General features: G+C 43.3%; 2 protein-coding genes across 2 annotated transcripts; both read left to right on the forward strand.

Moving 5' to 3' along the window:
• The first annotated feature begins 40785 nt into the window (after positions 1-40785).
• LOC118232172 (protocadherin Fat 1-like) lies at positions 40786-101767 on the forward strand. The gene is given in 29 exon segments (XM_035426855.1): positions 40786-41543; positions 44626-47908; positions 53184-53498; positions 68428-68489; positions 70976-71338; positions 71536-71746; positions 72182-72250; positions 72548-72687; positions 76269-76544; positions 77535-77745; positions 78627-82700; positions 83721-83917; positions 84202-84355; positions 84863-85096; positions 88038-88252; positions 88254-88428; positions 88571-88785; positions 89119-89256; positions 89468-89611; positions 89824-90021; positions 91277-92075; positions 92463-92594; positions 93004-93161; positions 94497-94986; positions 95087-95240; positions 95999-96109; positions 96214-96863; positions 97335-97457; positions 100356-101767. Coding segments are annotated over 28 exon segments (13896 nt in total). The 5' UTR covers positions 40786-41543; positions 44626-44652; the 3' UTR covers positions 100988-101767.
• Positions 101768-107854: 6087 nt separating this feature from the next.
• Positions 107855-119154, forward strand: mtnr1ab (melatonin receptor 1A b). Its single transcript, XM_035426856.1, has 2 exons — positions 107855-108304; positions 117802-119154. Exons 1-2 carry the CDS (start codon positions 108121-108123, stop codon positions 118668-118670), a joined length of 1053 nt encoding a protein of 350 aa, XP_035282747.1. The 5' UTR covers positions 107855-108120; the 3' UTR covers positions 118671-119154.
• The last annotated feature ends 19233 nt before the right edge of the window (positions 119155-138387 follow it).

Genomic DNA, 138387 nt, shown 5'->3' on the forward strand with positions numbered 1-138387 from the left:
ACACTCAACCCTCTTATTTACGACGTTTATTTGGATGAGAGTACTTCAGTATTCATAGGACATCAGGAGCCATTTTAATTTGAGACCCCATAAGCTCATTTTACCCATCTGCAGTGCACACGGACTCCTCCATGACTTTCTTTTACATTTCTACGAAAAGCATTGAGCAAACTCAGTGTTCTTGTGCAAACACTAGACTGATATTCTGTCAAGGATGACAGCTATAAAAAGCATTTCTATGGCCATTTCATGCGAATTGTAATAATATAGCTAAATACTGTGTGCAAGGATAGTATAAGTGTACGGTGCACATTTAAAACACTTCATATCCACTAGAAACCTGTTTGCCATTTTTCTGTCAGTCAGTTTCCTTGATGATTTACATACTATTCATAGACCCAGAGTCTTACACTGCATAATTTTTCAGCAATTTTGGAGAATATGACATATCAATGATTTATGACTGTCAGAAAGAATTCAGAAAGCATTTATTTCCCAACATTAATTATCATAAATACAATACACCAAAGCAACAGGTGAAAAACTTGCACACAAACGGAAAATAATTCATTTAAATTTTACTGTTGTTTTTTTTCCCACAGTAATTACAATGATGGTATAATACTTTTTCTCACAATACATTGGCTAGGGAAATTTAGCTGCTAACACATTGTGTCAAATGAAATGAGGTGAACAACCAAAATGGTCAATTTCCATTTAACGGGGTGGAACAATCCAGTGGAATGTGTCGGTGTGTGCATGTTCTTCACTTACATCTCTCAAGCTCTCATTGGAATGATTGCTTCCCTTCAGGACTATAAGCACTTCTTAAAAATAGCTGGTAATACATTTACTAGGTTCTTTTTTAAGTCCTTAGAGTTCTGCGAGGAATAAATAAATAAATAAACCCTGTCATTGTACTGTGTGCATCATAATTAGCAGCCAAAATGAGCGCTAAAATATATCGTTTGTAAGTTGTTTGATTTGCGCTCACGTCAGCAGTATTTCACAGTCAATAATTCCATCCTGAACAGCTTTGCTTGTGAAAGCGTACAGATTATCATACGCTATACGATAAAGAAATATCCCCGGGCTAAAGAAAGATATGACTAGGACAGCAAATATTGGTACGGGGATAAACACAGGCCATGCTCCCTGGCAAAAAAAAAACTCTAGCTGTGTGTGTGTGTGTGTGTGCGCGTGCGTGCATGTATGTGTGTGTGTGTTTCTGTTTCAGAAGAACATATGGTAAAAGAAAATAAATACATAAGCGAAAAAACAAACACACAATAAAGCAAACGAGGACTACAAGTTATCTATTTTCTAGAGAGTAAGTGTGTTATGAAAAATATTTCTGTACTATCAACTAACAGAAAGCAATATAGCTGGACTTGGCAACTCCTTTGTAATATGACAATTTTTCCTGGATTTCCTCTTATTAGTGATGCATTTCGGTAATAAGAACAGAGAAGAATAATGATCAATGAAGGGATGGGTGAGCGAGGCATACTGATTTCCACAATAAAGGGAATTAATTCTGCTGTCCAGCACAAATCTTACTTCGGGCCTGAATATATCATGAACAGAACAAAGCCTGTAATGTCTCTTGGTCTCACATACGTGTGATGGCGTGAGTCTCTACGCCATCACATATATGACAGGATATGTGAGATCTATCTGTGTTTTTAATCAGCTTGAAACATGTTGTATTATATAAACCTAATTATTTAATTTATAGTCCATAATAAGAAGAAATATTGGCAGACACTGATTCCCATTTGTGGGGTTTTTTTTTTTGGGGGGGGGGTTGTTTTTTTAAGCAAAAATGTATTGTGACACACGAAAGTAGTCTTTTAAAGTTTAAAAATATATATTTTTCCAATTCTGTCTCAAACGGGATTCTTGGCGTTACACAGAACAGCATAGCACGTGTTACCCTTCTACGATTGTTTGCTTCCAGAAGTTCTGTTCATGTTCTGAAACAGGCCAGTTCCCACGCGGAGTTCATTAGGTGGACGATAATTAATTCTGCAGAAAATAACACCCAATAAACTCAATACAGTTAATCTCCTGTTTTTCTTGACAAAAGTTCAACAACACTCAGGGCTCCAAGGCCCAAATTATATTCTCATTCAGTACACAAGCAACTGTTCTCAGATGCCATATAGATCTTTTCTTTTGTGTAACTTTGCTGTCTCGCTCTCTCTGGTGGGGGAATTTGAAGAACGTCGTCATGCGTAGCAGGCCAAACAGTATATTTTCATTTTCTCCTCATGTGTAATCTCCCCATTTATTTACATGCTACTCACAACAAAGACAAACAAAGATCTGGCGAGTAATATAACACAGTCACATTCACATAGTAATTTATATGTATTCATGTGTTTTACCCTTTGTGTGTGTCGGGGGGAGAGGGGGTTTTCTTCCTTTATTTACGTTTGGCACTTTGGGAAAACACTACCCGTACCTAAACCTCATGAAAATGGAGTTTGTAAAGAGGTAAGGGACATGGAGTAATTATCATGTCAACAGTCATCTCTGACCTTGTTTCTCAAAGCGGAGATGTGATCCCCAGTGCAATCCCCTCAGGGCGATGGCAGAGACTGGAATATGGCCGCCAGATATGCTAGTTTCAAGCTGTTACGGCCCAATGGACTATTTTCTTTTTTTTTTCTCAGCAATTTTATTATTAGCAGTTTTCAAAAGAATACAATTTCCTCACAATATATAATACAGCCTTTTATTGTTCAGCATGATGACGGATGGGAATAAATTGGATGGCACTGGGTTTGTGTTCCATGCATGATGTGGTTAGGATACATGTGTGTAGACTATCAAATAATTGCAGGTGCAAGCTGCTAACCAGAAGTATTTGGATAATTTTGTGATTACGTCATGTCCCATAAGCTTTCACTGAGTAACAGATTAAGATTCTGCTTTCTATAAACACAGACAGGGAAATACATGGCATTGCCATTATTGTTTTATTGCTCATTTGGACTAATCTTTTCCTGGGAAGTAGAGAAATTCCCTCCTTAACTTAATGTCTACAAATCAAAAGAGCTGTGCTACTCTTTACTGTATGTGTTTATGTGTATGAAACAGGAATGAATGGTTTTGATGGGCTGACTAACAAGCGTCGTGGGAATTATAATCTATATTTTGGAAATGGCGGAGTGTAGGTGTTTATTATTTTATGTAATTCTGAGCTATACTATACTGAAAAAAAAACTCTAAGATCTCTGTGTTCCTATTGTTTTATTTGTTCTTTCATGTTGTCTGTTTTGCTGTTAAGTGCTGTGGTATTTTGATCTGAGTGAGATGTCTATTTGTCTGGGAAACTTTTTCTGAAAAAGTGAGTGATGAGAACATTTTTTTTTCCCCTTTAAAAGCGTGCTACGCCAGACTTTTAAGCCTTGCTGTGGTCCTGTGTTTCCAATCAAAGAAGTCTTCTTCTCTGGCTTCAAACCACCCACACACCCGGAGCACCTGACTTCGGTCAACGAGCTACCAAACATAACTATCTGAATAGCTAGAGGTAACGTTACCTACAGGTCCAACAGGAAAACAATCCAACTCCACATCACTTTTCATCCTCTTGGAGAACTTTAGCTGATGCCATCGAGGAAAAGCAATTTCAGGGTTAGCTCTAGTTCTGGAATGAGCACTGTCAGATTGTCTTTTTGATTTGCTGTATCCGGGCTTCTTTGCCTCCGCCATTGCAGCCGCTGGCTGGCTAGCAACGAGCACTCTTCTGAAACCTGATCCCAAACCACAGGCTCCGTAGCCACACCCCACCCCTCTCCACACAGAAAAGAGCACCATGCACAGAAACGTCCCAAACACATTTTATAAATACAGGTAAAGGTGCACAAAGTGCATAAAGACAGAGGTTGCCAGTGCACCATAGATACGCCTTAGCATGGTTATTTTATAATATTTGCATATTATGCCCTTAAGGGAATTGTCTAAGCAAGGCCACCTCCTATAGCCCCCACACTTTAGATTCTCCCATAATGTCAATGTTTAATGCCATGCACTGTGTGGGGAACTCATACCCAAAATCCACTGGGGTAAGGTTAATGGGAACAAACCACAGCATAAGAATTTAATTACCATCAGCAGTCCGCAGACAATATATGCCCCGTGAAGTGCTTTTTTTTTTTTATTCAACGTGGTTAATTTTATACATAAAAATCATTCAGGGACATATTGCTGTGCAGAGGCATATTTCGGGATGTGTTCAGCAGACATCCCCTTTCACACATGCATTATGCCTGTAGATGTGTTGGATATTTTCCCTGTTGGCTCTGATGCAAACTAACACAGAAGCATTGCCGGATGAAAGCATGCAAAAGGCAACAGCATTCTTGCATAATAAATTTTGTTTCTGGCACAATTTCTTTAATTAACACTTACTTTTACTGACTCTGCCATTTCAACAATTCTTCCATAAACATGATGATGCTTTGCATGTGGAAGTTACTGGAGCTGCATCGTGTGATTTTGTGAGAGATTTTTGAAGTGTAGTTGAGACCAGTGAACTCTATCAGAGTTAATTTAACACTGAACAATGAGGGCAAAAACACAACATTTGCATGACACTTTCCAGTCCCCAAAACATGATGACAGTGATTCTTTTTTTTTTTTTTTTTTTTTTTTTTTGTGAGAGGTCACTCAAATGACCCTTCAGCTATTCTGAAATGAGGGGAATTAAAAACTGGCTATGTAATCATGAAGACTAATGAAGCTGACCACAAGCGCAGCCTCGGTTAATGGGCAATACGGCTCTGCTCTTTCATAAATACTGTAAGTATTTTGACACAACTTGTAAGTTATAATTACAAATTAACTATTTATCTCCACCAATTCCTGGTTTAGTCTCAGTGATATCATGCAAACCACATTTTGGACCCACCATTATGAGAAATACAGAGATGACTGAAAAAGTCAAATGGAAAATGACAATTTCCATTATAATCAAATATTTGACTATATTGGAATAGTCAAGACCGGAGAAAGTAAATCAATCTATGAGTCAAAGGTCGATTTACTTTTCCCAGTCTTGACTGAAGTTGTCCCCCACATTGCATAAAAAAACTTAATGTTATGGCTGAGAAACCACGCTAACATCAGGGAGGTAAATTCCAAAACAGTGTTTCATCTGCTGAAAACCCCCCATGTTCGACTGCTGTCATTGTTCTACTTATTTGCACACACCAAGTAAACACGAGTAATCTTTTCAGAGCTCCCATGGTGTGGCTGTTAGAATCATATTCCAGACACAGTGTGCACAAGAATTCAAGAAAAATAAAAACTAAAATACAGGACTGCATATCCCTGAAGCATGTTTGTATGGCACTTTTTTTGTGGCTCATGAAAAAGTCAAAATGATCATTTTGAAAAATAGATATCCCTTTAAGGACGCCCATTGTAGAAATGTATTCACTGCATTTATAAAATTATGCGGAGAGTCTGTGAAGTCGAACACCCAGGGTAATGACATTACCTGACTGATTGGAAAGGAAGCACTGAATGAATAAAATATTTAGTGTGACCATGGATAACCCTCAGAAAAATACTTAATTATGAAAGAAGAAGTGCTTCAGCCCAATAAATGGGGTAAAAAAAAAAACAAAACAAAACTGGTACCGAGTTTAATGAATGTACCTGCCTTGCAGACAAACTCAGTGAAATAAATCACAACATAGCTCACATGATTTTTCCCCCTAATAAACTACACATGCAACTACAGCTTGTTAGCCAGTAAGATAAGAGCATCATGATTCCTTAGATATAACTTATTGAGATTTAATTCTAATAGTTCTTAAGCATTTTGTCAGGCTCCTGTGAGATGTACAGATGGTGCTGTACCCTCTTTGATTCATGCATAGTTTTTGAAGCTCTTGCTACTCCATACGAGCTTTTTGTTCTTTGGTGAAATGGCATATGATTCATGATGAATTGGGTTAGTTTTATTGTTTGATTTATTCTTTTAACACTTTATTTTTGGGTATGTCTTGGCAGTTTTGGGGTTGTATTTCGCAGCAGTGAAATATTTTGTAATATCATGGGGAAATAATTTATATTTGTGAAATCTTCTTCATACTTCTTCAGATACATTTCATTTTGTAAGAGCAGGCCGGTGCCTTTATTCAAATCAAACAGCAGCTGCGGATGAAACTTGAAAGACGTGTCTCTCATCGCATGCTCAGGCTTCCCTGTAATTACGTCTGATATGGCACGCACTTACTTTGGGCCGTACTGACAGGAAAGGAGAGAAAATTTCCTTGGGGCCATCAAATCTGTCATAGATGCTGTGAAAATAAAGAGTCATTATTCCTGGAACACTATGGAATTGGTCTTTCACGAAATATTCCACATTTTATGTCTTAGAAATTAAATTTCCGTGTCCAGGACGCAATGAAAATTGTCATTACAGCTCCAAGTTAAGTGCAATTAAAAAATACATTTTTTGGAAACCAAATGAATGGATATCGAATCTAACACTGTATCACTGTATAAAAATAGCCTTGTGTGAATATATTAATATATTTCAGGCTGAACCAACTGATGTCTCATTTTGCATATTATTGGTCTGAAGGACCACAGATTAAATCTGATAACCAGACTAATAAACATGCTGTGTCCATTTCAATTCAACTGTTTTTTTTTCTTTCAGATAAACATACTTAATTTCTCATTAATGAAAGGAAATGAAAATATCACACAATACACATTTCTAGTACTTATTTCCCTTGCCTATAATAGACACTCATCTCCCATGTAAAGTCATGCAAAGTGTATTGCAGTTTATTCTATCAAAATTCATCTCAAGGAATCATAAGCACCTGTATTCAGAGTAAGGTACATATTTTGATTGGCTGGCATACCAAATCTGAAATTGAAATCCATTTGTCATAAACCCCCAGGCAATAATCCTCATGCTAAAAAGCAACAGCCGGATCCACATGCACTGACAGCTATGATGGTGTGACCCACTTTACAGTTATCAGTGATAAAAAATGAACCTATTTAGCATGCAGAGGCTGAAACTCACACCCATGGTCCATCAAATGGGGTTCTGACATGTTCCCTTTTCTCCGTTCCGCGCGCGGCAAATATTCCGCTCTTTGTAAGAAGAAAGGATGAAAATATCCCCATTCAATACGCTGTGATATCATTTGACAATCTACCCATTACGGGCTTACGAGAAAAGAGGCTTCAATCAACTGAAGGGAACAAATGGAAGTGTGGTTTCAATTCATTTTTCTTTTTCTTTTTCACGGCCGTTTCAAAGGCCTTTTTTTTACGAGCCGAAATATAATGTTCTTAACCCTTTAACATTTACCTTTGTGGAGTTGCCAGCACATTAACAAGCATCAGCAGTCTGAACTGCATTTTACTGGTTTACTTCTCCTCCCGAGTGAATTGAAAGAGGCCACTTTTCGTTGTGTGCGTCATTACAAAGTGTCAACGCATGTACGTAACACTGCCACAAGGGCCCTCATTTCAGAAGTGTACTTTTTCACACATTTACATGCAAATGTATGAAACTGAATCGAGTGGTTATTTCAGCTCAATTTACCCTTTTTTTTTTTCCGAGGGACTGAGAGGAGGTGTGAGTCTCGGTTATCCCGACGGGCGCAGGAGTAACCCGTAAACGGCGTCGCCAGCCTCTCTCAGGCAGTATGATAAGATAAAAACGGGGAAATAAACTACTCGCTCGACACTGAAAATTGAAGTTCACACCCCCTCTCCCCCCTCCCCCACCCTCCCCTCACCACTGAGCCCTATGGCAGTAGCTGCCAAAGAATGTGTACCTCGTCTCATTTCCTGTTCCTGTGTACACTGTACTTCTATGTGCCCACCTGGTCCCTCAGCAAACCCCCTCCGCCCCCCTCACCACCGCACACACCGCCACCACCATCCTCAGTCTCACACCCACTATGCCTATTTGTCCCCTGCTAGCGGTGGCTAACCACGCTAAATTACGCAGCACTAATGGAAATTTCCACTCAAATCTTTGTTGAGCCGCTGGGACGGATCCCGAGGCGGGTTTTTTTTGATTACCGCTGATTGCCTCTGCCTCGAAAAAAAAGAAGAGTCCTCCTCGGACGCCGGGGGAAGAAGGACGAGCCCGGCGGATGCTTCTGGAATCCGGTCTGAGACGCAGCAGGCTGCTTCTGAGCCTGACCGGTACAGAGGGGCGGGTCTTCTGCCGTCGACGACCTCACATAAACCGAACGATGACGCCAGACCCGTGGTCAAATACGTCAATTTGTTTTGGATTCAAATTCTTTTCTGGGCTCTATTGATCTTGCCTGGTGCACTTGAGCCTGTAAATATGACCAGAAGGTGGGGGGTTTGCACTTTTTGAACAGTGTTTCATTGGTTCCAATACGTCAGACAAGATCAGTAAAGCGTAGAAAAGTATTTGAATCTAAAACATGTACGTATTTGACCCAGGTCTGGATGACGCCAGCCCTATGAACTGTCACTGTGGTCACTGTGGCGATCAAACAAAATCATCCCAAATCCAGGACGTTTATTTGTTTATTTTTTATTTATTTCTGCTTGGGCATTATCCCCTGATAATTTGCAATGGTCATTTATGTCTAAATTAATTACCGAGGCCGTGTTTCACCAAGCAGGGTTACTGAGTTAGGTGGATAACTGCACTGTGGAAAACCTGGAACAGCTCGGTCCATGTTTCAAATTTGGGAGGGTTCCAAGTTTCACTCAGGTAACTCAGTAAAGCTTACCATTAAAAATTGATAGTAAGTCATTTGGCAGACACATTTAGTCAAAGAAACTTATAAAAGTGCATTGTGCATGGTAAAGGAAACACCATTAGAGCTGGAGCTGTACGAAGTTACATTCATATATATTACATTACATTACAGTATCTTACAGTGCATATAAGTGCCACCATGGAGGTACAGGCTCCCAACCTGAAAGATGGAAGGGTTCATTTTTCTTTTTCAATAAAAAAAAAGTAAGGTTTCTGTTTGGAGTGCGTGGTGTAATCATTGTTAGAAGATAGGTAGGGCCAGATGCTGATTCTGAATAATGTTTACCTCTGCGGAGGCATTCGCATGTACGCATAAGGGCTTATGATGATTACACTTCCCCTAATGAAAAGGTTGATACCTGTAATGCATAATGGGCCATTGCAGGGATTTTGCTGGCTGTGTTGGCGTTTTTCATTAACGCAGATGAATACACCCATGTCCCTGATTTGCATATCGTTACGTGAGGCACATAAGGACATCAGCAGCGTTAGCGCTGCAGTCTAACACCTGGACGCATTTTGAGGTGAAATGTACTGTGAGAGACCCACTCGATTATCCAAGTGCGTCTAGTGATTACTCGAGAGTAATCATGATGTGCCGAGATTGCCAAGTGATTGCCGAGATGTTTCTGTCGTTCAGAATGGCAATGCGTGGGAATTATTAGGATGAATGTTAAAGATCATTCTCAAGATTACAGGGAACATCTTTTCAACAAATATTTTGCGAGATTGCCCATCACTTCACCACAGAGCCGTGGCTTTTTTTAGGCTCATTCCTTTGACCCACCACCACAAAGCTGCAAATACTGCTTTTGTTTTAACTGATTGTATTCACGCAGCTTTCTTAATAGGTTTAAACAAAATTGCAGTTGTAACTTCACGGTAAAATGTTCCAATGTTAATTCAGCTCTAACTAATTACACGTGAGTCCAATTGAGACCAGATGTACTGAGAGTTGATTTAATACTGATTAGAAAATTCAGTGTGTAACGTCTACAGTAAATAAGTAAGCTATTACTCTTTCTGTGTAGGATGTTTCTCATTTTTCTCAAAAAAGGTGAGGTGGAGGTTCAGTCTTTTAAACGGGAGACAAACACCTCTTAGCACTTAGGATATTAAAGACGTGTCACTTCCTGTAGGAGCAGATGCCTTGACCCTTGACCTCGTGTGACCCTCAGAGTTCAATCCCAAAGACAGCACAAAGTGTTGTGGTGCAGCCAGGTGATCCATTTTGCAGTGTGAGCTATTTAAAGCACCCACTGTTGCTTTCCCACTGCCACAGTGTCCCTCCGCACGGGTGTGGAACGAGCTTTTCGGCAGAGGGGTGACCTTCAGTCAGACATTTTCGGGAAGTGTATTTTTGCGCCAGTAACACCTCATTTAAATGTGTGATATTGTTTTAGATCTCAAAGCGACAGGGACCGGACTCTGTAATGCTCTAGTCAAATGTGCTGCAGATCTTCCCCTGCGTGCTGCAAACGGTCCACAAAATAATGTTTTCTCAAAAACACGTTTCTGTCATTTGATGAACATTCACTGTATTGTCCAATTTCCTGTTGTACTGTAGCTGTTATCAACTGGAAACAGTTCTTCACAATAGCATTTTACTGAGCACATTGTAATGTAAAATCTTAAAGCACACTTGGAACTTCAAGTAAACATAATGAGTCATGCGGGGAACCATTAGAATCCATTCAAGGCGCCATCCCATCAACACACAAACACTAAATACAGATTGATTACTTTGAAGCACCAGATATGTGAAATTCCTCCTTTGTTGTTACTTCTGATATAATTCAATCCGAAGGACTCTTGAGGAGCTTTTGCCGTCGCGCGAATTATATGCAAATCCTTTCACGTCGCATTCATGTATGTTGCCTCGACCATTGCACTCTCATATTTTGTATTGTATGTATGCAAACCAGGGGTCGGTGTTTTTGAATGCCGAATTTACATTCATAGTCACACAATGGGATGTTTTAGATCTTTTGTTGATAAAGGAGCGGCTCCCAGCAAGCAACGGCTGTGTAAAGAATAACAATCACCTCCGCTGGGTTTGTGGAGACCCTCCCTTATGTACTCTGTTTCATAAATTACATCAAAAGAATGTGTTTAATCTTTTAAAGCGATGCAAACACGGCTTAACATCTTTCTGTTAAATTCAATTTTCCTGTTAAATGTATTTTTATTTTCTGTTTGAAATGTGTCTGTGTTTTTTTTAACCACTTGACATGAACATCATACCATATTTACCAGAAGGCTGATTTTCAAGCATTTCTTGGGACCAAGAACTAAGAGAATAATTCTCTAAGGCTCACTGATGCAGTTTCTCCACTGATTCTGCCTGAGAATAACATCAGTGCCAATGCTGCTGTTTTGCTGAAGATTGCAAATCCTCAAAAAAGGCTTTGAAGAGGCAACAAACTTTTACGACTGTAAATTAAGTTCTGCTTTTCAATCATGCAATTTCAAGAGGGCACAAGCGCTGCCACAGTAGCATAATTATCTTCTTTTAAAAAAAATAGCAAACAAAGTATCATGGCTGTGTTACGAAACACAGAAACATTTAATTTCACATGTGAATTAAAATATATATGAATCGGAAATTTTCATGTTATCGTGAATAAATATTTACACCTTCATTAACAAAACTTGTGACATGAGAACACGGGAACTTTCACCTTTTCAGACGGGACTGCCTTTTGCAAATGTGAACTGCAATTTTCACCTGTGAAAACAAAACAAAAATTTGAAAGAAAGTGAGATTATTTTTATAGTTTACACATGTACTCTTCACATGCCGGGTCCCCCGTGTGGTTTGTGAACACGTGATTTTTTTTTTTCGTAAAGGGATCTACAGCCAACATTCCACAGGGATGGCTCCTAACAATGATTTAAAAGGCTATTATCTTGTCTGATTCTGGGGGGAGAGGGGAAAAAAATCACACTAGTCCTCCCTAACGCCTGTGGGGGTGACTGGCATGCTGTCTACATCTGAGGTGCTTTCAGAAGCTTGCTCGGTCATCCAGGACTGGAGTTTTTTGGCAGCGCACGGATGAGGCGCCGCCATCTTTGGGGAAATGACAGTAACAACTGCAGTTTGTAGGATTAAGGCATAGATTGACTGCAAATCAATGGCACGCTGTTGCATCCGGGAGAATTTTTTTTTTCTTTTCGCTTTAATCTAAGAGGTGCAGGTGCTCCACAGTTTCTGAGCCAGCGCGATAAGCCTTTTATATCACGGGAAGGTTAATACAGTTTATAGGCTGGTAAACGTATGTAATTAAAGCCCTAAAACCGGCGGTTTATTGTCGTATTTCTCACTAAGCCTGCAACGGCAGGGTGTTAAAGTTAACCGCGCTGAATTCTCCCCTCACACACAGCTTTTAAAAGAGGAGTTCACAGAAACCGAGGACTTAAATCGATATATCATTTAAAATGTAGCAAAGTCAAAGGAATGAAAATAATTTACAACTAATAATTTGACATTTATACTGTTTTTTTTTTTTTTTTTTGTTTTGTTTCTTTTTTTTTTAAAGCTTGCCTGTGGCTAACGTTGCAGAAACAAAAATACTGAATTTTTTTATCTCTCATGCTTCAAACTAAAAAAAGAAAACTGAAAATATTTCATTGCAACTTGTAACTAAATATTATGTTTTTTCATGAATATATATATATATATATATATATATATATCAGAATGTACAGGATTTTAAATGAGTCCTTTTTCTTTTTCATGGGGATGGGTTGATGGTGCTGGATTTGAATCACACAGTCTTCTGGTTCGCAATCAGACAATGCATACTGATGAAAAGGAACAGACTGACAGGAATGGCTTCCTTGTCGGGCTACAATTTTCATCAGAGGGAAGGAGCACTAAAGGAATAATATTTGCAGCAGTGTTTACTTAAACCCAGTCTGTCATGAACATTTGAATGACAGCTTCTGATTCTCACGGAATACAGCTCTTATTCCGTTCTCATTCTCTCTCTGAGACGTGTTTTTAAATAAAGCTATTTATGTTGCGATGACACATCCTTTCACCTTACTTTAACTCGCTCACGCAGTGTCACCATTAGCTTCTAATTAAATTACATTGCATCATACACAGACTCGTGGAAAACAGTACGGAGTCAAGCTGAGTAATGTGACCTACAACCCAATCATCTGAAATAAAAACTGTGTCCTCAGAGGCAGGGCAAAAGAAGGAAACGTGTGAGAAGACAGGAAGTAGTTTGGCAGAGACCTGGACATTACCACAAAGCCAGCTAGCTGGTCAGGTCAAAGTTCAGGAGAGACAGTGCCCCAAGTACAAGCCCTGTATGGGCAGCCATGGCATTGTAGGTGAGTGTGATATTTACAGAACTTTTTGGTGCTCAATAGGTTTGAAAAATGAACTTCCTCGTGCCACATATTTAAAAAAACCACAGGTCACGCTCGTTTCTGATGGCTGTCATTGCTATAATAACAAGCGGCTCAGTTTGAATTGTATCGCCTCTGGCTTTGCTGTGTCATCTGTTTCCATAGGGCATTCAGACACTTCATCTAAAAGCTTACGACTTCACCGGAAAAGTGAACCAACTTCTCCAAATAAAGCTGTCATAAGTAATGTCGCATTTAACTGCGGACATAAATCACCCAGATATAAATCAATCGGTCCTCACGCCGACCTTTGCTAGCGATGAGCCTTTCTGCTTTTATTGTTCCTAAATTTAAATCCACATCGCTGCCTCAGAAGGGACAGCTGACCAGGCCTTTTGACAGTTTTGATGCAGGAATATTTAGATTGCGAAGAGATGTGTCAAACACCGCTCTTGCACATGGGCGTGGTTCTGTGCACTTGTGCTAACAGAGACCTGTAAAAAGGGTTCAACCCTTTGAACCTTTTTTTTTTAAAGTTTTGTGGAACTTTTTTCAAAATTCTAAGACAGCGTCCTAGAGCAACCATTGCTTTCAGTTACCAATAGGGATTGTTACATCAGCATCAGAATGTTCAGTTAAGAACATTCTACTCACATATTTCTGAACTTACAGCTGCACAGGGTTAATGCTGTTGAGTTTCAGTTGAGTCTGTGAACATAATTCTGTGATCAGACCTTCTGCTCTCACAATCCCAGTGGTCCCATTTACCCATTTACCTCATCACAATTTCCAGCCATTATTGCTTTATATCTTACCAGGAATATAAAATATGAATTTCTTTTGCTCAGGGTTTCATTATAGCAAGAAACGTATTCTTATTAAAACAAGATCCTTTTCTTCATTCACTAAATGAACAAGAACAACCAAACAATGTAGTACTTATACTCAGACATAATCATTCACTATGTATGAAACTGATCTGCAACAGTGCAATGGCAGCTTGATTGAAAGCTATAATTAGGCTTGTTCAGAGTGGAAACTACTGTTTTCTCTGGTGCAGCAGCTGTAATGTACTACCATCTACACAGTATATATAGCTGTACATACAGGATGTGCAGTATTTCAAGCTGTAGTGAAATTGCATTGACATCAGTTTGTTTGTTTGTTTGTAGCACATCTTTGCTACTGCCAAACAGCACATCAATAATAAAGGTCAGGAAAGATATTTTTTTGGATGAACAATATTTTCATTTGAGGAGCTTAACATAAATCTGTCTGGGAAAAATGCCTGGAGGTTATTTTAAATGAAAACATGAGGATTTGTTGCTGGCACAACCTGATTCATTATCATTGACTTTTTACCTCTCTTTTCCCCTGTACCATAATACGGCACCTTCATATTGTCTCAGAAGCTGGCTTTCAACCATTACCTGAATTGTCATAAAAAACAACATGTATCAAAGGAAATGCATGCTCAAGGCATAAATGTGGTGCGAAAAGGCAATAAGTGAACAGAAATATACGGAGGCAGTGCAGACTTGGGCGTTCCTGAGAAAAGGAGACAAAATGTGTTTTCTGAGTGTAAATGCTTTAATTATTCACAATTCGTAATTGACTGACTTGATTGTGCTGCTTCTCGGCAATGAGGGCCATTAATAACGTGCTACAGCTCGGTGAACGGTGCCAGATCCCAAAGGCCCACTTTTTATTTTTGGATTTAATTAATTTCAGATGCTTTTATTATAGTGAAGTTCACCAAATAAAGCCACTGGAAAACATATATTTTGCCATTAGGGGACATCCCAATGTAGTGTTTCTACAAGTTGTTGAAAAAATAAAATGAAATAACTACTAGCTGTATTTAACTGAAGAAGGTCGATCCCTGAAAAAGACCAAATTGTCTAAAGACATTGCAGCAAAGACTGCTGTGTATGACAGTGAGGCATTTCAGAAATGTAATTACATTTTTTTTTGGGATTTTAATTGATAATCCCTAAAAGATAGCTTGGTTTAGCTAGACCATGGCTAGCTATGATCAGTATTTAAAATGTTCCCAGACTTTGAGTGCTTTCAAACTTGACTACTTTAATTAAAATGGTTTACATAATGGCACTGGTGAATGTTGTAAATGTGTTTGTCCATGCTGAAAACGAAAAGACGAGTGTCTCTAGATGCCAAATGGGGGGCAGTATTATTGGACGTGGAATGTCATATTTTTATTTATGATCCATCTCCTTATATGGCCCAGGAAGTACACCTGGATAAGGCCAATGTTTTATCATGGACTTCAAAGTGTGGTCACGTGCCTAACTGTAATCAGACCTTGTTGGATCAAACCCCTCAGTCCCCATATACAAAAGCAGCGCTCCATGCCAGCACAAACATGTGCTGTAAAACTGATAAAAAGGATTTAGATTTATTATCTTCATGTTTGAATGAGGTATGCTGCTTGTGAGAAGCTGTTGTTTCTATAAAATGATAATTTCCGTTTCTGTTTCACACCCCGGGATTCGACTCATTTGAAAAAGACGAATACAAATCAAATGCTGTGAGCTCAGTTTTATTATGTGAAATATCGCACAATTGTAGTCATTTTCCCTAAAAATGCAATTGATATGCGGCAAGTGAATGACAACCAAGCACAGCATGATTTGTTGTGGAATAGAGAGGTTTTACAAATGCTCTCTAGTGCAGAATGTATGTTTTTCACTGGTGCTAAAACACTAGGTACTGAGAATACTGATTGCAAAGCCTACATGCACACCTGTAGTCTAGGGTTGTGTACGCCACATAATTTATCCTCATGTCTTATTCAGCCACTGTAAGAAGCTACACACACACACACACACACACACATGCACACACGCAGAATATAATTTTTTCTATAGTTGGTTCACCCCCCCCCTCTTAAGAGAGCAGTTAATTCCAGTATGGTGACATATCAATTATTTAATCATTACGGATATGATGGTGCATTGACATGCCATGCCTCCCTGGGTGTCCATCCTCCTCCTGCCTGTCCCGCCCCCCCACCCCCCACGCTGAACCACCCCTAGATTGATTCCCACCCACCCTGTGCTGAGATATAGATTCAACATACCAGCCGTACACACAGACAGCATGGAATGGACAAACAGTCAAAGAAAGAAACGGACACAACGGCTCAAGGAACAGGCAGAGAACATTAAAAAAAACGACATTTCTAATGGTTCTTGTGTATTCCGTTTGAGCAGCAAAGTCACATGTTCTATTCATGAGTGACTCATTTACCCCATCCATTGTACTGCATAAAGTGCTGCATACAGTCGCCATAACTGCTACAAAGCAACCCTCACCTGTTCTGCTCATACAGCAGCCTCAGCCGTTTGACAGTACAATGCTGCCTTGTCACTGCAATTATTATTATTATTATTATTATAATTTTTAAAGCATACAAGATGACCAACATGCTTAGTCCCCTGTAACTGCTCCCAGTGACATTCTTTCTCTTTCCTACATGCCTACTTTGCATGTAAGTACAACCCGTCCTGCAGTTTGGCATTGCCTGATTGGGAAAAAGCAAGCCGCAAAATATGCAGTCAAGTCCAGGACAGTGCTGAGGCATTAGTGTTGTTGAGCCCCAACAATCATAAGAAATATGGGATCCGAAGGAGACTGAGGATCACCTGAGAAAGAAATCTTATTTCAATCGCTTCACAGCTTGAACTAGATACTGTACTCAGAAAGCCGTTTGAAATTGAAACTTCAAGTTTTTTGTGTAAAAAAAAAAAAAAGGAAAAAAAAGGTAGTCCGAAAAGAGCGGTTTGCTGCTGAAGTTCTGTCGAATGCGTGCTGTTTCGTTTTCAGCGACTGGAGCCCTGAACCGTGATTGAGTCTGAAGAGGGGAGGTGTGCCCATGTGAGTCTCTCATGGTTAACTGACACGGAGGTCCTTCTGCTCCCTCAGATCTGCCCTTGCCCTGTAAACCGTTAAAATTATTCCTGGGGGAAACCGGGACGTCTCGATCTATTACAGCGTGTCCGGACCCCAGACCCTGAGTCTGCACTGAGTTCGTCAGAGCAGCAGATACTGTTCTCTTTGTGTGGGGTGGTCTGTCAGTTCATAGGCCTCAACACAAGCCTGCTTTCATGTGACATTAAAACATGTCCGCCACATTTAACTAATGCCGTGTGCCTTCAGCTAATAGGTTAAAGGACCCATAAAAGGAAATGAAGACAAAGTGAAGCACCATCCTCCACACAGGCCCGCTTAAGATCAAAGCATGCCGTTTGTCTGACGTCCCGTCCAATCTCGAGGAACGTACTCTGCTTTAACCTTGTAATTAGTGTAAAAACTGGGGGGTTTGGGCAAATTAGCGGGAAAGTTTGGCAGCAGCGGTGGCAGATAACTGAGCTTCTCGTGATGAATTGCCGTGCACTCTTGTTCTTGGGTCAGATGGATGCGTATTAAACTCAATTATGTCGAGGAAGACAGCCGCAAAGTATCACTTTGAATATCGCAAGTTGGTTCAGACATGATTATACCGTTTATTACGTTACATTCTATTTGGCAGGCACTTCTACGCAAAGCGACGTACAATAAGTGCATACCGAAGGTCATTGGAACAACTACAGAACACAGGGCCAGTAAGGTAGAATTCTCATTAAGAATCATTTGTCCATAGCCATGCACATCAAATCTAGTTCCTGCAGCAAGCATGGGCTAAGTCAGTAAAGTTATTAACAACGTCTCTGATGTTAAGTCTGTGTCTCGGTGTGAGTTGGAGATTAGCGGACAGTCTTAAGCATCTTAAAAATGTCGTGTTTACCTGTGACGGCGAGCGTCTTTGCACAGAACCTGTGGATTTGCATAATGAGTATGTTTTCAATGTCTGTATCTTTTATGTTCATTAAGTTGCACCAGGAATATGAGGGAAGCCTGTAATGCCATAAAATCCATGTTTTGAATGATGAGTTTAAAATCCTTGGTTTTGCAAATGCTTTTTTTTTTGTTGTTGTTCTTTTTTTGTATTTTTGTCATAACGCATATACAGTACAAGCGGGCACACACAGGACAGTACGGATTTTGAGATTTATAATGCTCAACACATTTTAGTATCAGTGTGTGTGTGTGTAACAAATGTGATTATGTTCGTTAGTGCGCAAGCTGCCGGTTTTGGGAAAATGTTTAATAAAGCTGGCCCTAAGGCTCTTTGTAAAGAAAATGTATCATTTTGTAAGCGGAGGGATTTTGTTTGAGTGTGCGGGGAGAGTGTTAAAAATTATCAAAGCTTAATCCTTCATTGGCTTGGCTCTCGTTTTATTTTAGATGCGAAGCACAATGGGCAGTCAGACTGTAATATTAACATTATGCAGGCCTCTGGTACATAATGAGCACTCAGAAATATGCTGTTAAAATATTAATCTACTGCAATACAGACAAATGGAAATTAATGTTTATCGGCACTGAGGGCACAAGAGGCAGCAATATATTTAATAAGAAGACGAACTTGCCTAATTCGAGCCACAGCAGAACAGAGCACTGCATACTAACGTGTGTGTACATGCATTGTACTCATGAACATTTAGGTCAGTTCGCACCATTCGTTCATATCCAGGGGTATGAGTGTTTAATTAACCTAACCTGCATATCTTTGGACTGTGGAAGGAAACTGGAGTTCCCAGAGGAAACCCTCACAGACACGGGGAGAACATGCTTTGAACCAAGGTCCGTCTTGCTGGATTTAAATATTGTGTATTTAGAAGGCCTCCCCATGTTTTGGAAGAGAGGGAGTGGTGCAAAGTCAAGAAGAGAAAAAATAAAAGGGAAAAAAATTGTGGAGAAGAGGCCATGGTGTTCTGTTATTTTTGTTGGAGGGAAGATAGCAAGGTTCATTGGGAGTTTTAAAAGCAATAGCTAAGTGGTGCTGTGTGGTAAGTTACAGAATAGCCCCTTCCGTACTTTACCCAAGGAATAAACACGTTAAAGGCTGAATCCTTGTGTCGGCTGGCTGTTATGGGATATCTGCTCACACTAAGAAAGCACTGCAGAGACGGAGCGCTTACGCACGGACTTACAGTAGCATTGCTGCTGAGGCTCGTCCTGCTACCGGGATTTGAGTCAGACATTGAGACAGCAGGACTTCATCCAGCCTGTGGGGAGCCCGGCATCCTTTCCCCAAGCCTACTGGCCCATCCGGATTTCTGCGGCACGGATCGAATGAAGCCGAAGAGGGGCTCGCCGCCTCGGTCAGCCTCCTCATCTCCTGTGCTAATTGAGCTGGATGCTAATTCTCAAGAACCCCTGCTTTTGACTGGCCAGCTCAGCTTGGCTCGCATTGTTGTTCTTTTTCATCGAATAATAATAATTAGACGAATGCTTTGAAAAATAAAAAAAAGAAGCAATACAATGAGCGATGGACAATAGAGCCGAATCTAATCTGACCCTAATTTGTTTCATGTCGCTAAGAGCCTAGCTGCAAATTAACTGAACAGCCACTCCTGGGAGCTTCTTCAGCAATGCCCACCACCAGCACCACCACCGGACCTCAAATCCTTCCGTGCTAGCAGAATGGGGGGAGCGCCCCCAGCGTCCCATAGCAACGGCTGGTTATCGCTGTCCTGGCACCCGCAGCCGGTAACAACGGGCGATGCCTCTCCGACCTCGCCGCCAGCCGTGCCGCGTCTGGTATTCTTCGGAGGGTACTTCCCGCGCGCGCACGCACGCACGTGGGCTCTCGATATCCGCCGGGCCGAAGGGCCTGTCAGGATTAATGTAGCGGCCCCTGCTACAGATTCGAAATGAGCTTCGCCCGGGGAAGGGCCAGAGAGCAGGGCCAAGTGGAGACGCAGCCAAAATGTTGACAGACTGTGGGGGAAAGAAAAAAAAAAAAAAAAAGGAATCATTGTTATAGATTATAGACTCCTGCAGTGGAGGATTTGACAAGGTTCTATTTGTGGCACTAGGCTGAAGGGGGGGTGGGGGGGATAATGAAATCTTTGCCACTATTCAGATGCTTGGCACTGGACTCTGTGGCAAACGAGAATCAGAATTACACGCGATCCATTCACAGTCCCGGCTTTCTCCTGCGCTCCGGGTCATGTTCGTTTCGGCGGCGCAATCTGGTTCGCGATTAAATTTTGTAAACAGGCATTTGGTGTTTATTTCCAAGCGTATTTGCACAAACATTAAAAAAAGCAATAGAAATGGCTGTAAAAATACACTGAAAGCAATGAGAATGTTATTTATTTGAGCCAAGATGGAAAACAATCTCCGTTTCAGATGTCCTCTTGACAATAATGACAATGAACATGAGTATAAATGACAATAAAAGCACTTCACTATATCAAGGGTAACAGAAACCTGGGATCATAATTACATCTTTAGTACTGTACATAGAGGCGTTGTGCATATAGGCATGTGCTTCCTAAAAAATGCTGTAAAAAGTTTTTAATATAATAAATTTTATTTTAATTAAGCCCCCAATCCCTCCTCCCCCTTCTCTTTACCCTCACCCCTGCCCTTTCTCCATCCATATACTTATATTGATGAGCAGAAGAATATAAATTTATTTCTTCGTTCATTCATTTTAAGGTGGTGTTCAATAAGCTGGAAAATAAATCCTGTGGTATTAATTCTTTCAGTGCATTTGAACATCTTGGGTTTAATGTCATTCGAAAAATATGTGACTGAATTAGACTGAACGAGGAGGCGTTCCAGTTCTGGACCACATCTGACACGAAGACAAACGGCCAAGGGCTGTAAAAGTCTAATTGACACGTCCCGTCCGCGACCAGCCAGACCCTGGCCAGCCGAACCATCAATAAGCGCAGAGTCCGGGACTATGAGTTTACGAAAATCGATGTAAAGCGGCCATCTACGAGCTGCGCTGAGTAATTTGCCTTTTCAGCCAGCATAATGGGCACTCAGCAGTCAATCAGAGCATTGTTCCCACCTCGGAGTCTCTTCGCTTGTGTGAGCATATTCACGAGAAGGCGGAGGTGCTTACTGTTTGAGTATTCAGAGGATTTAAACGTCTTTCAAAAATCGGGAAGTGTTCAACAAAACAGCAGCGTTGAAATGAATCCGTTAAAAAAGTCAGCTTGTGCTGCGACAGTTCACAGTGTCAGAAATACCTGTAGTATGTGACCTTCGTTTATGTGCCAGGTCGTGCAGTAGAGGCATAAACACTGGGGGCTTTCAAGCCTGATACTATCTAACCTGTAGGTAATCAGAGCGCTAGGTACAATTTAGTTCGGAAAATGGCGAGTGTTGTTGGGCTGAATTGCTTCTTCTCCTCGTTATGTTATGTTTTATGCTATGCTATGCTATGCTATGCTATGCTTTGCTTTGCTATGCTATGCTATGCTATGTTGTGTTGTGCTGTGCCATTTCATGTCGTTTCGTGCTATGTTATGCTATGCTGTGCTGTGCTGTGCTGTGCTGTGCTGTGCTGTGTCATTTCGTGTTGTTTCGTGTCGTGCTATGCTATGCGCATGCTGGTAAAAGCCTTGCTGTTCAGGAGGTGGGCGTTGATACAGCAAACAGAAGGGTCTTTAGAGAACACGTGGGAAGATGTGTGAGGACAGGGATGAAAGCACAGGGTTCGAGGTCGCTCTGTACAGGTTTTCAGGTGTCTGGTAGCTTTACCTCGGTGCTGAATGTCTTCATCGGTGTTCAGCAGCCTGCATTTCTTCTCGCTCGGACGGTTCATGCGAGGCAACGCCGAGAAGCTCATGAATATATGCGAGCCCATTAGCCGTTTTATAGGCACTGCCTCGCATGCGGGCGCCCTAATAATTCAATGCAAATGAGGCTTTGGGGGTGGTAAATAGGACGAGGGGCGAAAATATCTCTAATGACAACCTTTGCAGGACCGATGTTCATTGCCGCTGCCCACGGTAAATTGCTCTGTGACTGATTCGAGCCAGAAAACTGATGGATGAAGATTGGGGTCCTCAGTCTAATCCGGATAATGAACTTATTTGACTTGTATCGGGGGATTGCTGTTGTTTCACTCTAGCTTTTCACTCAACTAACTCCATTCAAAACTGCCATTTTTTTCATTTCACTTTGAATGTGCAATTATGCAACTTTGCAGTTGTGTGTAATGGGAGTGTCATAGTTTCCCCATCTTATAACGGGGCAACAGAGAAATGGTCTTTCGGTCGAGCAAGCAGAGACAAAATGGTATCATCCTGATCATGTTCACCATGGCTATGCATAAGAAAACTGAAGATATGATGCAGACTGTGTTGTGTTCATAATAATAATAATAATAATAATAATAATATATTATGTCTTTTAAAATCAGTGCAACAACACATATTCCGCATCATTCATTTGTTTATTTAACATGTCTGTTGACATTACCTTCTGGTTTGTCTTGGCATGGGATGTGTTTCCCTTAAGCTCACCCGCACCTGTTTCTGTACCCTCTTTCTCTCTATTCACTGATAATGATGTCATACTTGAACCTGGTGATTGAACATGGAACCTTTCTCGGCTGCCTTTGTGATGAAATACTAATGATGCTCAGGAAGTGGACAAATTGCGTGCCGTAGTTTGTATAACAAGTGTTAAAAAACACAATATCGCTTTAATACTCGGCCTCAGGAAATGTCCCCTCAACTGTCCACACACACCTGAACCTGGAAGAGAGGTGCAGGACGATACACCTGTAACCGTTGGAAACACTGAGCTACTTCCTGGAATCCACAGCTAAAAACAGGGGAGCAAAAAATACGACCAATGCACACACACACACACACACCTACACAGACGCACACACCTAGACACACGCACACACAGACACACACGCGCACACACACTCCCACACACTCACATGCACACGCACGCGCAGGCACACACACCACCGACACCAGCATCTACCCGAAAAACAAGCTCTGAAAACCTTTACCACCTCTGGAGCGAGGCGGGATAATAGAGTGAAACAAGACTTTAGAAGCACAGCAAGACAGGAAATCAGTTCAGCTAAGCTGAGACCATGTTCATAGCGTCGCTGAGAAGGAAAAACCTGTTTCCAGGGTAGCAATGGACACATCATTTGCAGTGGACTTCAGTTGTAGAATATCATCGGTTTAACACAAGATAAAATCAAAAGTGAAAGTCTGCAACCTTTTCAATGACAAAATAAATAAATAAATAAAGACAGAGAAACTTATACACTTAATTTGGCAAAACACAGATCTGCGTTGTACGGTAAAATGATATAGGGTGTCAATACCATGCATCCATAAAGAGTAAAGGTCACTATCTATCTTCAACCTTGACTGTCAGTCCAAACACCAAGGAGCTTAATTAAGTCTCCCTCTGGAGACTTTAACCTAAACTTGGGAGGTCTACAGAGGAGAATGTTAATGGAAACCCAGCATTCAGACATAAATTAAGACCCAATCACAGCACCAGTGCCTAACCCCCTGCTCTTCTCCCTTTAAGTCATTAATTAAATCCTGTCCTTTTAATATGAAGCAAATTAAGCTGCCCTTTAATGGATCTCATTTTTAATTATAGGGATGGCTGTGGCAGTGTCTATTTCACTAAGGACTTTAATGATCATTTTATTCAAAAAAAAAAAAAATTCCTTTTAAAATGTTACCGTGTCATACACACAAAGCCGGTTTAATTTACTATGTCATTGCTATTCGCGTGATAGCTGTTTTACAAATGCCCTTATCGGAGACTTTTAAAAATGTGTTTCAGGGGCTTTCAGGTCAGACGTCTGTCATACCGTGCATATTTAAACTTTTTTTTTGTGATTAAATTGTCCTGCGAAGGCCTTATTAATGTTCATATTTGTATACACTGCAATGGTTTTGATATTCATAAGTTTTCCTGCAACACATTTGTGTGGGAACTTATTAGGGCTGTGTATTAGTGTATTAGGGCTCAGTGTACATATATAGCCTACATAAAAATTCAAAATTACTGTACGTCATTAAGTCTATATTATACTGAGGGGTGGTAAGGAGGCTACACAGTTGCCTTTATCTTCCGGTTTGCCTGAACAGGGTAAATGAAAAGTTATGCTGTTTTTGAAACATAATGCATTAATTGTCTTCGGGACATGGATTAAATTACATAATTTGCCATATGCCACTACAGGTGTCACAGGAATTCACACCACATCTTTGGTTACTATCCCCGGCAATGCCAGGTTATTATTAAAATGCTGTATTGGTTGGTGTCAATTAATTTGAGGCAAATTTATTTTGCAGTTGGTCTGGAGTAAAATGCAGTTAATTATATTCTGGGGTACAAGGTGTTCTGAGGAGATAAAGCAACCCATCAAATTGCCCCAGTCAGCCGCTGCCATAAACCATAGTTAAAAACCTATAACAGATAAAAATCAAGAAAAAACTTTTGCAATCACAATATATAACATTGCCCATACCATAATTCCCTTTCGCAAAAAAGAACCAAGGTCACATTTATTTCTCTTCAAGTGCAGCAAATTAATTAATTTTTTTTTTTTTTCCTAACGCCGCACAAAATGATTCCCATGACAGCAAGAAACGCCTTCGTCCTTATGCCGGTAGAATTGCAATAATAATAAAAAAAGAAAAATAATGAAATAATACCACACACAAAAAAAAAAAAAAAAAAAAAAAAACTGGAAACACTTGGGAGGCAATCAACAGCCTTGCTCTGCGCACATAAGTTATATCTCCGCCGTCGACTCTTATCTGGCTCTCTCGGTTGATGAGAGAGGGTGGTAGATAGCGTCTGAAGGTCACCCGCTGGAAACGGAACATTCCGGGCTCCGATAAGCACTCGGCGACACTGAGGAGAGGAGTTCAGCGCACCGTGCGCCGAAAATCCAGATGTGCCACACGAGATATATTTTTCTCTCGTGCTCCTTCCGTCAGACATCCTCGAATCTGCATATCGGCTATTGTTCCCGAAGGGCGACCTATCTCTCCGCGCAGTCACATTCCAGACTTTCTGCCAGGGCCCGAATGAGCACGACGGTAATGAAAAAGTGTTCTCGTGTAAAGAAATCCATACTGAGTAAAACACTTTTATGGAGAGAAAAAAAAACTCAATTAAAACATTTCAGAGAATTACCGATTCTGGAAAAATTGTTATTTCCTATTAGTAAATGAAAGCCTTAAACGTTGGCATATCTAGAGGGTGGAGATAGTGGATTTTTATTCGATTCAATCAATAATCAATGTATGTATGAGCTTCTGTGGTGTACCTCTTGCCTTATGAAGGCTTGTGTGATTTTTTCTTTCTTTCCTTCCTTCTTTCTTTCTTTTCTTCTTATTGTAAGTAGCTTCTCCTGGTTTGTTACCATAATTGGCACTGGTACAATTTCAGCTGAAAAGTTTGCCTCTATAATTGCCGAACCACGTAATTATCTGCTCCTCTGGATACCTATGGGAACAGGGTAAAGTTACACAGCCACGGAAGATAAGTCTAGCAACCATCCCGAATGTCAACTGCAATTAATTGTGATCGAGCAACTCAGACCCTCAATGAGGTAGAGTATGAATATCTATTGAAGGCACATACGAGCTGAAGAAAGATGAACACAAAGAGGGTCTCCATTACTCAAATAGCAGAGAAGAGTATTTTTAATAGGGTCACCCGAATTGCTCAAGGATACAGCGGTAGAATAATGCCATTGCACCCTTGAGCAAGGTACTTAACCTGCGTTGCTTCAGTATACATATATATATCCAGCTCTATAAATGGATGCAATGTAGAATGCTATGTAGAATGTTGTGTAAGTCGCCCTGGATAAGAGCGTCTGCTAAATGTCTGTTATGTAAAATGTAATGTTACCAATAAATTAAGTTGTCTCATACTGAAAAACAATGCAGGTGACTGAAAAAGAAAACTGCGAAATGACACCCTTGTGAATTACTTGCATGATTTGGGTTACTTGAATGCTACCATGCACCATGAATGTAATGAATTTTAATATTTAACACACATAGACCCCTACAAACATGGCTGTGTTGGCACACCCATGTACTCCTTCAGTTTCCAAAAAATTCAGCAAAATGCTCTGTTTTGAAAAAAAGGTGTTTCCCAACGGTCCTCTTCTTTCAGCGCAAAGGTATGACGAAGATGCCTAAATTAAGGTAAAGTTTGAAATGACTTTTGTGGTCTTGCCTAATCAGTATCCTGATTAAAATGCCACACAGTCAGAAATTGTGCCCCTAATCATGTTATTCAAATATAACTGCTCAAAGAAAAAGTGATGATATTTTACATTGTGCTGGAATGACATTTATGGACTAAAAAATATGTAAGCAATTTCAAATAATTTCTTAATGCAATCTGTTGTTGTTGCTCGACAGATTGCTAAGTGAAAATGCACGGCAACATGTCAGTTGCTGATTGAAAAAAAAAAAAAGTCGCAAGCCAGACCTTTCCAGCTGTATTTAAGCACATTTACATATAAATTGTTTTTGAATGCTCTGTGTTCAGTTCTGATGCTCTTTTTTTCCACACATCCCGATATCCATTAGTGAAAAGCATATATTTTTTAATGCAGTCTTTTTTCAGATGCCTCCTCTGTTGTGTTCCCCACTGGAGGAGTGTTAACTGCGTGTAGATGCGAAAACATACAGATCCGGGCCACACAATGAATTGCGTGTCATGTAAGTGAACGGCAATATTTACACGCCAGCAAACCCCGGCTGTTCCCCACACATTTTTCACCGGGGATGATGAATGATGACACAAAGAGGGGCGTGTCGAGCCGCGGTGTTCAAAGTAGCCTTGCTGCCGAGTCTCCTTGCACCTGTGCTAATATCTCACCGCATTATCCCTTTAAACAACGTCTAGATTACAAGGCCGAGCGGGGCAGCCCTTTGATTTTCGGGAATAACGGGGTCCTATCGGCGACCGGCCGCTCGGCTCTATTTGGCCCGAGCGCAATTTTCAACTTCACAGGAAGTCTGAAAGTTTGTTTAGTTTCAAAGCGACAAACTTTCCCTCTGCAAAAGGAAAAAAAAAAGTCACTTTCTTGCACAAACTCAAAGGGAATTTGTACAAAAAAGAGAGAAAACGTATCTGAACCTGACATTTCCTAGTCTCCCTAGAGCCCTATTAGAGGGAAGGAAAAAAAAGTGACAGGTTCACACGAGTATAGCGGGTTTGAGCAGCCGCGAAGCATCAAATGAAGGATCTAGATTATCGTATCGGCAGCTCGAATCTGGCAACCTCGCAGGTTAAAGTGACTGTGGTTGCCAGGTTCTAGGAGTGATCATCTTTTGCTGCTCCCCATGTATTCAGCTGGTTCTCAATGTTTTGAGAAAAAATTATTCGTTGCTCTGTGCCTCTCCAAGATGGAGGTATCTTTTAATTGCATTCTTCTCAGCTCTTCTCGGAGAATCTGGGCACCTACCATTCATGTGGATACCACCGACAGAGATTGCATGCTTATGACAACGATCAAGAGAGAATGTTTGTGTATTTCATTCACATAATCGTCTCTGACTGATTTGTTGCCACATTCAGACACACACAACAACAATCACCCGATGTTTATTCTTATCGTCATTGTACTGTTATTGCTTTTGCATTGGTCCTTGAACACATCCCACATTCTCAGGGTGAACAATGCGTGTCTTAAAGCAGTGTGTCTGGGGTTGCTGGGTGGCTTGTCCTGTTAAGGCACTGCTCAACCATGTGTGTGGGCCTGAGGTCTGGTTTGAAGACCGGATTGTGCCAGTGCAAACTTTGGCCAGCAGCCACACGGGGTGACATTTAATTGGCGGAAGACAAACCCGGGGGGGGGCAGGGGTGGAATTCAGCCAATGGAAGAGACTCTTTGTCATTGTCTCATTGCTCACTAGCAACCCCCCACTGGTCAGCCAGGGCCCAGCGGGTTACAACAGCTTAATCCCAACAGAACATTACATTGCAGGCATTTAGCAGAGGCTCTCATCCAGAGCAGCTTACATACCTTTTTACAGTACATTGCATTAACATTGCTTCCATTTATACAGCAGAATTTATCCTGAAGCAGGGCAGGTTAAGTGCCGCTCTCAAGGGTACAACGGCAGTGTCCTACCCGGCAATCAAACCTGTGACCTTCGGGTCACAAGGCCAGTTCCTTACCCATTATACTACACTGCAGAAATTAACGAACAGAAGGGATTGGTGAAACCGGACATTTTAAACTAAAAGCACTTCAAGCCCTATGGGGCGGATTGCTCACAGTTACATTGATATACTGTACGTGTGTGCTGCATTGCCTCCACATAAACAGATAGCAGAAAAAGCAGAAAAGGGGATGTTTGTGTGTTTTTTAAGGTCACCCACCGGGCACCCTGACAACTCAAAATCTTCCCCTTAATCCCCATAAGCACTTATTTCATAATTTAACCTATTACCTTTCCTGACAGATAAGAGCGTGTGAATTTGTGTCCCCCCATTTATCACAGAAAGATATTAAGTGTCATGCCCCTGCTCCCTTGGGCCCTTATGACTCTAGTAGGCTTTTGCAGATTATCTGATGCTACAGGAAACAAATACACACTGTTTTCCGTTGGGTGGTAGAATACACTTTTTAATATGTTATGCTACAGTCAGTGAAATTAATTTGTACAGTTAAAATGAGCTTGACACTGATAACGAGGTTAAAGTTTACCTGCAACCTTTTTTTTTTCTTTTTTTTTTAAAGAGCCTTATCTATAATTGGAACATATATAGCAAATATAAAGCGTATAATACCATAGTCTCAAAGCCTCAAATGAACATGATTGCCAGTTTTAATAATTTACATCGCATGAATTTACCTAAACTTCCCAGGTGGTATTTTACCAGAAAAACACATCCCTGTTAGCGTGTTAGCATGCTAATGCACTGGATGCCACTGTCAAGAAGGCACTTGGACATATGGAGGTATAAGGCTCACTAAATCTTTTATTTTAAATTTTAATTCATTAAATCATCACTCCCGCATCATTTTCTTTGTGTGATATGAGTGAACTGCTTCTCCCTCAGTATGCTAGTAAAGCAGCTCGGAAACAAAGAATGACTCCCTTCAGTGAATCAGCAGACAATTCATGAGGAAAAAAGCAATACATTGCTGAGGGTGTTTTTTGCTGAGAGAGAGCATGTATCTTTCTATTGTTGAGCAGGTATTTTGTTTAGCTTGTTGTGAAAGTTTTACTAGGAACCTGTGGTAAGCTCTGATGGAAAAATAGAGTAAAATTGTGGATGGAAAGATGAAAGCTAGCTTTGGAAATGCTTTGAAATAACACCAAACCATTAATATGACTTTTTGTGTTAACTTGGAAGTTAACTACTCTAATTGGAGGCATGTGGTTTCTGTAATACCGTCATTATTTGCCGTTTTGAAAAAATGAAACAAAAAAAAATCTGAATAATTTCATAATGATGCATATTAATATGAAGCGTGAGGTTAATTACATTAAATGTGCTTATCTAGAGTTTGTTCATTACTATGGTTTTTTCAGAGTGCTTAAAAAGATAAACCTCATAACCTTGACTGTTGCCCCACATTAATTAGCCTGATAAAGAGGACGGGGATAATCTTATCATTTGCAATGCTATTTAATTAATTAAGTTGATTATAGGTTATCGAACTATAATCTCCGTGAACAATAAGTAAATGTGCAAGGCAAAAGTGTCAAATGTACTCCTTTAAATGTGTTTAATTAAGCCGTAATTATTGAAACAATGCGATAGGTCAGATTGATTTATTATGCTGTGTGTGTGTGTGTGTGTGTGTGCGCGCGCGCGCGCGTGCATGTGTGTGTGTGTGTGTGTGTGTGTGTGCTTTAAGCACCTGCTTCACGATTCGACTGAGACATGGAAAAGATTCATGAATGAACAAATAGACTGGACCTGTATTTGCAGAGTCCTACTTTGCATGTTCCCCTGGAAGCTGTACAGGAGCTGATACACCAAACCTTTCTCTGGTCAAATCGGTGTGGTTAATTAATTAATTAATATTCATTTATTTATTATTTATTTTAGCATCATACGCCATGTTTATGTTCAATGCCACAGGTAGATTTTCAGCACCAAAAATCATGATGGAATCAAATTTTTTTATTTTTTATTTAAGTTAAATGAACAACCTCATCAAAGTCAGTGGCATAAGAATACTGCTGTGCCAGTTGCCACTTGTGCTTAACACCGGTGTTAAATTTTACTTCCGTGTTTTGTGAACATGAATCTGACAAATAAATAAATAAATAAATCGTCTTCCATCTGGCCGTGCTCTTCAGATTTGACAGTAACTTCACTGAGTCTATTTTAAGGGACGTAGAAGCTGTTGTCTTATGCTGTGGCTCTAAATTTAATCAACACCACATATTTTTCGAAGCACATTCTCAGAACTGGTCAACAATACGTGGTCGTATTTTTAGATTATTATCAAACCATGGCACAAACCAGAGGAGCTTGGAATTAAGCTGCGTATTGTATGCTCCTGAATTATCCTTGTCTGATGTATTTTGAATTAAGTCAATCGACTTGCTGGTATGTTCAGGAACCAGGAGAAATTCCATTATGAGATTTATCTTCTCACTTAAACATGTTTCATTAGTGAGGGAGTTTTGAAGTAAACAAGCATACTTGTGAAGTGACCTATGACACTGTTTCCCTGTTAAGAGATGACATGCGAAATGCAATCGTGGACAGGGAGGGCTCGGGGGGAGGGGAGGGGGGGTGTGTATTTTCAGGGCTGACCCTAGGATTTTGGTGGCCCTAAGCGGGGGGGGGGGGGGGGGGGGGGGGTTATAAAATTTAAAATTTATACCGCTAGTTCCGCAATAGGGGATGAATAATGTAACTGCGAAAATAACGTTATTTACCTTAGATAAACATTGGATTGTGTGCCCCCCCCCCAGCGGTTGTGGCCCTAAACAACTGCATAGACCGTTTATGCCACGGGCCGGCCCTGTGTATTTCCATCCTTAAAATAGGCCCTGTGTGTTTTAACACCGCTTTCTCTACATCAGCTCATCTTCTGTAATTTGATGTGACACAATGCCTCTTAAAAGCACACTTAGATCCCTGTCTTTTGTGCTGCTTATTCATAACACCGTTCACGTTAGCTGAAAGCTATGCTGCTTTGGCCTTCCTCTGCACTTGAGTCCGTTCTTCCGCTTCACAGCTGTCTGATTTTAAGATCACCTTTCAGGTTCCTTCTTCTTCTTCTTCTTCTTCTTTTTTTCTAAAGTTAATGGAAAAGTTAACTCACAAAAGCAGTGGCTTTCTGACAAAAATGGCTGCGGAAAGAATGTTCAGACACTATTAGAAGGTGATCAGATACACAAAGTGAGATAAAGTGACTCATATATTATAATATATTATGATTGTATAATGTGACTACACTAAGAGTGTATTATGACTACATATACTATATAAATGGCATTCATATTCTTCAAAGACAGCAAATGACACCTTTGATGGTCATGACATCATTTTGAAAAAGTACTAGGATGTAAATGGACTATTAGGTCATGGCCACAAGCTAATCTTCTCTCACCAGTCAAGCTTTGTCACACCAATAATAGTATTGAGTAAATAACTTTGACCTGTCTTTGACCTGACAGGGAGATAGCTCATGCAGAGGTCATGACCTTAGCCAGGCTCCAGCTCTAAAGGTGGTCCCTGGTGCAGCCTGCCTATCCTATCCCTTTCAGTTTGGCTTCACCTGGCAGAGCTCACCTGTCTGAGACCATGTGCAGGTGTCCATTAGAAGTCCTTCTTTTAGGATTTATCATTTTATAAGACAAAAATGGCAACATTCTCCAGGAACCAGATTCTTCTTTTTTACACAAAACGATGAGTTAGCATTCATCAAATTTCTTAAATGTGTGTGCATGGCATGTTACTTGTGTGTGTTGAAATTTCATGTAAGAATCTAGCAGAAGGAAAAAGAGTGATATATTATTATATTCTGTGAAATTAGTGTAACATAGTGTAACATGATGTCATCTGATGTCATCAGTGTAACAATCCGCAAAACAAAATGTAGTTTACAGGAAAGATCCAGTTTCAAACAAATATATAAAAAAAATATTATTATTATTGCATGGGTGCTTTATCTGTAATTGTAAAAGACTGTGTGTCTAAATTTGAAATGTTAATAATTATTATTGAATTTTCCTCATGCAGAATGCCCCTTTCATGTTGTCCTGTTGTCTCATGACTGAGAAGCATCCATTCCTTCTGTGTGATGTATGGTTTTAATCGCATGCCTGTGTATGCTGCAGCTGGAGTTCAAGATTATAACGAAATATATATATATGTGTACCCTAGCACTACTGTACTAAATTACATTTTCCCTCAAAGTAAACTTTGTAAAAGAAAATAAATGTTGGTGTGTGTGTGAAAATATGCAGTGTGTGCAGGGGAAAATTTGCTTTGTTCGTGTGTGTGTGTGTGAGAGAGAGAGGGGGGGGGGGAGAACAAGAGAGAAAGAGAGAGATTGAGAGAGAGGGAGAGGGTGAGAGAGAGACAGAGAGGGTGTGAGAGAGAGAGAGAGAGAGACAGAGAGAGAGCAAGAAAGAGAGAGGGAGGGAGAGCATGAGAAAGAGAGGGTGTGAGAGAGAGAGAGAGAGAGACAGAGAGAGAGCAGTTGGAGATGTTGCACTTGATGCAGGGGCCACCCACACATGCAGTGAAATAGCAGAATGCTCCTTCTCATGGTAACAGATCGCTCTGTCAGTTGTTTTCTGTTGGTGCCTAGAAAGTGAACAGAGAATGAATAATTACCTTGTTTTTCTTGCTGTACCCTTGCAGCCAACCACACATAGGAAAGAGCAGCTGTTTAAAACTGTTAAAACCTGGACAGTGTTTTGTTTTTGCCTACAAGGCTAGTCTAACATCTGGTTTTATTTTTTGCCTACAAGGCTAGTCTGACATCTGAATTAGATGGACTAAATTTACAGTCAAAAATGTATCCCGTTTACTTATAAAATTACAATTTGTGTCAGATTTTATTGTTGTTGGGATTTTCATGGTGTATCATCTTTAAATACAGGAAAAACTTTTCAAAAATAAAAAAAAATCTTTTCCCTTAAAAGTCAGATAGCATAGCAAGTGCTATAACCTTTTCTTGATAAAAATTTATGATTTGTGTCTTCACATTTAGCTTTTTTCGTTTCAACATGATGTAAGCTAGCACTAACCTTGTTCACAAGCTAGTTAGTTTGTGAAGGAAAACAAAAACTGTGCGTGACTGAGGTAAGTGAAGAAGAAATCAGGTCATAGTGTTAAGCAAACCTCACCTCTGCGGGAGGTCTTCATTTTGTGTATAATATTATTTATACGAACAAGACGAGTGGAAAAATTCACAGAGATGAGAGCAAAGTAACAGCATAAAAGCTGACAGAATAAAAGACATGTATTCACTGTATCCGAATTCAAGTAGTGTTTGTAGATGGGAATGGATGGAACCACAAAGACAAATTACATTTCAACGCAGAACAAATATGGATAATATACATATACCTTCCCAGTCTCAGTGGGTGAATTTCCTTGTGGCTTGAATAATCAGACTGACATCAGCAATGACGGTTTACAAAAGAAAATGTAAGAGCTGCAGTAATGAGCACAGCGTGCTGTCAGAAAGAGAACTGTCCGTGCGGTGTGTCAAGCAGGCTTGCTCTGTTAAAAAAAAAATGTTATTGTAGGTTAATGATAAATGTCAAACTTCTCTGCTCTTCATTTCCAACAGCATTGGATAGTTGAATTAAAATAAAATGAAAAATGAACTCCTATGGGATGGTTAAAAAGGTAAATGTACATTTTCCATAGTGCTGTACTGTACGTTTACCACCAGTTCACAATGATGGAATAAAAGAGAGTACATATACACAATATAACAATGTTATTAATTTATTTATTTTTTTAAAAGAAAACAAATCATTTTCAAAAAAGCACAAGACTCTTTCCTGGTGCGGTACTGGCTGACATGCTTGATTGCTCCATCGGTTTTCCTGCAAGTCTAATTACCGGTTTCCCGCGCACGTTCTGTCAGCTTACGTACTTTATTTCTGCGCACACACAAAAATAAACCCCTGAAGGGCAGCGCTGCGGAGAATCGTCCCTTGCATAAGCACGGCTATTAGGATTAGGGGAGTGCGCGGCCATTGATAACCGCGCGATCGCTCTCCTCTGCCGACAGCAAAAACGAGCCGGCCCCGACAATACTCCAACGGCAACGCGGGTCGTGTCCGACTTTTACCGCCGGTTTAATGGGGGGATGAGGAATACGGGAGGAGGTGTGAAAAGCGTTTAAGCCGCCACACATCAGGCGGTTTAAGCCGCGAGGGCGTGAGGGCTTCGCTTTTCCCTTTTCACGAGTTCCACGTCTTGAAACCGGAAAGGAACATGACGTTATGTAAGCGCGCGCTAATTCCCTCGGAAGTAAGAGCAGGAAGGGTTTCCGTAACCGTCTACTCAAAAATGAGCGTGTATTTTCCTCGAGAAACAACAATACCCACAAATCCATCCATCATCTGTACCCGCTTGTCCTGTGGAAGGGGAGCCAATCCCAGCATGCATTGGGCATGAGGCAGGAATACACCCCGGAAAGTACCGGAGTACCAGACGGAAACCCACGCGGACACGGGGAGAACGTGCAGGCTCCACACAGAAAGGCCTAGGTCGGATTCAAACCCCGCAGTCGTGCTGTGAGGTGACAGTGCTAGCCACTATTTAATCTGGCTTTTCTTCTCCACACTTCTTAAAACATATTGCCTAATTATACTTTCTAATTACTCTGACTGAATAAGTGTGATCTGGTAGCCGGAATCAATCAGAATGCCGGCATGATCATTACTGTCCAATATGAATTGCTCTTGAATTGCAAAGATACATTATTTTCCCGAGTCGTGCGTTTTCCTTCAGGGAAGTGCTGAACTACGGGGTTCTTCACAGGATTCCTACTGGCTCCAGGGGCTACCCCACAGATCCTCGACTGGCACACCTCTCTGTCAATTAACTGTCAATTTGCATTGCTAAAGGTCGTGCTCAGATGTTTGAGAGAGAGAGAGAGAGAGAGAGAGAGGTGGGGGGAGCAAGAGAGGGAGAGTTTGACTTTTGATGTTCCTTTATTGAAACACAAAAACTTTCCACATCAGTTACCTTAAAATAAGACCTACTCCAACCCGCTCTTTGCGAACCCAAAACCCACCTCTGCTCACCCACCACCAGAAAAAAAGAAAACCAAAAATAATGGCCAAACACCATCGTCTACCCAAACATATCGCAATCTCCTCTTCATTTACCACACAAACAGCCCCCACAGAAAGAGAGAGAGGGAGAGAGTGTGTGTGTGTGTGAGAGAGAGTGAGAGAGAGAGAGAAGCATGATGGTTAGGGAAATGCGCTTGTAAGTTTTGATTTCTTGGTTTCCAGGTTCCGTTGTCCCCTTGAGCAAAGCACTTACTCTGAATTGCTTCAGTAAAATGCCCAGCTGTATAAATGGATTGTATGTAAAAGGTGTTAAGCTGTATAAGTCACACTGGGTAAGAGTGTCTGTTAAATGCTTGAAAGGTTATATAAATGCAACAGAGAGAGAAAGAGAGAGAGAGGTTGAAGATGACACCAACCTACATTACATTCTTAAAAAAAACATAATATTTAAAGACTGCCGAAGGTTAACGCAGAAACATAGAAGAGAAATGTAGATATATACTGCTATTTTTTAAAACCATTTTTTAAAACTATTATTTTACATTTGCTTTTATTCTTTACCAGCTGGTTTGGTTTTTACCCATTCTGGAATTCCGGCTACAGAGAGGGCAGGCATTTCAGGGGAAACAGATCAAGCTGCAGAAGCTGGGCAGGTATTTCTCAGACAGCAGCCTGACACACTGATCTCGTGTGTGTGTGTGTGTGTGTGTGTTTGTGTGTGTGCATGGGCGTGTGCGTGTGTGTTTTCCCAAAAAAGTTTATCCCCACTAGACTTGGGCTGTGAATAGTCTGTTAACTCAAACGAGTTGCCCTTCATAAACAGTGAAAATATATTTTCACACTCTGGCCCATCCATGCTTAGTAAAACAGACACTAAGTATGAGAGTAATTGAGAATCACCATGTTATATCATCATTCTAGAGGCCCAAGGACAATGAACAACACACTGTACGTGTGTGATGTCAGAGTTATGTGTGCTGTGTTGTATTTAAGAGACAATGGGTTCTCACTGTGTACTGCCTCTTTATTTTACGAGAGTGTGCAATTCAATATACCAGGGCAAGGGAGCATAACAGAAATATTGGTTCTGTTTATGTTATAATTATGTGTGGGAGTGAGCACTTTTCAGATAACAAAAAGCAGACTGTTGAACCCAGAGAAATAAATCCACAAGGACATCTATGGGAAGATGGTAAATCACATGACATCCGCAGCCAATGAGAAAAGCTGATTAAAACACTGTTCGGTTTCACTCCATCTCATATAGAGCCCAAGGGACATTATCATTCAAGAGAAACAATATATAGTTGATGTAGAACGATGATTGGTCACAGTGATTGCAATGTTTTATCCGTTTTACTTGAATCGGGAATTCAGGAAATTTGTGCTATCGTGGAATAATCAAATCCGAAGTAATTGTTTGGGGTGCATTCGTCCCTGCAGTCAGCGAGAGCCACTGGGCTGAGGTCTAGGCTGACACGCCATTCACCCTTGTGTTCTCTCATTGCAGAAAAAATACCTGATTGATTTTTATTTTGTTGAAAAGCTACCTTAGGCCTTTTGGGTTTACCTTAATTTCATTTGCGTTAATCACAGGAAGATTAGGCTTTTGTTTGGGCCTTCCAAAAATCAATTTGAAAAACGTAATTTAAAAAAGTGGGAAATGCATTTGCGGTTGCTATATTCCTATTTGTTGCATAAATTATGCATATTCTGCAATCAATTCCCGTTAATAAAGGGAATTAATATGGCACAAGGCTTGAACCATATTAATTTCCTTTATTTAAAGGGAATTGATTGCATAAATATGCATACATTTATAACATGAACTTCAAGCGTTAATTAGTCAGTGGAACATTTTAGTCACAGCTGAAATACTTTAATTGCTGTACATGTTTAGTTTAGTAATTGACATTAAATAATGGCTTACTCAGTATGGGTTTGTTGCTACTTTTAACAAGCTAGTCCCTGCATGTTAAATCTTTTAAAGATAAGACAGAACATTCTAAGAGCTGTTTCTAATGGTTTAGCTCCATATATCCTGTTCATGATGCCGTCCATCACTGCATGCTGTTTTATGAGTCTCTCCGTCTATCTCCGAATCCGGTCTAGTCCTTATCACATCTGAACTATTTCTGTTTGTTTCTGGCACTGCCAGATTAGCTCAACTGCCCACTCTCCCTGTCCCTGCTCTCCACTGGCTACCAATCACACAGCACATTCAATTTAAGCCTATGAAGAGTATGTATTTTGGAATGTTTTGGAAGTCAGTGTTCCAGAACTACATTGCTTTCAGTTACCAGTAGCAATTGTTACATCAGCATTAGAATGTTCAGTCAAGATCGTTCTAATCACATATTTGAGATCCTACACCATAAAGGGTTAAGACCTGGCTGCTTACTGGCAGGGCAATGTAGGGTGTGAGGTTTCCCCACTAGGATGGATCCAAGCAGCGGTTGGGGGTTCAAACCTGATGTGTCTCTTCTTGCTTGGTCAGTCCCATATCCAAAATATAAAATATTGCTGCATACCTTGTTGAGTGTATAAAGTAGTTAAAGCCATTGAGTTATTGTTTGTTGGGCATCTATTTGAAGTCTAAGCGCACACTCTGTCTTGCCAAGAGCTGCAAAATAACAATAAACAAACTGCCCCTTTTCCCAATACAGGTTTCTCACCTGATTTTTGCATGGTTTATCCATCCGTGTCATTTGTTGTGTAATCTATGTCTTCGCTAATTTGATCGCTACTGGTAATATCCTACAATAGTTTTTATAATAACAGTTTTCCAGACACATCTTTAACAGACATAAACCTGTGTCTTAAATGCACATGATAAAATCTTGAGAGGCATCGGAAAAGCAATTTAAAGCTCTTTACGAGCCTTAAAATACAGCCTGGTTTTGCTGGGAACTTTGAGAAAAGTCGTGGACTCCGTAAAGCATAATGACTAATCCTGAGAAGAGGATGTGAATTATATATGGCCTTAACGTACTGCAGGCTATGCTTTGCAAATCTCAGAAACAATATATTTTGGTTGCTTGAGTATATTTATGCGGATGGATATAATACACGAGCAGGCGGGAGAATTATTTCCTACGTACGCCAAAAAATGTGTGTGAGGCAAAAGAACCAGAAGAGCACAAAGAGCGTGCAATTTGACACTTCTCTTGTTTTACACCCTTCAGAAAAACATTTGCAAACCCGGATTAAACCGTTGTTGCTTTTGAATGAGTTCTTCAAGCAAAACACACCATGTGCCAATGAGTATGGTGCCAGAATACTCCCCTCTCCCCCTTTTCTCCTGATGTGGAAACTACAGAGATTTTCTGAGCAGAAAGACCTTAGAATGTGAAGACAGATTTATTGCAATGCATCTGAAAAATGAGATCTTCTCAATTCATGTCTGTCCTAGCAACACAGTGGCTTTGAGCAAACATACCAAACTATTACATGGTTTTACAAATTCAAACATGCAAATCCGTGTCAAATATCCTGTTTTAATCCTGTTTTCTTTTTTAATGCATTTAATCCCAAAACAATTAACAGTGTATTTGGATGAGCAAAAGACAAGACAGTCAGTGCACAGTGTGTTTAAAAAAATATGTCAGAGGCCTTGGATAAAAAAGATCCATTTCATCCTTGAAGTAGAAAAATGCTATAAAACTGCACTTCAGTGAAAGTGCCATATCTTAATCCCTTTTGCTCAGATTAATATAATACATTGCTTATAAAAAGGCTCCTCATTCAAAATGACAGTGTGCCATAAAATGATATAAATATGGTTTGGTTCCATAGCAACATTTTTTGATTAGGATAAAGATTAACATAGCATTGTTACGATTAGATTGTTGTAAATCTTATAAAACTCTTCACAAATCATTTACCAGTTTTTTCTGACCTAAAATTTTTACAATACTTGACCATCACATTCAAATGGTCAATTGGTCAAGAATGTCTAACCCACAAATGCACACAAGAGCACAATTTACTCACTATTTTTCCAACAATTTGTTTCACCTGCGTTTTCACCTTTCAGTATATTTATTTATTTATCCATCCATCCATCCATTATCTTTACACTCTTATCCTGGACAGGGTCGAAGGGGGTGCTGGAGCCTATCCCAGCGTGCATTTGGCGAGAAGCAGAAATACACCCTGGACAGGTCGCCAATCTATCGCAGGGCACACACACCATTCACTCACACACGCATTTATTTATTTATTAACTGAAACCACCAAAACATTTTCAGTGTGTCCTTGAGGAATTACTAGAAGGAAGATCCTGCGGTCATTTATTCTTTCGTCCTCCAACATTTTCAGCTGGCAAATTGTAGCGCACAGAACTTGTAAATGTCAGGAATAGCACCCACGTGACCCGTACGGAAAACATGTACCGCATCAAGTAACTCTCCATAGAAACTTAAACATGAGGCAATGGTGACGGTAATACATACTGTTCTACACTGTTGTAGGCCGATTCTGTATATTTTTATAAGCATTGGACTTGGGTGTGTAACATTTTTTCAATAATATAGCAAAGGATTTTCTAGATGGATCATGTTCACTACATGGGACTGTTAAACAAGACCAGGTCAAAACCTAGTATATGGCTGGACCTAACACACGTGATCCGGCCAACCAATGGTGTAACTTCATCACTCACTCAGTCACAGACATTCGCGTTTGTAGGGCTGGCCCCACTGTTGCGGTCCAGCCAAAAACTTACTATGCATGCTGTATTTTGAAGTTGTTCACAAAAACTTCCTATGAATGCTGTACTTTGAAGTTGAACATCAAAGCATGTATGCTTTCAGCAAATAAGTCAACTTAACAATGCAGTTTTTTTGTTTGTTTTTTTGATAGTGATAATCAATACTGGTATCTGTAGCCGGATGTTCTTTGCCTGATGTGCGCTCAGTAAGCTCCCAGCTTTTAAATGAAATAGTAGCCTATAGCGGCACGATGTGAAAGATAATGCGTGTAGGCTTCCGTTCACGTTAATTGAATAAACTGAAGTAATAGCCAGATTAATTAAGATTTGTTCAGTGATGAAGGTGTGTATCATATTCTTGTGCATTACAGTAATAACAAAATAAAACCGAACGCGTATAGGCTACCTATAGCTATAGATGGGACAGATATGTTTGATTATTTCACAAAAAGAAATAGGCTATTCACAGTTTATAAGCGGATATTAGAAGATTCGTTCTGCAAGGGTGTGAAACAAACTGCTTTCGTCGCGCAAGTTGGCGAAGCGTTCTTCCCGTACGACTGAATTAACTCTCACGGATTCAGTCAGACGTGGCTTCCTCTTGCAGCGGCAGAGTGAACTGGAACTTGCCGCAAACCCAACAATGGAATGTCTAAACACTGCTGCGATCAAAGTGCCGCACTAGCCTAGGGGATCACCTGACCGGAATACAATTAAACGTTTATGGGTGGATCAGAGAGGAACGGTAGCCTCGGATAAAAGCGTAGAGTTTCTGCACTTGGCAAGGTAGCAACGAGAAGGCACGGAGAGGAGGCTGGCATGCACTTTCCGTCTTATGTAACGATACATGTTAAGGCGAAGCAGGGAAACTGTCTTCGGTATGCCCGTGGAAACTGGTGGTGTTAATTACACCTGATCTACATGCTCTGATATTCAGTAGTTATTAGTAAAACTTGTGTCATAAGTAGAAACCCGGTATAGCTCCGGCATATTCAGTTTATTTTGGTAAATAATTGTAATTATGTTTACCAACTTCCCTGCACTTAGCTAAGCCATGTGGTGCCGTGGAATATTTGTTTAAATCCGTGGCGTAAATGGCTTTTGATGTTATTTTTTATTAATACTTTAAAATGATGCCTCCGAGCCGCACACGGCACCTGACATGAAGGTGTCTATGAGGGTGAGCAACTCTGATCTGACTAACTCGAAATAGAGATTGATGACATCACGGCTTCCGAGGCTCCGACGTCCCGGCGAGAAACAGTGTTGCTGTGGTACTCCAGAGTTGGCGAGGCGCGCAGCGGAGCGAACCGTTTCTGATGCGTACAACTGGGCTCGATTAAAATGCGTTGTTTTTGGGATATTTTTGAGACACAGGACATTGAGAGTAACGTGGAATCCCTGGTGCTGGATCTCTCTACATTAGTGAATGTTTTAATGGGACGTCTGATTACAACGTTCGCCAACATGCAATGGGATAGCTGCATCTAAACTGTTGTAACTTCTGAACGGCGACGTCCACCCAGCTGACATGGTAAGAGGTAAAATTGCATTGCGTCAAAGAATGCTTGATATGACGATACTACTGACTACAAGCCTATCATAGCATTAATAGTAGTAGTAGTAATAGCAGCAGGAGCAGCTGTCGTGGTATTAGTAGTAGTAGTAACAATAATAATACTAATACTACTACTAATAATAATAATAATAATAACAATAAAACCTTCAGATTATAAGCCTATGTATATAAGCATTATAAGAATATGCATGTAGGCTATGTATGTATGTATGTCTATGAGTTGAACTCACCTCTCCTTCTACGTATCAGGGGTAGTTTTAAATTAACGGAATAGTTTAGTGAATGTTCACATGGAAATTCTAGTGAGCGAGCGCCATCTGTGTTCACATAAACTACGATGAACAACGTTTTTGGTTGTGATTTAATTGGTCGCGTTTAAATTTTAATCGTCTCACATTAAGTCGTGCATTTCAGCAATAAACTTTCCTAATTCACTGATTTCTATAGGCGATCTTCTAACGTCTAAAAACAAGACTAAAATAATAATTTATTAAAGAGACTCAATTATAATATCTTTTTTATAAATAAGCAAAATGTACTTTTAAGGTAACATACGCAAAAGGAAACCTTCCGAGATTCCATTGTACATCCTAACCTATGGTCGGACTATATCCCTTATCCTTTTTAGTACGTGAGTATTCCGTTGCTTTGAATGATCTTTTTCCTTATTGATTCGAAAACCTGAGGTTTTAAAGAGTGAACCTTCCTTAAACCAGCTATACTTGGGAGTGCACGCTAATGCTTAGTTACGTTTATCGTAACCATTTTCTTCCGCACGAGAATGTCCCAGGGTAAAGTTAATTAAAAACAAATTATAAAAACTAAAAAATGCAGTTTCATGTCGGCGAGATAATGTGTACGTACACTTTTTAATAATAATAATAATAATAATAATAATAATAATAATAATAATAATAATAATATTTTACTTATTATTATTCTAATTCTTCTTCTTATTATTATTATTATTATTATTATTATTATTATTATTATTATCTAGCTGGTCGTTGCTCCTACTACAACTACCGCTATTATTATTATTATTATTATTATTATTATACCCTAATGCTTAAACGCGCGTGTGTGCAAGAAAGAGAGAGAGAGGGGTAGAGAGAGAGAGAGGGTGTGAGAGAGAGATGAGGAGCAGAGTTTACTACTGATCATGGCAACTGTAAGTAGATCCGGCGATCAGGACGCGGAAAGATACGTGATAAATTAAAAGAGCGCAGACTGTAGAAGAAAGGGTAAGATACGCGAGGGGACCATGAAGGTAGTGACCATGCCAGATTTGGAATCCTATGAACTGCATCACTAACCTTCATAGCAAAAGCCTTGATGTGTAAGGTCTGTACGTAATTACATATTTTATTTTTAGTTCTGCTATTTTATGTGGAAGTCCTCGAAAAAAAAGTGTTGTGTTGACTTCAGCGACTTATTGAGACCGTGCTGTTGAAGCAGTTAGCTAGTTTTATGCCCTCTGTGGAGGACAGACCCGGAAAGTTTAGGGGGACCTGAAGCATGTGATGCTGACAAAAGTATTTTCAGTTGTCCTCAACAACATCCAATTTTGCAGTATGCTCATTTTTCCTCTGCAATGTGGACTGTTGATATTTTTAACAACATGCATTTGCATCTGCCTTTACTTGTGACAGTATTGTTTAACTGAACGGAATAGACTGACTGGGGGAGGGGTGATGAAACTAAACAAAAACATCAGATCGCGTTAAAGAAAGGGGTTGTTTAGAAAACACTAAACTAATGTAGTACGTGCAATACATTTAATGTACAGTTGAATGTTTGTTTTCGGTTACGTACCACACGGCTTGCGTTTCTGTGTTCTTGTAGAGGGGGGGTGTTTTTGCTACCCGGTATTGCTGGAACTTTGGAGCTGATTCCACGGTCTGTGTCAGTCAGAATTTGAAATACTGAGCGGAATGTGGAATCTTATTCGCAGTGTTCCAGGTCGTTTTATTTTTATTTATTTATCATGAGGAGTATGTATAGTCCATCAAAACGTGAGAAGTGTGGTATTTTGTGTCCTAAAGGCATGGTTACGGCACCAACAGTTTGAAACTCGGCTTTTGAATGAATTGTGTTCAACTTACTTGAACACATACTGAAGCGGTACGGTTTCCGCGTATGTATCGCAAGCCATCACTTCTTTGCCGAGATTACATTCATACGTTTGGAAGACAGTGAGAGAGTTTTTCTTTAATATAAACGACGTCCATTTGCAGTGAACTATGTTTTCTCCAGTTTTCTGTTCACTTTTACTGCAGTAAAGCAAACCGAGTAGGATTAATGCATGCCCATAACCTAAGCAGTAGTTTGCCGTTGTGCGTACAATAACTTGTTCTCGTTTTGTTAGTCTACTCCTGCTCTTCTATGTGTATACGTGTGTGTGCGTGCGTGCGTGTGTGAAACATTTGCCAGTCAAAAGATTGTATTACTCAGTCATGAATATAGGATTGTTATTTACTGCGGCATTAGTAGGCTACTCAAGAAAGTGGTTATGTTTCAAACATTGTTGGAAATAGATCTCGTATGCAGTGATGTATCTTATGAGAATTAACGTAGAAATAAATAATCTATGAATAGGATAACATTTTCAAAATGTTCATGATTTTTTGAATTGTCTTTGCTCTTTGTACATCCTAAACACGGAGTAGCACATTGGAATAATAATCCTAAACAATTGCCAAGTCATTCCCTCCTGTGGGCATGTATGCTTGAATTACCCTGTATAGTACAAATGGTAAAATCTTGCCTTACTTTTCTATTTTCTTTTGTGTCTTTACATTTTTTCTTTCATGCAGTATTGTCTCATTGTCCCAAATTATACCTGTGACTCCTCTTTCCGTATCAGAACCGAGTTTCCCCACCTTGTTTGGAGAGCTGTGTGCCTAATCTCACTTTAAATGAAAAGCTGTATGCTTGAAGATTGGATTGATCCAGATTAATTTCCCGCATCGTGAATTACTGGCAAATTTCAAAATAAGAGGAATAACTGTTTTTTTTTCTTCTTTCTTTTTTCTAGGTTTGATGACAAGTATAGCCTGCCATCATGGGGAAACGCATGACAGCGCTGCTTTTGATACTGCTGCAGTCCTTATGCAGCTGCAGAGGAAACCAAAGGAGGGTGCCGGCAATACGGTTCACGCACTTCCTGTATAACACCACTATATACGAAAACTCTGCCGCAAAGACCTACTTGGAGAGCCGGGTCAAAATGGGCGTCCACGTCAGGGACCCGGCCTCGGAAGTGCGGTACAAAATCATTTCTGGAGATACAGAGAGCTTGTTCAAGGCCGAAGAGCACGTTTTGGGAGATTTCTGTTTCTTGCGGATTAGGACAAAAGGAGGCAGTTCGGCCATCCTCAACAGGGAAGTGAAGGATCGCTACCTGCTCACGGTAAAGGCGCTGGAGAGGGGCTCCGGTGCAGAAGCCCGGGCGAGGGTCAGGGTGCAAGTTCTCGACACGAACGACCTGAGGCCGCTGTTCTCGCCGACCTCCTACAGCGTCCACCTCCCCGAAAACACGGCCGTGAGGAGCAGCGTCGCCAGGGTCACCGCCACGGACGCCGACGTCGGCACGAACGGGGAGTACTATTACAGCTTTCGGGACTGGACCGACGTGTTCGCCGTCCACCCGACCAGCGGCGTCGTGACTCTGGCGAGCAGGCTGGATTATTCCGAGACGCGGCTCTACGAGCTGGAGGTCCTGGCGGTCGACCGGGGCATGAAGCTGTACGGGAGCAGCGGCGTCAGCAGCATGGCTAAGCTGACGGTCAGGGTGGAGCAGGCTAACGAACACGCGCCCGTCATCGCGGCGGTAGCGTTAGGACCTGCGCCGACTGACCGAGATCCCACTTACGCCATTGTGACGGTAGATGATGGCGACCAAGGGGCCAATGGTGAAATAGCCTCGTTGAGTATTGTGGCAGGAGATCCGCTGCAGCAGTTTAAGACCGTAAGGACCAGTCCCGGCAGCAAGGAATATAAGATTAAAGCAGCGCATGGTGTGGACTGGGACGGTCAGCCTTACGGGTACAATCTTACACTGCAAGCCAAAGATAAAGGAAGCCCGCCCCAGTTTTCGGCTGTCAAAGTCATTCACGTGACACCCCCTCAGTTAAAACTACCACCTCCTAAATTTGAAAAGGGCATTTATCAGATAAAACTGAGCGAATTTGCTCCTCCCCATACGCCTGTTGTAATGGTCAGGGCCGTGCCAAAGCACCCCCATATAAAGTACATTCTAAAACACAAAACGGAGAAAAACGTGTTCACCCTGAACCCAGAAACAGGGCTGATTACCACAGCCGGACGACTCCAGGCGGAGGACGCTTCCAAGTTTGAGTTGGAAGTCGGCACTAGCGATGGAAGCGCGGCGACCAAGGTCGTCGTTGATGTGATTGACACGAACAACAACGCCCCCGAGTTCCTCCAGGCCTCCTACAAGGCCAGCGTGGACGAGCACGCGCCGATCGGCGCGGAGGTGCTGACCGTCAGCGCCAGGGACGCGGACGGCGGCGAGAACGGCTTCGTCACCTACAGCATCGCCAGCGGCAACCCGCACCCTTTCACCGTCGACCACTTCACCGGCGTCGTCAGCACCGCGCGGGACCTGGACTACGAGCTCATGCCGCGGATCTACAGCCTGCGCGTCCGGGCCTCGGACTGGGGCTCGCCGTTTCGCCGGGAGGCGGAGGCCTCGGTCACCGTCATGCTCAACAACCTGAACGACAACGAGCCGCTGTTCGAGAGCGTCGACTGCAGGGCGACCGTGCCGAGGGACCTCGCGGCCAACAAGCCGGTGGCGACGGTGTCCGCCATCGACGCCGACGAGCTGCAGCTGGTACGGTACGAAATAAAGTCTGGCAACGACCGCAGACTCTTCGATTTGAACCCGAACTCCGGCGTGCTGTCACTGCAGCGGTCCTTAGGCGATGGCCAGGGGGCGCCTCTCTATTTCCATTCCTTACAAATCACTGCCAGTGATGGAGAATACGTGACTCCGCCAATGATTATGAACATCACGGTCGGTGCTCCTGGTACTAGTGTGCACTTGAAATGTGTTGACACAGGGGTGGCTAAAATGCTAGCCAAAAAGTTGCTGCAGGGCACTAATATCCACAGTCACATGGAACCTGAAAATAACTTTATAGACGTTCATTCGGTTAACCGGCACGCGCCACAGTTAAAGGACACTTTTCCCGGGGTAATTGATGTGAAAGAAGACCTTCCCGTTGGTGCCAGGGTTGCTCTCATAGATGCCACAGATCCTGATAGCGGCTTTAATGGAAAATTGGTTTTTGTGATTTCCGGAGGAGATACAGAGAGCCGATTTGTCATTGAAATGGACACGGGTTGGCTGAAGGTCCATGCGCCGCTCGACAGAGAAACAACCAGTCATTATACTTTGAACATCACGGTGTACGATCTGGGAATACCTCAGAAGTCAATATCGCGTCTCCTGGACGTTAATATAATCGACTCGAACGATAACAGCCCGGAGTTCCTGCAGGATAGTTACTCTGTGACAATTAGTGAAGACGCGGCGGTGGGTACTGACATAATCCAGGTCGAGGCCACAGATAAAGACTTGGGCGTCAACGGGAAGGTGCGCTACTCTCTCGTGGCCAACACGGACATGTTTTCCATCGACAAGGAGACTGGCGTCGTGAAGGTGAAAAGTCCGTTGGACCGCGAGGCGCACCCCGTGCTCGTCCTGAAGGTCGCGGCCCGCGATCAGGCCGCGGACGAACCCCAGCTCGTGTCGACCGTGTCGCTGAGGGTCACGTTGGAGGACGTCAACGACAACCCGCCGCGGTTTTTCCCCCCGAAGTACCGTGTGAGGGTGCGGGAAGATCTCCCGGTGGGCACGGTGGTCGCCTGGCTGGAGGCCCACGATCCCGACGACGGCCACTCGGGGCAGGTGCGCTACGGCCTGGCGGACGGCGGGGACGGCGACTTCGTCGTGGACAAGCTGAGCGGCGCCGTGCGGATCGCGCGGAGCCTGGATTACGAGACCAAGCAGGTTTACAATTTGACGGCGAGGGCGAAGGACAAAGGGAGGCCGGTCTCTTTGTCCTCCACCGCTTGCGTCGAGCTGGAGGTTGTGGATGTGAACGAGAACCTGTACCGCCCTTGGTTCCCTTCCTTTGCGGTTAAGGGCTCTGTGAAGGAGGATGCCGCCATTGGCGCGTCGGTTATGAGAGTCACCGCGAAGGATGAAGACAAAGGGCGAGATGGAGAAATCAGGTACTCCATCCGGGATGGGTCAGGCCTTGGAATATTCACTATTGATGAAGAGAGTGGTAAGGGAGAACGCCTTTTTATTCATTTATCACAGTTATGGCAATTTTTTTTCTTTCTGAAAGTGGCTTTGAAATCTTTTCTAGAATAATTAGTATGTAAAAAAAAAAATTAAAAAAAACCACCATGCATGAGTATTTTTGAACGTGCAGATGCATGTGTGTGTGTGTTTGTGTGCATGTGTGTGTACATGTGTGCATGCAAGTCTGTGTGTGTTTATGTCTGTTTGTGTGTGTGTGTGTGTGTGTGTGTGGGTGTGGGTGTGTTTGTGTGTGCGTGCGCATGTATGTGTGCATGTCTGTAAAGCTGCACTCCATAAAATTATTTTTTTATTTTTTTATTTTCAGCTGCAGTCATCAACATACCGTTTACGCTTTTTTGGGGTCAGTTTGCTTTACACAAAAGACCTGAGTTTTATTTCTGCGCTCTGAAGGCAGCAGAGCCCCGGGGGTGTTTAATCTTACACCCCTCACAAGTTTAGCTCTCACACAGCGAGTCGTACACACGTGTCTCTTCTCCGTCACGTTGAATTACTGGCGTGATGAACAGCTTTCAGGAGTGTGGAGTTGTGTGCTCGATGCGGCTCGGGGCTGGCTAATTTTGTCCGTGGATTCCATGGAGAAACCGACTCTTGTGTAAAGTCCTGACGCTGTTCAGCCTATGATGGCGATTTGATTGACGCGCTTGGAGCCACATTTGGTGTCACGCAGCCTTGTTTGATTGTACAGGTTTGGAGAACCAGAACAGGCTGTGTCAACCTTGCACTATCTGAGGGCAGATTTGGTGCAAACACATTTTAGTTCAGTTTGTGTAAAAAGGCACCATATTTTGTTGCATGGTCAGTATGCAACTACTGTCACCTTTAACCACCTTTAACTCTCTAGATTATTGAATATCCATAAACTGAAATTATTCATGCACGTGCACACACGCACACGCACACACACACAGACGCGTGTATGTGAATCAGCCATCCTGCAAGCACTCTGTGCCATCCTACATGTTGTATTGAAAGAGGTTTTCACAAAGGCCCCTGAGTTGGACGGGCAATATGGTTGCGTCAGTACGCTTTCTTCTTCCTACCTGTACTTGACAGAATACCCTTCTAGTTTTCTAGTTTTGAGTTGGAGTAGAACTGTGTCCTGGAGCCTGGGCTCTTTTGCTCCTTGAATTTGAAGGGAGCATCTTTGATTCTGTGCTTCCATCTTTGGTAAATGGTAAATGGACTGCATTTATATAGCGCTTTTATCCAAAGCGCTTTACAATTGATGCCTCTCATTCGCCAGAGCAGTTAGGGGTTAGGGGTTAGGTGTCTTGCTCAAGGACACTTCGACACGCCCAGGGCGGGGTTTGAACCGGCAACCCTCCGACTGCCAGACAATCGGTCTTACCTCCTGAGCTATGTCGCCCCTTTGATCTTTGATTCTGTGATTTACTTGAATATCCAACTTTGGTTCCCAGCCTAGAGTAACGGGGAGATTTGGGCTGCTTTATTTTAAAAGATCGTTTATCATTCAGAATCTGGCCTTTTCCTTCAGGCGGGAAGCAGCTTTCTTTGATAACATCGGCAAACTACGTTACCCATCACGCTCGTGTCTGCATTTAGATTAAAAAGCGATCGGATCTGTAGTCCTGTCCAGGGGTCGCGCGCCAACATTTGCACATCAGTGGGACGTTTATGATCTTAAGACAGCCCCGTTTAAATAGTGCGTTTTAATGCTCCGGGGGCAATTTCACGCTGTTCTCTTTTTAACTCGCTTGGCTTCGGAATCCAGATGTAGGAAAGATATCGCGATGGATTTGAGCGAGATTGACGGCATTAATCTATCCGCCTCTTAGCGACCCTTTCATGTGCCGCACTCAAAACCCAAAGTGCGACTTTCTTTGAGGAGCGACGCAAATCCCGGCCTGTGCTTGAGAAGTGTTGCCCGGGCAACCACCGCAATAACGCAAGAAGGTTGAGTCGTGGTTGATTGCAGGGCACAAAATTAAAAGCGCACTTTCGATTTCGCCGTTTAAATTTGATGCTTTCTCGAAGCCATTAAGTCATTTTTAAACTTTTAAACTGAATTTAACTCTAACCTGCAAAATTCCAGGCTCACCATGTACAAGCCAAGATTTTACACAGACGCACACCCATAAACTGTGAAACTACAAATTTGATGTGTACTGTTCATTTTTCCCCCCACAGCTGTAGTGTATACTGTAATGCAGTAACAACAACTACCTTTTATTATCAGACTACCAGAAAGAGCCCCTGGGGCCAGAGGTAAAAACTCTTGAATAATAAAGTGTAATTAAACTCAAGGCAGGGCCATGTGCAGTGGTCTGGCTGATGGACACACACTGAAGCTTTTGAAATGACATCCAGTGAGATAACAATGGAAGCTGTATGAACTTGTCCTAAAGGAGTTCCTAAACTGGAAGTAATGGGCTGCATTCAGCAAAAATTCTGTCAGCCATATACTAATTAACTAATTGTATCACTGCTTTGATAGCTTTTGTCCTCCGACATATTTGACTATTTATCTAATTGATTTATGTTTGGTGGTACATCAGTCTTGAATATATCTGAAAAAAAAAAAAAAAAATTTTTTTTTTGTAAGAAAACATGATGTATGTCTAACGAGGATGGAAGGATGCTGGTTTGCTGATGCTGATTGATGAATATGCATGAGTAAATTTTTCTCTGCCATCTGCTGCCACACTATTGGGGGCAGCTACTGTATATACAGAAACACGCCATTTGCCTCAAATTTGATTATTCAATAGAATACAGTGCCTTTCTAGGTTGCCCCCTTTAGCCAAGGATGCTTGTTAGATAATAAATGAAGACAGCTTTTCAAAGTTAATTCCACCATATATATGAGAACTTTGAAGCAGACTACCCTTTTTAAAGTAACTTTTTTGTAAGTGAACTGGGTTCTTTGAAGCTGTGCTGCCTACAAGCACCATAAAAGGAGAATTTATTACATAAAACTTTATTTTAGTGGATGCAGTGACAGGGCAGTGCACCTGAGCAATGATAAGAGTCATTGAACACCTGTAACATCCAGTGCAGCACGTCTTATTGTCCACACCAACAGGTTTATTAAAACATCTTAACATGCTACTGCTGCTGCGTCTTCTTCTTCTTCTAGTTCTTCTTTCTCTTCTCCTCCTCCTCATTCTCCTCTTCCTCCTCCCTTCTTCATCATTTTTAGGTAGTAATTTGCATATTTTTTGATAAATAAATTGCTGCTATGCTGTTAGGAATTGGGCAGGAAGTAGACTGAAAAAAAGACTTTGGAGGAGAGTGTGAATGTTATCATGCACCTGGAATGAACTGGCCTTTGTACTTGAATGTAAGAAACGTGTTATCCTTTACTTCCAGTGTACTTCCAGCATTAGGACCAAAGCCTTCCTAATCATGTTAAACAGTTTAATGATGGATTTATGTTGCCATTTTGTGTGCATGACTGAGTGATTTAGCCGTAGGTCTGACGTACTAGTTGCTTTTCACGCTTTGTGTTTCTGTGAGTGCTTTGTTTGAGAGACTGATTTAACAATTTAAGTATAGGGCTGGGGAGGTTAGTTGGCCCGTTTATACTTCTCTGGACTTCTTGTATATTTTTCAGAAATTATATATTGACTCAATTTTGGAGTATAATGGTTACATGTAACAATTTGTCATACAGATGACAAACTGGGTTTTACTAATTTCAATCTTTCTCAGATTTTCTCTGGTTTTCTTTCAACATTTTTCTTTGATTGAAAATTATATGCAAATTTTTAGTTGAAAAGCTTTTGAAGGGAAAACTGTGCTATCTTTCTGTGACATTGGGAATTAGCAATTTACCCAAGCTTGCAGTTTGAGAATTCTCACTCCTTGGATTTAAAACGGTTATTTTTCTCCCTACTTACTGTCATCTTTCATTTATTTCCAGTGGGAAAGTGTAGAAAATCTTACTTGGCGGCATAAGGTTCCTGCTGTTATGAAAAAAAAAACAGGAAATGGATTGACGGCAGTTATTACAGTTAATGCGCCAAGTGGCCTTGTGTGCGAAAGTACAGTTTCCAAACTCACGTTGGTTGATTTTTTATTTTTTGTATCTGTTTTCTGACAGCAGAGTCATGCAGAAACAGGACCAGTTAAATGGCAAATTTGCATAATTTACACTGGCCCTGAGGGTGTGCCAACGTTGCGTGGACATCAGCCGTTAAACAGTGCACCACATCTCACTGTGCGGTTCATGCTAAATAGGAGCCTGCAGGGTCATATATGAGGGGGGGGGGGGGTGCTTTGGCAGGACCACCTCCTCCCTCCGATTTGGAATACTGCTCAGGAGGAATGGCTCTTGGAACCTGGAACACGTCGTCTTTTCTGTTAGATTTTTTTTTGTGTTTTTTTTTTTCTTTTTTGCTGAATTTTCCACTGAAATGTTTTATTTATGCCCCACACTCACGATGCCCAGTTTGTGCTGCGAACACTCTGTGTGGATCTTCATTTGAAAGCTATAATGCAGATACTGTAAGCTGTCTCTGCATGCACTGCGATAACAGTGTGCTTTCAGTTCAACAAGTTCAACTGTCATGTTTATTTCTAAAATTAATCTGCTTTTTAGGGAACACAGATATGTCCTTTTCTGTACTTACAGGAAATTGGATTGAACTACTTTATTTTCAGTTTACTACCCAGCTTGCTTCATTTTCCATATCTACCTGTAGTGACTCTCTCAAGTAATGGCAAGAAACAGGCCAGTCTCCATAAAAGGAATTGCGATGTTTTACACAAAGACCAGCAATATGAGTGATAAGGTTGCACAAAAAAACTAAAGTATACGCTTTAGTGTAGAAATGCACAGGGGCGCGCTATACTGGAGCAAGTGGAGTGGCCTTATCTTTTGTCTGTCTCTCAGGGTGCAAATGGAAACGTGCTTTGTACTGGCAGACAGCTGGGTGTTGCAGGTCTATTAAACACACTTTTCCCCCCTTTTAGTTACACCCTCTCCTGGTCCTCAGCTTTTACTTAGCGCAGCCAGGCCACGCACGTGGCAGAGAACACGGTCCATAAAAAGTTACTGTGCTCAGTTCTAATGTCGTTTGAATATCTCTTCCTATCGTGGCTATTTTACATAGCCTGGTGCCTGGACGTGATATTTCTCAACTGGCAGGCGGATAAAGCTGTCACATTCATGCTCTGCGCAACGTTCATTTGCTTAGACCCTGACAGTGAGTGGAATAATAATAATATTTATATATATATAAAAGCAATGTTTCTGTTATTCTTTGCCCTAGGCGTCATACGAACAGAGGAGCTCTTGGACCACGAGACCGCCCCGCATTATTGGCTGACCGTCTACGCCACCGACCGAGGCGCGGTGCCCCTCTCGTCCTTCGTCGAGGTCTTCGTCGAGGTGGAGGACGTCAACGACAACGCCCCGCAGACCTCGGAGCCGGTCTACTACCCGTCCGTCGCGGAGAACTCGCCGAAGGACGTGTCCGTCATCCGCGTCGAGGCCTTCGACCCGGACACCAGGTCCGGCGACAGGCTCTCCTACAGGATCACCAGCGGGAATCCGCAGGGGTTCTTCGCCATCAATCCCAAGACGGGTGAGACTGCGCTGCTCAGTCCTTGTGGTTCTGTTTTAGCGCTCCCGTTGTGTCCTGTGGTGTGTGCTACTGCTGTGAACTGCGTAGCCGCCAGACTCGTCTTCCCCATGAAAATCTTACTTGTTTGTCTTTGTTCTCTTTTGATGGTGGCTGTGGTTTTCATATTTTGCACTGTGTGCGAGTGTGTTTTTTGGGGCAGAACAGATCCCAAATTCATGGAGGAAGTTGATGTGCATAGATGTCTATGTATGAAGGCTGAATTTACCACAATTAATGTTTATAACTGCTTACTTTATTATTAAGCCGAGACCACGTGTCTAGAGAGCCGCCACGTCTCTGTATAGCCTTGCTTGTGAGTTCAGATGGTGAAAATAATAAATTCAAATAAGTAATAAGTCTTAGACTATTAGTGGGCTAGTTCTCGAGCATGTTATTATAACTTACAGAACCAGGGGCTCATTGAATGTACTGCTTCTCTGGCTCATGTGTGTTGAATCAGATAGATCCTAATCTTAGCTGTCAGTGAATATCATTTACTGTCTGTAGGGGTGGAGGTTGTAAAGACTGACACATAACGTACATATGTCTGTAGGAACATAAAATGTATACAATAATATGTTTCATGTGAAAACCTGTTTCCTCTTGCATTTAAATGATTGCAAACATTGCATTGCTTTAGGTTTGATAACTGTATTTTTCTAACATGGATCTAGTTCCAGAAAATCTGTCTCGGCAAGCCTGTTATAGAAAAATTATTCAGTGTCTCGGTAAGTGAAAAGTATGAACATTAGGGATTCGTGCAGGCTAAAGCACATCTCTGTCTCTTCAGCAAGGCTCAATGGCTTATTATAATTGATAGGACAGGTTGTTGTCATTGTAGAATGATTTGGTTTAATTCTCTGCAAAGAAAAATTTAAGAGGCCATTTTTTGTTGCATTTAGCCATGAACTACATAATAACACCTGTTCTGATGCTCTGAAAACTGCACAGGCCTCACTCTGGAGAGAACTGGCTTTTCATAAATAATTTTCTAAGGATGTGCAATGTAAAAACAGTGACAGATGGTCATTCTTTTTTTCAAATGAAAACTTTTTTTTTATGCTGTGGCTGCGCTGGATTTGTAACTGAAGTGGGGTGGAAAGTGTCCGTTTCAATTTCTGCTTCACTCGTTGACCTTCAGCCTTGTGGAAATGTGTGCGGTTGATAATTTAATGCGCAGTCAATGTGCATTTGCAGGTAAAGTTCTGAGCTTGGCTTCAGCGATAAGGCTCGATCGCGTTACACACTTTCCAGAGTGGTGGCCCACATGAATTGACCTACACTTAGCTTGTAGCGAAGGAAATTAAGTTTGCACAGGCTAATGGGCGTGAAATAACTATCTCGGCTACAGGGCCCAAATGAGACACCTGTATTTTGACAAATCTTATTTGTATTACATAAATAAGATTATGTTACGGCAGCGAGGTTTAGCATAGCACTGAGAGAGATACCTTGCAGCCGAAGGGCTGTTTGGGAAATAAATAGCTCACTTAGACCCTTTTAATCTGTTTTGCCGTAATTGCTTTTCAAAGGTGTGTTTAACTTGTGTGGGACTGTTTCCAGTATTCTTTGGATAATAGCAACCAAATGTTGTATTGTGGACTGCATGGAGATTTAGAAATCCATGCTAATTCATGCATGTTTGAACTGATCAGAGGCACCATTTATCAAAGTGATCTTGTGGATGCTCTGAGAATAAACGATGACAAATGAGGACTTTGTTTAAGCATTGCTGTGCAAATTGACATAGCACGGCTTCTGGTCTACTGTCTGTTGAAATACATACGGAATGCGAGCTGCTGTCTCTTGTATTCATGACGCAACGCTTACACCTTTGGGAAAAGGAGCCAACAGTAAATAGCTGGGGGTTTGAACATTTTATCAGGATGAGGTGTCTGTGTGATAAATGTTTTTCAAAATGAGGTAATGATAACCAGAAACTGGAAATAAAGCAAAAAAATGTAAGGCTGACAGAAAATTAGGTTAAAGTGATGAATTGGTTTAACAAATGTATTTCCCCACTGCTGAAAGATATTTGTATTCTAAAATTTAAACATGAAATATAAATGACCTTAGTAGGTTGACTGACATGTCGGTATAAAGAGAATGCTTCCCTTTGGCCAACCTGCAGGACCACAAACACATCTTAAGAACTGATGCCGCTATGTCTAGAAATGCGGCTCAGATTTTTTTGTGGATCACTGCAGTTTTTCTCCTGCCAGAGATATTGACAGCGTTTCCTCCACTACGCTGTTTTACCGGAAGCTTAAAATGTCAGTCCTGACAGCTGATGAACAGAGCTAAAACGATGCTTTGATCTGTGCCATTTTGCATTTGTGTGGGAAATCACAATGTTAAGGCTGAATATATATACCAGAACAGAGTGTCTTTTTTAGTGGATGTAGTGAATGTCTGCTGTTTGCTAGTGAATCAGTAGAAGTTTCGTGGATTTCTATTGCAGATTTAAGCAGTGATTGATTGTTTCTATAGTTCCCATGCACCCAATTTTCAATGTTGACATGTAGCGGAAGCTCATGATTACATCCCAAAATTGTCCATAAAGCGTAAACTGTAATGTGTTTTGTTTTGTATCGTTCATGTATTGGTAGATTAGCATCTGTTTGATTCAGTGGACAAATACCACTTATTTTTATCTCAAGAAGAAGAAATAGTATCTTTTTGTGGTGTTGGCCTAATTCTTTTGTCATGTGGAGTTAATACATCAGCCCGTGGTTTTGAGTTTCTTAATTAAAGCTCTCCCATATTAAGCTGTGCGAAAGCTCCAGAATGTCACCCCCTCTCACAAGATCGCAGGAGCCGTACGACTTCAGCGAAAGGAGAAACGCAACACTTATCATCGCCTTCCCCAGCGCATACTGCTGAATAACTGGCAACCGCGCTGGAAAAAAAGTCATTTGAATATGCAAAGCGCCTACTGTAGCTTGAGTGCCTGTTTCTGCTCCCTGGCTGGCTCGTATTGGCTACCCTGTTTGCTGTGGGGGATTCTGACAATTTTCTTCTCAGTTCTCGCCGTTCTTACCGCCTCTCCGGTATCTGTCCGGTGTCCACTTCATGCACTTCGTGCTTGTGATTGTAGAGCCCAGTTCTTCTGGTCTCAGTCCGTACTGATGCTGTGCCGTGCGAGCGTTTTGTAACAGTCGGCGAAACGAGCGAGCCAGTCATCACGTGCGATCGTATGTACCTGCTTTCAGAGGCGATTGCTGCACTTGCGCTCTCAATTTGAGGGCGTCGTGGGGTTTCTGTTAACGCACGCTGAAGAGCTCTGAGCTCGGTGCGGTGCGTCTCAGTCGCGGAGTTTGTTTCAGTCTCAGTTTGTTTCAGTTTGTCAGAAGCCCGCTCTGAGAGGGTGTCTGAAAACCGTTCGCGTTTTTAGCTTGGCGGTCACGGCGGGACGGCACCCATTGGCCGAATGTTGTCTGAAGCTGGCTGCCGCAGCTCCATTACATTTCATCACTGGCATTTAGCTGACGCTCTTACACAACGTTTTACACAGCATTTGCACTGCATCCATTTATACAGCTGGATATACGCTGAAGCATTGCAGGTTAAGTACCTCTCTCGAGTGTCCACCCTGGGATTCTAACCTCTTACCATCTGGTTACGAGGCCAGCTCCTTACCCATTGCACTGCACTGCCGCCGAGTGTGCCGCGACAGTGTTGCTGCGATGCGCAGGCGGCGGGCGTCGATAAAGCAGATGGCCGATAGCCGGAGATGGCGGTTATTGCGCTGTGGTTCCAGTCGACACGCTGTGTTCACTTGTGGGCTAAATTGGATTAGCCCTAAATGGTGTTATCGATATCCAGGATTGATTGTGCGGAGTTGATGCAATTATAGTTGATGTGTTGACCGTGTAGTTTATTTTATTTTATTTTATTTTTTTTTACAACGTTCATTAAGGGCATATGCATGTCCTATAGAGTATTATCAGAGGTGAAGATGTTTATCATATCCACCTTTGACTTAACTGAATTATAAGAGCAAAACTCTTTTCTTCACATGTTATGTGGATGTGTAGGACTGCGAGAACCAATTTCTGCATATCAATAAATGTTACCTGCCAGCAAATAGGTAACTGCAGGTCAGTCCTTTAAATATTAATTACTCTAGCACTGTTGACCACACGACTGTGGGGAAATTGGCTTCCATAACAATGCTTCATATTTATAAATGGTATGTGAGAAATGACAGTCCAAAGTCCAGATACTATTCATGATCTTTAGCTGATATTTAACCTAAATATGGTAATGTCCAGTTTAGGTTTAGCATTGTGTCCTGACCATGAACTTCTCAGGGAAACAAGGCAGTAGTGTGCAGTAAGTAGTTTTATTTTGTAAGCATTTTTTTCCACTACATAAAATTGAAATTAATCTCTCACTGCTTAGTAAGAAAGAAAAAAAAACCATTCAGAGAAGCAAGAAGCCAAAAAAAAACAAACAAAAAAACCTGTGTTTTTCTGAAAAAGCCGTGTGCTAAACAACATCACTGAATGTGGGCAGTGCTTTTGATAAAACAGCAGCATGGGTAAAACAGAAAGAAAAATTAGACAAACCCCTGTCAGATTGGATAAAGGGGTACAGCGTTGGTGACTGGAACATGATAATGGCAAAATCAGTTATTCAGTCTGCGGACTCTCTGCGGTCACAATTTCCACAAATCTGCACTGAGAAATCTGCCTAATTAGGTGCTCACAAGGAGGCCCTCGCTGAGCTGCTGAAAAGTCGAACGTAATTGAATTTAAATTTGGTGGTTTTCGGGAATAGTCACAACACGAGCGGTCTGATAATCAAGGCACGAAGCTCGAGCTGTCTGTCCGGGGAGATCTTTGATTTTCGGCAGGACGACTGTCGTGGAGAAGTGTGGCTGGTGGGCTGGTAATGATGGAGGGAAAAGGAGGACGAGAACCTGAAGATGTGTGTGTGTTCCTGTGAGGTCACGTTCAGGTTAACCTCAACATTTAATAATACTACATTAGCTGCGACAGTGGTTCTACATTGAAGAGGGAACACTTTGGATCATAGCGGCTGCAACAATAGCCACAACGGCTATAGCCACATTAACAACCGAATTAGGCACTATAACAGTGAAAGCAATATCGACATTTAATTATAATTTAGCTTTGACAATGGTTCTACATAAAGGGGAAACACTTTGTATTGTAACAACAGTAGCAATAACAACAATAACAACAGCAATAGTCACCATAACGACCACAGAAATAGGCACTCTATCGACTAACTACGACCGCAACTACAACAGTGATAAAGCCTTGCCTTGATTGAGCATTTTAAATAAATCGTAGCTTGAAAGGGATTGCAGATGTAATGTCCCCGATGACGCTGTAAAAAAAGTTCTAAGTGAAAAGTTTCTCCTGCTGAGGGACGTGAGCATTGCCCTTTGAAATATTAGAAATTCTGAAGACCCCTGTTTCACGTGCTGAACGATGAGAGCATGCTCAGCTTTATGAATATTTACCCGACGCGCCCCGGCGCCTCATCGCGATTCCGCTCACGCAGAAGCGACTGCGACAGAAGTAAGACGTACGACGGATAACGGGTCCGTCCAAACGCAGAAATTGATTTGACGCGCGCTCGCCATGCTCCGTCCGACCCTTTTGCCCCCATTATGTGCCATAAATCTTTTTTTCTTTTTTTTTTTTCTTTGCTCAGCCTGAAGGTGTCACGTTTTCCAACCCCCTTTTTTTTTCAGGCGGAGATATAATCCAAGGGCGTCTGCATTCAAACACGTCTCGGAATAACACAGGACTGGTGTCACGCGTGAAATATGTGGTGCAAGGCAGTAAATTACGTGCCGTACATTGCTGCTAAAGGCTGCTAAGTTACTGCTTTGTGCCACATATTTCATGTGTGACGCCTTTTTCTGAGTAATTCAGGAACCCATTGCTGCTACACAGCGAGGTTTCTGCCATTTATACAGGATATTTTTTTTCCCCCATGTCAGACTAGTAGCTGATCTGAAATGTTATCAGACATAACAGTGAGCAGGTATTTAGTGAGGCGGGGAAAAAAAAAGTTGCTTCAGTTTCCTCGGAACAACTTTTTGTGTCATTTGAAACACTTGTGTGCTGATCTTTCTAATTTACAACCAACGTACTGGTGGTTTATTGGCAGTTCAGTGGTCTTTTGTGCGTTTATTGGTAGTTCTGATGTGTCTGACTTGTTTGAAAGTTTGTATACAGCACGTTTTGAGAACCAGGGCTTTTTTCATTGTGAAAATGTATAGTTAACATAACATAACATAGCGTAACATTCCTGACTAGTTGCTGTTATCTGAGCTGCTCTTTGTGGTTTCTTGTCTCCTTTTATCCAAAGATACCTGCGCATGCCTGTGACAGTAACTGTCCGAAGTGGCACGTTGCTCTGTGGCAGTTCTGTGTGTAATACCGGCGACCGTTTTCAAAACTGACAGCAAGTTTTTGAAAGGCTGGCTTGCTTGGCCGTATCCAGACAATTTACCGACGGCTGAAATGAAGTCAGACCTGCCGTTATGCTGAAAGTAGAGAAGCGGTCCTCGTCTGAGTTTTTTTTTGAAGGCGCCGTCGGAGCGATTCTTTACCGTCGGGTTGCTCCTGTCGAGTTTGTGTGTGCCGCTAATCCCCCTGAGTTACATGAAAAACCGCGTAGCGCGCGTAGCCGGTGGGCTAAGCCGCAAATCATCCCCATCCACATTCTGCTATCAGCTTTCAGCAGCATCACCTTTGCTCGTAACTATGTCAGTTTTTGTTTTTTTCTCTCTCTCTCTCTGTTTCTCTTCCTCTCCTTCTCCCTCTCTCTCTCTCTCTCTCTCTCTCTCTCTCGTTTGAAAGACCCCGTGGGGAGCAGGAGCCAAGACAAATAGGAAATGGATACGGCTTCAGTCAGGTTCCTGACGCAGCGTGCTGTTTCACTGCTCCATCATTTCAGCAGCTCACACAAAAGATTTATGTAAAAAAAAAAAAAAAACATTTATGTGTGTAAATCAAAGCATTTGGCATATTGAAGACCGGGTTACATGGACTAGTTGAGCTGGTTTGAGTCACATTTGATGAAAGTGCTGCTTGTCTGCTTTGCATTAGTCATTTGTAAGCTCACTTGATGGGCATCGGTCCTTGAGGGCGCTGATCTGTTTTTTGCTAGCGTGCTGCTTCAGGTACACGCAGGTGAAATCACGCCACACCAGTCGAGGTGTTAAGCCAAATGCATGTTGGTTTGCGTACTGGCCAAGAGCATTTCAGATTGCTAAGCCTTTTCGGGTTTATTGGGCAAGGAACTGTCATGATCCTACTTACACACGAATGGTTGCTGGTGCTTCTTATATTACACACAGTGCTTTTCTATTGGGTTTACAGCAGAAATCTTCCATTTTCCGCTATTGAACAAGCACAGCTATTGGCAGAGAAGGGCGAGGGTTTGGCTCCCTACAGATGGTGGGCCAATGGTGAGAAGTGTTGGTCGGGGTACTGCTGGCGCCTGACTTGCCTGGGTGTCACAGTTACCCTGACACTTTTCTTTTTAGAGACAGAAATGTTTTACGAATGTTATAAATGACGCTTGCGTTTTCAGCAGGGGGTCCATGGACCCCTGTGGGTCCTTGAATGAACTGTGGAAGGGTCCCTGGCCAGACTTGATATGCAGTGACTAGATAGAGATAGTGGATTTAAGTTTTTGTGCGTGTCTGTGGCCGTGTGTTTATGTGCGTGTGTGGGTGTGTATGCATGTGTATGTGTGTGTGTGTGTGTGTGCATGTATATGTGTGTGAAGGCAAATGCATTTTTGAGTGTGATTTTTCACCCTGGGTTTGAAACTGTACATGCCCTCTTCCTGTTAATGATCTGTCTTATTCGCACCACGTCCAGTTACTATACTCAGAAGATTGGTAATTAATATGTAGCTCTTATGCTTGTCTGCATCTGTTTTATTAATTATGAATAATCTGCAGTTTTAATAAAAACATATTTTTTGGAGTTATGTGTGCTTGAGGAAAATTATCTATAATTCTGGGATTCGTGTGTTTCTTGGTAAGGTGTCTGCAGTGATAACTAACCATGTTATTTAGTTTAAACATACTGAAACCACCATAGAGCCAGTCCTGCCAATTGCAGTTTGGCTCACAGCATGTGCAGGCAGAACAGGCTCTGAAGACACATTTTAAGGCTAAGAAGTTATCCTACCTGAGCTACATTCAACATCCGACCTGTTCGTTTCTCGTTTCTGTTCGTTCTGCAATGAGTGACGCACGTTTATTTGTGCAGATAAAAACTTGTTTTCGCCTTGTATGGGGTGAAAGAATGGATGAAACTGAAGGGAGGGAAAAGGCAGTATAGAGCAAAAGCAAAATGGCATGCCTTTAACACTGCCACTGTAAGAAGCTCATTTTTGGAATTTCAGCTTACTGATGACAAACTACACCTGGCACCTCAAGAACCAATTTAGAACAGTCTAGCAGGAAAGTGGTTGAAGTGTAGGTTTAGCAAACCCGTGTTGCGTTTTTTATTTTTTATTTTTTTTAATGAGTCCCCAGGAGTCTTGTATGTCTCACACAGAATTAGGTGTCATCTCATCATTTTTATTTTTTTTATTTTTTTCTTTCTCTTTTCTTGTACCTAAAACTTCATCAAAGATCTAAAACAGCTTTGAGCATACAGATAATGTGATGTACATCAGCATATGCGTCTCTTCTTCAAAACCATTACTGGTGAGGGTCTCGAGTTACAGTTGTTTTTGTGTTGTTTTAATGGTGTGCACTCAAGTTAAGTTTCTATCATTATGCATTGTATGTTTTCTCTGCTGTTCAATGGATATTTTTAAGTTTCAGGTTCTAGGCTTCTCTTCAGGCCTGCATGAAGGATGCATGAAGCTTCAGGCATAGTCAAGCCCTTCCCTAGCCAGTAGTGATGTTTTTTTAAAAGCTGAGGCTTGATTCTCTCGCACTGGCATATGCAGTATATGCCCTCAGAATGGTATTGGTATTTTGGAAATCTCTTTCATGCCTATCAGATGCGCTGTGGTTTGCGAAGCTTCTTTCATATGGTTAAAAATGGCAAGAGTGATGGACACTTGAGCGAGGCGTATAAATAGTACCGCTGAACTTGTAGTGGATTGATTCCCTCTCTCGTCTCTAAAATGCACTTTGATGACGGATTTTCAGTCAAGGGAAAAATATGACCCCAAAACAAATCTACAGATATGCATGTTTTGAAAATGATTTTAAATGAGTAATCACATGTTTTCAAAAGTTCCTATGGCTTCAATTACGTTTTAGGGCTCAACTTAGGGTTAGGGTTATGAAAACGATAAGTCTGAGGGTCGAGGCAAGTTTACGGCTGTGTTCAGCAGGTTAAAGAAAGGTTAGGACACTGGTTCTTTTTTGATTTTGGACGAGCCAAAAATTTTGTATATACTAGTATAGGTACCTATGACCATAACAAGATATGGAATATATACATATTTTTTCAGGGAAAACATTTTTTTTTTAAGGCCTCAAATATGTTTTTTAGCATTTGTACTATGGAATTCACAGTCTTGACTTAGTTTTTCCACAATTTTAAATGAGTAATCACATGTTTTCAAAAGTTCCTATGGCTTCAATTACGTTTTAGGGCTCAACTTAGGGTTAGGGTTATGAAAACGATAAGTCTGAGGGTCGAGGCAAGTTTACGGCTGTGTTCAGCAGGTTAAAGAAAGGTTAGGACATTGGTTCTTTTTTGATTTTGGACGAGCCAAAAATTTTGTATATACTAGTATAGGTCCCTATGACCATAACAAGATATGGAATATATTCATATTTTTTCAGGGAAAACATTTTTCTTTTTAAGGCCTCAAATATATTTTTTAGCTTTTGTACTATGGAATTCACAGTCTTGACTTAGTTTTTCCACAATTTTAAATGAGTAATCACATGTTTTCAAAAGTTCCTATGGCTTCAATTACGTTTTAGGGCTCAACTTAGGGTTAGGGTTATGAAAACGATAAGTCTGAGGGTCGAGGCAAGTTTACGGCTGTGTTCAGCAGGTTAAAGAAAGGTTAGGACATTGGTTCTTTTTTGATTTTGGACGAGCCAAAAATTTTGTATATACTAGTATAGGTACCTATGGCCATAACATGATATGGAATATATACATATTTTTTCAGGGAAAACATTTTTTTTTTAAGGCCTCAAATATGTTTTTTAGCATTTGTACTATGGAATTCACAGTCTTGACTTAGTTTTTCCACAATTTTAAATGAGTAATCACATGTTTTCAAAAGTTCCTATGGCTTCAATTACGTTTTAGGGCTCAACTTAGGGTTAGGGTTATGAAAACGATAAGTCTGAGGGTCGAGGCAAGTTTACGGCTGTGTTCAGCAGGTTAAAGAAAGGTTAGGACATTGGTTCTTTTTTGATTTTGGACGAGCCAAAAATTTTGTATATACTAGTATAGGTACCTATGGCCATAACATGATATGGAATATATACATATTTTTTCAGGGAAAACATTTTTTTTTTAAGGCCTCAAATATGTTTTTTAGCATTTGTACTATGGAATTCACAGTCTTGACTTAGTTTTTCCACAATTTTAAATGAGTAATCACATGTTTTCAAAAGTTCCTATGGCTTCAATTACGTTTTAGGGCTCAACTTAGGGTTAGGGTTATGAAAACGATAAGTCTGAGGGTCGAGGCAAGTTTACGGCTGTGTTCAGCAGGTTAAAGAAAGGTTAGGACATTGGTTCTTTTTTGATTTTGGACGAGCCAAAAATTTTGTATATACTAGTATAGGTCCCTATGACCATAACAAGATATGGAATATATTCATATTTTTTCAGGGAAAACATTTTTCTTTTTAAGGCCTCAAATATATTTTTTAGCTTTTGTACTATGGAATTCACAGTCTTGACTTAGTTTTTCCACAATTTTAAATGAGTAATCACATGTTTTCAAAAGTTCCTATGGTTTCAATTACGTTTTAGGGCTCAACTTAGGGTTAGGGTTATGAAAACGATAAGTCTGAGGGTCGAGGCAAGTTTACGGCTGTGTTCAGCAGGTTAAAGAAAGGTTAGGACATTGGTTCTTTTTTGATTTTGGACGAGCCAAAAATTTTGTATATACTAGTATAGGTACCTATGGCCATAACATGATATGGAATATATACATATTTTTTCAGGGAAAACATTTTTTTTTTAAGGCCTCAAATATGTTTTTTAGCATTTGTACTATGGAATTCACAGTCTTGACTTAGTTTTTCCACAATTTTAAATGAGTAATCACATGTTTTCAAAAGTTCCTATGGCTTCAATTACGTTTTAGGGCTCAACTTAGGGTTAGGGTTATGAAAACGATAAGTCTGAGGGTCGAGGCAAGTTTACGGCTGTGTTCAGCAGGTTAAAGAAAGGTTAGGACACTGGTTCTTTTTTGATTTTGGACGAGCCAAAAATTTTGTATATACTAGTATAGGTACCTATGACCATAACAAGATATGGAATATATACATATTTTTTCAGGGAAAACATTTTTTTTTTAAGGCCTCAAATATGTTTTTTAGCATTTGTACTATGGAATTCACAGTCTTGACTTAGTTTTTCCACAATTTTAAATGAGTAATCACATGTTTTCAAAAGTTCCTATGGCTTCAATTACGTTTTAGGGCTCAACTTAGGGTTAGGGTTATGAAAACGATAAGTCTGAGGGTCGAGGCAAGTTTACGGCTGTGTTCAGCAGGTTAAAGAAAGGTTAGGACATTGGTTCTTTTTTGATTTTGGACGAGCCAAAAATTTTGTATATACTAGTATAGGTCCCTATGACCATAACAAGATATGGAATATATTCATATTTTTTCAGGGAAAACATTTTTCTTTTTAAGGCCTCAAATATATTTTTTAGCTTTTGTACTATGGAATTCACAGTCTTGACTTAGTTTTTCCACAATTTTAAATGAGTAATCACATGTTTTCAAAAGTTCCTATGGCTTCAATTACGTTTTAGGGCTCAACTTAGGGTTAGGGTTATGAAAACGATAAGTCTGAGGGTCGAGGCAAGTTTACGGCTGTGTTCAGCAGGTTAAAGAAAGGTTAGGACATTGGTTCTTTTTTGATTTTGGACGAGCCAAAAATTTTGTATATACTAGTATAGGTCCCTATGGCCATAACATGATATGGAATATATACATATTTTTTCAGGGAAAACATTTTTTTTTTAAGGCCTCAAATATGTTTTTTAGCATTTGTACTATGGAATTCACAGTCTTGACTTAGTTTTTCCACAATTTTAAATGAGTAATCACATGTTTTCAAAAGTTCCTATGGCTTCAATTACGTTTTAGGGCTCAACTTAGGGTTAGGGTTATGAAAACGATAAGTCTGAGGGTCGAGGCAAGTTTACGGCTGTGTTCAGCAGGTTAAAGAAAGGTTAGGACATTGGTTCTTTTTTGATTTTGGACGAGCCAAAAATTTTGTATATACTAGTATAGGTACCTATGGCCATAACATGATATGGAATATATACATATTTTTTCAGGGAAAACATTTTTTTTTTAAGGCCTCAAATATGTTTTTTAGCATTTGTACTATGGAATTCACAGTCTTGACTTAGTTTTTCCACAATTTTAAATGAGTAATCACATGTTTTCAAAAGTTCCTATGGCTTCAATTACGTTTTAGGGCTCAACTTAGGGTTAGGGTTATGAAAACGATAAGTCTGAGGGTCGAGGCAAGTTTACGGCTGTGTTCAGCAGGTTAAAGAAAGGTTAGGACATTGGTTCTTTTTTGATTTTGGACGAGCCAAAAATTTTGTATATACTAGTATAGGTACCTATGGCCATAACATGATATGGAATATATACATATTTTTTCAGGGAAAACATTTTTTTTTTAAGGCCTCAAATATGTTTTTTAGCATTTGTACTATGGAATTCACAGTCTTGACTTAGTTTTTCCACAATTTTAAATGAGTAATCACATGTTTTCAAAAGTTCCTATGGCTTCAATTACGTTTTAGGGCTCAACTTAGGGTTAGGGTTATGAAAACGATAAGTCTGAGGGTCGAGGCAAGTTTACGGCTGTGTTCAGCAGGTTAAAGAAAGGTTAGGACATTGGTTCTTTTTTGATTTTGGACGAGCCAAAAATTTTGTATATACTAGTATAGGTACCTATGGCCATAACATGATATGGAATATATACATATTTTTTCAGGGAAAACATTTTTTTTTTAAGGCCTCAAATATGTTTTTTAGCATTTGTACTATGGAATTCACAGTCTTGACTTAGTTTTTCCACAATTTTAAATGAGTAATCACATGTTTTCAAAAGTTCCTATGGCTTCAATTACGTTTTAGGGCTCAACTTAGGGTTAGGGTTATGAAAACGATAAGTCTGAGGGTCGAGGCAAGTTTACGGCTGTGTTCAGCAGGTTAAAGAAAGGTTAGGACATTGGTTCTTTTTTGATTTTGGACGAGCCAAAAATTTTGTATATACTAGTATAGGTACCTATGGCCATAACATGATATGGAATATATACATATTTTTTCAGGGAAAACATTTTTTTTTTAAGGCCTCAAATATGTTTTTTAGCATTTGTACTATGGAATTCACAGTCTTGACTTAGTTTTTCCACAATTTTAAATGAGTAATCACATGTTTTCAAAAGTTCCTATGGCTTCAATTACGTTTTAGGGCTCAACTTAGGGTTAGGGTTATGAAAACGATAAGTCTGAGGGTCGAGGCAAGTTTACGGCTGTGTTCAGCAGGTTAAAGAAAGGTTAGGACATTGGTTCTTTTTTGATTTTGGACGAGCCAAAAATTTTGTATATACTAGTATAGGTACCTATGACCATATCAAGATATGGAATATATACATATTTTTTCAGGGAAAACATTTTTCTTTTTAAGGCCTCAAATATATATTTTAGCATTTGTACTATGGAATTCACAGTCTTGACTTAGTTTTTCCACAAGTTTAAATGAGTAATCACATGTTTTCAAAAGTTCCTATGGCTTCAATTACGTTTTAGGGCTCAACTTAGGGTTAGGGTTATGAAAACGATAAGTCTGAGGGTCGAGGCAAGTTTACGGCTGTGTTCAGCAGGTTAAAGAAAGGTTAGGACATTGGTTCTTTTTTGATTTTGGACGAGCCAAAAATTTTGTATATACTAGTATAGGTACCTATGACCATAACAAGATATGGAATATATACATATTTTTTCAGGGAAAACATTTTTTTTAAGGCCTCAAATATATTTTTTAGCATTTGTACTATGGAATTCGCAGTCTTGACTTAGTTTTTCCACAATTTTAAATGAGTAATCACATGTTTTCAAAAGTTCCTATGGCTTCAATTACGTTTTAGGGCTCAACTTAGGGTTAGGGTTATGAAAACGATAAGTCTGAGTGTCGAGGCAAGTTTACGGCTGTGTTCAGCAGGTTAAAGAAAGGTTAGGACACTGGTTCTTTTTTGATTTTGGACGAGCCAAAAATTTTGTATATACTAGTATAGGTACCTATGGCCATAACATGATATGGAATATATACATATTTTTTCAGGGAAAACATTTTTTTTTTAAGGCCTCAAATATGTTTTTTAGCATTTGTACTATGGAATTCACAGTCTTGACTTAGTTTTTTCCACAATTTTAAAGATATTTATATTAGTGTAGAGTTTTACTTAGTACAGAAATTAATGAATACCATAAGAGAAGACAATCTGTCTATAGTGTACATTCTCTTTGGGTTGATGCCACTGCACTTCATGTTCTGTAGACAAATGTTCTTTAAATAATTACCAAAGCAGAAACATTACATGTACCTGAAAACTGCTCACATATATGGAATAGCTTGTTTGCACACACTTACCATATACATTTATTATGTTTCAGATTTTTTGTGTTTGTGTTTATTGACAGGTTTGGTCACAACTACTTCAAGAAGACTGGACAGAGAACAGCAGGAGGAACATATTCTGGAGGTAGACACACTCTTTAAATATGATATATTGAATATTAATATTCATATAAATATTAATTTTGTTTCCTACAATTGGCTGTTTACCTGTGATAGACTAGAGTTTGGCCGCAAGCTCTGCTGTAAAAAATGCAACCAGTAGATTTGGAGATGCTTACTTATTCAGATTCCAAAGATGAAATGTCCTTTTATGTGCAACAGTAGCTGTACTAATGAGCCGTTTTAATTCAGGGGTAAACCAATGTACTGCGAACACTCTGCAGACTGAAGTGTTAATAATCCACTTCCATTTGTGACCGCTGTGTCGGCTGTATGCATTGAACATGGCTGGCATCCTGTCGGGGTTCCCTGTGTTTGAAAGTCTGTACTTTGAGCGTGAGGTTAGCATGCTGTCATGCATTATAGAGCACCCCCGTGCATTAGATGTGCTGTCCTGTTAGTTGCAAACAAAGAAAAAAAAAATTCAGTCCGTATTTCCACCTATGGGCAGAGTAAAAAAAAAAAGGGTTCCCGTTCTTTGTTCTGGCCGAATGGTAACCGTGGAGACTGTAGAACTCTTCGGGTTGGTCATTACCAGCGGGAGTCCGGTGCGAGGCTCTTAGCTGATGTAGGGGGCACTTAGAGCCTCCTCTGGCCCAGCTCGCTGCCTCACTAGAGCCTGCGAGGATCTTGTTTCACCTCCGAGGCCCGGTTTCTGAAAGGGCTGGCGTGCGAGTGTCGTGTTTGGAGCGTCCTGGACGACGCTCAGCAGCGACAGGCTGCTCTTCTACTGTGGGATTAAAACCGTAAAAAAAAAAAAAATAGATCTGCCTCTCGATCTGGCCAGGCCTCGCTCCTAATAAGACCACGGGGCAGGGCTGGCATGTGCTCCGGCCGCAGGTAATTTCATGCTTTACTGCCTCAGTTCTCCATCAGACTGTTAAACACTGATAATAGACATGTAGGTTCTGTAAAGCCTACACACCACATTCTTTGCTTTCTGTTTTTTTTTGTCTGTCTTTCTTTTAAAATCGGAGGTTATACTGTGTCAGCACCTCAGGACTCGGCCACGGTTTCTGAGCCGTGAGGTGCCGCCCGGTGGTCAGTGGCTCTGCCCTGTAATACGGTTATGAAGGCGGAGACAGTGACTCCAGGGCCTGCAAGGTCAGGAGCCGTTTTGATCTCACGCTGCTCGGCTATTTCTCTGCAGTCACCGCGCTTGTTTGTCACGGCACTGCTGCTGTCTGCTGGGGCGATCAAATAAACACTCATCCACTTCCCACTGATTGCTCCCCCCCAACACACACACACACACACACACACACATACACAGTGTGTTCAGACGGGGAGGGGGGGGGGGAGCAGAGAGGATTGCTGATAGTATATGGGATCACGGTAGCAAAAAATTCCACGGTGGAGAACTGAACCCGCCCCCCCCACCCCACCCACCCCATGGGGGTTTGTGTATGGGTCGAGAGTCGGCCCCTGTGCAGACATGGGCCTCGTGGACTACCCCACATTTCAGAATTTGTCTATTTTGTTATTGTTTATTTTCCGCTTACTTGGTGTCATTGCTCTTCGACAAGACAGCGTGGGCCTCATTACTTGCTGCCGGGCGAGTGTCTTTTGTTGCTCCTGATTGGAGGTCATTTGAGTCTCCCGAGACCCAACACCGAACAGGGATCCACAATTTTAAAAAGTCTAAATATTTCGGGAAAGGCGCAATCCTCGGCACTTAGTCACCCCGGCACACCAGGTGATCTGAGGTGTTCCTCTGAATCACAGCCCTGACAGGCAAGTGCCAGATTTCCTACCGCTGAGGCAAATGCACAACAGATACTAAAGCAGCTGAGCCAGAGCTAAAATTATAATCTATGGGCTTAGGCCTGAGGTGGCTGAAACAGCTGTCAGCTTCTTCTTTTTTTTTTGTCAAATATCCCCATTTAAATATATGACATCGTGTACTCATTTACTCATTTTACTAAATGGTTAGTCCCTGCACACACTTCATATGCCTTACTTTCTGGCCTTGGAGTATATAATAAATGTCCTGAACATTGTGTAAACGTGCTCAGCATTTTAAAGGCCCCCGTCGTTTCATGGTGCATATTTTACGTGAGCGTTTGTAGAATTTTCGTTTTCTTATGATATTTGGCCCTTTGTATTTAATTTCTGCAGCGCTGATTGCTAGAATGCATGTTCTGTGTGTTACGTTTCATTTTCAGTAATGAATAATTCTACGGATTATCACGCAATATCACTTGGCATTTTCGTGCCTCGTGCAAACTCTGGTATTTGTTTGTTTTTTTCTGAGTAGATGTATTTACCGGCGGGCCCACTGAGAGTTTTCATCATTAAGAAGGAGAGGGGGACTGTTTACCCAGGCAGCACGCCGTACCCTCTGAGCCCCTTGAGTGGCAGCTACAATGCGAATGCGTGTTTGAGCTTCTTATCGTTTTTCTGCTCTTCTCTCTTCATTTTCCTCCGCGGTGTTTTTTTTTCCGTCCGCAGATCACGGTGACGGACGACGGCGTCCCCCCGAAGTCCGCCGCGGTGCGAGTGATCGTCGCGGTGCTGGACGAGAACGACAACGAGCCTCGGTTCCTGGAGAAGGTCTACAAAATCAAGCTCCCGGAGAGAGGCGGGGGCGAGCGGGAGGGCGAGCGAGAGGGGGAGGGCGGGACGGCGGCCGGCGCCGCCGCGAGAGGGCCCGTGTACAGGGTCGTGGCCTCGGACCGGGACAAGGGTCCCAACGCCGAAATATCCTACAGCCTGGAGGCAGGGGACGAGCGCGGAAAGTTCCTCATCGAACCCGAGACGGGGCTGGTGTCTACCAATAAGTTCTCCTCTGCTGGAGAGTATGACATTCTGTCGGTAGGTTATAGGTTTTTTTAAAAGTCTTAACCCTTATGTAAATAAGGGAGCATATTGACAATACATTTCTGGTAGTAGTACCCATATATAGCGACAATCTTAAATGTGTAGTCTTAAAAAAATGCACGTAGACCTGGATCTTTCTGTCGTTTTTTTTTTTTTCCCGCTCTTTGTGTAATCCTACCGCGCTGTCGTAGATAAAAGCCGTGGACAACGGCTACCCTCAGAAGTCCGCCTCCTGCCGGCTTCACATCGAGTGGATCCCGCGGCCGACGCCGTCCGCCAGGCCGCTGAACTTCGACGAGTCGTCCTTCAGCTTCTCCGTCATGGAGAGCGACCCCGTGTCGCACATGGTGGGGGTCGTCACCACCGAGCCGACGGACACGCCCGTCTGGTTCGAGATCACAGGTGGGCAAGGACACCTGTAGGGTGGCGTGTAAGGCAGGACACTAACTTTTTCATCCACTGACCACAGTGGCTGGTGTTATAGCATAGTTATAACAATGTTATAGCGTAGTTATAACAAGTAATTATGTTATTAAGTACATAACAACTTATTAAGAATAGAATTTGACCTTCAAGTGCTGGGTGGTTACCTGCCGAAGTGCCTGATAGAGTAGACAGCCACATATAAAATTTATGAGCATTTGGCTGGTGGGTGTGGTATTCTATAGCATACATTTATCACATTGTCTTGGAATATGAATATGAATATGTCTTGTCTGCTCTCTGCTGCTTTCTTCCTAACCAGTCTCCGACTAACAACTTTCTCTCTTTTCTGTTTCTTCGCTTTTCCACGTTGCTTTTCTATTTTACTTTTTTTATTTTTTTTTATTTTGCAAGGAGACACGCAGGCTAAAGAAATGTTTCACATCGTTCAGATGGCTTGTGACCTGAACTGTACAGCAGAAGGTATCTGCTGGGATCTGATAATTTACCTCCTGGTGTGTTCAGCGATCTGTGCTGTGATGTGGGTGTCAGTGTGTTTTGCTTGTCCGAAGGTGCCATAGTGTCCATGTTTGATCTGGTTTGTGCTCAATTTGTTTTTGCATTTTTGACAGAGAGTGCATTTTCGCGCGCGTGGATGTGTGTGTCTGTGTGTGTGTGTGTGTGTGTGTGTGTGTGTGTGTGCATGCGGGGCATATTTAATGTATAGGTGTTGAAGTATCCCAGCTGTGTCAATATACCCCTTGTGTTTAAAAAAAACAGGTGGTAATTTTGACAGCCGTTTTGATGTGGACAAGGGCAGCGGAACGATCATTGTGGCCAGACCCCTCGATGCAGAACAGAAATCAAATTACAACCTGACAGTGGAGGCAACAGATGGGACAAACTCTGTCAGCACCCAGGTAATTGAATCGCTAATTAATATTTATACGGAGTGGAGTTTGTCGCAGAACTTTCGCGTTCGCACCCGTCAGAGGACGGTCTCATTATGGCAATCTACGGTAGATTTGCCGCGAGAGTGTTGTTTAAGAAGTTTAAAAAAAAAAAAGGAAAGAAAAGTTTTGACTGTTTGGCAGCACCGCGCGAACACCTTATGACAGGAAGATATCTAACGAGCGTCACGAGGCTTCGTGACTGTTGCCCTACCTTAGCAGTCAAAAATAAACCCTTGGAAAGACAGCTCACACTGGAATTATTTGGACATCCTTTCTTTACTTTGCTGACATTTATTTATTTTGTTATTTTTCATGTGTACATCCCTGTCAGCGGAATGTCAACAATGATTTGCTGAATCAAACTTGTTTTGAAATTTATTTTATGCTCAAGTGCAGCATATTGATGTGTAAACTACAAAGCCTTCAAGCCCCCAAAGTGAACTGGGTTTGACTGACCCTGTGTTACCCCACGTGGTCTCACACTCATATCACCAACAGTCATAAAACATACAGATATAGTATTTGCCTGACATTACATTCTAATGCTGATGCAATCACTTCCGGTAACTGAAAGCAATGGAGTGAGTTCTAGAGCACTTAAAATTAGAGACTAGAGACTTAAAACGTTGAAGGAAAAAAAAAAACATTCCAAAAAACCTACTCTTCAAAGATTTAAGGCCCCTTCCCTTTTGGGCAGCTGGTCTGCAGTAAGTCTCGCTGATAATGATGATGAATACAAGCCCTAAATGGACATGATCTAACACAAATTGGAAATAACTGACAGTTTTTTCCCCCCTGTCTTTCTCTCTCGAGGAACCGCGTACAAAAGGGTGCTTTAATTCAGTTAGTCAGGGTGCACACGGTTCAGCAATGCTATGTATTTTTGAGTCAGTGCTAATTACATTGATGGCTTCTGTGGGGCCTCGTTTCCATCAGATTAATTCTGTCATTGCTGCAGCGCGCACACGACGACATGTCCTGAGTTATTTCGCTTTCGATTGGAGCGTCTGTCTATCACGTATTAAAGTAGTGGACTCATATAAACAAGTTTGGTTTTTTTCCCCCCTTTTCCCCTGTGGGACTTGACTGGAATGCAAACTCTTTAAAGTCTGATTGAGTTGCTGTGTCACCAGATGGATTTGTGCTGCAGGCATTTAGCTCAGGCCAGAAGAGGCCAGTTATGGGGGTGGGGGGAAAAAAAAGCCTCGATTTCACAAGCTCTGAACCATTGGTTTCAGATGAAAGAGGAGCTCGGCAATATGAACTTTACGGAACGTGTAAGAGCTGGTGTAGAGCTGGCATCTCGCAAGTTTCACAAGATAATCCGTTTCAGACGGGATGAAAGAATGAGCTTTCTTTCTGTAGTTCAAGCCGCGCTGTCAGGCCAAATGCTGACGGCTCAATTTAGCTGTCAGAGGCTGTGATTTAAATTTTTTTATTTTATTTTTCTGAAAAGCAGAACCTTTAGCTTACTGGATGCTCCATCGCTGGACACATCTTTCAATGCACATGTACGTGCTGCACAAATATCATTAAGATCTTTTCTTTCCTTTTTCAATTTATATGAAGATTTGCCTTTGTTTGTGGGAGATGCAAAGCCCACCAAACAACTGTGTAAATCTGTGACCTTTATTGCAGATATCGCTTTGAGGATTTGTATAATATTTTTTTCAAAATGACTGACAGTGACCTATTGAGTTGTAGCATATACCCATAGATGAACACGCAGCACGCACGCTCATGTACTGCCTATGGTGGGACATAACTTGCTTGCGCTCTTTGAACAGAGGCATTAGTTAAAGGTCGTAGCATTTCAGCGTTGGTTGCCGAGGCATTTTGCATAATGATTTATGTTTTATTTATTCCTTCGCGTAGCAAAAATGTACTCTGATCCGAAAGGAACTTTCTCTTTCTCTCACTGAGCTGAGAATAATAAGCTTACACGAGCCAGATGAGCGGTATGGGGGCCTTGCTCTGTGGTGATTTGCTTGTTCTCCTCTTGTCCGTGTGGGTTTCCATCTGGTAATGTGGTTTCCTCCCACAGACTAAAGACATGCAGATTAGGTTAACTGGAGAGTCCAAATTGCCCCTAGGTATGAGTGTGTGAGTGAATGGTGTGTGTGCTCTGCGATGCACAAGTGAACTATCCAGGGTGTATTCCTGCCTCTCGCCCAATGCATGCTGGGATAGGCCTCTCATGACCCTAACCAGGAATAAGCGGGTATAGATAATGGATGGATGGATGGATGGATGGATGGAGAAAGCTTTATAAAATGTTAAAAACAAACTAGGTAGCCCTCACATACATGGTAAATGGTGAATGACTGATGGTCCTTCAGCCTTGATAATTAGCAGCAGAAATATCCTTTTTAAAATTTTTTTTTACTAATTCTACAACATGTGGGTATTGAAATGCTTAATCAAGATCAGTTTTATACCTGAAATGTAATATCTGTTGTAGCTTAAGTGTTATGAAACGCATTTTTGTGTTAGACTTCAAGATGGTTGGTGAAACAAGTTTTATTTTTTTGTTTCCTTCACTGCAGAAGTCTGAATACATTTAGTTGTTCCTTCTGTCTAACATTCTACTTTTGTCAGATTTTCCTTGACAGATACTTTTGACAGAAATGTAGGAATGCCTATAAATATTTTGCATTGCAAAAAATAAAAAATAGAAAGAGAAGATCTTGAGAAACCTTTTATTTCTGTGGGTCATAAAATGTTAAAGCTCAGCGGGAGCATCGCTGGTCAGTTGGGGTCTTTCCATTACTGTGAACCCCCCCCATTCGTATTAAGGGGGGGGGGTATAATGGCGTAGCCTGTAGAGCACTGTCCACATGCTCATTACGAGCTCCGATGTCGGCGGTTCGAACCCGGCCGTGCGACCCTTGTCGTGCGTCTCCACCTCTCTCTCTCTCTCTCGCTCCCCATTCTTCCTGTCTCTGCACCGTCCTGTCCAATAAAACTCAAAAAGGTGATTTTTTTTTTTTTTTTAAAGAGCAGTGACAGACAACTCTTCTATGCGGGCGCATGCTAAGACTACTCTCAGGACCGTTGCCCGGAGACCGTCGCTGTGAGCGACTCCTGTTTCAATATGCAGGTCCCCTGCCTGAGGGTGCGTGGCTTGATGTGAACGGGGGTTGACGTGCCGTGCCATTGCAGTATGAGAACGCTCGCGATGGCGTGTTCGAAAAGACCGAATCGCCCCCCTGACGACCGGATGGTGTCGTTACAGGATCGGCCTCCGGGGGGCAGCACTGTGGTGTGTGGGCGCCTCCGACCCTGGTGGCGCCCCACAGATACCAAAAACGCAGCCCCTTGTCGTGGGACCGTTTTAAAGGCAGCATTTATTTAGGAGGAGCAGGTTCCATTCCTCTATCTCTCTCTCTCTCTCTATTTCTTTCTCCATCTCTCTCCCTTAAGGGGCTCACACTTCACTGCCAATATATGTGATGAACATCGCCGAATTGTGTGAGAGACGCGCGGCGGGGGCCGCCTTGGCGCCGAATCAAAAATAAGCCTCCGCTTCCCTGTCTTTGTCGCTTAAGGTGTCCGTCCGAGTAATCGATACGAACAACCACCGGCCGCTGTTCTCCCAGCCCAAGTACCAGATCAGCGTCCCGGAGGACACGCCACCCGGAACGGAGATCCTGCGGCTCGACGCCAGCGACGGGGACGAGAAGGACAAGATGGCGTACACGCTGCTGAGCAGCACCGACCCGTTCAGCCTGCGCAAGTTCCGGCTGGACCCGGGGACGGGCCGGCTCTACACCGCCGAGAGCCTGGACCACGAGACCATGCGGCGCCACACGCTCACCGTCATGGTAAACGCAGACGCCGCGTCACATGACCCAGGGCTGCCCAGATCTACTGTCACTCCAACCCTGACAGAGCACGGCTCATTCAGCAGCTAGAGCAGGGCTGCCCAGATCTACTGCCACTCCAACCCTGACAGAGCACGCCTCATTCAGCAGCTAGAGCAGGGCTGCCCAGATCTACTGCCACTCCAACTCTGACAGAGCACACCTCATTCAGCAGCTAGAGCAGGGCTGCCCAGATCTACTGTCACTCCAACCCTGACAGAGCACGCCTCATTCAGCAGCTAGAGCAGGGCTGCCCAGATCTACTGCCACTCCAACCCTGACAGAGCACACCTCATTCAGCTGGGCTACCCAACCCTGTTCCTGGAGGTCTGCTGTCACTCCAACCCTAATGGAGCACACCTCATTCAGCAGCTAGAGCAGGGCTGCCCAACCCTGTTCCTGGTGATCTACTGTCCTGTAGATTTTCAATCCAACCATAATTTGGCACACTTGACTCTACTGATTAGCTGCTCAGTGAAAACTCTAGCTGGTGTATGAGGTGTGTTTCGTGTGTACGCAGGCACACTCTCACTCATGGTACCCAAATGCATCACCTAACCCTGGTCTGTCCAACCCCGTTCCTGGAGATCTACTGTCTCTCCATACCTAGCAAACCACACCTCATTCAGCAGCTGTAGATCTCATTGAGCTGCTACGGTTCCGTGAGCGTTTTGATCCTCTTGTTTAAGATCCAACAGCTGCCATGCTGTTCACATCTGACTGTGCTCCTCCTGCGTTGCGCTCTCTGTTGATTTACTGTATCTGTCCTGGGCAGTGACAGCTGACGGTGACGGATGGGGAGGGAAATATGTTTTCTTTTTTCTACTCCTTCTTTGCTTCTTTTCAAGATTGTGTCATATTTACCGAGATGCGGAGAGCGGTGTAAACCCTTCTTGAAAAATTTTTTTCTTGTACAACACTTTTTTTTTTTTCGTTTTTTGTTTTTTTCAGGTGCGCGATCAGGACGTTCCCGTGAAGCGCAACCTGGCGAGGGTGATCGTCAATGTGGGGGACGCTAACGACAACGTGCCGCGCTTCACCAGCGCGTCCTACTCCGCGCGCGTGCCGGCGTCCGCCGCGCCGGGCTCGCTCGTGCTCCAGGTCACCGCTCGCGACAAAGACAAGGGCCACAACGCCGAGATACTCTACACCATAGAGTCCGGTACTGTCCTCTCGCCCACGCATCACCTTACATTACATTTAGGCATTTGGCGGACGCTCTTATCCAGAGCGACTTACACAATTTTTTTTTTTTTTTTTACATAGCATTTACATAGCATTGCTTGCATTATACAGCTGGATATATACTGAAGAAATGCAGGTTGAATACCTTGCTCGATGGTACAACTGCAGGGGATTCCAACCTATGACCTGCAGGTTACAAGCCCAGTTCCTTACCCATTATACTACACTGCTGCTCGCATAGCAAAGCCCTTGGGGGCACCAGTGAATTCAGCCCACTTGACACTGCTGCCTGTTGCTAGGAAATGGCATGTTTGACAGGGTTGTGAAGATGTGACCTGAGCCAGAGCGGGCAGCGAGACTGGGCCTTTTACCCACTTAGTTGTTTGTAGGATTTAATTGGTCTTTTCACCGCCATTTTGTGTTTTGTAAGAGACTTTAATAAGAGACTTGTGGGAGGATGCTGTCTTCCTGGAAAGTGCGTGTCTAAGCTATTTGAAAGGTCTCAGCTAATTGAAACAGTGACTCTAAAAGGGGTATCTTTAACTCTGAGAGAAAAGAGAGAAAAGAGAGGGTTTGAGCACTTATAGTGGACCAAAAATCGTAATGTATAATGCCCCTTTGAAAACTTATAATCCTGCTACTTTTTACTGTTTTGACTTTACCTCACCATGATTTCATTTTTTTGTTTTAATTGGTAAGCATAATGAGACATAAATGATCTACACTTTTGCTAATGCTAGACCTCTCATTTTTGCTAATGCTAGAGCTCTTATTCTCATAATTTTCCAGATGGATGAGAATCAATGTTTGCCCTAATGTGGTGATGCATTGTTTCCCCTGTCCTTTTGTTTTGTGCAGGAAATGTGGGGAATTCCTTCGCCATCGATCCCGTTTTGGGCACCGTGACTGTGGCGAAGGAGCTGGATGGTGACAGCGAGTTCGAGCTGGTCGTGAAGGCATCGGATAAAGGCCTGCCCCCCCTCAGCGCCCTGACGACGGCCCGCGTCGCCGTCGCCGTCTCCGATAACGCCAGGCCCGAGTTCGCCGAGCGCGAGCTCTGGGCTGAGGTCAGCGAGGCGGCGGCCACGGGTAGCTTCGTGAGCGTGGTCACCGCCGCCAGCCGGTCGTCCGTCTCCTACCAAATCAGAGAGGGGAACGCGAACGGCGCTTTCGACATCAACCCCGCCTCCGGCGTGGTCGTGACTCGAGGGGCCCTGGACTACGAGACTCGGCCTCAGTACAGGCTGACCGTGCAGGGCACCGACATGGCGGGGATGGCGAGCAACGCCACGCTCCTCGTGCGCCTGGTGGACGAGAACGACAACGCCCCCGTCTTCGCCCAGGCGGAGTTCGCGGGCGTGGTCAGCGAATCGGCTCCTCCGAACAGCGTGGTTTTGACTCGGGACCAAACCCCGCTGGTCGTACGGGCCTCGGACGCCGACCAAGATCTGAACGCCCGGCTGGTTTACGAAATCGTCGAGCCGTCCGCCCGCCGGTACTTTGCGGTCGATTCCGGCACCGGAGCCGTTCGGACAGTCGCCGGCCTGGATTATGAACAGAGGAACAGTTTCCGGTTCGCCGTGCAGGTCCACGATTTGGGAACGCCGAGCCTGTTTGCCGAGACGGCCGCCAACGTCACGGTCCGGGTTCTGGACGTTAACGACTGCCCCCCGCGGTTCGGCCAGGACCTGTACGAGGCATCGATCCTGGCGCCCACGTACCGAGGGGTCAAAGTAATTACGGTAAATGCCACAGACGCGGACAGCGACGGACATTCTAAGCTGCTTTTCTCCATTTCAAAGGGCAACGAGGGAGGCAGGTTTCGGATGGATCCCGTCTCGGGCGCCATCTTGGTGGAGAACGCCACGCAGCTGCGGGGCGGGTATGAGCTGACCGTCAGGGCCTCCGATGGGCGGTTCGTCGGCACTGCGACGGTGAGGATTACCGTGAGGGAGAACAAAAACGGCACCGTGAGGTTCACCCAGGACTCGTACGCCGCCCGCGTTCCGGAACACTCGTCCGAAAAGAGAACGCTCGCCGTCGTCGCCGTTCTGGGGAGCCCCATCAACGAACCCCTGTTTTACGCCATTCTGAATCCGGACCGGAGGTTTGCGATCGGGCGCACTTCGGGGGTGCTGTCCACCACGGGCCTGCCCTTCGATCGCGAGGAGCAGGACGAGTTTGACGTAGTCGTGGAAGCGGCGAAGGAACAGCAGTCGTCCGGGTTCGCTCACGTCTTGGTGAAAGTGACCGTGGAGGACGTGAATGACAACGGGCCCGTGTTTGTTAACCTGCCCTATCCGGTGTCTCAGGTGCAGAGGGAGGCCGCGGTGGGTCATGTCATCAGACAGGTTACCGCTGTGGATAGAGATACCGGCACTAACGGCGAGGTACACTACAGCTTGCGGGATCACCACGAGTATTTTAATATAAGCTCATCGGGTGAAATTTATCTAAAAAAACCATTCGAGCAGAATGTGCCGAGCTCCGAGTTTGTGATTACCGTAGAGGCCGAAGACGGCGGAGAACCGTCTCTTTCGTCTACGGTGGAAGTGAAGGTCGCCGTGGTGGACAAGGCCGTGCCGGTGTTCGAAAAGCCGTTTTATAGCATTGAAATCCCAGAGAACGTACAGTTACGTGCTCCAGTGGTGCATGTCCAAGCCAGTGGCTCCGAGGGTCCTCACGTAGGGTACAGCATTAGCGAAGGGGACCCGTTCCGGCAGTTTTCCATCGACTTCAGCACAGGGGTCCTGCATGTCGTTCAGCCGCTGGACTACGAGACCCATCCTGCCTATAAGCTGAGCGTGAGAGCGACGGACTTGCTGACGGGCGCGCACGCCGAGGTGTTTGTGGACATCATACTGGAGGATGTCAACGACAACCCCCCGGTGTTTGGAGCGGAGGTCTACGCTGCCAGTCTGTCCGAAGCCTCTGTGATCGGCACGTCGGTGCTGCGGGTAACAGCCGCCGACGCTGATTCCGGCGGCAACGGAGTGCTCTTCTATCAGCTCGTCGAAGACGGCGGTGAGAATTTCGACTGCTTCGGCATCGATCGCGACAGCGGGGTCATCTGGACGGCCTGCGCGTTGGACCGCGAGGAAACGACGCGGCACAGGCTGGCGGTGAGAGCCGTCGACGACGGCGTTCCCGCCCTGTCCGGCGACGCGGCCGTGCTGATCGACGTGGCCGACCTGAACGACAACGCGCCGGTCTTCACTCACCGCGCGTACGAGGCCAGCGTCAGCGAGCTCGCCCCAGACGGGCACTTCGTCACGCGCGTGCAGGCCTCCGACGCGGACAGCTCGGACGCCGGCAAACTGGAGTACTCCCTGCTCTCCGGAAACAAGGACGGGAACTTCGCCATCGACGGCAAGAGCGGGCTGATTACCGTTTCGACCCACCGCAGAACGCCGATGCTGCCGCTGTACAACCTGAACGTCTCCGTGTCCGACGGAGTCTTCCGGAGCTCGGCCGCCGTCAGGCTCAGGGTCGTCGGCGCAAACTCCCACGGCCCCGCCTTCCCTCAGACGGACTACGCGGTCGAGCTTTCCGAGAGCGCGCCCGCGGGCACGCTGGTCGCAGAAATCAAAGCCACGGACGAGGATGCCGGAACTTTCGGCCGAGTGGCGTACTACATCGTCAGCGGCTTCGCCAAAGAGAAGTTTTCCGTTAATGAAGCGGGGCAGATTTTCACTGTGGAGAGAGTCGATCGGGAAAGGCCTACCGAGAAAATTATTCCCATAAGCTTGATGGCCAAAGATGGCGGTGGAAAGGTTGCCTTTTGCACCGTCAGTGTGGTCTTGACTGATGTCAACGACAACGCTCCAGAGTTCCTGGTAGCTGAATACAGGGCGAGCGTGGCATCGGACGTCCCGCGGGGAACCATAGTCGTCAAAATTACAGCCACGGACATGGACGAAGGATCGAACGCTGACATTACCTACTCCATCCAGGCAGACGATGGTGACAACGTTGAGGAAAACTTTGAAATACACCCATTCAGTGGCGTGGTCATAACTAAAGAAAGCCTAACTGGCCTGGAAAATGACCTGTGTGTTTTCTATGTGAGGGCCAAAGATGCTGGAAATCCAGCTAGGCACTCTGTTGTGTCTGTTTCTGTTAAAGTACTACCCCCCGAAGTGCCTATGCTAAAGTTTGTGGAACCACATTACAGGTTTACGGTTGCTGAAGATCTCCCTATTGGATCAGAGATAGGTGTTATTCAGGCTGAGAGCGAGCACGCTGTGGTTTATTCTCTTGTCAAGGGAAATACTCTGGAGGGCAACCGGGATGAGGTGTTTGTCATTGACAGAGACACGGGGACGCTAAAACTGGAGAAAGGACTTGACTATGAGACAACCAAATGGTACCAGCTGACGCTGCTGGCCCAAATAAGCTACGAAGGAGATGACATCACAACCGCCATGGATATAAACGTCCTGATAAAGGACGTCAACGACAACAGGCCTCAGTTTGAGTCCGACCCGTACGAGGCCTTTGTCGCTGAGAACCTGCCGGAGGGGACTTTGGTGATCCCGGTGAAAGCCGTCGACCTCGACGCCGGCAGCAACGGCCAGGTCTCGTACAGCCTCGATCAGAACCAGGAGGCCGAGGACGTCGCCGAGCTCTTCGCCGTCGACGGCGAAACGGGCCGGGTCACGACGCTGAGGCCGCTGGACCGTGAGACGCGGGCCGCGTACGCCGTGGGCGTGGTCGCCACCGACCTGGGGGAGAAGGGGCGGCTGTCGGCCTCCGCGACGGTGCGGGTCGCGGTGGCGGACGCGAACGACTGCCCGCCGCGCTTCACGGCCGAACTCTACAGGGGGACGGTGAGCGAGGACGACCCTCTCCCCAGCGGGGTGGTCGCCGTCCTCAGCACCACGGACGCCGACTCCGACGAAGTCAACAGACAAGTCAGCTACTACATCACAGGTCAGCTTTCAGCTCCGATCGCCATTTTGAAAAAAAATGAAGCGTATCTGGGAATGCTTTTACTGCACTTATATTTAATATATATATAATATATATTTAACTTTATATATACTGTCATGAAACTTTTTAAACTGTAAACATTTGGCATTGGGAAATCATGCATTTTGTAATTAGGTCACTGAGGAAAAAGGAAAATGCATAATTATCCCCGTGTTAAATTGACCAGGGAGACTTGACTACTAGGGCTAATTAACTTGTGTGAATAACAATGTCAGATTTATTATCAGGAGATATGCTAAATTAGTGAGCTTATTTTTTTTAAGTGCTGATTCTGTACATGGCACATAGAACAAACAGCATCCTTATAGTTTTACTAAATATTTTATCCTGCTGCTCAGATGTCTCTAATAACACTATACTGTAAGACCCAGAATGTCAGGTGCATCGAATTGTGAAAAACTGTTCAATCCCGTAATCGTATTACCCATTCAGCTGGTGGCGTGAGCCACTGCACTCACAATATCTGGGAGTCTTGGAAATGAGAGAATTGCTTTGTTTGATGCCCATTGCAGATTTTATTTAGTTTTTCTTTTCCGTACTTGCTTCGGTCGTTCGATAGTGAGCCAGAGCACCTACAGAAAGCTGAGTCCTCGATAAAGAATAAATGTGGCTTTTTTTTTGGAACTGAGAGCGGGAAAATAGCCCTGTAGTTGAGGGGGCTGCTTTGTGCTCCGTGGAACAGGCAGGAAATGGAAGGGACTTACAGGCTTTTTCTGTTGCCGCGGCAGCCCGGTTCCTCTGTGCTCACTGTTCAGTCGCTGCACGCTACCGAGTGTGTTCCTGCAGCTCTCCGACTTTCAGTTTACTGAGGTGTTCCTCCCCCCCCTCTCTCCCCCTCCCTCCCCCTCCCCCCTGCCGGCTCCTCTGTTCAAGCTTTTTCCTCTAAAACTTCCGTTATTGTTCATTAGCTTGAAATGTCACCCTCCCGCTGAATTTTTTATTTTATTTTTTTTTTTGCAGACGGGGACCCACTGGGACAGTTTGGCATTGAGCACGTACAGAAAGACTGGAAGGTCTCAGTGAGGAAGCCCCTGGACCGGGAGGAGAGGGACAATTATCTCCTAAATATCACGGCCACCGACGGAACCTTTGTGGCCAGGGGCGCCGTGGAGGTGAAGGTCCTGGACGCGAACGACAACAGCCCCGTTTGCGGGAAGGTGCGTTTCCCAAAATGTCACGCTACCCGCGGCGTTCTGCCAATCACAACACATCCATGCATATTCAATTCTGGAGCATAAAAAAAAACACAAAAAAAAGACTATTGGGGGGGGAGGTGAAGAGGAAGGTCAGTGGAATGCTTCAGTGCATTAATAAAGCGCATTGCTGGCGAGTCAATAATGTATTCCATAATGCTTTGCGTCCCCTGCATTTCTACAGAATGTGCTAGGCTCTGTGACTGTGTACAATTTTTTTGTGGCGATGTGACCACCCTCCTTTGCAGACCCTCTACGCTGAAACCGTACCCGAGGATGCCCCCCCTGGACAGCTGATCTTGGAAATCTCGGCCACTGATGCGGACATACGTTCCAATGCGGAAATCTCTTACAAGCTCTCTGGTGCAGGAGCGGAACTGTTCAGCCTCGACTCCCATACAGGTAAGTGGCTTAATGCTGTGCATATGGCTGCTCGCAAAGGTTACGGTGACTTAATGTGAAAGGTAAATATGCAAATGCATTTAAATTATGAATTAATGTAAAAAAACAAAATGCTAAATCAAAATGCTTATTTTACTGGCATGTTTGTCCCTAATATTACAAACCCAATTAAGTTAGCAATGCTTAATTGTGTTTGTCCAAACATGAGCCTGCCGGACGAGCTGTTAATAAATTAAATCTAGCGGGAAAAATGCGATGTGGGTGTAATCGCACCAGTGCTGTGCAAACTATTTGTGCTTTGAGTGACAGGAATCATTAGTATTAAGTGAGGGAACTGATTAAGTGCTGTATCTCTCTCTCCAGTGTGGCTTGTTTATTATAGAATTTAAATAAGCAAAGTCGTCTTCTAATGAAACGAAGCATCACGGGCTCCTGGGCGGAAGGTCGGCCTGGCTGCTTGCTCTGCGTGTTTTATTCTGCGCTCTGATTGGTCTGTGCTTACGCAAGGCGAGCTGAGAACGCTCCTGCCGCTGGACCGGGAGGAGCGGGACGCGTACGAGCTGCGGGCGCGAGCGCTGGACGGGGGCGGGCGCCACTGCGAGTCCCGCGTCAGGATCGCCGTGGGCGACGCCAACGACAACGCGCCGCGGTTTGCGTCCGAAACCTTCGCCGTCTCCGTCTTCCAGAACACCGAGGTTCACACCTTCGTAGCTCGGCTGCAGGCCAGCGACGCCGATTTGGGTAAGCAGTGGGGTGGGGGGGGGGGTGACGTTACGTTGGACCGGATTGTTCTGTTGGTTCTGTAGGGAAACGATCCTGTCCACACCGTTATGAATCATAGCAAAATGTTAATTAAAATTTCTGACTCAACCTCTTAAGAATTGAGGAGCATTACATTGCATTTCATTTATTTGGCAGACATTTTTATGTGCAATATCTGCATACTGAAGGTCATTGGAACTGCTACAAAACACCGGTCCGATAAGGTACAATACTCATTATGTGACAGTTATCCATAGCCATGAACACATTTCCAGTCCATTTCACACAGTAAGCGTAAGTCTAGAACATATGAGAAAGGGCCATTTGGTCAATCCAGGCTTGCTATATAATCACCATCCTGATGAGCTGTTATGATTGCCAGTTCCATACCATGACGCTAATACATTTTGCATCCACAGCTGTTGCCTGTTAATTCATTTTCCAGTCACGTTCGATGGCTTCTGAACTTTTTGTCCCTGATGTGCTCGGTTTTTGTTTTTTTTTAGATATTCTTAATAATGTCATCTCATAAATGCTTTTGTGAAAGGTTACGCGGTGTTATCGTTATTTATAATATCCTCAGATATGTTGGGGTGCGTGAGCCAGACAGCACAAAGTGGAACACGGTGTTCAAAGTCGGTTCTCTCTGAATCCCCTTTTATGAATTCTGAGTTCATAATCAGAGAACATCGGCAGCTGCACCAGTGCAGACGCAACGCAAACCTTTTTTTGATGACAGACCGCCTTAAAGTATTTCTCACTGATGCCTTTTCTTACTTTAAACACTTTAAAAAAGGTAATCTCTTTTTAATTGAGAAACAGTGAATGTGTACAACTGAAAACCCGAAATCCAATTAAATGACAGCGTCAGCTAAAAAAAAAAAAAAAAAAGTGTGGAAACAGAAAAACAAAAAGAATTGCGATTCATTACACGCTCCCGAGATCGCAAACAGCCGACTGAAAAAAAAATTCTGAGAGCTCCAAACAGCCAGAAAATAACTTTCCTGCAGCGTTCCTCTCCTTCAGCGTTAAGGTTTCTAAATCACTGTGGGGCTCCTGCAGGGCTGGTTAGTATGTAATATGGTTGCAAATCCTCGTTTTCTTTAAATGGTCTGTGTAGACTGGTGTTTTCTGGTAAATGGAATATAAATATTTAACGCATTCAAATGCAAGAGTATCTGAAAATTAGATTAGACCTTATGGGGATATATTCTAAGAACCGGTGTGCTGTGTCTTACATTTTGTTAAGAATATGAAGCCTCATTATCGTGTGTTATTTGATGAAGTGGGTCTTTATGCAGTGGTACCCAGGGAGACAGAACAGAGAGAGTTAACCTTTAATCTGAGAACGGTCCGTAGCCTTGTTCAACAAGGATTTTAATTTAAATACAGTTTACTTAGTTCTGTCTAGTGTGGTGCAATTAGATTGGGTTTCACTGAACAGTTTAATAGATAAGACGCCAGTGATAGGTTTTAATGAAAGTTTGTTTATTTATTTTGTTTGTTTTTGACTCAAATTATTTGGAGTGTGTCGAGGCGGAGCTACCACATTAGATGCAGTCATGTAAAAAAATGAGTTGGCAGGTAACGGGCGATCCTTGCTTATTAAAGATTAATTTTAATAAGCTTAAAGTTAATCACGCTAAATCATTAATCAACAAGCTCAGGATGCTTTTCGAGGGGAAAGCTGGTTCTCTCTATCCTGTTTGTAGCTTACCAGCCACCCCAGGTCTTGTGAGGCCTATATGTTCCACTGCTGTTCCACCCTAAACGTTCAGACGAAGTCGCTAAAGTGAAACGTGACGGAGAAAGCAGAACGTTGTCAAACGTGCGCGAAACCGTTCCGCCGCTGTTACCGCGCCGACGGCGTATACGGACTGACGTCGGTTTGACGATCCTGACGCCTGGATATCGACCGGACCGGCGGACACAGTAGCGCAGCTGTTCTCGCGTTGTGTGCGAAACGTCTGCGGAGCCGGTTGGGGCCGTCCTTCCAAAACAACCGGAGTAGACTCCGCGTCTCTGTGCCGGGCCCCAGAGGGGGGGGGGGGTCTTCGCACTGTTCGTTTCAGGTCAACCCTTTCTCCGACGTGCCCTCATGCAAAATGCATTAATGCTCGCCTTTATGCTCGTTCGGCCGGACGCTGAGAACGAGTGCCTTTTCTCCACAGACGCGCGCCTTCGTTTCTCGCGTAACATTTTATGGCGTTCTTCGAGCCCCTTTCAGGAGTCCTGGAGCTTATCTGTCGACTCGCACGTGTGCTTTCTGCGTGGGACGGAAGCTGCGGAGGAACATTCCACGTCCTCCCTGTGCGCTATCTTTGCATAGTTTGCCGTCGTCGAGAACATCGCCCCGATCGCAAAAACACCATTGAGTACCGCTAATCACGGAAAGCAAACAGACAGACCCTCCTAATCGCACCCGAGCGGACGTCTTGATAATCTCAGCCAGACGCGTTCCCCCTCCGAACATGCACACCAATGCGGGTGCTGCTAAGAATTAAAGTCAACGGGGTTTGTTTATGAATGTTTGCTGATGGCAATAAAGATTGCTAAATGATTTGGCTCACTTCCCTCGGTGGTCATTAAGCAATTTCGACAGAGTAATTTGGTCAGATATAATTGATCCGGACAACAGACTGGCAATAAAAAAAATGCATTCCTCTCTCTCTCTGGCTGCCGCGGTACAACGGGAGTTTGAAGGAGATCTGTTACTTTATGAATGTGACTCTAATGACAGATTACAAATGGCAGCGTCTGCAAAAAAAAAAACCACATTAAAACAATTAGGACAATCTGTCTCTGTCTCGTTTATGTTGCGCAGTGCAGGGGCGGTGAAAATTTATCACGGCTGTTTGATACGCTTTCTTCTTGGTCTGCCCCCCCCCCCCCCTCCCTCCCTCCCTCCCCCCCTCCCCAGGTTCGAACGGCGATATCCTGTACTCGTTTGTGGACTCGGCGGACGGACAGTTCTCCATCGACGAGCGGTCGGGGATCATCAGCCTGGAGAAGCCGCTGGACCGGCGGGCGCGAGCCGCCTTCACGCTCCGGGCCCAGGCCGTGGACCAGGGCGCCCCCCGCAGGCTGTCCTCGGCCTGCGCGGTGGCGGTGTCCGTGCTGGACGTGGGCGACGCCCCCCCCGGCGTTCGAGCGGCGGGAGTACGCCGCCGCGGTGCCCGAGGACGCGGCGGCGGGGACCCTGGTGCTGCGCGTCTTCGCCGTCGCCAGGGACGCCCAGCCAGAGGCCGAGGTCTCCTACACCGTCGTCGCCGGCAACGAGGGCGGGGCCTTCAGCGTCGACTCGCGCACGGGTGAGTCTCGATGTCCGGCCGCGGTGACCTGACCACAGCGGCGTGTCTCCGTCATGTGTCTACGCCACGAGGGTCGGCGGTTTCCCCCACTGTGTTCTGAGCCGCCGCTGAATTGGCCTTGTCTGTCTCTCCGACTGTGCAGGCGACATCTTTGTGATCGGGAGTCTGGATTACGAAAGCACGCGGGAGTACTATCTGACCGTGGAGGCCACGGACGCACGCACGCCGTCCCTCAGCGACGCGGCCACGGTCACCATCAACGTGACCGACGTCAACGACAACAGTCCCGCGTTCAGCCAGTCCGCATACTCTGCCGTCGTCGGGGAAGACTGCGATCCGGGGAAGACCGTCGTCGCTGTGAGTGTTTCTAATTACCTGATATTGCCGATGTCAATGAGGACTAATCAGAGCCCGCACAGCTTCACAATTAGCCATGATGGAGGCGTAGGTGTAAAAGATGTAAATTGATTGTCTCCTGTTGGAGAGCGTTTGTCACCCGAGCTGTTCCTGATCCAGCCGCGGCGGAACTAAAGACTGCGTGTTAATACCTGTCTGCGGAAACTGTTCTCAATCTGCCAAATTTCCCCGCGGGTCCCGGAGCGTGTTTACCGATTTTTGAGGGGTGTTTGTGATTGAAGCGAGCGTTTGTGACGTCCGCCGGGCCGATCGTAAAATCCGTCGTCTCGTCAGGTCGTGGCCGAGGACGCCGACGGGTCGCCCGGCAACCGTGTCCGTTACTCCATCGTCGGCGGCAACCAGGGCGGCCCCTTCACCATCGACGCGGTCAAAGGCGAGGTCAAGGTCGCTCGGCAACTAGACAGAGAGAAGGTACGTTTTTTTGCATTTTTTTCCCCCCGTGAAACAAAAATGGCGGTAGCCTTCTGTTCTTCTGAGATGGTTTAATCGCGGCTTGGATGATCGTTGGAAGAGGGCTAAAATGGAAGCTGCGTTTCTACGCCGCTGTGTTAAATTTCTCGTGAAAGGTGCAGATGAGGTTCAGGAGTCTCTTCTTCTCTATCCTCCCCGCTGTTTGAATTAGATATCGGGGTACACCCTGACCGTGCAGGCCTCGGACAGCGGAAGCCCTCCCAAATCCAGCAGCGCCACCGTCAACATCGACGTGTCCGACGTGAACGATAATCGCCCGGTCTTCTCCCAGGCCAACTACAGCCTCGTCGTCCAGGTGAGGGAGTGACAGGCGACCGGCTCGGAGGAGGGCGGAGTTCAGTTCACAGCCTCCACGCTCCGCCTCCTGATGAATTCCTAATGGATGAGCGGTTTCTCCATTACTGAATGCTGAGCAAGGCGGCTGTGTGCGGAGTTGCTGACGGGTTGTGCAATGTCGTCACCCCCCCCCCCCCCTTGCCCCCCCCCCCTCATTTCTCATTGGCCCAGGAGACCCGCCCTGTGGGGACCGTCGTGCTCCAGCTCGCCGTGACGGACAGGGACGCCTCCCACAACGGGCCCCCTTTCTCCTTCACCATCGTCGGGGGCAACGAGGGAAACGCCTTCCAGATCGACCAGGAGGGGGCGCTGCTCACCGCGGCGCGGCTCGACCGGAAGAGGACGGAGCACTACTCGCTGCGGGTGGAGGTGGGGCGGGGGTCTGTCACGGAATAATGCCTCAAAATCATCCTACATAGTACACATTATACAGTACATATGAAGATATACATGTGTCTTTTATTTTATGTAGTATTTAGTAGGCTTTTGCAATGGGTGATATTGTGTACCACAAAGGAAACTAATCAGGGAGTGAGACTGGGGGGTGGGGGTGGGGGGGGTTTCGGGGGGGGGGGGGGTTATTTGGATATGCTTCATCTGTTTAACGGATGTGCCCTTGCCTCTGGTGTCTGGTGGGTTCAATTACAGGCTTGGTTGTCTGACTGTTAAGCACTTGTTCAGTGTGCTTGTGGAGGTGAAACGATTTCTAGTTGCGAGATAATGGCGGGGATTAATTACTATTATTTTGGCCAGACTTACAAGTGCGGGATCAATGGCCTTTTCCGTTTCCAGTTAAAGACCTCGTCCATGATCTGCATTTCCTGTCGCTGAAACGTTTATGACTCTTCACTCAGACCTAAATATTTATCTCACAAAAAATCAAATGCATAAAGAAGTGACTAAAGTTCGTCTAGACAATGTGTTTACCCAGAGTTCTCTTTCCCCGGCCTGCTAACAGTTTTTTAAAGTATTTTTGAAAAGTATTTCTGAAGTATTAGTTATGTGACCTAGGCCTGGAGTTAAAATATGATTCTAGAATAAGAAGTAGTGGTGGTGATCGCTAGTCTTGACCTCGGTGTGTGGGATTGGTTTCCTGCGATGTGATTGGTTCTAGCAGATTTTAGCCGATGTGGCATGAGTCACCGCTTCCAATTGGAGCGCTATGCAACATTACGATTCTTGATACCAAATTGTGAACTCACCGATGTTTTCAACAGCGAGTTTACTGGACTGGAGTTTTGATTTAAAAGCAAGACTGCGTGGCGCGTGACACCACCGTCTATGCCCCCCCCAGACCCCCCCCCCCCACCCCCCACTCCCCCGCTTCTTTTTGGAAGCAGTCACCAGCAGCCATTGATTTTGAGTGGATTTCACGCACCGAGTTTCTCAGAATTAGATTTTTCCCCCAACAAAAGAAACCCATCACTTTTTCATACGCCGCAGATCGCCGAACTCAAATGAAATATTGATCAGAAAGTCAGAGATTTGCAGCCTTTGACACATTTGTTTATTTGGTCTTCGTTGGCCTGGGAGTCGGAGGGGGGCAGGGGAGGGGTGAGGGGGGCATCGTGTTTTTAACGGAAATCGTTGCTGTCGCCGCTGCTCAGCCTCCCTGTTTCCTCAGGTGGCGGACAGCGGCAAGCCGCCTCTGGTCTCGTCGGCGCCCGTCAGCGTCCGGGTCATCGAGGAGAGCGTGTACCCGCCCGCCGTGCTCCCGCTGGACGTGTTCGTGACCACGCAGGGGGACGGGTACGCGGGCGGGGTCCTGGGGAAGATCCACGCCACGGACCAGGACGTCTACGACACGCTGACGTACGGCCTGGCGCCCGGGTCCCGCGGGCCCTTCGCCGTCTCCCCCGGCGACGGCAGGCTGGTGGCGGCCGGGCCGCTGGACGAGGGCCGCTACGCGCTCAACGTGACGGTGACGGACGGGCGCTTCGCCGCGCGGGCCCCCGTGAGCGTGCACGTGCGGCGGGTGACGCGGCGGGCGCTGGACGGCTCGGTGGGCGTGCGGCTCGCCGGCGTCACCCCCGAGGAGTTCGTGGGTGACCACTGGCGCGACTTCCTGCGGGCGCTGCGCGGCGCGGCGGGCCTGCGGCGGGCCGACGTCCTGGTGGTCAGCCTGCAGCCGGTCGGCCCGCCCGCGGCCCTCGACGTCCTCCTCGCCCTGTCGGGAGGCCCCGCCCACTCGGGCGCGGCGGCCGTGTTCCGGAAGCTGAACGCCTCGGCGGCCGTCGTCGAGGAGATGACGGGGCTGCGCGTCGTCCGCGTCGTCGACAAGCTGTGCGCCGGCCTGGACTGCCCGCGCCGCTTCTGCGACGAGGTCGTCGCCCTGGACACGGGCGCCATGGCGACGCACAGCGCGGCCAGGCTGAGCTTCGTCACTCCCCGCCACCGCAGGTCCGCCGTGTGCCTCTGCAAAGGTACGCTGGCGCCAGGCTGAGGAACGGCAGGGCAGACATGACTGCTGCGTACTTACATATCGAGAGCTCGGAAATATAGGGGCCATGTCTGCAGATAATACTGTTATGAGAGTCATAACACTGCTTTTTATTTCCTCTTTGCTGCTGTTCACCTCGTTTCTAGTGTTTGATCTGCTGTACAGCAGACACAACAAAGAGCATTCCCGTGATGATATCTCTTTTTTGGACTAAAATGTCAGACGGACCCCTATACTTCTAAACTCAGGATGTGTGCGTATGTAATTAAATACAGTGCTGGTGTGTTTGTGTTCCTGTATACTGTGTTTTTTTGTCCCTGGTTGTTTTTTGTTTGTTGTTTAAATGCCCTGTGGGCCTCTTCTGTTTAAGGTGGTAAATGTCCTGTGTTGGACACGCTGTGTGAGGGTCACCCATGTCCTGAGGAGAGTGTGTGCATACCCAATCAGCAGGAAGCAACCTACACCTGTGCGTGTCCAGATGGTAAACCTGGGAAGTGCTCAGGTAAGTCCTCCATCCCCAGATGCAGACTGCAGTTGTGTGACAGCAGGTAGAGCCTTCGCCAAGCAGAATTTTAACTTTCCCCCCCGCCTAAATTTGTCAGAAATGTCACAGTGCATTGTGGGATTAGACGTCAGGCAGTCAAGCTGCTCTACTCTCGGCTGCCTTCGTGTAATCCGCCGCTCGCCTGCTTTCTGCTAACGCTGCGTTTGCCCACTTCACCGCTGCTTGGCTCAGCTCTTAGCGGACGGAGAGTTTTCGTTACGTTCATTTTTTAAACGTCGCTTCTCTTCGCTGTTAACATCTCTCGCGCGGACTGAAGCAGACAGGGCCTCATCTTCTCTCGCCCCCCACTTAACCCCCACCCCCCACCCCCCCACCCCCTTCCCCCGTCGTGTTTTTTGCTCTTCAGCGTGGCCCTCGCTGACGTTTGGCGGGGACGGCTACGTCAAGTACCGGCTGACGGAGAACGACAACAAGGAGGAGCTGAAGCTGTCACTCAGGCTGAGGACCTTCTCCAGCCACGCTACGCTGATGTACGCCCGGGGAACCGACTACAGCATTCTGGAGGTCTGTGTCTGCTATTGCTGCAGCTGGTAACCGTGTTAAACACTTATAAGGTGTAAGATCTCCATTAGGCAATGCAATACAGCATTCTCGAGGATTGTGTTTGTTATTGCTGCCGCTGATAATTATATTAGCCACTTACAAGGTGTAAGATCTCCATTAGGCAATGCACTGCAGCATTCTCGAGGTTTGTGTCTGCTGTTGCTGAAGCTGATAACCGTGTTAAACACTTGTAAGGTGCTAGATCTCCATTAGGCAGTGCAAGGCAGATTTATTTATATAGCACGGGGTGCGATACACACCCAAGTGCAATTCAAGGTGATGTAGACAAAGCACAAAAGGCATTCAGCAAACAGAAGGAAAGCAGTAAAAAAAAATAAAAAAACAATAGAAGATAATAGAATAGAATAGAATAAAAAGAGTTTAAATACAAGTAATTAAAAACATTTTGTGATTAGAATGTTCTTAACTGAACATTCTAATGCTGATGTAACATCACTGCTGGTAATTGTAAGCAATGGTGTTCTAGAGCACTGGACACTTCTGAAAAAGAAAAGAAAAAATAAAAAAAAACCTGCTCTTCTAAGGGTTAACCAGCCCGTACTGGTTTAGCCTCACACCTTCCCATCCGGTCCACATGCAGGCTGTCAGCACAAGCACGGACCGAGTTCATTTCAGACTTGGATAGAAATCAGGGGTGCATTCTTTCACCCTCTCACAAGGGCCCTTCTGTTGTTTGAACAGCCGTGTGAGCGAAACGAGTTTCTCTGAACGTGCTCATTCAGAAGGTTTCTAGAGCTGGCCTGCGTTCAGAGGGAAACTCAAGCTGAAAATTATATAATATGCTGGCTCTCGCCTTAAGAATAATTTGTCTGTCTCATTGCTAACGTGTACCAGAATATTTTAGCCAAAAACAGAAAGGGAAAGGATTCAGAAAATGTATTGGAGGCTGCAGATAAAATCAGTTAAAATGCGAACCTTCCATGATGTCTTAAATATTGTGATTGTGACTAGAGAAAATGTTTTTTGCCATTTGCCAAACACTTTTCTCTGACTCAAAAGACACCTCCATTCATTTAAACGATAAGAAGAGGTGTTCCATCTCTTTGATGTCATCACTTCAGCTGGTCAAACATTCACTGTCCAGTGTAAATCCAAATCTAACGGAGTACATTTGAGTCCAACAGGGACTATGTGTACTCTGTAACAGTTGATTTAACACTGAGCATTTCACTGTGTACCGAGGAACAAACCAAATGCTGATGTTTTTGTTTTTGGGGCGAGGGGGTGGAGTCTCCCGTTAATGCTGCGCTCTCCTCCCCCCCCCCCCCCCCGCAGGTGCAGAATGGTAGGCTCCAGTACCGGTTTGACTGCGGCAGTGGGCCCGGGCTGGTCTCCGTGCACAGCGTCCAGCTTAACGACGGCGCCTGGCACTCCGTCTCCCTGGAGGTCAGCGGGAACTACGCCAGGCTGGCGCTGGACGGGCTCCACGCGGCCTCGGGCACCGCCCCGGGCACCCTCCGCACCCTCAACCTGGACGACGCCATCTTCTTCGGCGGCGGGCACGTCCGCCAGCTCGCCCTGGGGCAGGGGGGCAGGCGCGGACGCAGCCCCCCCGTCGCCGGCGGTTTCCGCGGCTGCATGCAGGCCCTGGTGCTCAACGGGCAGGAGCTCCCGCTCAGCGCCAAGAGCCACGCCCACAGCCACGCCCACGCCACGCTGGAGGACGCGGTGGGCGTGTCCCCCGGCTGCGCCATGGCCCCGCCCCTGGGTTGCCATGGCAACCCCTGCACCAATGGCGGGACCTGCTCCCCGCTGCCCGACGGAGGTACCGAAAATGCTGGGCCCAGGAAGTTGTGCTGAGCCACTTTGTTTGTGACAGTTTGTTTCTGTTTGATTTTTTAAAATGGGATCGATTCTCTTTGCAGGTTATTTCTGTGCCTGCAGTGCCTTATTCATGGGACCTCGCTGTGAAATTGGCAAAACCCCTTGCGCCTCGAACCCCTGTCTGTACGGCGGGACCTGTGTTCCACGCGGTGGAGACTTTTACTGCCAGTGCAGGGGGCAGTACTCCGGACAGAGGTGCGCGGTGCCCAAACATTTTATGAACTCAGAATTTTTATTTGTCTCTGAGGGGTTCCACTCATGTTTTTACAACACCTGCCACCAGCCAACTGTAGGGTGGACTGAGAGGGTTGTTTATTGTGCTGACGACACACGAGCCTGTGATTTAAGCCCTGGCCGTAGGTCTTTTTGAGTTTGATTAAGATGTATTTATGGTACAGTCGATTTGGCCAATTAGCAAATGTTGTCATCCAGAGTAACTTGCACGGCTTACATCTTTACATACTGCACAGCTGGGTGTTTACCGTAGCAGTTCATGGAACAACTCCAGAGCCTCTATCTGGGAATCGAACCTGCAACCTCTCTGCCCTGGCCATTATGCAGTACATATACGAATTGCACATTGAATTAAGTGAGTAGATCACATAACATCCCAGGAGCATGTAAGGTAAAATGTGAGGTCTTGCTTACACATTCTTGTTCCTGGTTTCACAAAGCTCGAATATATGTACCGCTACCAGCAGCTAGTGAAAATGGCCGTTCAGAAACATAGTGTTCCTGAACTACTACTGCTGGAAGTGGTAATAATAGTCGTAGCTGTGCAGTAATAACACATTTCTGGTGAGATGTTTACAGTACAGCTGTGGTACAACAAAAAAAGCACTGGAGAAGCATGGCGTTAAAAAATATGGCAACAGAACAGAGAGAGCCTGTACTGTAAATAATGTTTCTGTACCTTTACCTGTCTCAGATGACTGAATTATCTTCATCCCCAGGTGTCAGCTGGGACCGTACTGTAAAGACAGCCCCTGCAAGAACAGCGGGAAGTGCATCGAGAGCTTGGACGGACCTGTCTGCGAGTGCGAGCAGGGTTTCCAAGGCGACAGGTAAAGGTCAATCCGATGTGCGCGTTGCGAGATTTGCCTTCGTTAGAACCTTCTGTGGCCCGTGTTCCGTTAATGAGCTGCTGTTGCTGTCCGCCTTCGATCAGGTGCCTCGGCGACGTGGACGAGTGCCTGGGGGGCCCGTGCGCCAACGGCGGGCGCTGCGAGAACACCTACGGCTCCTACCGCTGCAACTGCTCCCGCGGCTTCGGCGGGAGGCTCTGCCAGCTGGAGTCCGCCGTGGGGAACGAGCTGGTGTCCACCCCCTGGAACATCGGCGCGGAGGAGGTCGTCGGGATCGTCGTCTTCGTGCTGAGCGTCTTCGTCCTGGCGCTGCTCTTCGTCGTCGCGCGCAGGAGGTGCTCGCGGCCCGGCGGCAAGCCCGAGCCGGAGGAGGACAAGCACCGGCTGGGGAACGCCTTCCTGCGCGGGCCTTACCTGGACCCCAGAGTCAGCCGGAACATCTACTCGGACGTCCCGCCCCAGGTCCCCGTCCGGCCCGCGTCCTACACCCCCAGCGTGCCCAGCGACTCGCGGAACAACCTGGACCGCAACTCCTTCGAGGGGTCGGTGATCCCCGAGCACCCGGAGTTCAGCACCTTCAGCCGGGACCCCGCCCGCTCCCACCGCAAGCCCGTGATCGTGTGCAGCGTGGCCCCCAATCTGCCCCCGCCCTCCTTCCCCATCCCCGCCCCCGCCGCCCCCGCCTCCGACTGCGACTCCGTACGGAAGCCCGCGTGGGACTACGAGTACGACGGTGAGCGTTTCGCTTTTCCGTCGACTTCCGCCGCGCGGTTAATCCCGTAGGGAGAAAAGCGACCGTCGCGGGTCAGGGAGAATGCTTCTTATTCCCGACGCCTTAATTGGGGCTCGTTCGTTTGTGCTCATCAGATTATGCGTGGCTTTGGAAAGGTTATCTCCCCGCGGTTTTACTGCGCGACTGAGCTGGCTTCCCTCGCCACAGTTATCACTCAGAGGCTCAGAAAAAAATCACATCATGGTTGTCAAATCCATTCCAGCCGCAGCGTGACTGTGGGCTGAATGACAGATTCATTTAGATTCACAGAGAGTTCCGTCTGAATTTCAGAGTGGTTGCCAAACTCGAGGCTCCAGTCCAGGATGTCTTGAGGACAATTTTATTTTCGGTTGATGTGAGACGAAAGAATTCCACTTAAGCGGCTTTCAAATGTCGGATGCTTGTTGTGTGCGTGTGTTTTTTTTTCTCCAGCTAACGTTGTGGAATTAGATCCTTGCCCGAAGAGAAAGCCAAGCAAGGACAACAACACCTGTCAGAGAATCTGTGATGTCCATTCGCTCGGCTCCTTCCAGTCTGAGGCCTACGATGATAATGGTGGGTGTGCCGTTAACCCTTTCAAGTGCGGCATCACAACTACGTGATTGGAATGTTCTTGACTGTACATTCTAATGCTGATGTCACAGTCGCGACTGGCTGCCTGAAAGCAGTGGAGTTCTAGAACACTGACTTTTTAAAATAACATTACAAAAACATACTCTTCAAAGGGTTAAAAGGAATCATATAGCACAAGTGGGACCTTTAGATGAAAGCCAGCATTAGCAAAGGTGCCAAGTACCTGTAGATAAGTAAATCCTTTTTTATGAAATATCACAGTATCCCAGCTTAAATAAATTGAAAGGATTTGCCATAATAGCATTTGCCAAAGTTTTTTGTCAGTTTTAATAGGAATTCAGTAAATCCAGGAGGAGCAGCCTGCCAGAGAGCTAGGTGCATGTTAACCTTTTTCTGCTACGGCTCTCCTCTGTTATGCTGTGAAATGGTGTAATTGTGTGAGAAAAGGTGGATACGGGTCATTTGTTCTCTTCTTCCCCTCTGCCGCGACCTCAGCTCCCATATGGATCAAATCCGCCCTCAGTACCAGGGCAGGGTTTAACTAGGGCCAGCTTGTAAGTCTGATTTAAATCAGTAAAGAAGGAAGTGGTTTAAAGAGGCTTTGAGATCCTGGGGTGATAAAACAGGCTTTTCCAGCCCCGCAATTCCACGGCCCCCCCCCCTCGCCCCCCCAGCGGAAATAAAAGATCTGACCTCAGCTCACTCACACTGTTTTCATATGGCTGCTGAATTCCTGTGGAAAATCTCTGCACTGTAACAGGAAAAAATTTAATTAACCTCACTCGTTTTTTTCTCTTACCTTTGCGTATTTTCACGCATTTATTGAGCCTGTAAACAGTGATACCTGTCTTTTTAAGTTTTTTTTTTTTTTAAATAAATTAAAGCTGCCAACAGACCTTAAAAAAATAAAAGCTCATGGAACTTCAAAGGGTCCAACTTTCACACGATGGTTCTGTCTCACTTTACATTAACTGTGCTAGATAGTTTGGCCTCGGGGAATAACACATAAAATATTTTGTGAGATTTCGTTTTCACCTTATCTTCCCTGAAAACTTTCGCAAAATGTGCCACATTTGAGCTATGTTGGCTTTCCTGAAGTGCAGGTGTTAAATGCGTGAGTTTTCCTCTGAGAAACTGAAACTTAAAACATGGAGCTGAGCACTTTGCGTTCTCCTGTAACGTAGCTTCGGGGCTGGAAAGGCGTCTTTTATCACCAAGAGTGTCACTGCTCCTTTCTTCCACAAGCACATAAAAAAAAAAAACTTCTGTCTTAACAAGTATTTTAGTCTTGTAATGGGACTTGGAATCTTTTTGTTTTCTCTCAAGTAAAAAGTACAAGCTTGTTTTAAGTTACCGTTCGCCTGACAAGTGAAATTGTCTCACCTCATTGGCAATATTTTTGTCTTACTTGTCAAAAAAAGAAGAAAACAAGATTTTAACTCTAAATATAAGACTAAAATATTGGTTGAGATTGACTTATTTTTTGGTTTTTGCGGTGATGTCGGTGCCAGCGTGACCATCTCGGTATCGTTTTATTGTCTCTCACATTGTGCGCTACAGTATCTTGCACGAAAGCCCACTTTCACATGCATTGCATGTGTCCTGACATGTTGTACTATAGATGTTTTTTTTTTTTTTGCAGTTGCTTCAAATGTCATCAAAGCCAACACAATTTGTCTTGCATGTGTGAAGCAAAGAGAATTGTGGGAAAATGATGTGGGTTTCATGTTTACCCTGTAACTGTTATTCCCCAATATGTCTTATTCCCCTGTTAGCACGACTGGTTGTATATTGTATTTTCTCTTTTCACAAGGCTCCACAGTAACTGTCTCACACCCATACATTTCTGTCGACTTGGTGGGGAACATGAGGTATTTTAAACCTAATGTTTAGGCGTCTGTGGTCTTCTGTGTTCAGAACGCTCTTTAGATCTGATTCATAGAATGCGTCCCAAGAATGCTTGGATATACGCTTCTTAAAAATGGCTATTCTGGTTTGCTTTGGAAATGCTATTTTCCCTACTTACAAAGTGTGTGACCAGGTTAGGTCAACTGCTGACATCCAGCTCTGTGTATTCATGTAGTTTGACAATAATTTTGCATGTGGACAGTCAAGCTAGAGCCAGTTCCTTGGCTCTAGGTGTGAAGTGGGGTTGAGTAAATAAGTGCCTGGTACAGCTCACAGACCGATGGTCTTTTCTGCCCTTTTCTCCCGTACTCTAAACTTGACATTTTTGTCTTCATTCCCCACCTTTTTTTGCCTTGAAGTGTATATTGTATACAGCTCATGGACCAAAGTTTAGTCACTAAAGAATCCGAGAAGTGACTTGTGCGTGAGTTTTTGCCGTTGGTGCATGCAGTTGACTCCCCCCCCCCCCATTCGCGCTAAAGCTAAAGACCTAGCAAGCCCTGCAACTTTTTTATGCGATACAAACCCCACAATAACATTCTCACATCCTTTTATAATTGGATTTCTCAGTGGCGCGGGAGTGATTAATGGTATTTAATGTGGACATTTGAATGCATCTTTAGCAACTATTGCTGAAAGTTCGCTAATTAGCCGTGTTCACAACTAGTCTCCCAACTTCGAGTATTCCCCTGAAAGTAGTCTGGAGTACTTTGAAATGCAGCTTTAGATTGTAGCTTTATTTAGGCTCTTCTAATCACTGTGTGTCTGTGGGTGTGTGTGTGCACGCTGATGTGAAGCTAATAAGCTTGAATTAATGCAACCCATTGTGTTGATATTGCTTTGCATGTTTGCATTAATACTTTAAGTCATTTATTTTGTCATTGTGCTGCTTGATTTAATGCCGTTGTACACGACAAGAAGCACAAACTGATGAATAGAATTTTATCTAACAGCATACGTTACGTCCAATAGGTTACCTTTGGGATACGTCTGATTGGATGCCTAGTGTTCATCTTCCTGGAATCCAGGAGTTTCCACAGTACGGTCCTGTGGGAAGCCCCACCCCTTTGTACAGTGATCCCACCAATCTGGACACAGATTACTATCCGGGAGGCTATGACATTGAGAGTGACGTCCTGCCTCCACCGAAAGACTTCCCCGCCCGCGATGAGTTGCCCCCACTCCCGGAGCGGGGTGACCAGTACGGGCCACTGCCGCCCCCCAGGGAAGTGTCCTCCCCCCCTAGTCTGTGCTCCTCCCCCCTCCACAGCCAGCAGCTGTACAGCCTCCACCGGTATCTGCCCCAGTACCAGTACCCCACGGACCTCCCGCAGACTCGTGACCCCTCCGCAGGGGTCAAAGGTCACGGTGTTAGCTTCCTCACTTACCCCCTGGGCGGGGGGCGAGATTTGGGGGCGCCCGACGCGGACGTCTGCGCCTCGGCAGCCTGTAGCTCGGACGCGTCGGACATCGCGGCGAGCGATCGCGAAAGCGTGGAGGAGGAGGAGGAGGAGGAGGAAGAGGAGCGGGGTCATGTCGCCACACCAAGCTCCGCACCTTCTCTCACGCCGAAAAACTCCACGACGCAGCACACCCAAGTCTGACGCCGACTCCAAACTTTTCAAGTGCCTCGACTGCACCGGCGCTACGTCCGCTAAAAACGCACACCGTTTCCCCCGCTGGGGGGGGGGCAAATGTGCCCCGCCCTGTTACACCGTGGGACGGCTGCTCTTTGCCTGCCACAGGAATGCACTGGATCCCATCGCACTGCAGACACACTGTCACAAATGGCTGCGCTTAAAACAACCGTCATGCATAATAAACTCAAAAACAAATGTACAATGCAGGAACTCAAAAACAAATGTACAATTAAAGAGAGAACGAACCTGCCTGTCTGTTCAAACACATTGTTCCAACGATGCAAGACACTTCTTTTTTTTTTTTTTAAAGCAAGTCCTCGGCCATTTCATGTAAACTGTACTGTACTGCTTTGATCTCAGAGTTTACTGGAGTTTGTAGATATTTTATGTTTTTTATTTCCCAAAAAAAAAATATTACTGTAAGTGCTGTGAGTTCGGCCATACTGTATTTAATACAGAATCAGAAAAGAAGAAATGTGTGTCAAACTTACGGTCTCAGAGTACCAGTAAAATGTGCTGTTTTGCGGGGTCTTAAACAAGTGTGTGTACATCCATAAATTTTGTTCGTGTGTAAATAGCGACTTTTATTTTTTCACCGCAAACATGAGAACCATTATATTTATAGTGCAAAATAATTAATGGGCACATGATTTTTCCAAGTGTCTGTGTGCAAGATGGTCTTGATGTGGATTCTACTGGATACTGCCACTAGCTCACTCTTTCCTACTGGCAATAAATTATTCATAAAATGTGCTGATTTTTAATTTTTTTTTTTCCTCCCATTTATCTTATTAAAAGAGAAGTGGTTACAGAGTCTTGTAATACCTTTGACGAATCAAAGTTGAACCATACAAACTAATTTTGGCTTATACTCAGATCTGTGGAGATTCAGCAAAGAAAGATTTCCCTGATTCAGAATGTCAACATCAGTTGCTTGGTTCTTACTTGACAGAAGGCGACCATTTTGAGCTGACCTAATCTTCCTGAAAATGTTTTTAAAAATGTAACATCAGCACGTTAACCAGCGTTGCAGCCTATGTTATTTCTGTACAAGGCTGTCGTCTTCCTTTTGGCAAACAATTTGCAGGTCTGTTTATATGTTATCGGTCTAAGAAATGTGGGAAAGTTGCATAACTCCTGCAGCGACTTCATAAAGGCTTTTGCTATTTTTATAGCGCCTAGCTAGACTGTTTAAACATGAACGTGTATCCTGTCTTATGCTATAGAAATGTAGTTTAAGGGTGTCACGGGTGTCAAGTTGTTTCTGTGTTTTTAGAAAAATCAGACAGATGCAGATCTTTAGGTGGGAGGCTCTCCTTAAGATGGCTGAAGCCGTCCTCATCCACGAGGTTCTCTGAGAAAAGCAGAGCTGAAGTATGAATTATGCACACTGTCCAAACTTTTAACGGAATATTTTCCCCCTGTTTAAGGGCCAGCTTTGTTTGGCTCTAATTTCCATAAGGGAGTCATGTTTAAAAACAGAATTTGTTGTGGTCAAGGAAGCTGATTTGCATGAGACCGTGAACAGAAATGATTTCTTTTGGTTAACTGGCGTGGTTCGGAATGGAAGATGAAGTTGGCCGAGGTGTGTGTGTGTTTGTGTGTGTGTGTGTGAGTTGGGGGGGGCGGGGGTATGCATTTCAAACCTAGCCTGCAGTTTTGGTCAGGCTAGTGGGCTTAGTGAAGTGCCCGTACTGTCTCTGGAGAGAAGGGGACTTAGCATACTTCTAAAAATGATGTGAGAGAGAGAGAGGGGAGGAAGGAGGTTTTGAAGCCAGGCCTGTGCATGATGCTAAAAGCAGGCTGTCTCCTGAGCCTGACCCCTCTCACTTTCAATGGAGCTCTTACTCAAACTGTTTACTTTACCTTTCTTTCTGAACTGGTCTTTCAGCCTGAGAGAGAAGAGAGAGGGTAGTGGGGAGGGTGGGGGTTGGCGGTGGGGGAGTTTTGCTTACTTGGGCTCTCGGTCCAGAATTTTCATTAGTGGAAATGCACCTTTTGAGGGTTGTGGAGGGTTGCGCTTCAAAGAGCTGTGTTCTGTTTACAGCCGTTGCTGACGGTGACGGGTGTCCCGCTGTATAGGTTCAGTGTCGGTCGTAGGGAACGGAATGGTACGTCCACAATAAAATTTTAAAAAAAGCTTTGATTTTTCAAGGTTAATTCTCTTTCACGAAACACACAGAAGGAGCTGGTGCCCTGAGACACTCCGCGCTGGTTTAGCCCTGCTGCTCGGAAGCCGCTTGCTCTCGACTTTTAACGGTAAAGAATCGCGGACGTCGTGTGAATACTGATTGGCGATGAGGCCAGCCGCTCCGATGCACAAGCACTTTCAAAGGAAACGGATTTGTTTCCGTGGTTGCGAGACCGGTACTTTAACACTGGGGCGGGAATGTTTGTTTGTGCCGACTCTTCAATAGCAGGAAATATGTTTTTTAACACCGCCGTTATGTCGTTGACTCTTTAAAATAAATGCTTAATTTTGGGGAAGGGGGCAGTTCATTAAGGGGGTTTGATGTACCACACAGCGTGTCCATTCAGCATTCTTAGTGAATCTCCTCACCCTGGTTTGGATGGGGCACAGGGGGAGTCCACAGCTGTGCATTAGACGAGAGGAGGTGGGTGGTGCTGAGGACTGCAGCAGATGGAGGAGTGGAAACTGTCAGGTAAGCCCTGTCTGTCACTCACAGTGATGGGGGGGGGGGGGGGGGGGGGGGGGGGGGTGGAACTGTAGTTAACACCAGCTGACATAGTGGAAGACATGTTTCTTCACCGTGAAGCATTTCTCCTGGGCCATGTTTTTATTTTGATTTTATTTTTTTATAAATAAATTCTTATCAAAAATGAAATATGAAAGGGAAAGTTCCTCACTTATTTAATGCATGTTTTCCCCCGGAGCGAGGCGCACAGTGCTGCCAGCATGTTCCACATTCCCGCGCCTTTGTGCAGGGTTAGGTTACGCCTTGCATTTTAGAATTTTTCACGCGCTTTTCATTTCACTGGCAGTTGGGAGTTCGCTTGCACCGAAATGTCACGACTCTCATCGTGAGGGGTGGAAGTTGAGGAAATATGTGCGCGTGCGTATTTTACCTTTAAATATGAATTCCTTGTGAACAGCACCGTGAAAACATAAACACCCAAATGCAAATAGAAGATGAGCCTGAAATCTTAACTGATCAAACCGTTTAAATTCAAAATGCTGTGTCATGTGGAATTTGTATGCTCTGCAAGTGTTGCTTCAAAATGTGCTCATTCCGGGCGTTATTGATATTATGCTTCATGATTCCAGTTTACTTTTGGAATGGCACCAGGCTCATTTCCACGAAGCAGAGATGGCTACACTCATCTGTTAAAAATGCGCTTGCCTTAATATGTCTCATGGCGTGATTCTTCCGTGGCGTGATACTTACAGTCAACACAAGATGGCACTGTCGCCCCACATAAATTGATGTGCCGGATCCCTCCTGGTGTATAAGAATATATTCAGTAGAAATGGGATTTTAAGGAAAGGTAAGCATCATTAGGACCAGCATGCCGTCTAATTAACTACACACTATTTTTCACACTATACTAAGTCACATCTGGCAGCAGTATGACTTCTTTTTGTGAACTATTAAACCTTATCATAATTTTTAATATCCCAGTAAAATTTAATGGAATTGTAAGAAAAATAAAAGTTAGATAAAATAATTTTATAAAAATGACAAGATTGTATTTTTCCTAATGTACTGTAAAGGGGCTCTATGATATTTGCGATCGTATTTCTTTGAATATAACTGACGTGTTGACAAATTAAGTTTTTTAAATATTCAGTTAATAAATGTTAATCTTGAGTTCAGTGATCACTTCAAAAGCAGAAAACAGTGGTAGTAGCTGCGGTTAAACATGTTGACGTGCTGCAACGACACCCTCAAGCGGGAAGGAGATGCGCTTCTGTCAAGTGCAGTACCAGCAGTGTCCTGACAGGGGGAGCTGTAGGGCTCTGCTGTAGGGCTCTGCTGTAGAAGGCAGACAGGAACCTCAGCATAGCCTCGTCCCTGGCAACCCAGCCCGGACAGGGTTCTCAGTCATACAGGCCTTATGCTTAGAATACATATAGCAGATCAGAAACAGAAAATATAATGTACCTAACTAGTAAAGAAAAATTAATAGGCAGTCACCTGAATTGTTAAAAAGCTGTCATATCCTTAGGAGTTCAAGACAACTGTCCTTTAATGATATTGGAGAGGTCCTGTATGGGTTAAATTAACATTTTTTGAAAGTCATCTGAAAAAAACTGATGATAACATGTTTTTCGCTTTATCCAGTCCCTTCTGGGGGATACAGATGTATGTGTGCCATTGGGTAATATGGAAAGGTTTGTGCTGTCGGGCTGCCGGTGGAAGCGTGCTCCTCCGGTGTGCCACAGCCTGGGTGAACCGTGGGCACGCAGGCCCGGGCTCATTAAACGCATCAAGGTGGACCCCAGGTGGCGGTATCAGCGCTTGGTCCAGCTAATTGCCCAGTGCAGCCTCCTCACACCTGGACACATCAAAGGGAGGATCGTCCCTGCCTAAACCCAGGTGAGTTCGCTAAGCCACCACGGGGCTATTTTTGTCGTTTCTGAGGCGGAGTGTGAGCACAGTCCGCACTGAAGTGCCACTCGCCTTGTGTTTGTTAACAGCCCCGAATGACGTAGCGTACGGCTAACGTCCGGCATTAAAACACCCATTTCAGTAGCTACCTGATTTCCTGATGGATGACTTGGCAGGAGTGCGGCCAATTTCAGCACCTGCCAAAAAAGGTGTCCTTTTTCAGGGCGTGAATGAGGTCAGACCGGGCGAGATGCGATGTTGCTGCCAATAGGTGGAAACGCCTGTTCCTCAAGGGTGAGCTTTGACTGTGTGATGCCAGTGCGTGCCCAGTGAGTTGTGCCACACCGTCGTGTGGCTGCAGAAGGGAATTCCTTAAAGGCATGCTGTGCTGGGTTTGGCTGGATAGCGGGACTGAGTAAAAAGCGGAACCCCTCCCAAATCTGGAACGTGGACTGAAGTTAGACGAGCTGTTCCGGGTTGTACTTAGCGCAGTTATCCAGCTAACTCCAATAATCCTGCTTCATGTAGTTACCCCCCTGATCTTCTCATCCTTATCATCTTCTGCAGCAAAACAACAAAAAAACACTGCAATGCCATGGCTGCTCAGAGAACTTAATCACTCACTGTCACTGTAGTGTGTTTGGGTGGCCTGCCAATTTGACTTATGTATAATTGGGCTCTCTCTGTCTTGTCTTACTTCACCCCATCACTGCACATTTGTTTTGCCCTGTTTTACCACCATCTCCATCGATCCCAGCCGTTCTGTACTGTAAGTGATTCTCGCGTCTGAGAAGTTAATCGAGTCCAGTGCACATCGTGGCCGCGGTCCAATGCAATTTCCCACTGAATTCATTATTTACGCTTATTTAAAACAGCAAGCACCTGCAAAACGGCACACATGGTCGACAAGTTCTTCCCTTAATGGCGCTGAATGCATCGACTTAAACTCAAAGTCAGCGCTCTGTGTGAGTGGCTTTATCAGTGGTTCCCCCCGGGGTGAAAGGCAGGAGAACATGGCGTTCCTCTCAAAATGACAAGGTGCGTTCGCGGTGTTGTGACAGGAACACGATATATCCGTCAGATATGCCAAATGTTAACTTCATATTTAAAATTGCATCAAGTTCTGTTTCCAATGAACCACCCCATCGCGTAACCTTTAACTTGTCGGTCTGAATTACAAGATGGACGCATGTTTTTTTGCGACTGTAAAGTGATGTCTTTGTGGTCATTTGACACCGAAATAACTTGTTCGTTGCAGACAATATCTACAGCATTTGGGAGCACCCTTTGACATCTGTGACTGAAAGTATTTTCATTCAACATTTGAGCATTACAAGAATAATAAAAATTTTAAAAATGCAGGGTTACCGGTTACCTATGAAACTATTAATTGGTGTGGAAACACACCATTCCAGGACACTCTCTTGGCATTTTGTTTGTTTCATCCTTTCTTTATTTCCTTTCCTCTTTGAGCGATTGTACAAAGACATCGCCTTGGAACAAGGCCTTTGCATGACGGTGTCTTTTTGCGTGTATTTCGAAGGTGTGTATTTGAGTAGTTCACGATTACTGAAAATCACATAAGGGTAAGAGGTACAATAATATTTTTTTCAGAAGTTTTCCTCCCTACTAAAGAAAAACTAATTTACATCTTTTTTAATATTTGTCCTCCACTGTATGACGTTTTCTCCATGCACCCCACCTTTTTTCACCAGTGTAATCCATTTTTGTTTCTTTTTTATTTTTTTATATAGGCCTATTGGTATATGCTTTGATTGTGCTACTTTCTAACTGTTTAATCACCAAGATCAGATTGCATCCTGAAGTTCCGTTCTTTAGATGGCGATAAACTCGTATCAGCTATACCGGAAAGTTAATTGCAGTTTGTTAATTTTGCTGATGTCTTTTTAAATTTTTAAAATGTGAGAAAATCAAATGTAAGGAATATACGTTTTAATACTGAAACACGGCACACCTTTTAGGTCATTTTCTTTTATTTATAAAATGTGGAGTGATTGATATTTATTTACGGTGAAGCTTTTTTTGAATGAATTAATTAATTGAATTGAATTATGAACGTATGAATGAATTGATGGAATAATGAATTAGGCATGAATGATGAACAAAATAATAATGAATGAACGCATGAATAAATGAACGATTCATCACTCCAAGGTTAATATGAATGAACAGGGAACATAGAACGTCGCACGAGATTGGAAGTTCATTTGCAGCTACGTTCCACGCGGGGGCAGCGTTTCTGTGAGCACCGACCAATCATGACATGGATGGAAGAGCTCAAGTTGTCACATACCAACAATGTGATGGGTAGATACTATGCAATAAAAGTGTAGACACGTGCATTTTGGGGGAAAAAAAAGTTATCGGATGACAGAAGTAGCTACACAATGGAGAGGAAGAAACACACGGAACATTACAGCTACTTTGCAACCAGAAACTACAACACCTATGGAGACAGAACCTGTTATTTATATTGCTGAATGAGAAAGTAGGGGCTAAGATACAATGAGAATAAATGGAAGTCATCTGAACAATTCTTCGCTGGGCACAAATGAGCTAAATCTGAGTCGTCCGCCGTGGGTTGCTACGACTTTGGGAAGCTTTCTGATATTTACAATTGTGGTTGACATCTTGGGCAACCTTTTGGTTATTTTTTCCGTTTATAGAAACAAAAAACTCAGGAATGCAGGTAAGAGACAAACGAAAATGTATCAATATTTTGTATTCGAGAGCGTAACATAACCCTCCCCGATGGGATATTATGCACAACCATTTCCTCTTTGTTTTTACAGCAATGCATTGTTGAATGTTGCCTATGCTAATAACGGACGTTAAATAGCCTGCTGATAGTAAGAGTTCTAGTGAAATGACGGTACTAGGCGCGCGTGCCACTGAAAGCTGCCGGATAACTATGGGTTAGACGTACATTAGGCTACTGATTGAATGTTTACAAAGTTAGAAAGTTGCAGTTTAGGTACTTATTATGGAGATAGAGAGCGCGCGAGAGATGATAACACGAATAATTTACAGATATCTAGTACCATCGCGACTTTATTTACGGCTGTATGACTTTGAGAGTAAATGTAATATATTGTTTGCATATTGAAAATTACGTCAAAAGAACAAAATCAGCAACTGAACGTGTCTACACTCAAATATTGGAACAATTACATATCAATAACCTCATTAAAAGGCTGAGCTGTTTTGCTTTTATATTTGATCTATGTCAATCGACTACTGTTGTGAAATTTTGTCGAAATGTGTTGTAACCTTTTTGTGACCATCTTAAATATAGCTATGACAATATATCATAGGTTTGATTGTGGTACATTGTATGTCTATGCAAGAAATAGGCCACTTGCTTAAATAATTGAAAAAGATGTCCGAATGAGTGAAGTGTCAGAATGAAGGGATGATGTTATTTGGATGCACTCGTTGGATAGGGTGGCCTCTGAAGTAGCCTAATGTTATAGCTCCAAACCATGACATCCTGGGACGATGAGGATCTACCAGGGCTCACTTGTTTACGGACAGATGGGCGTGTATAAAGTAGCGAGGGTGCTCGAGCAGCCTAAAAATTTTTTTGCATGAGTGGCGTCACGTTTTACACTACGCGATGCTCCTCGAGCTATATTTCGCAATCGGGAACTAGCCAGTGTTTTATGTGTGTTTGTTACTGCATTTTTCTTCATTTTTGACGGGCGAAGATTTAACGTATGCACATGTTTTGTGTTCTATATACAATAATGTGATCACTGTATATAGACAAATACAATTTGAGTAAATGTATTATTATTATTGTTGTTGTTTTTGTTGTTGTTAATGTAATGTAAACTGCTTAGCTGACGTAGTTGCATAATAGTTTAAAGTCAAGAATGCGTAGCCTTCAAGGTGCGTGCAGGTGTTGGTGTACGTTCCACACATGAATGCAAATTTCGTCTTGGCCGCTTCCGTTCTTTCTGGATTGCATCACACGTTAGACATTATATAAGACACATTACATGACATAACAAATAACCTGTCATGCCCAGGGAGATTATCCTGAAATGTTCCACACATTTATCAGTAGTTTTCACAGTATCTTGTATAGAAGAAAATGAACAAAGGATTTTGTGCCGAGTCGACTTCTGCTCCTAATTATTTAATTAGCTCAATCATAGATTGATCTCACGTTTGTATAAGCGCTGGCTACAGCCAAAGCCCACGTGTATTCTAAAGATTTTTTTCTGCGCTCAAGTACTGGATTGAGCAAACCATTGTGGTTTCTAGAGCTGTCAGAAAACTAAAACTAAGGTAATTGGTTGGAACGGAAACCAGGGCCAGAGCTATGCAGCTCTGTTTTAACCCGTCAATCACCCCCTTGAAATAGTGCTGTAACACAAAAAGTACAAGAGATCTCACTCTGTGGAGTGGCCTGTGTATACATCAGGCTGTACAGAAAGACTGGGCGGAAGCGTAGTAGCCTATAATGGGTAGGGCAACCTACTGATCTTGTAACCAAAAAGGTCACCGGTTTGATTGATCTGCCGTTGTACCCTTGAGCAAGGTACTTAACCTGCATTGCTTCAGTATATATCCAGCTGTATGAATGGATACAATGTAAAAAAATAAAAAAATAAAAAATTTAAGTTGTGTTAGTCCCTCTAAGGTCCCAGGTCCTTACTGTTGAGTCTAATTGTAAGAAACAAATGCAGCTGTTAACCTAAGTAAAAATGAAATCAGATGCAAAACCAGACCTCTTTAATTGCATAGGACTTAATTGTCTGCATATAGACCAAAAAGGATGCTAAAACCAAAATTGTCAGACGCTCCACAAAGGTCTCCTTATGTAAACATGTGAAGTGAGTGAAAGCTATCAAAATGCTCATGCTCATGGTCCCAAACGTGAATGAGTCAATGCAACGCATCATCTACCAAGGTGACTGTACCAAAGTAAATAGTGCTGTGTAAGGTTATTTCATATGGCTGCTTTGTTAGTCAAAATGCAAGCGGCTGTGCTCTGGCTGCCTCCGTGGCCAGTGTGAATGAGTGCAGTGCTTTCTGATGGAAGTGTGTCTGCACTACATGTGGAACGGTTAAAAGCCTGTTCAAATGCAGCACAATATGCTCCAGGCAACATTCATTTTCTCTCTCTCTCTCTCTGTCTCACACTCACCCCCCGCTCTCTCTCTCTCTATCTCTCTGTCTCTCTCTCAGTCTCTCTCTCTTTCACCCCCTCTCTCTCTCACCCTTTTTCTCTTCCTCTCGTTTTCTCTCTCTCACCCCTCTCTCTCTCACCCTCTCGTTCTCCCCCTTGTTCTCTCACTCTCTCTCTCAGACACGTGGAGTCAATGACGTCAGTAGAATTCAGCGATGAGTGTGCTCTCCTGTCAGGGGTGGCATGAATGAGGCTGCTGTCTGTTGCATAATGAGAGAATGAGTGGCAACTGTGGCATCGAGCTTCAGGTCATGGGGACAGATTTTAGGCGGGGGGGAGGGGTGGGGGGGGTGCAGGAAAATCTACCGTTTGCTTCTATGCCAGGTTTAGCACGCACAGCTGTCCTCCATCTTTCGTTTGCTGGTTGCCCTCCTTTTTGTTTGTTTCTTCTGATGTTCTGATATCGTTTCATACCAGATTGTTTTCAGAAGCAAACTATGGGGGACTGATGGGAATTGTTAATTACTTACCGATGCTTATTTTAATATTAATGCATTTGACTTGTTAGGATTCTGGTTACTGACCAATGTTACTGTGTCAGTGTCACTCGCTCATTGAAATAGCTGGGCACATGAATAAGAGGAAATGCATTTCTTCCCAGGTATGAAGGTCATGTAAACTGCACGTGCATTTTTCTTTTATCGTGTTGCAGCACACATAATGACAATGTGCATACATTTGAATACATTTATGTTTCCGCCCACCCTGTTTACATTGCTCAATATGGAAACAAACATGAAAGGCGTGAATAACATTAATAAAATTAATATGATTTATTGTTTCCTGCAGTTGCTCTTTATGTTTCAGATAGACATAAGCATTCCCACTTTCTGCACAAATATCAAAGTGCTGACGCGATGTAGAGGAGATCAGTGGACGATCAGTACAGGAACCATCCCTTGACATGTGTGATGCCTTTCCTCCTAGCGGTCATCAAGGGGTGAAGTGTGCGTCGTCCGATTGTGTACTGTGCTCCGCATGCACAGATTAGTAGGTCGTATCCACCCTGTGATTGGTCCATTAGCCTCCTGCTACGTGCGCTTCGTTAGGTTTTTTCTCCGGCGCGTAGCCGCTCCACCGTGGGAATATTTCACGAGTGTCGCGGACAATCGTAACACGCATAAGAAGGACCGGTCTGTCTCCGCCCTCACAAATAATGCAAGGATCCATTGTTCCTCGGCGACACGCCACGGTTGCTTTCTTCTCTCCCCCACGTCTTCCTGCTTTATTAAATAAATTCAGCGTCTCGAGATTCATACGCAGTGACAGCGCTGTCAGTTTCCATCGCTCGAGCGCGGCAGTCCTACTGTTAGGGGGGAAAAAAAATAATGCGGTGCAGTTTGTGTGTGCATCTGCATGCAAATTCTGCCAGTAACACTGTTTCGTTTCAGATGTGCGGGAAAAAAAATATTCATCCAGTCCAGGGTTGAGAAAGAGAAACATGCTGCAATAAAGCCATGTAGCGAAGACCAATTTAGAAGAAGTAGGCGGGTTTTTTGTGAAAATAAATAAATTAATAAAAAATCTCTCAAAACCTTGCTGTTGAATTAGAGGAGACTTTGTTTAATCTGAAATCACGACGTGATATGCCCTCGTCTTACTTGATGTGAGCGGCAGTGGCGTCACAGCAAGCCTTCTGGCTGTGGTATATGAAGTAAAATGTCTGCTCATTCATGAGGAACGGCGCTCAGCACGTTACCTGCACAGTACGTGTGACGGAGAGAAGGCCCTGTTTTGCACCACTAGAGCTAGGGTTTTATTATGCAGGAAAACAGCTTGAATTAAGTGCCTCTCTGTTCGCAGTGTATTTGGTCAATTGAAATGCGTTGATACCGAATGAACGTTACATAAAATCGTATGTATGATACCTGTGAAAGCAATTTAAATTGACAAACAAAAAGACAAGATATCACTAGTAGACTAGAGAACAGTGGTTCCTGGTATGCTGTTCGGCCTTACCTCCATGCACCTAATACCACTTTAAAAAACAAACAAAATATGTGTAAATGTGGATTCACAGTAGCTTTCCTCAGTCTGTCATACCGGAAATCTTGTTTGCAATGTACAGTATAAATGTGTACAATGGCGTCTGGAATTGGGTGTCACTTATTTGATTTCACCTATGGCATCCTTTCAGCTGCCCCACAAATCAATCAACATTCATAGAGGCGTCAAAATGCGACAATAACTTTGGTCCAATACACATTCCCCTTCAGGGTATCTTTGAATTATAAATAATTAAAAATGAATGAAGTACGCTTTTGAAATCAGTTACTGGCGAATCTATAATCACCAATCTCCCCATCAATGAAAATATCACACTCCACTTTAAGACCAATTAGGGAGTGATGTTTGTCGGCATGGCTGTTTTTCATGTGTGAAACTGCCATTTTAGTGATGCATGGCTGAATAGCTACCATTTCCTGCTGAGGGAAAAAAACTGGTTTAATTTTCGAAACGTTGAAATCTGGGGTGTGTGCTGAGATATTGAATGATCATCTCACGTGTTATGCAGTCATCAGCTTCAAGTGCACTGAGACATTATTTTTAATCTGCCCACCCATGCAGTACTGTCAAAAATAAAAAGGAAATCCTGATGACACTGCTGCAAGATCGTTGACCTTAGCCAGGGAACTGAATCATATTGCAATTAATATGAATTTCTCTGTCTCCTTTATTGGTTGAAGTCAGGATTTATTTAATTCTGGCGTGATCTGTGCGCCGTAAGTTGTTCAAGGAAAATGGAGAAATTAATTAGATTTAAGACGGCTCATTCCAGCATGAAGAAAAGGTATTTGATGTAATAATTATTTTCAGAATCCGGATGAACATTAATTTGCAGAATCTAGTTGTTAGAGCTCTGGCTGTGTTTGTGATGAATGTCATTACATCTGTCTATGGTGAGCAAAATTCTCAGGTTTTCGCTGCGTATTCAATTCTGCAGTCAATGTCTGACCCACAAATCCTCTGGAAGTCTAGGATCTTGTTACATGTATATGTCTGTCTCTGCCACTTACTGTCTGTTGACAGCTCAGCTTTTCAGCATGAACAGCCATTGCTCCACTCAGTGTAATTGTAAATACTCGTTTTTACAAAAGGATGTGCAGTACAAATCATACAAGGTCATTTCCAGACAAACCATTTTCATTTACTTGAGCAGACTAAATGATTTTGCCATGGGTATTTTATTCATTGTATTTATTGATTTCTCGCTGCTTTTCTTGTGTAGTCATAGCACATCTTGCATAGTCATGGCACTTGTATATATGCATGGGTCGTTGTCTGGGATTATTGGAACACAAGGTTTATGAACAACTAACTGTCCTAGAGCAGGGAATCCATCTTTCCATCATGTAAGATCACACTTGCTGTAAGATGCAGCAAGCCTGTATTTGTGCTGCAATTCACATTAGTCTTCACCGTTCTGAAAAGGTTGCAGCCACAAATTGAAGTGTTTGGGTAATGTGATCAATGACCTGCCTGCTAATGTGAAATTAGAGGCTAATACTCAATGTCAGTTCCATGTCTAAACGGCTCTTCTTGGGTTGCCCACTCAGTGGATAATGCATGCAGAGACGTTCTGTTTTGCTTTATGTTCTATCAGTTTACATTAATTGCTGATTAAAATGCCAATGATCAAAAAAAAAAAAAAAGAGTTTTTTTTTTTCTTCAAAACGTACTGTAAGAGATAAGTCATTCAGCATGGATCCCAGTGGCAGGTAAAGTTGCTTCAGAAATAAAGGTATTCCACTATCTGCCGAGGAGAAATGGAATGAAGACTGGCGAGCCTTCTTACAACAGCGTCGGATTGGCTCCTGGGGAGACAGCTGAAGTTCCCAGACTCCATTGCAGTGACCTCATTCAGGCCAGAGGGGGTCCTGCGCTCAGAGACATCAAAGCAGGCGGTCATGCTAGAACTAACGGTAACGGCGGTCATGCTGGGAAGACGGGATGGAGGAGGAGGCCGATGAAAGGAAGAGGGGGTGAAGTATCAGGACCCGGTGCAGCAGAGCCACAGACGGGGGCTGGAGGGCAAGGTGTGAGCCGGTGGGGGCTGGAGGGGCGGGGGCTTTGTCGGTAAGTCGCTCTGCAGAGTCTACACGCCCCTGGGCGATCACTGGAGCGCAGAAGATGAAGGCCATCAGACCCACCGCAGAGGCAGCTAAACTCGCCTCGACATAGGGCTATGGATCGGGAGGATGGGTCCGTGGGCGAGGAATGCGACTTGGACACAAGCCGGGACCTGTTCAACCCAGCTGGGTCTCCTGGGCGAGGGCGTCCGATGTTCAAGGACCTGAAACACCCGTAGACCCCAGGAAGCATCGCTGACGATTGTGTCCAAGTGCATCGCTAGATGTCCCGCATTGGGCGGGAGGCAGGAATACATCCTGGTCAGGCCGCCAATCTATCGCAGGGAAAGGTGTTTTGTTTTTTTTGTTTGTTTTTTTTTTTATATTTTAACATCATAGCCGTTTGCTGTTTGCTTCCCGCTGTTTGGTGAGCGACGAACTGACACGAATCGCAAAAACCGCTGGTGTTTCCCCCCGCTCTATTTCCTCCAGTGAGACACAGAATGCGTAGGACAGGTTTTTTCACAGTGCATGATCTTCAAATGCAATAAATATACAAATAAAAAAAATAGGCTGACAAACTGAAAATTATAGCGATAGAATTCAAGTGGGCAATTTTGGTGTAGATAAGAGGTCAGGCACTTAATTACTGATAACAGATCTGCGGACCTGGCCATGGTGAAATGCTGTGAAGTAGCTTCATTACAAGGCAAATACATCATCTTTAATGTACGAAAATATCCCTGATAAATTGGAAACAGATTTAACGGAGCGAGATAAATTGAACCTTAGAAAAGTCCACTGATAAATTTCTTTTAAATTAAATAAGTAAAATCTTGAAAGTGCAGGACTTATAAAAGGTGCTCGGAATTATGATGAATCATTTTAATCTTGGAGATATTAACTGGGATAAACCTTGGCCCAGGGAAATCAAATTAAGCTTTAATGAGAGTCTCCCAGAGCGTGTTCCGTGGCGTGTGCTGGCTGATGCAATGCAGAGAAACAGGGGAACGCAGTCGAAACCCCCCAGGAGCTCTGCGTGTTTTTAATTCTCAACAAACGAAGACCAACCTGCTCGTGATCCAGTATTTCACACGCTGTATTAAAAACACACATTAAATACGATTTGCTTAATGGAAATTTAAAAAAAAAATTTTCAGTCAACAGATTTTTAGAGTCGATTAGTTGAATGGCATTGCAGACCAAGGCTTACTGGGTGTCGTAAAACTGTTGCTCTGGGTGACGTGCCCTTTCTCTCACTTTAATCACCTGTCCCTCAAAAGGTACACAGCCCTGTACTGCCCCTGCACACCCCTGAGTTACAGACAGGCGACAAAACAAGCTTCTTCAGACAGCACTGATTCTACCTTCCTTGGCCGTATACAGCGTATTAAAAGAAAGGGCAGGCAGTGTGGTTGAGCTGCTCGTAACCCCAAAGCCAGAGGTGTGGGCAGCGACTGGCAGCTGCAGGAGAGAGAGAGAGCGGAGGAGTGGGAGAGAGAGCGAGTTCAGGGGTGAGACCATTCAGATGGCAATATTCGCTCAAAACAGAGACCTTGAGGGCTGACTGCTGACAATCTAAACCTGGATGTACTGTTCCTTGTCTCGCCGTCGAGAGGACATTTTTTGAAATGCAAAGATCCCGTTTCCCGACAGGGAAGTATCAATGTCTCTGTAACAGACACATTCCTCATCTGTAATGTAGAAGTGATGGCTAGGTACTTAATCCATCACGGCCATCATTTATGTCAACAGGTGTTTTTCCCCCCCGCCCACATTTCTCTATGTAAATATAGCCACCTAAGACTGGCCAGGTTTACTCTTATGACACATTTAATGAATGTAAATTCTAAACAAATGCATGCTGTTTGTCTTGCCATGAATCTTATTTGACATCTGTCACAGGTAAAGAAAGCAAATAGCAGCGCTACTTTTGACCTCGAATGTAGATCTGTGCCTAAACTCATAAAGCATTTCAGAGGTTGTCGCCACTGTCATTATCATAACCTTAATTCTTTATTAGCTAAAACAGCTAAACTAAACCTACAGTCATTACTGTACACCTCATTCCCTGTGGGACCAGCCTGCATGTGATTGCAGCTAGTTTAACGAGATAATCCCAGACGGAACTGCCATTCTGCTAAATCCAGATAGAGGGCGCTAATGATTTTAAAACAATTACTGTAGCTACAGTACGGTATATCAATTACCATCTGGACACCTTCCCAGCAACGCCCATCACATTAAATTCATGTACCTGTCATTTCTAGCATAGGATGTGCCAGTAGTTTTCTAAAAATGGACTGTCAACTGAACAGGCAGGGCAAAGGGCGGCTTCTCGACCTCAGTGCACAGCGATGTCTTTCAGCCAATATGTTCTCCCTGCAGATATTGTTTACTGCGTGGTGTAACGTAGCTGTTCCGACAACTGAGAAAACGCAAGATGCTCAGTGTCGTTTGCGCTAAAGCTTGTCAAGAATCTGGTTTACCACTGCCTTGCACACAGTAAAATGTCCTGTGTTTCTTTCAACATGACAGTGTTAATTCAACTCTGAAATGTGGAACCAAAATGTATTCGTTAAGAGTCGAATTAACGCTGGACATTTTACTGTGCCTGAGCACTTAAGCAACACTAGTAATGTTCAGCTTTTTATTTTTTAAACGGTAAATGTAACCTCATATAGCCGCACAATGTACCATAAGGGCTGTCAAGTGATGTGCAGGCACTGCAGTAGACTGTGAATATGTGTACTAAGTGAAGTTGTTTTTTTTTTTTATCAAAACCCCAAAAAAAATTGAATAAAATGGAGTCAAATGTGGTAAACTTAAAATTAGCTTAATAGCTTAAAATAAACTTTCTTATCTAATGATGAATGATGTCCGACTTCATTGTGACGTTTTGTTTTTTTTCTTTTGCAGGGAACGTGTTTGTTGTGAGTCTCGCTGTGGCGGACCTCGTGGTGGCCATTTATCCATATCCCCTGGTTCTCACGTCCATCTTTCACAACGGGTGGAGCCTGGGGAATGCGCACTGCCAGGTCAGCGGCTTCCTCATGGGGCTCAGCGTCATCGGGTCGATATTCAACATCACCGGCATCGCCATCAACCGCTACTGCTACATCTGCCACAGCCTCAAGTACGACAAGCTGTACAGTGACAAGAACTCTCTGTGCTACGTGGTCCTGATCTGGGTGCTGACCGTGGTGGCCATCGTGCCCAACCTGTTCGTGGGGTCGCTGCGGTACGACCCCCGCGTGTACTCCTGCACCTTCGCGCAGTCCGCCAGCTCGGCCTACACCATCGCCGTGGTCTTCTTCCACTTCATCCTGCCCATCCTCATCGTCACCTACTGCTACCTGCGGATCTGGATCCTGGTCATCCAGGTGAGGCGGAGGGTGAAGCCGGACGTGCGGCCCAAGCTAACGCCGCACGACGTGCGAAACTTCGTCACCATGTTCGTGGTGTTCGTCCTCTTCGCCGTGTGCTGGGGGCCCCTCAATTTCATTGGCCTGGCCGTGGCCGTCAATCCAGGTATGGTCACGCCCCTCATACCCGAGTGGCTCTTCGTCTCGAGCTACTTCATGGCCTATTTCAACAGCTGCCTGAACGCCATCGTCTACGGGCTCCTCAACCAGAACTTCAGGAGAGAGTACAAGAGAATAATCGTCTCCCTTTGCACCGCCCGGCTCTTTTCCACCGACAGCTCCAACGAAGCGGTGGAACGGATCAAAAGCAAGCCGTCGCCGCTAATGACAAATAACAACCGGGTCAAAGTTGACTCCGTGTGAGTGCACGGTTACAGGCATTCCCAACATTCAGAGAGACAGAAAAAAAACATACCAAATATTATTATTATAAACAGCTTCCAGTTTTAGGACCATCTGGGGATTCCAATACACAATGACACCAACAGGACAGATGTGCTGTACTACAAATTCAGTTTATTTCCAAAGTGCATTACTGTTATGACCCGTTTCTCATCTGCATCTGCAGTACCAGGATGGTGTCAATATGTTTATTTTAAGCAAATGAAAATGAGTTCGTGTAAACCCTGATTGTCAGTTTAGCGAGGAAATGGCACTAAGTTTACAAATATAAAATCCAGCACACTCTAACCTTAAATGATGAAACAGAAACAGATATGTTTGTTTGTTGCAGAGGTTGATTATTTAAATGTTATTTTGAAATTTGAATCCTTCCCAGAAATTTTTTTGTTGTTGCCTGTTTTACCTTGCTTAATACCCATTCCTGTCCTTAATAATTTGTTTTGTTTTATTAAAAACGTTCTACGGTACTATGTCGTATGCAATGAGTGAATTGTAAATGTGCATGGGCCTGCCGTTGATAGAATCAAATGCATATTGAAGAATTGTAATGATATTGTCATTTAAATGCCCAACACCCCCCCCCCCCCCCCCCCCCCCCATTGCAGAGCGTGAACTTGTAATCTGGATTATACAAACTGGCATGTGGCTGAAAATTGATCGGTTTTGTTTATCAAGCTGTGAAATGTGAAGGATGATGAAATAAACGCTGATGAAATCTCCGGGTGTCACGCTCCGTGTCCGGTGGACAGGCGCTCTGCTCCGTCGTCTCGGTTGCCTTCTCCGAACGCTCCTTCGCCATTTTGATCACCAAAGCTGGTGGTGGCAAAGCTGCTGCCGTCTGAAATGCACAGACATACGCCTAATACAGAGCAGGCTGCTTAATATTCATTCATCTCCTCCAGGTGCTCGTTGTTGGTGTGGAATACTGTATTTCACGGGCAGGAATTCAGTGCCTTAAATGAAGATTGAGTCGTCCTTTACAAATCTGTCTGTCGCACTCTGATGCACTTCAGTGATATGCATATGAGCATTGCCCAAGGGGACTTAAGACTCTGAATTGCATCAAATTCCCTGAGTGAAAATGCAACATCCATCAATAAAGTATTTGAGTTTAAAAAATACATTTGTAAGTGAGAATATGAGCAGAACTACCCATCTCATAATCCAATTCAGTAATTAATATGTAGTAGAGTTATCTTCAGAATTCATATTTTTAATGTAATAAATGCACCCTTGACCCTCACTTCACATAATTATTGCTTCCTCATATTCCATAATTATGACTTGCATGACGAGCAATTCAGGAAAATAATAATTTTCCATAGACTGCTACTCCATTCTCAACCATTAGTTTTTCGAAAATTATATTTCGGTGATGAATATGAAATACAATAGGCGCAGGGGGGTTAATCAGTTGATGAGTTTCATGAAAAGAAGGTGGCTAATTCTGGCCATAAAATGCGTGCACCAGCAATTGAAATGTATGCATGGAAATATATGTGCATCCTTTCTGCAGAATGACAGCCATATGTATGCATGGAAATATATGTGCATCCTTTCTGCAGAATGACAGCCATTTGTATGCACAGAAATATATATGCATCCTTTCTGCAGAATGACAGCCATATGTATGCATGGAAATATATGTGCATCCTTTCTGCAGAATGACAGCCATGTGTATGCAGGGAAATATATGTGCATCCTTTCTGCAGAATGACAGCCATATGTATGCATGGAAATATATGTGCATCCTTTCTGCAGAATGACAGCCATGTGTATGCAGGGAAATATATGTGCATCCTTTCTGCAGAATGACAGCCATATGTATGCATGGAAATATATGTGCATCCTTTCTGCAGAATGACAGCCATGTGTATGCAGGGAAATATATGTGCATCCTTTCTGCAGAATGACAGCCATATGTATGCATGGAAATATATGCGCATCCTTTCTGCAGAATGACAGCTATATGTATGCATGGAAATATATGTGCATCCTTTCTGCAGAATGACAGCCATATGTATGCATGGAAATATATGTGCATCCTTTCTGCAGAATGACAGCCATATGTATGCATGGAAATATATGTGCATCCTTTCTGCAGAATGACAGCCATGTGTATGCATGGAAATATATGTGTATCTTATGGAACCATTTGCTGTACAGCAGATCGTATTCATTTCAACCAAAGAACATCAATCAGTGGCATTCAGCAGATGGGTCTGTGACATCCCCCTCATGTGACGTCATACACACTGTGCAGGCTTCCTTTCTTCCTTTACTCCTCAACACATTTACTTTCTAAAGTCCGTTTTCGCCCCATCAAAAGCACCCGGAGCCAATCTGCTGGAATTGAGCTGTTGAAATTGAGCTGCTGCAGGCAAAATGAACAGACCTTGAGAAAAATAATAAAATATCATTGCCTTTTACAATGGAAAATTGCCTTCTGGTGAGTTTAGTCTTTTTAATTACATTTCATAATGTTGTGCAATCAAGAAAAAAACTACAAAAAAAAATAGACCTGTCATACATTTGACCCAGAATGAAATGCCGTACCCCTCTAATTCACAGATGATTGAGGCACATTGGATTTAATTTTACACTGTGCACCCAACAGCACATTCAAAATGAAGTCTTACAGCACACAGCTGCTGTGTGGTGTTGTATTTGATAAACGCTCAGAAGTGCTGGCCAACAGCAAGTATTTATGGATTTTCTGATACAATTCCATGCATTGAATGGCTCTCCAAAGCTCATCCTACTCGTAGTACATTGAGAGCACATGTTGTCTGATATTGCGATTATTAAGAGGGATCCCTCTGCTAATCATCTAATCAGCTAGCTTTGCTAGTCTTCGCCTTTTATACTGCTTATGCTGGCCCATAGGGTGGCACGGTGGCGCAGTGGGCAGCACTGTCACCTCTCAGCAGGAAGGTCCTACCTCTGCTGCACAGCCCTGAGCGGCGTGGCTGTTGCGTGCTCCAGCCGGTCCAAGCGTCGGACGTCCTGGCGTTTTCGCGTGTTGGCAGACAATGAGGCTCTGTCACCCCCCCCTCCCCCCCTCCCCCCCTCCGTCGGCCAATGGGGGAGAGGCGTTCGAGAGGAGAGAGCCGGCTCCCCTACGCCTGCTGACTCCGGCGTGAACTCGCCCGGCTGTCCCCGGCTCGGCCGATTGGCTCCGCCGCTCTTCGCTGTTTGTGTTCGTTCGGGTGAAAGGAAAGCAGCGCGGAGCACGCGGAAGAGATTCCGCCACCAGCCGTTTCCATTCCCGCTCCTAAACAAGCTCTGGTGCAGCAATGGGGATAATGTTCGAGTTTTTAACCGCGGAGCCAAATAAAAAAAAAACGTTATTACAGCCCTAATGGAATTACCCACATTTACATTTCATCTGTTTTGTTTGGAAATAAGATTTCATGCGATGCTGTGCTTTCTTTGGGGGGTGGGAGTTGGCGGTGAAATGGCCTATAAAGGAATTGCCTGCTTTTTTGTTATTTTGAAAGGAATTTCCCTCTTAAAAACCTTGTTGTGGCAAATGTAATTCAATACCTCATTTTGTTTGGTTTTGTTTTGTTTTTTTTGGAGATTTTAACTAAGCACACATATTTTGTAGGTTTATCTTAGATTTTCAAAAAACAAATGAAGCACTTATGGTTGAGTAGCTTGATTTTATTTGGATCACCACTGAATTTTTTCAGAACAAAAATTTACAGTGATATAGTACAGATTAAATTCCAAGGTCATATGATCTATGAGAAAAATGAGTAATATTTTGGGGTGAGAAAAGTATAAGTGCAAAATTATTTCATTATAAACAATAAATTGATCTAAGTAGTGCTTATTAAAAAAAAGAGATAGAAACAATAGAAACAATAGGTTTTTGGTCCTTCCACTGAAACATTTTTTTGTACTGTATATATGTACTTCTGCAGTCAGTTCGGTTCATCATTGCACGTGCAAACTTTTCTTGCCAATTATCAGCATAAAACGAGCCTCAGTGTTGGAGATCCAGGAAGCGTGGCACTCAAATATGGGAGTCTGATTCATTAAGAATAAAGAAACTCACTGGAAAAATTCAGTGTTTCATGTCAATATTCTTATATACAAGATTAATAAATCTCATGAGCAGGACCTGCAGTATGCATGACCAAACTGGCTCCCTAATGGCTAGTTTGCAATATCTGCAAGTTTCTACATTTCTCCACATATGTGCGGCTTTTTAAAAGTGAATATTATGTTCAAAGGCGCTATATTTATGGCTTCATAAATATTCAGGAACAGTCTCTTAGAAGGCTAGAATATACTTAGCCTTTCTCAGTGGCGACGGGCTTGAACGTAATCGTACAGGCAAATATTATTAGTATAGTATAGCTATGACAGTTATAAATGGACCCCAAATGTCATGTTATTCTCTCAATCATTTTTCTTTCAGGGTTCGCAAAAAAAAGAACTTTATAAATCTTGAGTGCAAGTTTCAAAAGAGCCTGCCACTAGAGTACACACAGAGAAGAATGAAGATTATGCAAATATCCTGTTGGCTGAATGTAGAGTATCATGTATTGTTATTTTGCTTTTTGTGCTGGGATGAACTGGGGCATTTAGGGCAACTTAAACCCCTCTTAGCCAGAGAGCCATTGTCCCCCAGGTGTATCTAAGTCTACATGTGCCCCATCATCTGTTGCTCTATCATTGACATTAATTATGCACCCTTCCTCTCTAAAACACACTAATAATGTAATGAAGGGGCGAATTCAAGGACACCACATCACAAATCTCACTATTCTCCAGGGAGGATAAGTTATTCAAGCCAGTCTCTCTGTCGTGCAGGCTTCTGAAGCGCTGTAATTGTCTTCACTTCAAACGGGGGTCACAGTTCTGCAAGGATAATCAGGCAGCAGCCTCCCTTTCCTGCTGATTACCCCATGAAAATTCCATCAGGAAAAAAGCAACACACACACACACACACAAACACATATACATGCACACACATACAATAACACACACAAACACACCTACATGCACACACATACAATAACATACACAAACATGCACACACATACAATAACGCACGTATGCATGCACATACACACAAACACACACCATTCAACTGTCTTCTCCCTGCATTGGTTGCCATCTGCTGCCTGTGTCTGTTTCAGAATGCCTTCCTCCAGTCTCATGACCCCTGATACATACCCATATTTCTCTATGTACACAGTAAGATTGTAAGTGTGTTCTCCTAAAAATGTATTAAAATTTCCAATTGAGCAGCAATGCACAGTCCCTGACAAAAGAAGCAAGAGGCACACATTTAATCATTTATGCCATTAAGTCATTTATGAACAATCCCTGCCTTCTACATTATTATATAACATATTAAACTGATGGTATTGTCTATATTTCAGATCAAGAGCATTGCAGACATGCTTATGACTACATTTGAATCATAGTAGTATTTGCTGCACTTGTGTTTTGTAACACTGTACAGCACTTAACACGTATCATTCCACAATTGCAAAAACAACTCTTCTTAAATGTTTCTCCAATAAGCTTCTTAGAACAGTATGTGTCTCCCCACAAAATAAAAAAAACTTTTAAAAAATGTTAAAAGTGCAGGCTACGTAAGTTCTGCTTGAATCCATTGCAACGGGGCTGACCTTGTAAAGTGATGCTCATATAAAAAGTGTGCCATTTCAGTTTCTGGACAGCTCTTATCAGAGCCATTATTAGAATGTGAATTTCATCTGCGAGATCAAGTAGGCTTTAGCCTTTTCCTCCAGAATTTCTTCTCAATATGGTGGTGCAATAAAACTGGTATCTGCTAAGAACTTTGTGTGTGTGTGTGTGTGTGTTCTGGATGTGCTTCCTTTTATCCAGCCATTGCATTATTTAAAATGATCTGCAGTCATATTGCATTTAGTAGTTGTGGAGAGTATTCTTAGTCTGTGTAAAGAGCTTGCATGACAGGTTAATTAGGTCATGTTCAATGCAATGTGGTCCCGTCTCTGATTGGGTCTCTACCTACATGTCTGTGCTTCCGTATGCAGTTATGAGGCTTAAGGACAGCACTCTTCCTGGACAAATGTTTAAAATCGAGGGAAGAATAAAGACTGACGCGATTCAGTGCAAAGATCTTTCACTCTTCAGTCGCTCCAAAACGTGTCAGTCTTTATTTCTCCCTTGATTCAATAAATTCTTCCAAAAAGAGTGATGGGCTCATAACTCAATGCTCATCTCTATGGCAACGGCCCTGTATGTTTTTTGGATGTTCAGTTAAGAACTTTCCAACCACACATTTGTGATCGTAAAGGGGTTAACAAAAGCCAAATACAGGTTTAAAAATAATAATAACTCAGCCATTTTCTTAATTCTTTTGTGTCCTATAAAAGTCATCATGACCGGAATGGGCAGGAAATGAGCTGGCTGCCTTGCGTGTTTGAGCTTCCCCCGAATTTCAAAATGAGTCCAAAAACAGCTTAAGTGTATCGCAGTCAAAGACGATTCATTTGGGGGCCAAAAAGCCATGAAGAGTTGAGGATGATTTTTTTGAAAGGGAATATCAAAATGTCAAGTTCACAATCCCCCACATCCACCCTACACACTACACACACATGCATACACAGACACACACAGACCACTACCACCACCCTACAGTTTACTCTTTAAATAGTTTGAACCAACTCCCTCCCACATCTCTCTCCCCCTCCGTCTGTACTGGATAAAACCCAACACAGAATGAACAGTACATTCAGTTACTATAAAGTCAACAGAGCCAAGGGCAAGCGGTGCTGTCCCTGCAGACAGTGCTGAAGAAGAAAGAGAAGGAGAGTTTCATGGGCAGCACATGCAAGCCATACTTTTTATTTCATATTTCATTATTCAGCAGTGCCACAGTGGCTACAAAGGTTTCTCCGTTCAATGTTGGCGCAGCTGTGCTTTTTCCACACAAACTGTACAAGGTTAGTCACTTGCAAACGTGGAGTGTTCAGCCAAACAACTGTGACTAACTAGTGAAGAGAGAGAGAGAGAGCGAGCGAGTGAGAGAGACAGAGAGAGAGAGAGAGAGCGAGTGAAAGCGACAGAGAGAGAGCGAGAGAGAGAGAGAGAGAGAGAGCGAGTGTGTGAGAGACAGAGAGAGAGAGCGAGAGAGGGGAAGAGAAAGATGGGTGTTGAAGGCACTGAACACCAGAGGCAGCAGCGGAGAATAAAATCAGCTGCTGACAGACACGGCTGTTCCAGTCTCTGCCTCGCCGACACGTCCTCGGCCGGATGAAGAGATGTCAGCAGGCATCTGCCTCGCACAACATCAAAACCCACAAGCAATGTTTTTTTTTTGCATGTACACTTGAAAGCACCTGCATTGTGTTTTTAATGGAAAACACTTAACCTGTAATGGACCTGAGTGGAAGACAAACACACAGCACAAATCGCGTTACGAGCCTTGTACCATTTTGTTGTACCAATAGCTTGTTTATTTATTTATTTATTTATTTATTTATTACTGATTTCAAGGTATCTGACAGTGTTTACTTGCAAGGAGCACGTGCACTTGCAGTTCACTTCATAGGTAACACATTTTATTTCTAATGGCAAATTCATTCATTAGCATCTGATGCATTTACAAAATATTAACAATGAGCTAGTCCACAAATACACATATTAGCAATTTATTTATAAGGATAATTGTTCAAGTTTTGTGAAGAAATAAAATCTTTACTCATCAATGAAGTATTTTAGCCATGTCTTTACAGACTAACCTAACCACTGGTAATGGCTGATTGTGAAAACAGTATGAAGTGCTTCCCTGTGATGCAAAAATAGATGTCCCATTTAAATGAGAATGTATGATTATATTTTAATAATATATTTTTATTCATAAAAATATCTTTACATCATCATGTTCTGAAACTAGGATGTTTATTTTAAATGCAAAATCTACTTTTTTGCGGATTTTTTGTAATTGTTGTACTGTGTTCTCTCAGTAGCACCACTCCTTTATAATTCATTTTGATCATATTCAGAGTATCTGTAATTCAAATATGATTAAACAAACAAACAAAATCAGGGCCCGAATGCTCAACATGACTCCAAAACACCAGTCCCCAAGATAACCAGGGAGCTGAACATACTGTGTGCCAGTATTCATATTTGATAGGCTCCTGTGTATTAAAACAAGCTAGTTTATACTTCAGCATCCCACACTGCCGCTCCAGCCAGTTCTATTTTTAGCCGTCTGTTGCCGGTTGCAACCGCACGTGAGCCTTCCTCTTTTTAAAAATAGAACTCGGCGGTTGAAAGCAGTTGATATGATGTGCGCATCCAATATTCAGCACCACGAGGAGAGACCATTTGGGTCAGGCTATTTTGCTCTTTATCCCATCGCACAGGTTTTTAACTGTTATTTCACCTGGCTCTAACCAAAGTTTTTGAACTGAAGTATTATGATGATGTTTGAATACATTATCACAGCTGTATGTTAATATACACTATTAGCAGATATTAGGATAGTGAGCAGTTGATTGGATTTGTTTTGTATGTAAATTGCTTGATTGTACCTGAATATGATTGCAATGTAATGTATGGAAATGAAATTCAAAGAATTGCATAGAATCATGCCTACTTTATTGGCCTAGTATGCCTGTTTAATTTCCATGTACCAGAATGACTTGGGGCAGAAACTCATGAATGGTTAATGAACCATGTAAACCACTGAAAGTGGCTGGAAAATAGTACTTGGGTGTGAAAGAGACAGTAAAAATGAATCTTTCTGTTGAGGTGGAGGCCTCTCGAGCTCCTGAGTTAATCTTGAGCTCCACAGCAGTTGCAGTCACAGCCCCCAGGGAGTTCATTTGCAAGAAAGTGACCGTGAGCCCTCATATTCTGTGACCGATCGAAAGGGCTTCGGCTATAATTAATATTTAAATTTGCACATCATTAGCGCAAGGTTCTCTTCCACCAGAATGTAGCTTTAGCATCAGCGCACGGCACCTTCTCATTCCCTTCACACTGGAAGATACGCTTTGAGAAAGCTGACTGAGAACAAACTGACGAGAAACAGTCTTCCTCACTGCCCGAAAAATACTTTCACTTTCTGAACCCAGGACTTTCCACCTCTGTATATATCTAACTGTATACCTATCGCTTATTTCAATTATTCCAGCAGTTCAATGTTTTCAAAGAGCTCAGCTCAATAATGATGAAAATCACATTAAGCTAATTGCAGCCGACAGATTCTGTTCATGCTTCACCCGCTGAGGTAACTCTTACCGCAGAACTGTGAATGATCTTGACATTGCCTTAAGCAACTACATGGATAGCATTTAGGTCCAATTCAATTTGGACCAAGGGCCCTCTCAGCTTCTGGTATATGCAGGTGCACTAGTGGCTGGTGACTGCGAAGGCTCTAATTCTTTTAAGAGTTGGCAAGTCAGTGTTCTAGAACTCTCCATTGCTGTCAAATTCCAGTTGGGAATGTTACATCAGCATTAGAATGTTCGGTCATATGTGTGATCTTATGCCTTAAAGGGTTAAATCTCACTGTTTTTCAAAGCAGTTTCCAATTGCGCATTCCTCCCATAGCCTGATGTTATTCAGCAAACACAGATGGCGACAATCAGTCAAGCAAAGAGAATTTCAGGCCTTTAAAGTAAATTCATCACTTGACAAGACTTGTGTGCTTCTGATAAAGGGGAAACAATACAAGCAAAGAATACTAAAAAAAAAATGGTGTTTACCTTGCCTATATAGAATCTAAAATTGAATCCTTGGATAATTTCTGGGACGCAGTGACTTGGCTCTTGTTATCTTCCGTAAACAGGCGTAATGCTGGTGTTTAATGACATAGGCCTGACTTGTGTTACAAACTTAATAAAATTAATTTGCCCATAGATTTATATAGTAAAATGTTTATATATGAAAAATGCATAGTTTCAGCACTTGTTTACCTCACAACAAGATCCCTGGTTCAAATCCTGGCCAGGGCCTTTGTGGAGTCCTTTATCTCCGTGTCCCCACATGGGTTTCCTCTGGGTACAATGGTTTCTCGCCACAGTCCAAAGACATGGAGTTTGGAATCCATGTGGGAATAACAAGCAACAAACAAGCTAGGCTTCACTGCAGCTTGGATCTTTAAAATATTACATTAGCATGCCAGGTCCAGTTAACTACATCAATTACACACTACAGTAGGTAACCAGTCAACATGAACTGCAAGGTGCATTCAGACGCAGGAGCTGAGTCCGTAACCTTTCATGATCATTCACCATTGCTTATTAATGCAATAAAAGGGAAGAAGAAAAAAACAGAACCCGATTTTATGTTTTTAGAAATGTGAGTTGAGTATACAGGTGCTCATTAAATTATTAAAAAACATGAGAACATCCTTTACACTGAAACAATTTATTTATTAGTTTAAAGGACACATAAAGGACACTTTGTAAATGCAAGTACCTGCACAGATTACAAATAATCTGAATAGATTTTTGCATTTCATGTTCATACTTGTGAGTTTCATGTATTTGCAAAGGTGTGGCTGTGCAATCATAAGACTTTCTGCATTTTCTTTAAAAGAATATGCTTTATTGTGTTGTCTGTGTGCTTCTTTACTTGTGTTTAAGTTTCTCATTATACCCTGCATATTTTCATGTCTAACATTAAAAAAAACAGCAAGCAAAATCGCTATTATTTATTCATTTATTATCTGGATTTATATTTTATCTCCATTTTGGTGCTATCAGAACATTTCTTAGTCTTCCCACTGATAGCCACTCTTGGGTTCTGTGAGCGACATCCATTTTCTTTGGATTAGTAAAGAGCACAATAAGTCAGCTCAATTGTGAAATGTGTCATTTAAAAAACAGACACAACTTACCTTGTGGATCCTTCTTCTGCAAGCGTCGCTTGCCTTTTCAAATGTCTGGCATTTCCTGTCAATGAATTATTCACCGAATGAAGCTTTAGCCTTTGACCCTTCCAACCTTGCGTTTTAATTATATGGTGCACTAATAATATTGAATGAGATAAAGATGGAAAGCATGCAAAGTTCATCAATCATAGTCAGCTGGAGGTGTCGGGTACTTGACCCGCAGGCATTGGTTGGTCCTGGAATAATGGGCGGGACACAAACTGGCCTCTGCAGGAATTTAATCACAGAAAAACAGACACAAGGGGAAAAAAACTGACAGTGTACCCTACTTTCCTTGCAGGCACTGACTCCTCCTGCTTTCTGAGTCAGTGACAGAGGAGATGAGTCAAGGCAGGTGAATGGAATATTTAAGACAAGCTCTCTCTTCTCTACAGGGGAAACAGTGGCAAAAGTAATATAAAAGTAATATAAAAAATGTGAGGATGCAAAGCAAAGTTTTCTTAACACAAATAGGCGTGACTTCGACAATCCCGGCAAAATTCTGAGATTTTACACTTTAAATATCCACATCCCAGAAGAATGAGAAAAACAAAGTGAACGCAAAAGTATTTAAGATGCTTATATCATTTTTTTGGATAATTGTCCAATTTTAAACACCCGTTCTTCACTCAATCTGACCCTCGAGTTGGGATGTCAGTGGGACACCAGTAAGCTGGCTCAATCCGCGTGCATGGATGAACACAAGATGTTTTAATCTACGACTCACTGCACTTACAGAAAACCTGTAATGGGAAAAAAAAGGCCTTGGTATGTGGCCTCCCGTAATTACCAGAACCGTAGACAGTGTAAATGTACGTGACATTCGCCCATAAACCAGAACAGATCAGTGTGGACACTGCGTAAAATCAAATGCAACAGTCCCTCTGAATTTTATACTGCAATGAGAACCCGTAACATACTTCTGATGACACTAACAGAATGTACATAATGACAATGCACAGTGCATTTATGTTGTGAATAAGAGCCCAGATTATGTGCATATTATTTCCCATGCTTGCCTGTTTATAGTATTATTGATATTTTAAGTAAAGGCTTCATTGCACGCATACACTTTGTTGTAGGCCACTTTGTGAAAAATGGGTATCCGCCTTGTTATTATGTGACTTGGGGTTATTGTTCATGTACAGGACAATGTCTGTTATCAAACATTAACTCAGACCTGTGATTCGTTTAAAAATTAACATCTTGGTATCTATTGCAGAAAACTAAGGCAGATATCCCCGATTAGCTCCAAGTCCCTTGTCTTGGAAAAGATGGAGATATGTAGGTATGACTTTTGTGCACCATATAGTCAAGCCCTTAAAGCACTGTCAATTAATAATTCAGATGCAAATAAAAAAAACAACAGCTGCAAATGGCTCAAAGGTAACAAATTAATTGTTTCCTGAAGTTGGCATGTTCAAATGTGAGTGAGCAAATATAGGTAAATCATTTTCAGAATGAATTTAATCATGAACGCACTGAAGCGAGGTGCATTTCCGTGTTCATGTATGCATTTGTTCATGTACTCATATTCCTCTATTAATTATGCAAGCACAAAATTAGCAGCCCCGGTTTTGTAGGCTGCTTTTTTAACATGGTCTCGCTATCATTTTGCCGATCACTGTTTCTGCTAAACCCAATTATTTTCAGCCTTAACAGCTCCCAGACTAAATTGCCTGCCTCGTTATTCATTGTTCTTTTAATGTTTCCTCCGAGCCTGAAACCCATTCCTCTGGGCAGTCAGCAGTCTGCAGTCTGCAGTCACGGTCACGTTTTCCTTCACGGCGCTCGAATCCCCCGCGAGGTTCCGTTCTGCCGCTTCCCATCCGAGCCTCACGTGCGCCCTTAACCTGTCAGAACTGATTGGGTTTCAACCTGGGAAAAGCGCGTTATTACCATTCGGGCGGCTTAACACTGCGAGCCACGCGAAGCGCAGGTCCGCCGAGGCAGGAGGCAAGCCCCATTCATATAAATGTATAAACCGCGTGAATGTGTGAAGGCTCCAGAAATAGATCGGTTTTCCCTGTCCGATACTCCATTCATCAGAAAATCCTTCTTTTCAATGGGGACTTTTTTTTCGCGGAGGAGCTGCTGGCTGCAGCAGGAGATCATTACTAGGTCTGTTCTTCTTGGCCATTTCAATAGTATAATTTGAATGAATTATTATTAATATTAATACTATCATGTATTTTTAAAGGCAGCTGGGTGCCATAGGTACATTTTAATGTATTGTTGGTTTTAATAAGAATAAGAATGATGAATTTTTCTTCTATAGTCGTAACATTTTAATAGTTTAAAAATGTATTTAAGGAAAAAATTGCTGTCTGCTAAGCTTAACATTTGACTGACACTTCACAGTTATCCCGTAAATGCACAATTGGGGAAAATTAGGCAGGCCGCATAACTATACGGTATACGAATATTTACCAACAGGGTAAAAGCGTCAAAAACACATCTTAAACCAGCTTGATCAGATTGGGCTGGTTTAAGGTTGAATTTTTCCGGAGAGATGCCAACAGGGATGCCATTACTTCTGAGAGCCCTTTAGTGATGGGACACAGCAGGTACCACTACATTAGTTCCCCCCCCCCCCCCCCCAGTGGAATACCAGGCACTCACAGGTTACCTGGTGCAATCAGACAGATACGCGCACCACCTCCAGTTCTACCCCCGCCCGCTCTCTGTCCCCTGGCGTACTGTGAGGACTGTGGAGTTGTAATAATCCACTTCATGGACAGATGCTTCAGAGGAATGTGTGCACTTTGACTGCGCTGCTTTAATTGCAAAAAACATGGCGTCTAAGAGATTCTCATTGCCCTTTAGGTCTTTATACTCTTATGAATGTACTGTAGCCTACGCACATAATGTTACAGAACGAAGTCAGGTTTGGTGTTATTCATCTTTAAAAGATAGAGTTATACTCTATTAAATGAGGAATTTTTGCCACATAAGGTTCAGTTTCCCTCTTATTGCGGAGGGGCGGGGGGTGATTGCTGCTTGACTACCTTTTGAAAACTATTGTTCCTGTTTCACTTAGATTCTTCAGGGATTCACATTTAAACGTCATTCATGCCTTTAACTGAAATGGAAGCTCAGAAGTTGTCCTGCAGCATATCACACTACGAGATAAGACAGGAAGTGGCTTCATGTCTTTTCCCGACCATTTATCTTTGTGAACGTAAAATTATATTCTAGAATAATGCTAATGTTTATATGAACCTTTGTTGCCTAGTTACAGCAGGGCATGTTTCATATCTATGATCACTGAAGCTGATTCATGGTTTTAACTGCTACAGTATTTCATAAGGACAAGATGTTGTAATTTACCTGTCTAGGTTACAGCGCATTAAAATAAAAAATTATATTGTGGACGTCATACTGAGCAAGCCCTTTGTTAGCAAGGCATAACAATTACATAGTCAAGTTGAGACCATGTGCATCGTTACTCGTGACACCAAGAAAGCAATCAGCTTCTTTGTTGATAGAAAAAATGTATTTAATTAATGTTCTGGACAATGGCAATAAACCATAAGAGGCAATAACACAAACAAAGGATGTCCATGGAGAAAATAATTAAAGTCATGATGGTAGGTGGCTATAGCTCTGGCTGTTTAACCCAGCAGTGAAGATACTTACTCTGGGGCTCCCGTGTGAATCTTGGAAGAAGCCATTCAGATTTTCAGCCATAAGAGAGCAATAACTCGCTAGTTACTTCTCTATTATTTGTATTTCACAAACATGGTTTGCAAACATGAGTCTGCAAAGTGAGTTTGTCAGTTGTTTTGATTTGAAGTGATGTTGCGGTACTCTGAAAATTATTTAGGCCATGGTGCATCTGGAGCTATCCAAGTTCATAGTTGGATTTAAGAATCAATGTTTTTCTTCTATGACATTGCAAACGAATATGGCTTCCTAAATCTAGAAATTTACAATTACCTTTCAGTTCCCTGTACAGTCATATTCCTTGATTTATAGCGATAATTCATTCATATTCAAGGTCCACATTTGAAGGGATAAACAGTGTATAATCTAAGACAGGCACTGCGCAGCAATGATCCTCATCCTGTTAATATGCATCGTGTGTGGGAAATGCATCAGGAAGCCAGGTGCTCTGAGTATGAGGAAATCACAATAAACCCAAACAGGGAGTGCAAGTGTGACCTCTGAGACACATGAAGATGGATAGTTGCCATTCAAGGTGACAGGGTGAGGTTTATCTTCTCAGGTGATGGATAAACCAAAGATAAACCAAATCAGGAAATGCAAGCGTGACCTCCGACATACATGAAGACATTTCATGGATAGCTGCCATTAAAGGTGACAGGGTGAGGGTTATCCTCTCAGGTGATGGTGCCATGAAAATTGGTTTCCTCTGATGGTGACCCTTGTCCCGAGGGACCTGTCCGTGTGTCCTACCAGCAAAGGTAAAAGCAAAGCAGGTATAGACTGTAGAAAGAGGTAAAGGTGAGATGATTTGGTGACATTTTGGGCTACTTGCATTTCTCTTAAAGAACACCTTCTTTTATATTTGTGTTACTACCACGGTTATTTAGAATTTGGTAATCTCCCCGGCGCAAAGGAACAGTCAAAAATGTCTTGATATGCGAACATTTATCACAGCACACCTGCTGTGGAGAATTAGGTCATGAGGCACACAAGCACACACACACATACACACACACACACTTGTAAAAAGTCCCTTGTCGAAGCTGTGACTGTGACAGCATTTAATCAAACACCTTTTTCGTGGGAACTGGAAGTGCTGAATGAGGCCCTGGGGGATCTAGTGTGGGCTGAGGACTGGGACTGCTATTTGGCTAGCGATTTTTGATGACGATGCTAAAGATGCTCTCTTTGTTAAAGATATTATGGATGCCGCCATGTACCTGACAGAATGGTGTGAATATCACACAACTGTAACTGTAACAGGACAAAACAGTCTTAATGAGCAACCTGTAGATGAACTGAGCACAGATTAGCTGTCATATATCCACAGTTATTCCACAAATGTGATTAACATGTGTTTATTTTTAGAAGTGTAGTAGTATTTTTTAACTTTGTGGCAAGCTCAGGTTTATGCATAATGACATGTACTGCGACAGTTTTGTCTTCATATTTAACCTAACAGGCATATTAATAATACTCCAAGGAAATAAATAGTGAAATATCACATGTATTTATTTTCTCATCTGATATTGAAAGCCAACTGTAAAAACACACCCATGGGGAAATGCTCTTTGGGAAAGTGTTTCCTAGTCACAGATTGGGCCTGGGTACCCTTTTGCTGTAATATCAGTTATGTCGTTCTCCAGGGAGCTCCGCCATCTGACAAACGTTGTCTTCTTGTTTGGGAGAATCTTGGGGAACTGGGAAGGGGGGGGGGGGGTATATTCATATTTCTACAAACGCTGGGCCCCAGAAAGATGCTGGATAAAAGATGCCTCCGCACCCCAAAAGACGTCTTCATTTCGCATTAGCAATTACTTTTTAATTAAGGACTAAACACTGATTAAGCTTTCAACATTAAGCTTTCTTTGGTGCGAAAACAAATTACAAAAGCCTGAAAGATGAAGAAATAAAAAAAATAAAAAACTTCAACACAGTCAGTGAGTCACTAATTCTGATTGTAGAGAGCCACTGTGAATTCTTTAACATTCTAACAAAAGTGTACTTCAAAATAATTTTTTTTCACTGAACTGTACTATCCATCTTGACAATTATGACACTGACAGAGGGAAGAATGTTCTACAATGACCCAGCCAATTGTAATTATGAATGCATTTCTTGCTCTCCAAACCAAGAAGCACAAGATAACAAAGCACGTTCACCCACCCCCCCCCCCCATCATGGAAAGCGTTCGTTGCAGTGACAGAATTATAAGTACCTGAGACGTATGAACGGTGGCGTATGAACCATTCTCAGAGGCGACGTTTAATTGTGTGGTGAGCCTTCTCTTTATGCTCTGCCACATTTTTTTTCATTTTCTCCGTCATCTGCTTATTCCTATTAACATCAAAGTCAATGCCTATACATTTCCCTCTCCTCCTCTTCTTCCCTACACCGCTATAAATTACATTTTTCTGTCTTCCGAACAGAGTCAGCGCCACTGAAATTGCCACTGTAAGCCAACCATCATTCCCATCTGCAGACCAAACATAAATCAACTGATATAAATTTCAGTTATAATTTAAAAAAAGACGTACACGCACATGCATAGAGCCCAAGCACATGCAGCATGTCTATAGTGCATATATCACATCTCAGATTAATGGACTACACAGTTGCTGATTTGATAATTACCCTCCTCTGTGGGAATGACAGCATTCAAATTTATATTACATGTAACTTAATGTTTCATTAACTTCATGTTGATATACATTTGTTTCAATCTGCTGTATTGCAGCTCTTTTTTAAATAAATAAAAAATCCTGGTCCTGGTTTAATACTGTCATTTGGATTTGGCGTGGCTATTTAATTACGCACATCATTGTTTTATGTGCATGGATCAGCGAAAACATGCCAGCTCTTTGTGGTCTAAGCAATTTTTCCAGTCCGCAGAAAACAGCTAAAAGGAAAAGGCATGATTAGATTAATTGATTTAGGAAAACTAAAACTTACCTCTGCAAGTCTAGGATTCTTTCGAAGTGTCGGGCTAAGCAAGCAGTTAAACAAATCAATATGCATCCTCTTGCTTCGGGCATCTTTATTTATGTCATATTTAAAACCAATTTCATGCATTAACATGCGTTTGCAATTTTCAGGGTCAGAGGATTAACGTGACGCTTCCGCATCCATCGCGTTTTTGAGGCCAGCCACTTCGCAAATAGTGCGGCAAGAGCTCTCCTTTCATCAACCGCCGCCACTGTGCGTGCACTGTGCCGCTCGAGGCGTTTGCCCAGCCTCAGGAGTAGCTCTACCAGAACCGGATTAGTCTGCGTTGTTGCTATTTCCGCGGCGCAAGCGAGCTCGAGGCCTGCTCCGGCTGTTAGCCGCAGATGCGCCGCGCGATCTGCGCGACTTGAGTCCCAGAGCGGCGGGTAGGGTTTATCGCCAACACCCAACCTCCTGGAACTACAGCAGGTGCATTTAATGTAGGTTTAAAAAAAAAATTTTTTTTTTAATTAAGTCAGTCTTGAATTAAAGGATTACTTGATGGAACACAGCAATGAATATTGAAATGGACGTTTAGCCTATTCCTACTTGGCTCAAGCGAGTAATTCCATTTACAGTGTGTGATGTGAAAAGCTGGCATTGCTGCAAGGAGCAAGTTTGAAACAAGCATTCATAACAAACCCCAGAACCTGAACAATAGCCAGTATCTCTCTGGCTATTTACAACGCTCATGTCTGCACGGTAAAAGCTTCTGAGTGTTTTTGTGCTACGTTTTCCCAGCAGGATGGCTACAGTCGAGAACAACAGGAGGCGTCGCATAAACAAATGTTTATGTGGACATTTTGATGAGTAGTATTTTAAAGGGGGGTGAGGGGTGGGGTGTTCCTTTCAGAATGCCTATGTGACAGCAACCACGCCCCACTAACAGGGCAGCCATACTGAAGGAAAGGCATCGCATAGGAGAGCTCTGTCCCATTATAAACCATTGCCTGTACATTGTCTTGTGTTTATGTTCCATCTGGCAATGGAAGATAATGGCTGTGTTCTGGCAACCACTGAAAGAGCAGCCAATTAGTCTTTACTGTAAACACAATGTCATTTATGTGACCTGTCTGCATTTGAACTGTACATAACCCTATTTTTTTTTTTTTAATCATAACTAGATGCCTGTGTGTGTATGTGTGTGTGTGTCTGTGTGTGTGTGTGTGTGCATCTGATTTACAAGCCTGTTTAAGTGGCCCCAGATCGATTGGTTAAAGTTTTGTTTGTGAATTATTGAATCCTGGACAAAATCGCATGAAAGAAGTTCTGACACATTGTATTTCCCCACACACCAAATGAACTCAAAACATGTGGAGGCAAATTAAAATGTTCCCCACTGACTTCTCGTGTAGTGTTGCATGTTTAATGATACCCTTTCTGCTCATGAAAAGGTAATAGTTATATAAACATATCTAGACAAATTATTATTGAAACCATATAACAACCAGGCCATTATGCGAAGATGCAGATTTTCAGATCACAATTTCCAAAGCTAGGTGTCACAGAAAAATGAACTTGGACATAGTTCATTTTTCACTACAACAGCTGAGCTTCCAGTTAAAAGATTAAACACTAAACTTCTTTTTTTATTATTTTTTTATTTATTTAAATGCACTATAGCACACACCCAGAATAATGCTGTGTTGTCTCTGTAATTGTGTTCCAGCCAGGGATTCTGAGTCATAGATGCTTCTGCCCTTCAGCCAATCAGGTTGGGCGAGCAGCTAAAGGGTTACAGGAATAGATTACCATCTGTGGCGGCCATTTCCCTGATAAAAGGCTACATTTTCATGAACTTAGCCGATCGGATGCCAATTGTACTTTGTAAGCAGATGGTGCCGTTGAAGATGTTCTTATGCAAGGCCTCCTTTGGCAGAGCCATGCCTAATTTTTTTTTTTTTTGTAAAATTAAAACCATGTTCTACAAATTGAAAAAAATTCTACAATCTGGTTTATGTATTACCTAAAATCAGAACATGTAATCCCCACAAATTGGAAGACGGAAACTGAAATAAGTTTCTAATAAGTTACTGTTTTGGGTTACTTAAATGCCCACAATGCAGTTTACATGATTCTATCAAGGATTATGTTTTATTTATGTTTCAGTGGTATGCACTGTTTCAC

The sequence above is a fragment of the Anguilla anguilla genome, chromosome 7 (assembly GCF_013347855.1).
Source record: "Anguilla anguilla isolate fAngAng1 chromosome 7, fAngAng1.pri, whole genome shotgun sequence".
In the NCBI taxonomy this organism is placed as follows: domain Eukaryota; kingdom Metazoa; phylum Chordata; class Actinopteri; order Anguilliformes; family Anguillidae; genus Anguilla; species Anguilla anguilla.

Excerpts from the sequence above, each read along its gene's own strand:
- mtnr1ab (XM_035426856.1), top strand. The coding sequence starts at position 108,121 with ATGAGAATAAATGGAAGTCATCTGAACAATTCTTCGCTGGGCACAAAT. Across the intron at positions 108,305-117,801 it reads CAAAAAACTCAGGAATGCAG|GGAACGTGTTTGTTGTGAGT; the intron begins GTAAGAGACAAA and ends TTTCTTTTGCAG.